This window comes from Cavia porcellus, unplaced genomic scaffold (assembly GCF_034190915.1).
Source record: "Cavia porcellus strain 051 isolate PalLab524CR breed Dunkin Hartley unplaced genomic scaffold, mCavPor4.1 scaffold_30, whole genome shotgun sequence".
Lineage (NCBI taxonomy): Eukaryota > Metazoa > Chordata > Mammalia > Rodentia > Caviidae > Cavia > Cavia porcellus.
In genome coordinates, this window is record NW_026947513.1 from 36,301,642 (window position 1) to 36,445,820 (window position 144,179).

A 144,179-nucleotide genomic window follows, 5' to 3' on the forward strand; every position below is an offset into this window, starting at 1 on the left:
CTTTTGAGCAGATTCTTACCCTTTCACAGTATTTATTGAGGACTTTGTATCTTATGTATCCTTACTATTTCTTAGACTAGCAAGACAATATGATGTTTACACATGTGAGTTTGATTTATTTCTCTTATGAGTATGCTCTCCAGTTGCATCCATTTACTTATAAATATCTCAATGTTATCATTCTTTATAGAAGAGTAGTACTCCATTGTATAGAAATACAACATCTTTTTTACCCGTTGATAGGCATTTAGGTTGTTTCCAAAATCTGGCTATTACAAACTGTGTATGAGTGTGCATATATCATTGTGTTATAATGTTTTCAGTTGTTCTGAGAATATGCCCAGAAGTAGAATAGCTGGGTCAAATGGGACTTCCAATCCCAGCTTTTTGACGAGCCACAACAGTGACCTCCACAGTGGTTGTACCAGTCTGCACTCCCACCAACAGTGCAGAAGAGCTCCTTTTTCCCTCATGGCCACTCCAGAAATTGTTATTGATAGCTTTCTTGAACCTGGCCATTCTTTCTGTAGTGAGATGGAATCTCAGTGTTGTTTTAATTGGCATTTCTCTAATGACCAAGGATGCTGACCATTTTTTCATGTATTTATTTGCCATTTGTATTTATTCATCTGAGAACTGTTTATTCATCTCTGATGCCCATTTTTGGAGTAGGTCTTTTAATTTCGGGGGTCTGATCTTTTTTAAAATTCTTTACATGGTCTAGGCAGAAGTCCTTTGTCTGAGGGACAGTTGACTAAGATGTTTTCAAATTTCATAGGTTTCCTTTTTAATCTGTTGGAAATTTTTGATATGCAAAAATATTTTAATTAGACAAAATCCCACTTATTGATTCAGGGAAGTATTTCCCCTGTGGTTTGATTTTCTGTTCATGAATTCTCTGCCTATGCCTCTGTCTTCAAGCTTTCTACCTACTTTGTCTTCCAGCAGATTTAGTTTTTCTGTTTGAATTTTAGCTCTTTAATCCATCTTGACTTTAGTATAGTGCATGGTGATAGGCACATGGCTAATTTTAGTTTTAAGGATATGAGTAGCCAAGTTTTCCAGAACCATTTATTAAAGAGACTGTCTTTCTTCCAGTGAATGTGTTTGGCCCCTTTGTCAAAGATAAGGTGGCTGTGTGTGCTTGTAGTTGTAGTTGTATCTTTTAATCTAATCCATTGGTCTTCAGATTTGTTTTTACTCCATGGTATACTGAATTTTTTACAGTTATAAGTCCTCATCATGTTGTAGATGAGATTGTAGGATATAGCTGGTGTCCTTGTGGAGCAAGAGACACCAAGAGTGCACATATAGAAGGCAAACGTACCAAAGACAGAGGCTCAGATGAAACCAAACCTGTCAGAACCTTAATCTGAAACTTCAGGTTTCACAACTACGCCATAAAATTCCAGAGCCTAAGCCATCCAATCTATGGCATTTCATTGTGGCAGTCGAAACCGGCCAGTACAGCTGTTATTACCTTAATTTCACTAATGAGAATACCTACTTTACTATATACTAGGAAGTAATGGCTCTCTGAGTAAACAGTAATCCAGGGTTCATAGTTTCAACTGTCCAAGTTTTTTTGACCTTTTCAGAAAATCTTTACACGTCACTTAATGATAAAATACTCTATAAATATTGAAAACATGAGGGAAATGAAGGAAACGTACCAAAAAGTTTTAATAAAAACAGACAATTCAGCAATGCCACAGGAAGCAGAAAAATTGCAATTTATAAAGAATTAAGGACAGTTATTGAAGCTAACTAGTGCAAAGTTTACATTTTTTCCTAACATAATATTAAAATAAAATGACTTAAGTACTGATAAAAAAAAAGTGAGGATGAATACATCAACAAGATTGCTATAAAGAGAGATGCCCTTCCAAAATTATTTTTCCCAAAACTATTTTTAATAAAGTGAGGAAAGAACAACTTTTGAGTAACAGTAAACACAGAATATGTAAGCAACAGGAAAATAAGCAGGGAAAGAGAAGTATTGAATATATGTTAGCTCTAAGCAAATAGACGCCAAAAAGCAGAATAAAAATAAAACTTTGTCAGAAATCTAAGTAGCCATACTGAAATATTTATCATTTTTGTTTTTCTAAGTCATCATATTATTTTTATTTTCCACAGTAGTTCATAAAGTAGGATAGCTAAGAGTTTAGTGTCAGTATACAGTCTATTTGTATTTTCTCAAAAGTCCCTCGTCTACCTGCCACATGGATACATAACATTTAGAGACCATAAAATTTTATGCGCACTATTTCCTAGGGATTTTTCTTGTAGAATGAGGAATAATAATAAAGTGTGTTGCATAAGAATATTTGAAGATTAAATAAACTATCATATATATAGCTAGGGCTTGGTATTTGACAACTATTATCTTTTAATAATATTAAATAGTCCACTTTCAGCAGGAAACATCTACAGTCTCCAAAAGCATGTGAAAATTCTGGGTTTTCTACATACTTCTGGCCCAAATTCCTTATTTTTTGGTGAATTTTCAGACTTTCTTTTTTATATTGGCTTCAAATGTCTCTATTCACTTTTACTTCAATTATTCCCATAATGGATAACAAACAGCTCATTAATTTTGTCACGGTACCCTGTAACAAAAGTCACTGTGTGAAGAAAAGGAGAAAAACCTAAAAATTTTTGTTAAAATTTGTTATAATCACTAGAATTGTTTCAGTAAAAAGTGGGCAGAAATGCAAATAAAAATGTTAGATACTATTTAGAAATAAATTTGTTGTACATTTATGGCAAACATATATCAGCCATCTCTCTTTAGGACTCAGCTTGTTTTGGTCATGTGGAATGAAGCTCTTATCCTCCTCTTGAATCACATCACACTGCAAGAAACTAACTGAAGTGACAGCCTCTCTGTCTGCTGTGACTCTGTCCTTTGTTAGTGCCCTTCTATACTTTTTCTAGGTTCCATTCTGTGACATGCCTTGGAAGCAAACAGTGTGAAGCAAGCAAGAATTAAGGGTTTTTATAGAGGAATATATCTTCTGACTTACTGTAGTCAAAAGATAGTAACTGTACAACCTCTCCCATCAGTAAGCCTGGGCTACCCTGTTGGAAAGAGGGCATATTCCTTCCAGCATTTCCAACCGCAGCCACCATAAATGAGCAATTCTTATTCAGTGTAACAGCTACCAGAGCTACGGGCAAGATCAGCCAAATCTGGCGTAGATGAGAAAGAATTATCCATGAGAGTCCAATCCTAATAAACAATTTTTAGAACAGGAAATAAATTACAATTGTTCTAAGACCCTGTTTTTTTTTTTTTTTTTGGTGCCATGTTCCATAGTGAAAGCTAAGTGACAAATTTAGTTCTTCAATTGAATGATACCAGTTTGTCACTCAATAATACAAATCGAACTCAATGTTTTATATATTGGCATGAAATCTTACTGTCCTCTGGGAAATAAAGTCATTATTCTATGTCCTACATTAATGTTGCAATAAATTAAAAGAAATATATAATCGGTTGTTTTACCTTTTAGTATGATAAATTTCTTAGGCAAAGTCTACCTTTCTAGTAATCTATGCAAACAGAAATACTATTTAGAATTTCTTTGTCCTAGAGAAAATTTCCTCAGTCACAGGTTCAGTATTGAACTTTAATTTCTCACAAGTTATTTCTATATTATGCAGTGACATTTTGAAAACATTGGTGGAAAATAGTAGCTTATTATTTCCATGTCATACAAACCTCAATTGTCACTACTCTATTTCTAATGTAAAAACAAATTATATATATTATCTTAGAAATCCCAAGAAAATCAATCCAAGTAACCTACTCAAATAGCTCTGGTCTCAGTGAAGACAATTTTTTTTTTTCACTAGGCAAGAATTTGTTCTTAAGTGTCATTTTAAAAGACTGTCACACCATTTTATCAAAAACATTATGAGCAAGCAGCTATTATAAAGTTACACATGCTTCTGGCTCCCGACACCAAAGGGTCATATGTGTATGTCTTCATCCAGCCCAATTAGGTGCTGTGCTCAGTTTTTTTTTAGAGATCACAGCTGGATACAAAGAGCTAGTAACAAAATCAGTTATTTCAAGATTACTCTTGCAATCCTTATTTTATTATTTTGCATTCCATCTGCATCACAGGCAACTGGCAGAATGTTTGGGGGATAAAAGACAACTAAAATAGAAAAGTGGGGCACACGGCCAATACACTTCAAGAGGGGGATGCCTGGTCCTCATTTCTGGATTTAGCTTTGTCTTTTGTGCATGCTATTTTTGGCTGTTCAGCTACCAAAATCAGTTCAGATCTGTTGACTTACAAATATAATTACATACTTGATGATTAAATGAGAAAACTAAATTAACGTAGTATGTAGTATTACTCATTGCATTTTGGAAAAATGAAAATCTTTACTGAAATGCGTGTTTTGTTCCTCACTGACTTCTTGTTAAATGAACATTATAGTTAAAATAATCCTTTGGTTTCCAAGGAATGCTAAATTGCTGCATGCTATGAGTCATTGTTTAAAATTAAGTTTTAAATATATTATATAATCAATTCCATATGGCTTTTTAATTGACTTATTTAATATAGGCCAAATTCTCATACTTTTTCCAATTAAACCACTCAAATTGCATTTAAAGAATTATAAAGTTAACCTTACAAAATCAATAAAGAATATTTGGGATTTGGGAGTCAAGAATATTCTGTTAATATTTTTTTTTTATTTTAAAGATACACAAAAGAGGACAGAACAAAGCAAATCAAAACAGAACAATGTAGCAACAGTACTTCACCACATGACAACCGGATATTAACAGTAATAATAACATAACATAACATAACATAATGTCTCTTTATTTTGAAATTATTGAGCATACCTCCATATACAATAGTATCAAACATAACAAAATAGTATAAAACCATTCCAGAGGATGAAAGTATTATAGGGCATTCAGAACCAAATAACAGAAAACAAAGAATGTCTACTATATTATCTCATTGTCCATAAAAAAATTGTTTATACTATCAGACATAATAAAATGCAATAAGATACAACATGATAGAACCAATGGAAACAGAAGAACAAAAGCATGGTAGGACTTCAGAGAAAGATGATATTAAGTCAGCAATAGCTATTATATGTCTTTCTTTCTTCAAAATAGCTGTTCATACCATCATAGATAATAAAATCAAACAAACCAGAATAAAACCATTCCAAAAAATGAATGGAAACACTATAAGATTTCAAAGCAATGTAATGGGAAATCATGTTTACCATAAAATAGTATGTACACTTACCATTTCTTAAACTAGTGAGACTTTATGATATCTATACATGTGAGTTTGATTTATTTTGCTTACAAGTATGGTTTCAAGTTGCTTCCATTTATTTATAAATAGCATAATGTGATCATTCTTTATAACTGAGTAAACTCCATTGTATAAAAATACTACAACTTTTTTATCCATTCCTCAGTTGTTAGACACTTAGATTGTTTCCAAGATCTGGCCATTACAAATTGTTCTGCTATAAACACGGCTGCACATATATCACTGTGGTATGCTGGGAATATACCTAGAAGTAGAATAGCTGGGTCAAATAGGACGTCCAATCCCAGCTTTTTGAGGAATCCCCAGAGTGACCACCATAATGGTTGTACCAGTCTACACTCCTAACAACAGTGCAGGAGAGTTCCTTTTTTCCCCACAGCCTCTCTTCATTTGTTGTTGATAGTTTTCTTGATCCTGGCCATTCTTTCTGAATGAGATGTAAGCACAGTATTGTTTTTATTTGTATTTCTCCAGTGACTAACGAAGATGAACATTTTTTCATGTATTTGTTTGCCACTTGTATTTCTTCCTCTGAGAACAGTATATTCATATCAGATGCCCATTTTTGTATTGGGTCTTTGAATTTCGGGGATCTGATTTTTTTTTTTTTTAATTCTTGTATGTTTTAGGGAGAAGACATTTGTCTGAAGGACAATTAACTAAGATTTTTTTTCCCAGTTTGTGGGTTGTCTTTTCACTATGCTGGTGATTTCTTTTGAAATGTAGAAACTTTTTAATAAGATGTGATCCCAGTTATTGATTCTGGGAAGTATTTCCCATACGGTTTGATTTCTATTAATAAATTCTCTACCTACCCCTATGTCTTCAATATTTTTACCTAATTTGTCTTCCAACAGACTTAGTGTTTCTGTTTTAATATTCATATCTTTGATCCATTTAGATTTTAATTAAGTACATGTTTACAGGCATGGGTGTAGTTTTAGTTTTCCGCATATGGAGAGCCAGTTTATCCAACACTATTTATTAAAAAGACTGTCGTTTTTCCAGGGAACATACTTGGCTCCTTTATCAAAGATAAGGTGGTTGGGGGCTGGGGATTTACCTCAGCGGCATAAGTGCCTGCCTTGCAAGCAGGCAGTCGTGAGTTCGATCCCCAGTACTGATAAAAAGGAAAAAAGACCAAAAAAAAAAAAAAAGGTGGTTGTGTGTGTTTGTAGTTGTGGTAGTATATTCTAACCTATTCTATTGTTCTTCAGATCTGTGTTTATTCAAATACCAAGTTGATTTTATTACAATAGCTTTGTATAACTTCAAGTCAGGAATTGTGATGCCTCTTGGCTTGCCTTTGCTGCTTAGAAATGTCTTTGCTATTCTAGGTCTCTTCTGGTTCCAGATGAATTTTAGGAGGATTTTGTTTAGACCTATGAGGTATGTTGATGGCATTTATATTGGGATGGAATTGAATCTGTATAACAGTTTTGGGAAAATGCTCATTTTCACAATATTTTTTCTTCCTTCCATGAACAAGGGATGTCTTTCCATTTTCTGATATCCTCTTCGATTTCTTTTTTCAAGGTATTATAATAATCCCTGTATAGATATTTGACTTCTTTTGTGAGATTAATTCTTAAGCATTTATGTTTTTGGATGCTAGTGTGAAGGGTTTGGCTTCTCTTATTTCTTTCTCAGTAATTTTGTTAGTATATAGGAACAGTTTTGATTTTTGAGTATTGACTTTGTATCCAGCTACATTGCTGAATTTATTTATTATATCTAGGAGTCTTCCAATTCAGTTTTGGGAGTCTTCTATGTGGAGTAGTCTGCAAATCATGATACTATAACTTCCTCTTTTAGTATCTTTACCCCTTTTATTTCTCTTTCTTATTTAATTGCTCTAGCTAGTATTTCCAGGACTATGTTGAATAGGAGCAGTAATAAGGGACATCCTTGTCTTGTGCCTAGTTGGAGGTAAAGGCCTTCAGTTTTTGTCCATTTAATATGATGCTGGCTGTTGGTTTATCATAGATGGCCCTTATCATATTGAGGTAAAGACCATCTATTCCAATTTCCCTGAAGGTTCTTATCATGAATGAGTGTTGGACCTTATCAAATGAAAAAGACAAAAAAAAAAAAAGCTTTTTCTTTATCTATAGAAATTATCATGTGATTCTTGCTTTTGGCTCTATTGATATGGTGGATTACATTTATTGATTTATGTATATTGAACCATCCCTGCATGCCTGGGATGAATCCCACTTGGTCATGGTGTATAATATTCTTGATGATTTGTTGCATCTTGTTTACCAATATTTTATTGAGGATTTTTGCATCTATGTTCATTAGGGAGATTGGTCTATAGTTCTCTTTTTGAGTTGGGTCTTTCTCAGGTTTTGATACTAGAGTAATATTTGCTTCCAGCAATGACTTAGGAAGGATTGCTTCCCTTTCGATTTCATTGAAGAGTTTGAGGAGTGCCAGCATTACGTCTTCTTTGTATTTCTTGTAGAATTCTTCAGGGAATCCATCTGGGGCTGGGCTCTTCTTTGTAAGTAGGGACTTAATTACATTTTCAATTTCATTAATAGAAATTGGGTTATTCAGCAGTTTTACATCTTCTTGACCCAGCTTTGGTTGCTCATCTATTTCTAGGAATCTGTCCATTTCTTCTGGGTTATTGAACCTATGAGAGTAGAGGTTTTTGAAATAGGTGCTGATGATCTTCTTTATTTCCGCAGGGTCTGTAGTGATTTCACCTTTTTCATCCCTTAATGCATGAATTTGAGTTTCTTCCCCCTTTTTTTAAATAAGTTTGGCTAGGGGCTTATCAATTTTATTTACTCTTTCATAGAACCAACTCTTTGAATTCATTGATTCTTTGAATTGTTTTCTTAGTCTCTACTGCATTAATTTCTGCTCTGATTTTTATAATTTCCTCCCTTATTTTGGCTTTGGGCTTGACTTACTCTTCTTTTTCTAGATGTTTGAGGTATAGCATCAGGTTGTTTCATTGTTTTCCTGATGTGGGAACTCAGTGCAATAAATTTTCATCTGAGGACTGCTGTCATTGCATCCCACAGATTCCAGTAAGTTGTGTCTGTATTTTTATTTGCTTGTAGGTATTTTTTAATTTCATCTTTAATTTCCCTTGTCAACCACTGATTCATCAAGAGTGTATTATTCAATTTCAATGTGTTAGTGGGCTTTATGCAGTTTCTTTTATAATTAATTTCTATTTTCATGGTGCTATTATCTGACAACATGCATGGGATCATTTCAACTCTTTTGCATTTTCTTCAATATGTTCTGTGGGCTAGTATAGGGTCTATTTTTGAGAATGTCCCATGTACTGCTGAGAAGAATGTGTATTCTGATGTTGGATGGCACACTCTGTATATGTCTATCAAGTTCATTTTTTCACAGATGTGATACAGTTCTGTTATTTCTTTGCTGATTTTCTGTCTGATTGATCTGTCCCTTGGTGTCAATGGTGTGTTAATGCCTCCTGTTATAATTGTGTTATTGCTTATTTGATTTTTCATTTCTGATAAAACTTGCTTTGCATAACTGAGTGCTCTAAAATTTGGTGCATATATATTTATGATTGCTAACTCTTTGCTTTAATTTTTCCCCTGACTAGTATGTCATGACCTTCTTTATCCCCTTGGATCATTCTTGGTTTGAAGTTCACATTGTCTGCATAGCTACACCTTCAGAGTTTCCTTCTGGGTTAGATGGGTTTCTTGTAGACAGCATATGACTGGATGTTGTTTCTTGATCCATTGTGCCATTCTATCTCTTTTAATTGGAGACTTGAGACCATTTATATTAATGGTTATAACTATTTTATATTGGTTTATTGTTGACTTGTTATCTTTCTGTTGTTGCATCTGTATCTTTCCATTCTGTTTAATTGCCTGCCTTGCTTAGTGGTTTTTTCCTATGTGTATCTATAATTTCTTTCAGTATTCTTTTCAGAGCTGGTTTGGTGAACATGAAGTTCTTCAGCTGTTCTTTGTCATGGAAGATCCTTATTTCTCCATCCATTTTGAAGGACAGTTTTTCAGAGTACATCAGTCTAGGCTCAAAATAGTTCTCCTTTAGGATCTGAAATACTTTACTCCATGCTCTTCTTGACTTAATTATTTCTGTTGAGAAGTCTGCTGTGACTTTGATAGGTTTTCCTTTATAGGTGATCTGTCTTTTTTCTCTAACAGAATTTAATATTCTATTCTTATGTTGCACTTCTGTGATGGTGATTATTATACGCCTGGGTGTAGTTTTATTTTGGTTATGGCTATTTGGAGTTCTATATGCTTCACTAATTCAAATGTCAGTTTCCACTCTCATATTTGGGCAATTTTCAGCTATTACTTCTGTAAATAGCCTTTTGATACATTTGTGTTGCCCCTTTATTTTTCTTTTATCCCTATCAATCTGGGTTTTTTTGCATCATCTTGTAGCTGTTGAATTATTTCCTGATTCCTTGTTATTTTTAATATATCTTTCTTGTTCACGAGCTATAATCTTGCCTTCAAGGTCTGAAATTCTATCTTCACATTCTTTGAGGTGGCTTTGACAACTTTCAATGGAATTTTTGATTTGCTAAATATCTCTTTGAGTCTGCTTCGTGTATTCCATTTGTTTCTTTTATTGTTATCCAGGGATTCTATCTTTTTGCTTTGTTCCTATAATTTTTAAACTGTGAGTTGTTTAGATGTGTTCAAAATTTCTTTCATTACTTTTATCATTTTTTTTTTACCTGGGAGATTATTTCTAATTTGAATTTGTTTAAAGTTTCCCACAGTTGCTTCCCACAGTTGCTTGTTTATTTCATTTGCTATTATTTCAGGTATTTCAAGTGTATTGCATATATTTTCTTCTATGTACATGGCTCCTAAGATTTCTTGGGATGGCTGGAGCTTTGAGATTGTATTTTGGTCTTTAGTCTTGTCATTTTCCTACATTTCCGTGTTTCAAGTGCTGTTCCAAAGCTTCCCCTGGGTGTGTTGGAAATGATCTCCTATGCCCTCAGCTCTTGGAACTGAATGGAGGTTGCTGAGCATGGTCCAATCAGATCCACAGGACCTTCTGTGTCACTTTGGGTGCTCCAGGAAGCTGGATGGGCTCCTAACCACTATAGGTGATGGTTCAAAGCTTTCCCCGGGCAAGCACCATTGTGCTGCAACTCACTTCATGTGCCCTAAGCTCTCCTGATTGAAGAAGGTTGCTGGGCATGGTCTAGTCAAGCTGCAGAACCTCCCAAGCCTAGTCTAGTGTGGCTGAAAGCAATGATCTTAAACTCTCCTGGGGCCTGATCTGGTTTGCTGGAGCTCCCCTCCAGCACCCCAGTTCCCCAGATTGAAAGAAGGACACTGGTCATGGCCCATCCAGGCCAGAAACCTGCAGAGCCCAGTCTAATGTGGCTGGAAGATGGGTGGGTCCTTGACCAATGGGAGCCATGATATTAAACTCTCCTGGGACCCGAGCTGGTGTGCTGGAACTCACCTCCATTCTATTAATAATTAATATTCATTGTTAAATAGAAGTTTATTGAGGAAGGCAAAATTAGAACATAATTGCTTTATTTTCAATTTCCAAAATACAATTTTTGTAGCCCACTGAACATTATTTAAAATTCACTAATATTAATATGCCATTTTAAATAAAAATACACGTAAAATGAGAAGTCTTTGGTTTAATCCCTAGTTCTATCACCAATTTTTTTTTTTTTTTTTTTGTCTTTTTCCTTTTTATCGGTACCGGGGATCGAACTCACGACTGCCTGCTTTCAAGGCAGGCGCTTATGCCACTGAGCTAAACCCCTAGCCCCTATCACCAATTTAATGAATAGACATTTGTGTAATCAGATCAATGATTTGCTAAATATCATAATTTTAAAATTAAATTTTATAGCTGTCAAATATCATAAATTGTCAGTTTTTCATATCTTTGTAATTGCATTCAAAAGCTGGTAGAGATTAATTAAATGGATGTTAGGACCTAGTAATATATCACAGTAAGCTCTTTGACAAATGAGAATTATTTTTAATTTGAACAAATTAATATTCTTGCAGTCTCCATTCATTTTTTCTAATCCTTTACCTTGAATATCGCTTGTGTCTTCACATCTGCATGTTCCATATTATCAACAGACAAATTCCATCATGTTATATTTCTTCAATTTGACTGACTTGAATCCTGCCTCCCACATAAGCTCTGTCCAGATGGAGTAGCTCCACTGAGTCACCATAACAGATTAGAAAGATAAAAGATGGTTTTCAACTTTGCAGTCAGATATATAAAGAGCTTGGAGGACATCTTTATCCCAACAATGAGAAAAAGATGGAAAAACTAAGAGTTCAACAAATCTTGGATCTGTGAGATGAATAGTGGAAATCGTGCTCCCACTCCTGCTGGGTGTGGAGCTCAGTTAAAGACAATCACAACAAGCAAGAGCAGGAAAGGAGGGACTTGAACCTCCAGGGGAACAGGTCCAGGGAAGGAAGCTCCCTTGAGGTGCACTTGATAAAACTTCTCAATTTTCTTCCTGCAGACAGTCTGAGAGCTTAAAAATCTGAGAGGACATTTCCTTTGGGGGAGGGGGATAAGGACATTTTTGTGATTTGAGAATATCTCAGTGCTCAGAGAAAATAACTTTTGATCTTAACAGGGGAGAACAGGAAGCACTGAAATGTGCCAGAGCGTTCTGTTCCTTACGGACCATCAGCTCTATATTCTGCCAAGTGAAATCAAGACCTTGATTTCTTCCTACTTCCTAAAATATCTCTCTCTCTCTCTCTTTCTCTCTCTCTCTCTCTCTCTCTCTCTCTCTCTCTCTCTCTCGTTAAAGTTTCTCTTCATCACAAATATCTCTTGTTCTCTGATGTAACTCTCAGCACATCATAGAAATAGGTGAATAATTATATTATTCTTGCCCAGATTCTTCCTGGATCCTCATGGATATTTTAGAATAACTGTTGATAATGAGTTTTAGATGGAAATAAATGTAAATAAAACTATAGCAACTATTATTTTATAAACAAATCTTGTAAGGCTACTAAGGTACTTAGCAGATAAATTGATGATTTTGTACAATGGAAGCTTCTACAACATTTTGTATTTAATGTTGTCTTTTGTATTCCAGGATTCACATTGTGTGTGGCTGCTGAATAGCTTAATGAATTATCTAAAATATAATAAATTTTGAATTTTAAATCTTTTCCAGACTATATATTATATACTAATGTATATATTAAACCAATATTATGAAGTGAAATATAATTATTGGACAATCTCTTCAAAAACAATATTACAGAAGGTCTTAACAAGTTACCATGGAAGGGAAAAATGGAAAAGTATAAAATGGCAATTTCTTTGTGTTTAAAAAAAAATTACATAGACATTTCTCTCAGAATTTATGAAGATAACCAAATATTTCATAATACTAAATTGCTGAATTTCTTTTTAAAAAATTAAAAAGAAAGATTTGTTCAAAGTACTAAATTAGAGAGATGAGATTTAAAATTTTAATGTAACAGAAATTCAACTTGAACCTCTGGTCTACTCAATTGGCAACATGAATCGAGAGAGACTAATGGTGAGAGAGGTTCAGTAACAGTCTAATGGGTATTGCTTTAGTTACCAAAACACAGAAATCCAACCAAATGCAGGGAGAAAAATAGAAACTGGTATTAGAATTATAGAGAGAGTTTAAGGAACACAGAGCAAATGCTATAAATCTTTAACAGAAAGTAAAACTAAGCTATGTCAGAGTTATAACCAGAGGGTGAGAGAAAAGCTTAAAAAGCAGAAAGCGGACGTTTATTTATAAATACATTTGAAAGTAATTTCAAATTTCCTTTAAAATGTTCATGCCCTGTTAAAGGCTATGCTTCTATCATAGAATACTGTTAAAATCACGCATGCATCTGTGTGTGTACATGTGTGGGCCAACAGATAACATGAGGAACTGTATGCTCTTGTGCTCCAGACTTTTTTTAAATAGCAAAATATTTTAAATACTTCAGTAGAAGAAATATCAAAGTGAAAAGTTGCCTATTGTATTCAATTGATATATTGATATGCTGCACACTGAAATAACAAGACTAAAATATACTTAATGCAAAAATTAAGCATTATGTCACATAATGATGATCCAGGCATTGTTCTTGTTTAGACTCTCCAAAATTGCTTTTCTTTCACCATTTAAAAAATTATTCCTGAGTTAATAAAATGCTGTATAACAAAGTCATGTCTGAAATGTGAAGATGGGATCCTCCACATCCTGATTTATACAGCAGCCTAATCACACTATGGTAACTGAGACAGAGTAAATCAAGTGTCTTTTTATCACCCATTTTTCCTCTTTTCCTTGCATACAAAATGCTGATTTAGGTGGGGTGGGAGACATGTCCTGTCCCAGGTGAACAAGTGACTTAAGCCAACTTTAGTAATGTCATTCCTCTTTACAACTCTGGAAGTAATCAAGTGAAAAATTTATGGGCAAGGGAATGAGAGGCTCAGGAAAAATTTCCATTTTTATCATAATGGAGAAAAGATGGACAAACTATCTTTTCCCTGTTCTTTCTGTTTATGAAATAGCTATATTAGCAGCAATGTTTGAGTATCATTGAAACTGAGTAAAGATATAAAAGAATCTCCCTCTGTTGGTAGAATTGAGTTTCTGAATGAACCCTGTAATATGCCTACCTCACATTGAACCGTTAAGTCGTATAACTCAGCTCAGTATCAGGTACTCTGTTATCCAAAGTTGAAAGCACAATGATTAATGTTTTTTCAATCTGAATGAAAAATCATGTAGAAAAAAGAAAATTGTCAAAGATACTAAAATAATTTGTATTTAATTTGTATTATTTAAATATTTATTCTTTAACAATCACACTTCCTAGAATTTCAAATATTTTATGTAGCGTAACACTACGTTGACCAAAAACATGATTCATAAAATACAATTTCACTGTATTATCTTATTAAGTCATATTTTTCACTCTGTTCCCATGGAAGTAAATTTTCATTTGTTGGCTATTTTGTGAGATCAGTTACACCATCCAGATGACCATGTGCATTTTGGGGCTCTTGGCTCCTCCACTGCTGGAGAGCTTCAGGCTCTCAGATGATAACTGAGAATGAACCTTGAGCAAAGAGAGCTTGCTCCTCTATGGTGCGCCTCATGGCTTTATGGAAGCTTGCACCCATTAATTGGATGCAGAAAATTTCAGAACTCTCCACATTTCAGTGATTCTTGATGCAGCTTGTTCCCTTTGTATCAAGGTTGAAATTCTACTTTGATCCTGTTTTCTTCAATCTCTTATAGGAGTTATTTCCCAGAGCACACTCAACTAATCCACTCATTTGCTTATGGTGGATCTTTTTTTCTTTTTTTGCTCCGGAAACTGAACTCAGGACTGAGCAGTATCCCTGGTCTAGATGTTGATTTCTGAAAGAACTAATCTCCAGAGTGGTATCTAAAACATCCTAGAAAGCTGATCTAAAATGGGGTCTGGGAATTGAATTGCCCTGCAATCAGCCCATAGTAATGATTTATTCACTAAAAGTAGAGTGCTAATAAGCCTTCCAAGCAGGAATGCATAAACAGCTGAAGACTCCATGGTAAAGAACAGGAGTCATCTGTGAATACCAGTGTAAAGGAACGCACTGGCATGTGCAGTGCTTTGGAAGTGCTTATGAGGTTTGAGAGATTAAAATATTTGTAATAGCTGTAGAATTTGAATTTATAGACAAATCTATATATGCCTATATCTATACAGTGAAAATTTGAGGGTACCCATTCATCAACTTAATATAAAATATGCTTGTAGCTTGGATGCTTAGTGAAGAGCTTATTCTCTCTTGCAATCAGAAAAGAGTAAAAAAAGTGGGGGGTTTGTTCAAGAATTTATTATAATGATAGCAAATTAGAAATTGTTATAAGAGCCTTATTGAAAAGAAAAGAGCAACTCAGAATTTTGGAGAAATGAATCAGGTTCTCATATTCAAAATCTGAAATTGTAAGTCCCTCTGAACTACCTAGGTTTGTAAAAGTGACTTGCTTCTGTGAATTAACCCTACTACTCTCTCCTTCCTTCAAGATGATGCAGAGAACACAGCTCTACATGTTACACACTTCAGTCACAAATCCTACCTTCCATTCTGACCCCAAGACTATTACCCTGAATTCAGTGACAATATAATTTACTCAAGAAAATATCATATCTGTTAAGAAGACAAAGGGAATATTCTATAAAATAACTACAATATTTGTTCCGACAGATCTGGACAATATGCTTGCAAATGGTCCCTAAAATAGCTGTATTAAGGAAGCAGTTTCTAAAGTGGGATTATCAACATGAGAACTTTCCCCTGATACAGAATTGAATAACCTGGCAAGGCTCCAGGAGAAGGGTTAAGAAACAGCCAGAATGGCTCTGAGACTCAAGCAGAGATTGATGAGCCACACAATGGGATGTAGAATTACTAGAACTGCCTCAGCACAGTGAAAGAAGAGATAATAAGTTCAAAGAAGCAGACATGTTAGAGTGGATATGAAATATAAGGCCAGAAAGCTTACTGGCGGACTAACATCCATAAAAGTGCCAGAAGGCACTCCTGTTACTACAGAATCAGAATGCTTCAGGGAGACTCAGGACATCATTGAGAAACTCAGTAAGGGTTGTCATCTGAAGGCTATAATTGAGGGCAGGAGATAGTTATTAGAAAGATCCCCTAAAAGTTGAAACAGGTGGAATCATAAAAGTCCAACATACTTAACGGATGAGTGGCTTCTTAGATGGCAGTCACTGCAATTTGAGACACACAGTTAGGAAGATGAATAATAGCACACAGTGAGCAAAGAACAAAGAAATTGTTACTCTATTAAATGAAAATAAATCAAGGATGAACCTGGGAGCTTAGACCATCTGACTCTACACAATGTCAAAGACTGTGAAGCAATTTTCAGATTTTAAGAGTTAGGATCAAAATACCAGCGAATAATTAGTTGTCTTTGAGAAATCATTATAAAAAAGACATATTTATATTAATCACCTTCAAAATACTTCCCCTTGCTTTGAACACATTTGTCCTTCTGTACTTGCCTCTTTCTGAAGTGTTTCTGGAAGTCCTCTTTTGTGAGTGTTTATAAGTGTAACAAGATGAATGCTGCTGCTGAATGCCATCCAATGGAAAGGCAGGATGGTAAAATTGTTAGTACATCTTCATCCAGCTTATTCATTGGACCTGACACCATGCAACTTCCTGTTCTCATCCACAGTCAAAATGTCCATGAAAGTTAAATATTTTAATTGATTCAGGATATTGAGGTAGCCACAACAATGCAAATAAAGGCAATACAGAGGACTGCTTCAGATTGTGGCAAAGTGATGAAATATGTGTGACTAAAGTGAGGGGGAATAATCTGAAGATGCTAATGGTCTTTTTTTTAGTGTATCTTTTTAATATAAACATTCACTATGTTTTGCAATCCCACTTTGAAAAAATTCATTGATTTAAAAGCAGATTTCCCAGGAATAGGAATGGTGAAAAACACAACAAACATATAATGTAATAATTCCACACTCCTAGCAACAACTCTAGATTGTATAATCCTGCAACAGTGTTCTAAAACTGGAAAAGGATATTCTGATCATTAAAGTCTGTTTTGCTGGTCTGAGTTGAAATTGATTACCAATGACACAGTAACCATCAGAACAACATAAATGGACACAAAGGTGTCAATTTATTGTCAGAAGACAGTATACTACTGTTAAACCATGGAGGCAAGGAACACTCTTGACATACAGATCATCTACTGGGGCTTCTGAAATTACACCCATGCCCACATTTTAGCACTCATTATCAGATCTAGCAGACATGGCATGAGAAAACTCTAAGTAGAAATACAAACCTCTCAGATTTGAGTCTGAGTTCTAAAACAAACATGACAACCTAGAATTGTTAGTAGAGATGAGAGGCAATGAGGATCTGGGACAGTTTTAGATTCTCCCACTAATCTTTCTCTTGGGAGATTTCCCAGGAACAGACTGACATGAATCCCTGAGAGTCTGACAAAACTGAAGTCTTTATTATATGAAACAGTTGGATATGAGCAGTACAAGAGTTCTACAATAGAAAATTCTGTGACGTTCCCTTCAGATAGTCCTCAGCATTGAAGCTATCATTCTGCATAATTAGTTCTCCACCAAAAAGAATTTCTTCATCTGGGGCTATGTTCTTTCCTTAGAGTCAGTCCTCATCTACCATCTCCTCAACACAGTGATACAGAATCCAGATCTCTTTCCCTAAAATCAAGATACCTTCGATGCAGAGCTTCCTACATTGAAAATTCCCTTTATTCTAAGTCTTTACTCTCTCCATCATAGGTATTGATCCTAAGAATGCTCCCTAATAAACTAATCCTGCAAATTTCCATTTCAGAGTCTGTTTCCCAGGAAACCTTACTTACGACAAGGGTTATTTATTTTTACATTTCAGTATTCTCAGGATATTTTTGGAAATAATGTTATAGAGTTTGGCTGAGGAAATTTTAAGTATCATAATGCAAATGCATTAAAAATCCTTTCTATAGTCTCCTAGAAAGCTGTATTTGAAGAAGTCCAAATTCTATCTTCTCTAACACATAATTTACCCAACATCTCCAAAAGCCATCAAAAAATAAACACTGGTAAGTTGGTCAGAATTAAAATTATATATCAAGCAGCTTTGTTAAACTTAAGGACTTATTCCTCTGTGAAAGAAGGTATGAAATATTCCTGGGGTCAAGAATAACTGCCCAGAATGCCTTGCTTGGAATGAAGGGTTCTAAAGTGAAGGGTGATTAGACAGTGACACATTATTAGTTACACCAGAGTAAGAAAAAAGAAAGGATGTATCCACAAATTGTAAGTAAATTTAACAGATGAAAGAAGTGATAAAACCTGAATTATATTTTCCTTAATTCTTCCAGTGAGCTGGATCTGTAGACTACAAAAAGTAGAATAGATGTATTGTCTTCACAGAAGCAGGCGTTGTTTGTGGAGACAGTAAAAAAAGGCACAAGTACACCTCAGTGAATTCCTTTTTTGTCTACAGGTACAATTCCTGCCCAGCTACAAAGTCATAGTAAGACTGTGATGGCATCAGTAATTTTGAGGTAGTCATAACTATCATGGAAGTGATAAAGAAAGGATTTGGGTAAGTGATATTCTTATTTTGGAAGTATAAAAGTATTAATTACAGACCACCAAACCTGTAATCAAACCAATTTTTCAGACAGATTACTTAAGGAAGTTTTTGTAAGTATCAGAAAAAGGAAGTTGTAGTGGCTAGATATGAGTCATGAGGTAGGAGCACTAATATCAGTTCTTTTAATGATTCAGATGTGGTGGACCTCTAAGCAGAATATAGCAGAATTTCAACAAAACACCAGGACATCCCGCAGCTATCATATGTGCAATGTGAATCTCAAAACCAAGATGATAGTGAGATTGGAAACTCCACCTAAAAATAATACCCAAAACAACTCAAGTCACCTGGAAATGTGAAGCATGATCGCTCCATTCTTTCCCAAGTTCTATGAAATTGTTTTGCATATTTTATACAATGATATGGATGTCACACTTCTCACTTTTTTAAAGGATGATGACTAACAGAAAAGAAGAAATTCAAAATTGAGAATTCAAAGATTTAGAGTTTTGGCTGAGTGATATGAATTGAAGAAGGTAAAAGTATAAATAATTCCTGTACTGAAGAAACAGCATTCCTAACAAGGAGAAAACTAGCTCACGGCTGCAGCTGCACAACACAAACTGAGGCTTCAGTTGATTAGAAACACGAACTAAATTAGTAAGGAGAAGTGTTATGAAAGAAAAGCTCATAGGTCTGCTGGGTGCATGAGAGAATTATTGATGCATGGATCTAGACTGTCCCCAAAAGTCTCGTGAGCTCGGAGGCAGCACTTCTGGAAGACGGTTGTCTGACGACAGCATTGGATTCACTGACTACTGACTTCAGGAGCTGAGTGCACAGCTAGAGACAGGTGGAGACAGGTCACTGGGTCAAGACCTCAACAGTGAGATCTCCCTTCCCAGAATCCTCCTCTGCCTTTGCTGCCTGTCTGCCAGATGTGAAGGGCGCTCTCCTCCACCACTGCCATCCACCCTGCTGTGTTTGCTTTGGAGACAGCTGAACACATCAGCCAATGTAAAACACTCTGCTCCTTGAACTTATAGGTGTCACATATCGTGTCCCAGTGAAGAGAAGTGACTGAGAGAATTAGCAAGCAACTCCACAACTTCATGATAGCCTTGGTCATGGTCTGGTTAAAAATGAAGCCTGAATTCTGTGTTTATTTGTAATTGTTATATATTCAGAGAAAAAGGTGCAGCAACATTACAAAACTTAGCATGCCACACACTATCATTCTGTTCACAGCTTCCCATATCTATTGTTATTTAATTTTCCTAAAAGTTCTTTGAGTTAAGTAAGACACTGTTTTACAACTGAATAAAACAAAACAAAACAAAACAAAACAAAAAATTGCTTAGTATATTTGGCCAAAGAAACAGCACTCAAAGTGAAGTCAGATTTAATCAAACTCTCACACTTCAAAACTGTTGGTAGAGCTTCTTTTAAAAACAGAACTCCTGGCTCACTAATGAAGAAACTCAAGCTAATAGAAACTGTGTTTTCTATCATCCATTATAACAATAGCAGCTGACCTCTCGCTCTGCTCTTAATCATTACCATTGTGACTGTGTTAAGAGAGTCATAATTGCCTTGGTCTAAGTTACCAAAATACGTTGTTTTTCTTCTGTGCTGTATTTTCATTCCCTGCCACACAAATTCTTTGTCTCTCCCTACAACTATGTTAATAGTTTTAAATAGAAAACTATTTAAAGTGAAGGAAAATATAACACAAATGCATATGCACTTATTTGGTTCTAGTTCACTGAAAAAATACTGCAACCGGGAATAGCAAATATGTTGTACCAAATGATGTCTTAAGTTTACTTTCCATATCTTCATATATTTACACATACAAATTCATATTATAAATAGTTTTGAATGTTACTTTAGTACAAAATTTTCCTCAAAGAGAATAGTAGACAGAATTCCGCAAGGCAAAGTGCCTAATCTCCAGAACACTCAGAACTTCAGCCTGATTGAAGACAACCGAGTACCACTTACATGGTTATCCACCCCCTCCCCCCCAAAAAAAGGACAAATAGGCAGATTTTGACTCCACTGGTTGAATTACAACATATGAATCAAAAGATACTAATTTTTGACTGGAGATCTCTTGCCTTATACTGCTGTAAATTCTAGGAGGGCTCCTGAATTCATGTTTGATAACTCCACAACTTGGCTGTTCTTTTTGGCTTTGCAAGACAAAGGTTATTATTTCTTCAATTTTGGCCTAACCTGGAATTTCACTGTGGTGAATCAAAATGATACACCACTGTATTTTTTGGGTTTTTTTTTTTTTTTTAGCTTTGTCTGAGGGGTAACTAATATATATATATATATATATATATATATATATATATATATATTCCCCCATTCTGTGGGTTGCTTTTTCACTCTGATGCTGATTTCTTTTCTTGTGCAAAAGCTTTTTAGTAAGGTGACATCCCATTTGTTTATAGCAGTTCAATTTGCAATAGATAAACATTGGAAAAAACACAAATGACCATCAATTGAGCAATGGATAAGGAAGATATAGTTCTTTATATAATGTAACAGTACTCAGCTATGAAGAGGGATAAACTTGTGACTTTTATAGGTAAATGGATGCAACTCAAGACCATACTGATAGGTGAAATAAATCAGACTCACATGTGTAGACATCAGATTGTCTCACTAGTATGAGAAGCTGAACAAGTAAATAGGACCCAAAATGTGCAATAGATACTGTTAATTGGGAAGAAATTGTTTAAAAGAAAAGAGAATCTGTAAGGACAAAAGAGGAAAGCAACAAAGAGGAAAGGAAAATATACACATATATACATATTTAAACAAGATAGTTAAGATAGACATACTGCTAGTTTCTTTTTAGATCATTGAAATGAAAGATTTGTGCTAATATTATTTGGACCCTATTTCATGCTGGTATCTTGTACTCTGAATAACTACTCTGAGGATAACTTTTGTTACTCTGATTTTTTTCTTGTCTTGAAATTTTGTTTCATCTTTTTTCTTCTTTTGATAATAAAAATACTTGACCATTTGTAAAAAAATAATTTATGAAACATTCAATTATGCCATGTATAGAGATGCATCTTTCATTTCAGAATGGCAGGGAAGATACTTTACCAATTGTTGTGGTTTGATTGTGCCTCTCAAAACTGACAGTTCGGAAGCTTAATCCCAAATGCAACAGAGTTGGGAAGTGAGACTTGGAAGAGGCAAACTGATCATGCAGCCCATGGCTTAGGAGTGGTTTTATGCTGTCATAGAGAAAATGGATTAGTTATCGGGGAATAAATTGTTATCAGGAGACAGAGTTCCTACGAAACAAGTTTAGTGTGTCTCTCCCTCACATGCTTTCCACACCTGCCTTCTGCTAGATCATTAAAAGTATAGAGATGCTCCCTGCACACAGCCCCTGGACCTTAACCACCACCCCTAAAGCACAGAATTAGAAACTGTAAACATATTCTTCTCAAAGTACAATCACTAACTCTGGATTATTCATTGGAGCAGCACAAAGCAAATTAGTATAATTAAAATAATGCACATTAAGCTACTACAAAATTCAAATTTTGCCTCTACAAATATGGCCCACTTCCAGGCTTTGTGGATTAAAATTGCTATCAGTGACCTTATAAAGTTATTGTTGATACTACAACTGTGTCTCCTTAGAAGTAGCAACTTCACAAGCCAGAAACCAATTCAACTAAGTCCTGAAAGCCTAGGAGGTCGTATTTGTAATTGAGAGTTTGTATTATCCAATAAATAAAATAATTATTAAATTCCTAAATATAGCAAAATAATAGAGTAATTTTAAGATGTTATATATGTTCTGTTTTCATTTTTATATTCTATATTACTTTATCAGTGGCTTAGGTTTATGAATCAAAGTAGAAAGCTGTAATCTGTTAAGTATTAGTTAAATAATTTTCTTCAATTTCAGAAAGTGTGAAGAGATAGAGTTATAAAAAATATATTGCTTTACTTAAAAACTATGAAACATTATGGCATTTCTTTATTGGAAATAGTTTGTGATCATGTTCAACTTTTAAATACTTTAATGTACGTTTTAATCTTTTTTGCATGCCAGTACAAATTACTCAGTAAAAGTAGCCACACTGACCTGTTGCAGCTTATCTTACTCTTCAGTCTCTCAGTTAAGTACGGCAGCACACAAATTAAAGCACTCAGGATTCCCTTGGAGCGGCCAGTTGATCTGCTCTGGTCCTGTTGGGTGTGCCATCTGCTTGGAGATGAGAGCATTTTTTTTTTTTTTCCTTTCAGAGCCCCACAAGGATAATAACATTTCATACAATTAAGCACATCGATGACATATCAAATTCAAGGAACAGAATGACTAAAAGGGAAGAAGTTACATGGTGGCAATATTTCAATTTAGTGAGTTGTGTTAGGATAAATAATGGGAGTAACACTAGTAAATCTGGACAGCAGGAAGCAGGAGTTTGAACTTTTTTCTAGTATTACTGGAAACCGCTCTGAAAATGTACGTGCAAGAAGCCAATATGTTCAAGTGTTTCAAGTATGTTAGTATAGAAAAAAGATCAGAGCTGAAAATATCTGTAACCTGTCTAGTAAAGGTACTGCACCATGTTGCTTTGCATACTATCTAGATATAAGACAAACGAAGATTGATTGGGCCAACATTTTTGACTCTAGTTTTCAGAGCTGACTATTTTCTGGTTTGGGTTTTATTTTTGGGTAAAGAGGCAATGCATCTTCTAAGATAGTAGAGGTTTTCTATCCAGCTTTCTTATTTTCTTCAGAGTCCTCACAAATTCAACTTTAAATTCCGTATTTCCACCTACATTCCCTTCAAGGGAGATTAAGCTGTTCTTATTATGCGTTTCCAAACATTCCCAGCCTCTATTCATTACTTTTGAAACAACATATTTCTTTGTATAAAAGAAAAATAACAAAAAAGAAGAAGAAAAATATCTTCATGTGTTTAATAATTTCTCCTTATCTGTGGGAGAAAGTTCAAAGATTCCAAACTAATACCTGAAACAACAGGAACCAAACTCCATACATTCCGTATTTTCCTACACATTGCTATGTGTAATAATATTTAATTTACAGATTAGGTATAGTAAAAGATTAAAAGTTACTTATCATAGATCTTAGCAACCTTAACATGTTATATTTCTTTCCTTATTAAGTCTCTAAAAAGCACTTTGGCTTGCCTGTGGTGTATCTGAATTGTCATCACCACAACTACACTTCTACTTTGGGACATAATTAAGTAAAACAAGAGTTACTTGATTGCAAGAAACTGCTATTCCACAGCCCTCAGTCTGATACCCAGTGAGGTGACTCTGGCTGTATTTCTGTGTGTGTGTGTGTGTGTGTGTGTGTGTGTGTGTGTGTGCTCTACACAGTAGTGGTTTGCTAAACAAAGGGGTGAATCCCTCTTCAGGAAAATGGAAAGGAACAGCAAGGCACTTCTTTATACCACCTAGAATGAGCCACAGTTTAAACTCTACGAACTGTTTACTTCTAGGATTTCCTCCACGATGACAGTTAACCACAGTAACCTAGGAAAGTAGAGCCTTGGGTAAGGGAACCCATTATACAGCCACATTCACAGTTTTAGACATTTCTTACAGTAGCATATCACTTCCTCAGTACCAAATTTTCATTTTCTAGCATTATCATAACAGATCACCACTAATTTAGTGACTTAAACAACAGACATTTTTCTCCTATGGTTTTGGTTTTTAAGCAAGACTATGGTTCTTCTAATGTATACAGGGACAAATTCTGTTTCTGCAACCATCAATAATTTCTAGTATTTAATTATTCTATGGCCTTATTTTCCATGATTCTGTGTCTATTAATCCAAATATTCCTTTTCCTATAAGGCAAAATTTATCTAGTATTTAGCACTTGCTAACTACTGTGATACCATCTTTATCTTGATTTCATTTGTCAGTGTTTTCAAATAAAATCACTTGTTAGCTTCTCACTACTGTAACAAAAAGCATGGAGATTGTTTTTTTTTTTTTTTTTTTTTCTCATAAAAAGAAAAGGTTAGCTAACAGGTGAGTGTTGGCTCACTGGCTGGGAGGTTCCTGTGCATGATCCATGGGCTTATAACTTAGAGGCTGCAGCAAGTCAGTACAGGCACAGCAGGAGAATGGGCTGGGCAAAAGCGCTAACCTCACACTTGGGCCAGCATGCACAAGAAGAAAGACAATGGTCAGTCTACACAGTCCCCCCCAGGGCCAGGACCCAGATGTCCCAACCACCATTTCCCACTCCAGGCTCCTTCTCCAAAAGGCTTTCTTTCTCCCAACTTCATCCCCTTGGGCACTGACTTTTAACACACTGACATTTGAGAGACAGTAGACATTGGCCCTGCTGCAGTGTCATTTACAGTTTCCAAGAGAACATGAGTTTTATAGAGACCAGTACAGAAATTTAGAAAACGATGTTGAGAAGGCCAGAGGAATTCCATAAGCTATGAATTCACTCTAAAACTTTTAAATTTTCCAGGAAAACGAGTTGGACAACTCTTCTTAACACTTAATAATTTCTTTCCAGAAGAAGATAGTCTAGGACTTATGTAAGTAATTTGGGGACTTTCTCTTTAATAGAAGAGAGACAAACATGAGACTGTATAGAATCTTTTATTATGTTGAAGGGAGAAAAAAATCGAATTTAATAAGTAAATTCAGAAGAGAATGGAGAATTACTACAAACATCTAAATCAATCCAAGTTAAAGGGCTATTTGTGCTTCTGAGAGCATCAATTACCTTCAGACACAAGCTTGATTAAACCAAACAAAAGAATAGAAAGCATCTCATTGTCTTCTTAAGCCATTTTGTCACAGGGGTTGCTTGCCTGTAAATATTAGTGCCCTTGTACCAATGGCCTTTTGTACACATCAGTCTCTGTTATGGGTCAAGAGACAAGAGATCGATCTCTCTCCTAGGTGATTACATTGGCACCCAAGCATGAGTATCTCTTGTCCATCACAAAAGACAGTGGACTGCCAGCTGGACTGCACAGTCACTATACAGACTTCCGGAAGGGAAAAGAATTGGCACATAATGGGTTGGACAAGTGGCCAATACCTTTGCTTTATTTTGATGTATCATTTTATGTTATCCTTTATAATGTGTGTGACTGGTCATGTAGACATTGCATTTTACTTTAGGCACATTTTTATCTCAAAGACCTCTAAAATTAGTCTTCTATGTATACTGTGAAATTTAAGCATGCTAAAGCAACAGCAAACACCTAAACCAGAAAGAGTTGTCCATGGTTACCTAGTATGTCATTCATTCATTTCTGTATTTATTTATTTTTATTCTTATTTTATTATATTTATTATTTGGTGATTCTATTTCTTCCACACACCAAGTGTCTTCCTGTACAGAAGGGAGCAACTGATTTTGTTCATAAAATTTAGTTTTAATAAAATGACAGATTTTATTCTGCAGACCTTTGAACATTCTATTCTTATGCATAAAGTGCTAACCAATAGTGATTAACCTAGAATTACATGGAGTAAAATATGAGTGCAAGCACATTCTGCATAAAACCAGGGTTGGGTTTTATAGAATGTTAGTAAAGACGGTACATATTAGGAACAAATCAACATGCATAAGACTGTGTATACATTACTAACTTTCTCATAGTAATGGTCAGTTTAATCTCAGTACAACCTTCAGAAACGGAAAATCCTACCAAGATAAGATAAGTTATCTGCCTCTTCTCAAAAACTTAAATAAAATGAATCGTTCCAATTAACTTTATGTGCACCCTCATCTACTTTTTTCCCCTTTCTAAGCTGTTACAGTGATTATGTGTCATATACCAGGCTAATCTGTTCTTGCAGTTAAACAAATCCAAAGTAAATTAAAATTGGTAAACAAACAATTTGCTCATTAGCACCTTAACAATTATCACCATATGACAAGGAAAATCAAGAGAAACAACACATAATCTTAACATCAGTGTGAAGAGCGTATAAAGGCGCTTACCCTCAGAAAAGAAGCCTTTTACAGAAATGTCTCTGTCACAAGTTCCTTGTTCTTGCTTCATTTACACACACAAGGTCTGGGCTTAAACAATGTCATCATCCTTCCGTTGTGTACTTAAAGAGGAAAATTCCTATCACAAAGGAGAAAAAATTCTAAATTTAAGAGGAGTCAATACAGAAATTTTCCCCTTACTTAATTCTGTGTGCTATTAACATAAATCTAAAAGTGGACTGTTCTCCATGTGGTCACCTTAAAAATGAGATTGCTGTCATGGATGTGTGCAGACCCTTAGGGTGAACTCATTCTGTTCACACTCTCCAACACATAACCGTGTAAATCTCTTCCATTCCATTTCACACAAGGTTTTTCTCTGGCCCATGACAAAGCACTATGGATAATGGCAAGGACAAAAGACAAAAGTAGAGAACAGAAAGCCATGGACTCCTAGATTAACTTCTTCACCTGAATAGAGGGCAACGGTATGAAAATAGAATGCCAGGTTTTTAATTTTTTTGTAGTTGTCAAAAGAAGAAATCTTGATGGCAATTGAGAAGTGAGAGCAAAATCAAGATGCATTTGACTTTACTTCTTCACCCATGAGATGTCATGACAGCCTCAAGCCATCTTTTGTAGCACAGGACTTGGTCCTTCAATATTTATAATCTTCAGGATTCCTTTTTAAATGTGTCATTATTGTTATACTTGAAATCAGCATTGGAAGTAATATTAATTTTTCATTTAAATGCCACCCATTCTGTTTCAAATTCCAATTTATCTCCGTAATTAACTGAGTTCTTACTATTTTTAGATTAATTTTATTGGTACATTTTACATACAGATTATGATCACATTCATCATAGGGAATTTATACCTACACATGCCAGATCTTGGATATTCTTTATTTCCCAAACCCTGTCCCTCTCTTCAACTCCTCTTCCTCTCCATAATTACAAAAGCCCTGTATCCATTTTTCTTTCTTGTCTCATCCTTCTTTTGCCTTTTCTCCACTGCCCCGTTCGCCTTCCCATTTGATTACTTTCTTACTATTTCACAATATCTAGTAGAAATTTTGGTCCTTACTTACACTTTCAGTTTCTCACACCAGAGAAGCAACACTACATTTACACATCTGTGTCAAATTTATTTCACTTAAGAATATAATCTCCAGGTGTATCCATTTACCTAGAAATGTATAAAGTCCATCTTTCTCTATGGCTGAGTAGTACTATATTGTATTTTTTTTAAAAAGTACATCTTCACTGACAAAGGACTACTATCTAGTGATATATAGAACTCAAAAAATTCCAACACCCCAAACTTAAAGACCTAATTCATAAGGGCCTCTGAAATAGACCCTTCCCAGATGAAGAAATACAAATGCCAATATACTATCATCATCATCACTGGCCACTCAAGACATGCAGAATAAAAAAACACTGAGCTTCCTTCTCACTCCAGAAGAAATGACAGTTATCAAGCAATTACCAATGTGTTAATGCTGGTGGTTCTGTGGGAAAATGTACATTTCTCCAGTCAGTGGGAGTGCAGACTTTTGCTCCTACTATGTAAATAAGTGTGGGGATTCTTTAAAAAACCAAAACTAGAGGTTCTATTTGACAGCTATTGATAATTTCTTGAGAAAACTAAAAGTATCACATCATAGCAATATGTACTCATAAGTGTTTATAGCAGCATATTTTGTAATAGGTGAATCTTTATTTTATATATAAAAAAGGATGTATTTTCTAATCTACAATGCTTAGCACTATCTTATGAAATGATAGATCAATGAAGAAAGAAAATTGGGGATAGTTCCTCATTAAATGAAATTTTTTTCTTTAAATTTGCTCACTTTTCATATGTACTGGGCTTGAGATACATACAAAACGTGTATCCTTTATCAAAGTTAGTTTCCTGTAATCTTTATCAAAGTTTCCTTTATAGTAGTTCCTGAATATTTCACAAATGTTTGTTTTTATAAACTTACATATTTATTGTTTGGGGGTAAATATTTTACTTGTATAACATTTACTGGAACTTTCTGATGTAAAAATGTAATTTATTATTAAGATAATAACCAATATTTATTAAACTATTAACTGAAAAAAATATATCAGTAACTATCTATGGGCAATCACATAATATAATAATGCTATTTTTATTTTTTAATTACTTTTATTTTTAATTACTTTTCCTATTGAGTTGGTTAACAGGATAGTACTGAATATGTAGTGATGAGTCATCCTTGTGTATTTCTTGATGTTACAGTAGTGATGCTTATAAGTTTATTCAGTATTATGTTTACTGTAAGACATTATTTATAAACTTATGGAAGCTCTCTCCTAGTCCTAATTTATTATTTCTCTCCTGAATAACTCTTAAACTTTAGCATAACAATTTTGCTACATCTGTTCAGTTAATCATGTTTTCCCCACTTTTAAAATGTGAAATGTTGTTAATTGTAATACAGTCTTTCCTTCTATATACAAACCACTTTTGTATTCATATATATGCTAAATTGGGTAAAGATGTATCATTTTGAAACAATGATGTGCTATCATTATTATCTTAAGGATTTTTGCCTCAATTTAATGCGCATTTCTTTAACTAGTGTGGTAGATGGTTTTTCAAATTTCTCCAATGAATTTCTGCCTCCTGATAAAATTTTATTCATTGACCTGGCCTTGACTTAGTCACTTGTTAATAAATTACAAAATGACAGAATGATAAGATGCTACTTTAAATACTAACTTCTAAAATTCTTTTGACTTCCATACAGTGTACGTCTCTCTCAGATACCTTGCTGGGAGGGAATCAAGTGTCTCTCTTAGATGAAGTTTCATGCATGAAACCACTTTAGGAGGGAACATGATCCCTTCAAAAGAATCTAATCATTGCCTAAATTCCTCTCACACTGAGTATTAAATTTCAACACATGAATGTGGGGAATGTAAAGATATTCCATATCGTAGCAAATATCTGCTTCTTAACTTTCTGATAGAGATACCATAGACATTTGGAAGCATCTATGACTTTTTATTTCTGTCTGCAAAAATTTAAAATGTTTTATTTCATTGTTTTATTGATGGTAGAAATTATTTGTAGTTAGTCTTCCAGAGTCCAGTCAACTTGCATTTTTTGAAGGAAAGTATATGAATCATCTAATTTTATTTCATTATGCTTCAATACTACCTTTAATATTACTACTTTATATAAAAATACTTTTATTTGTGGTGTTATGTTACTTAATTTGATTTTACTCATTCTCAGTCTTATTATTTGAAATAATCACCTTTTGTGAGTTTTTAAAATCTTATCATACCATATATTTTTTTTAATTTTTATTTTGCAGCATTTATTTTTTAAAATATTTTATTAGTATGTGTTTGTACTGCATATTGATTACGTTCCTTTTGGGACGTTGAGACATATAACACATCTTAATTTTCTCCATTTCTTCATTCCCTCTCCCATTTGTAAGATCTATCTATTTCCTTTTATTTTTTATTTATAATTTCAATTTCTCACATAAGAGGAAACCATGTGATATTTCAGCTTGTATTTCTGATTTATTTCACTTAGCATTATGATCTCAAGGTTCATATGTTTTTCCACAAATGATTCTACTGTATACTTTTTACAGTAGAGTAATACTCCATTGTGTCTAAAATCCACATTTTCTTTATCCATGCATCTGTCAAACGACATGTGGATTGCTTCCAAGATTGAGCTATTGTGAGTTGTTGCTGATCTAAACATCAGAATCTCAGGTTTCAAGTTATAAGGCAAATCTACAATGATAAACCCAGCCTGGACTGGAATGAAGACCTTTGGATCAATGGGACAGATCGAAGGATACTGAAACAAGCTGAGACACAGTCACTACCTTATGGTTGACAAAGGGGGGGGGGCAACATACATTGGAGGAAACAGTGTCTCCTTAATAAATGGTGACAAGGAAGTTGGATGTGCGTATGCAGAAGACTAGATCCATGCCTCCCACTGTGTGCTAAACCAAAGTCAAAATAGATGAGAGACTTAATTCTAAAACAGAAGCACTTAATCTGCTAGAAGAAAAATCAGAGTAAAAAATCCTTGAAGACTTAGGTGTAGGCAAGGAGTTCTTTTTTTTTAACAGAATTCCAATTACACAAGAAATAATACTTAGAAGCAACAAATGAAATTATATTAAATTAAAAATATCTGTCCAGCAAAAAAGGCAACCAACAAAGAGACAAACTACAGAATGGGAAATTACATTATTATATCTTTATCACCTATTTCATGAGCTGCTATATTTTCTATTTTTGTGTCTATTTTGGTGTTTATTTTCTAAATGCTTAAGGTATGTGTTTTGTTAATTTAATCTTTATTCTGTTCAATTTATGCTTCTTGGACTAAATTTTATTTCACTACTGATTTATGGTCATCTCCGAGTTTGATGAGTGATATTTTCATTGTGATAGTTAATTTCCATTTTTATTTCATCTGGACTCAAATCTTATGTAAGAAAGTATATGGAACGTTGACTTTTGAAATTTATTTTTACATCTTTTTGTGTTTTTTTTAACAGAGACATTTAGTTAAAATCTTTGCTATATACAAAATATCTTTGGAATTTGATGATTCATACATCAATGTATGAAATATGCTCAATGTCCTAAGTAGTCTACAGGTTTTTTAAGTGCCCATTCTCCAATAATTGGAGATTCTATATATTACTTGTATCAAATATGTTAATTGTTGTATGCTTTAGTTAATATGTAGTTATTTTGTAAAATATTGAAAATGTGTAAAATGATTACAGATGATACCAGGTTTATCAAATTTTTACTGTAACTGATATATTTTATATATTTAAAAGTTTTCTTATTTAGATTCATAAAAATGTACAACTATATGCTATTGAATTGCAGCTATTTGGACGGCAAAATAAATGTGAAATAGGACAGATCTGAAAGCTTTTTTCTAGTTTTTTTCGTCATTTTATTTTAAATTTTTCTCTTCTCGGGTTTTAGCATAAATATATCTTAGCAACTGGGTGTACATGTGTCTGTGTCTTCACTGATCTGGTAATCTATGATTTTTAAATGTGCATAGAAATATATAGATGGATATATATATATATATATATATATATATATGAATTTGTTCATTAGATTGACAATTGGTGTTTTAAACATATATTTTGTATATGAATATATATGGAGACAGGAATATACATAGGAATTGTTATTATTTCTATCGTTGTATCTTGTGGTTTCTTTCTTTGTTTTTTTTGTTTTTTTTTTTTTTTTTTTTTTTTTTTCCTGTTCTGGGAATCAATCTCACGACCTCTTGCTTGCCAGGCAGATACTTACGCTGCTGAGCTAAATCCGTTGCCCCTATATTTTGAGATTTCTCTGATACACTCTTTTTTTCTTTCCTCAATTATGGCATGCTTTGAATTAAACTACTTTTCAAATTCTGATCTCCTAGTTCTTATTTTGGACAACACATAACCCTTTTTATTCTTCAGATATTTATTATTGAAATGGTATCCTAAAGTATTAGGTTTACAGAATTCTCTCTTAATCAGTGATTTTGTTCTCTTATCAATAAACAATATTATAATGTAGTATTAATCCTCTAATCATTCCCTTTCTTTGCTTATATGTTTTAATTGCCTACATTTAATTTTTTTTAAACTACTGAGAACAGATGTCGCTCATGTGAGTCTTAAGTCACTAAGATTTTGTTGCTATGCCTATTCACTTGGCATTTTCTATGCCTGTCACTTCTTCCTATACTGAGATTGTCCTTCTGGAATGAATGTTTATTATCATAGTTTCCTAAGAATTTCACGTATTGAGTTTCTCATAGTTTTAAATTATTCACTGTCATCGTATTCAATTTTTTGAGAAAAGGTTTTAGTTGATACACAATTCTATTTCAGATTTAAGTTGTTAACCTGTTTGTATTGTTGGTGAGAATATAAACTAGTACAACCAACATAGGAATCAGTATTGAGATGCTTCAAAATTTAAAACTAGAATTTTCATTTGACCCAGCTATTCCAATTCTGGATATCGTCCTGAAAGAATTAAAAGGCAATATGTTACAATAACACATGCATACATATATTTATAGTACCCCATTTCATAATGAGAAAATCTTGGAAGTAGCCTGTATGTCTGCCAAGAGATAAACAGATAAAGAAAATGTGGTATTCATTCATAATAGAGTACCAGTCTGCTATAAAAATACACTCTTCAGTTCACTCTGTAAGATTTACTTGGCTTGGTGTCTATGATTAACCCATATACTCTAAGTTAGTTCATTTAATTTTTGTAGGCTTTCTTGATAATTTCAAAAAAAATTTCCCTGCATGTTAGCTTGAGTTGTTTTAGTATTTAAGTGTTTTATCACTAAAAATTAGAAAATATCAAGAAATCTTGTTTGGAAATTATGTCTTCTCCTACAAAAACCATACTTAAAATTCAAACTCCAATTATTTATTTCTCAGCCCATATAAACCCTCCCAACTACACTTCCCTCTTTGTTCTTCCATTATTATGGACCTCCTCTAGTGTTAGCAACTAATAACCACGTATGAGGAAATAGTCTGTTATCAGAAATAAGCTAAGTAAAAAGAAGCATTGTTAATCATGATCAAACTGAAGCTACATCTTTTTTATTCATGTACTAGTAAGAGAATAATTAAAAATTAAAAAAGATAATTTCTTGAAACAAGCAAAATTTTATTTAATTCATTTTGAATTGATTTAATCAAAATGGCTTAATAATAGGTTAGTTCAAAACTATATAAAGAGTTTAACTTTTAATTAAACATTATAAGCGTCAGTAATTTAAATCCTGAATATTTTTAAGATTTTAAAAAGATTTCAGCAATCTAGCAATACATAGGAGAGATACATAGGAGAGATAACACCTAGCAATTCCTAGGAGAGATTACATTTATATTCAAGAGAAAAAATAACTTAGTATGTAATAGTGTGCCCCGAATTACCCTGTGATAGTATTTCAAAACTATAGATTTTCTTATAAATTAAAATTAAATGGTCTTATTTAAATGCCAGACAGTTGGTGAATACTACCTACCAAACCTAACATGGCATAATTTTCCATTTCAATGCATGTATAATATTAAGAACACACAAGAATCTAAGAAAAAGGTATTTAGTACATACTCTTCAAGGAGTGTCTAATCTCAATTCAAATGGAAAAACGTAATGTGCTGGACTAAATACATATGAACATAAAACAAAATATGAGGTGTATTTGAGAAACATATTACCAGTACTTTAGGCCATAAAATTTAAAATGATGATCGTTTATGAAAAATAGTTATTGAAAAACATAAACTGACTTTAGCTATTAATTAAACATTTTAATAGATCATTATATTAAACACATTATATACATGGCATTATCTTTTAGCTCTATACATTTTCATGGTTTTGAATCACTCTTTGTTCCCAACCTCTGCAACCTCCATAGTGAGTTAATTACTGGTGTTAATAGTTTATATTTGCCTGTTCATTTTCTTTGAAAATTCAAAATTTTCACTTATCTAGTTAATTATCCTAACTACAATGCCTGGCACAAATTCTAACACATAGGAAAGACTGCACTGAGTTTTTTTTGTTTGTTTGTTTGTTTGTTTTTTTTTTTTTTTTTTTTTTTGTCTTTTTCCTTTTTATCGGTACCAGGGATCGAACTCACAATTGCCTGCTTGCAAGTCAGGCGCTTATGCCGCTGAGCTAAATCCCCAGCCCCTGCACTGAGGTTTTTAAAATAAACTCACTTTATGGAGGTTAGACATTTGCAGAAATAAACTAAAATCGATCCAGAGAAAACAGACGTAGGCTATTAAGTCAGAATTTCAATACAGCCAGGGAGGCGACCGCTCACTGGAGGCAGAGGAGTGGGAGGCTTTGGGAAGGGCCCTGCAAGGTCTCCTGGAAGGATGTTGACATGAGGAATCTGTGAGCACCCTAACTAGAAGTGAAGCACCTTGATGTCACGTTAGAGTACATATTTGGCTCCTTCTGGTTGGTGCTTAGCTGGAAATCAGGACAATCACTAACAAAGCTGTCACTTAGAATCAAGTCCTGTTTATTGGGACCAATTGCTTCAGGAGCTATTGTTGGGTTCTTTTTTATTTTTCCAGTGATACACGTGATGAAAACAGGAAGGTGAAATATGCCTCTAAAATTACAAGTTCACAACCTAAGCTGTTTCTCCAGCTTCCTCATGCTGAGAGCATCACTTCTACTGCAGTGCTGGTGCCATGGAACTTTCAACAGAACAAGATTTCTGTCTTTTCCTGGGTGTAGTGGTGGCCAAAACCTTGCTGCATCCACTGTATGTCCAATCTCGTGACTTTATTCTATCCCTCCTGGAAAAGGAAGTGTTTTGTGTATTCAAGGGATGCTGACAAGCTGCTTCCCAATTTGACCAAGATACGAATATTTTTTTTCATTTTTATATGTTTTCCTCCAACTCTCCAGGGCAAGCACTTAATAAACCTAGGTTGTCAGGACCCAGATTCAGCTCTTTGACCATCTCTCCCCCACCACTACTCAGTAACAGTGATTTCCTGCAAGTTCACTTACAGAAATTAGAATGTTTCTTGGAATTGTTACTGTAGATTCTAGGCTCTAGATTTACATACAATCTGGCCCTTAGTTTTTCATTTGTATTGTCTTCTGCAAAATTCTAAGTGAAAACACAAAGAGTGTGATTGACATTGTCCTGATTAAAGAAGTTCACACATTATTTCTCATATATCGTTTCTATAAAGAAACACAGAATTGATTAAAAAAAACATTGATGTCCTTCAATATCAGTGTTTGATCTAATTTAGTCATAACATATGAGTAATTTTTAAATTCCATTTTATACTTTAATAAGAATGCAACTCTTCAAATACTTCTGAAAATAGACCACTATAAATAACTAAAAGTTATGGGAATAAAAGTAGAAAAAACATAATAATCCCTGAAGGAAGAAAATATATTGAACTGGATATTCATCTGTATGAAACCAGATGCTAAAACAATTCAGACAAACTTTGATGTGAAATGCACTCAACACTCATTTATTGTTATTCCTTCATAAGTAGCTAACTACCAACTAGAACAGCAAGAATAGCTGGTTTAATACACTTTCCTATGATGACCAAACCAGAGGAAAGCTTGGAAAAATCTTCGGTCTACTTCTCTATAGATATTTAGAAACCAGTGAGCAGTCAAAACTTTGTAAAGATCTACATTTCATTTTAAAGTGAAAGAGAAACATAATAATTAATATGTAAATTGTATTAAAATGCAGTTCCTCCTGGAAAAAAAAGAGGTAGATTTTATAATAACCTTGGAACACAACAATGACCACAGATACAAAGCAAAAAATAAAAACTTTTCCTCATCCTCATAGATATTTCAGTTATAAAAACATCATATCAAAGACCAACAGTGTGTTAATTTGAACAACAGAGTGATACTTTTGAAACAGCAATTTAATTTCATCCAAATTTTAGAGTACAAAAAATATTTTTTAAACAACTAAAAATTGATTTCAGTTCTTATTCATGAAAAAATACATGGAATTTACCCCCAAAATACACGAGTAACATCGCCATTCTCTAGTGATAACACCAAATCCATTTGACTAACCAGACTTGAAACAGAAACATTTCTATTTCTCTTCACCCTACTTAAGTTGATTCACTTCTGTTTCTGTTGAAAGGAACCTCTTTAGTTTATACTAAAATGGGTCTTCTTAATACACCTCATGGACATGGGCCCATTGTTTTAGAAACCCCTTTTGTCTTCCCCCTAAAGTATTCCTAAATTTTTCAGAGTTTAATAAGACTTCATTTTATCTAAATATAATAACTATCTCACTTATTTTAGATCTATTTTGTCAACATTATTCAAGTTCAACAGATAAACATTATTAAAAATAAACGTACTTTAAGTTGCTGTTATCCTATGATCAAACATAATTCTTGTTGTTTTGGAATCATACAAAGTGACCTGAGCTATTTGCCAATGAATCGTATTAAGCCATTAATTCCATGTCAAAGTTTATCTCTATGTTTTTAAAATTACAATTAGTCTAATATTTATTAACTTCACACAAGGTGCCAGACACTCTCTTCGGTGACTTCAAAATTACATAATTCACTGTTTGTATCTGGCGGAACAGTAATCTCCATTTAGCAGATGATAAAACTGAGTGTCTAGAGGTTAATTGTTTTGTTAAAGGTCGCACAGGGAGGAAGAAGTAAAACTGTGATTTAGTCCAGTTCTTGTCTGATCTGCTGATCTTAAGGCCAGCATGCTTCATACGCTCCCTGCTGGCTTGAGCTATAGCACAGAAAAGTGAGAGGCTGATGATACTTGTACATAGCCAGGAGGGAACAGATATTTAAAAAGAACAATATTTTCACCATCCATTCATGAATTTAATCGGCTTCTGGACACAATAAAATCCTTGACAATCATATATGAGAATGTTCTCTTCTACGTTTCCTAAACTAACCTGGGGACATGTCTGAGTCTTCTTCAAGTTGTTAAAACTGGTACACAGGCTCGAAGCTGAGACAGTGCTGTCCCAACACAGCCACTTACTCTGCCAGCCCAGCCCACACTGCAGTATCACCTGCCCTGAGGACTCTCACCCACGGAAGCGGGTGACTGTGTCATCCTATTCTCACGTGATGTTCTTTCAGTGAACATTGTGTGACGGGTCGTGAGGCCCAGGACCAATTCATTGACTTTGACATATATTTTCTAACTGCTTTTCTTTTATGTAAGTAATAAATATTTAAGGAGATTAAGTAACCTCCACTTCAAAATCCCTGTAGAATAATACTAAGAAGGCTGAAAATTGTGCAATGGCTAAAAACCAATGATTTGCCTTCCGTCTTTCCTAGAAAAGGAGAGCATTCTTAGTCCCCCCCCCAAAAAAGATGAGGCAGCAACCGTTTACCTCAGAATCAATACAAAGATTCCTCAATATTCAATAAAATCTGTCTTCCTTTGGCTACATGCAGTATTTCAACATGGAGTTAATGATATAAATTAAATTATTTTAACGTTGATTAAGCAGAGACACGTAAGCGTAAGTTTTGCTCTTGATAGAAGAATAATAAACGCAGAGCAATATCTCTTGTCATAGAGGGATTTCAAAGGTGATTGAATTTTTCATTACCGCGCATCCTGATGTCCTCTCCATCAAAAATCATTAAAAAGTATCATTATTATTTTTATGGTACTATAAATATACATGGTCTCTCTGATGCCACCACAGTTTTAAAATATAAAAGGTTTAGTTGATATTTTAAAACAAATATTTCAAACTATCCATATGAATCAAATTTTATTACTATGTTTGATGGTCCTGACTATTAACACTATCCTAGACACTAAAAACAAAATAAATATTGAAACACTTGCAAAATAAAGGTATACGCAGTATACCTCAATATATATTTTTCTATAGACACTTATTTCTCATTTTTCTAGTGTAACACATCAAAGCATGTTTGATAATGCCCACATTATGTGACACCAACACTGAAAAATAATACAATTCATTTTTGTTCTTGTTGTTTTTATGAAACAGTTTCTTGCTATGTGATTCAAAATGGCATTGAGCACACTAAATATCTCAGGCTGGCCTCAAACTAACCCATCCTCCTCTCTCAGTCTCCTGCAAGACTCCTCCTCCTGAGACTACAGGCATGCACCACCACTCAGCTTGATTTTTGTCCTATTATTTCATATAAATTGCCTTTACTTAGCATACTAGTAATGTATAATTGGAGGCACAATTTATAAATAGAGGGTACATTTGGTGGTATACATGCATACACATATATAAAAATACAATTTAAATAAATGTCCTTTTATATAACACACTTAGAGACACTAGTGCAGGTCTAAATGCGGGGTTTATGATTCTGTCTTTGTCCTGGGTACCCTCCTGGGTATCATCATCTTCAGATTATGCAAGTCAGTAGATAATTTTCTGTTTCCAAGAAATTACCACTGCTATAGGAAAGTTACCTAGGTAGAGCCAGGTAATAACAATGATCATGACAGACAACTCACTTTAAAAAGTGTTTTCCTAAACTCCATCTAGTAAAGTGCACTTCTCAGACACAAACTAAGCTTTTACTGGGTATCTCCCCTCAAATAGATGTCCTGTCTTTAAAGAGAGAATGAATTTTAAATAATTATGAATATGTACCATGATATTCTATTTCTCTGTTCCACAATGCTGAAAAGATTTAACAATTCCATAATAAATCAAATTGAGCAAAAAGAAGTAAAAGCATATTCCTTCTAGTAAGTATATTTATGATTATTTAATAGTCATGATACTGATTAAATATCATTCATTAATTGGTGACACATACATAAGGACTACTGTACTATGAATATTGTTAAAGCTTGAAAGATTATAGAAATGTGGATGAACAAAAAACTAGGAAAATGCCCATAGCACTAAATAGTTTGGATTCTGTAGTTAGAGTAAAGAGATTAGTACTTTAGGAGGTTAAATCTGCATAAGGTAACCATCTGTATTGTTTTTAAGATATTTACTCTGTTTTGCTGTAATGTTACAGAGACACTTTCCTACAACAAATGGAGTTGGTGAGAAAAGCTGGGAATCAACAGATCTACTGGATGATAAAAAGAATGGACCCTTGAAGTAGAAAACACAAGTATGAAACTATTTACAATTAGCTAAAGAAGAAGACTTTCTGACCCACAACAAGATCGGTGTGATGAACACCATGAATTTCCATAGTATGAGTGAAAAATAAAAGTCTATACCAATGGTGACAGTCTACACCATGGGTGATCCAGGGCACCCATGTTAATGTATAAGTTGTCCAGTGTGAGTTGTTTCTTCCAAACAAAAACCTCAGTATTCAGGTCTAAGTGCCGTACTTGCAATTTGCAATAAATAAATGGGTTTGCGGTAGCAGTTTGGGCACTCAATCTCTAAAAAGACTGCCATAAAATTATCAATAATTACAGTGCAAACTGAAACAATTTTAAATCTCTAATTAATGCCAGTTACATAACCATAACAAGCAATATCATAACTGATTTCCTGGGTAACTGATCAGTGACAGATCACTACCTGAGCATTCTTGTGAAGAAAAATCAATTGACAAATCTACTACACCCAATCTGTGGTGTATTTGCCACATAGACAAAATTCTGCAGGCAACTTTGATCTCTTCTTCCTTTTTAACCAACATAGATACATTTCTAAGAGCTGAAATCCAGCCAGTTTTGGCTCAGAAAACATCACAGTTTCAGAACAAATATTCCCCCGGATCTCTATATAAACATGCTTTGATTCTGAGGCAGACTATGCGAAGACTCTGGGAACTTCTCCTTTTAACCTATTTTCACTTTAGTCTGCTCTTGGCCACAACCACCGTTGGGGTCCTTAGAGATGGTGCAGATGTCACTGAAGTTACTGCTTCTTCATGACAAAGGTTTGTATTTACAGAAAGGCTTCGAGAAGATTTCACTGTCTGTCTTTGAGTCATTCATCGGAACCCTTTGTAAGAACAATGAATAGAGAAATGCTTTTAAGCTGTGAACAACAGACATTGAACAATTTCCATAGGAATTCATAAAACTGAAAATGGTAGTTTTTATCCTGTATTATTATCTGAATACGATATTATTATGTTTCCTAATACTGAGTACAGATTTTTAGCATCAATATTCATTATTAAACTTGGCTTTAATTTCCTTTTGGGAGTTCTATTAATCAAGTTTGGCTATGAGTTTTGTATGGACTCTGGAACAGTTGACAATACAATATTCTTACATTTTAAGCACTGCTAAATGTTTCCAGTGAAACTTCCCTTATGTCGTGGGAAGTTTTCTTTTTATTTGATTCATATTTTTGCAAAAAATAATTTAATCTAGATTTTCAAAAATGATAGATTCATGAATATATCTAATATTTCTGATTTCTTTTGCAGTGCTAGATTTTTTGCAATGTTTTATTTTACACTCATTTTTTTTCAATTTCCCTTCACTTACATTGTAGTATTTATTAAATTGTAACAAGTATTTGATGTGTGAATTACACATAATCGCTGTGTTTGTGCTGTCTCATTAATTTCTCTATTTATTCATATTATGACTTGTATTATATAGTCTTTTGAGTTCCTTTAGGTATTTCTTTAAATGTATTACATTAATATGATGCGTTTATAATATAGGTTACATATTTTACAGTTTGTATTTGCATTTTTTTCTTTTATTCAGAAATTTCTCAATTAAGAGCATGCAAATTTCCTGGTGAAAACTCAGTTCCATTTTGTTAAAATTTCTAGTCTTCTAATACTTTCATCAGAGGTTAACTTTTCCATGGTTCAAAACTGAATAAAGATACTTTAAAATGTAACATTTAGAGAATTTTTTTGTGAAGTCTTTTGAGTTCCAGATGTATTTTTTCCTACAAAGTGTAATATTGCAACATTATCTAAAAACCTATCTCAAAAATTTTGTTATCCAAGTGCAATAGCACACACCTAAACCCCAGCATTTTGTATACGGAGGCAGGAGAATTGCAGTTAATTCTAGGATCAGCCTCAACTATATATGCAGACCCCCCAAAAGCAAACAAACAAGCTTTTTTTATTATTATTATTATTACATCTATATCCTTATTTTATGGTCCACTCAGCCTATCTTTCACCAATCTCTTACAGTTCTGTTTAAGAGGATTTTGTTATGTACACAGTGATATTGATAGTTGTCACAACTCAGTGTGAATTGGGGATCCCAGACTCTCACATTTTCTTATTTAACATATTTAGTTCTTTTTGTCCTGAATTCCATGCTGATATTGGAAAGAAACCTTTAATTTATATTAAAGCCTTTTCCTATATAATTATCCTTTGATCTTAGACTTCATGAGTTCATTTATTTTAGGAAGTCTTCTCATCTAAAGCAGAGTTGAATTTTGTGAGTGAGCCAGTTTGAAAATCTTCTAAATGACTTCAATCCATATATATATATATATATATATATATATATATATATATATATATATATATATGACTGATGTATTTTGTTTCCACTGCTATTTTGTTAGCTCTATTATAAATAAACTTTTAAATGCATTGCATTTCCTTCTTTACTAGATCTCATCCCTTGTTTTTCTTTTAACTCCTTTCAATTTCTTTTAATATGCACATTTTATTCAATTTTATTATTTGGTATTAGCATTTTACATTCTTTTGTTTTGCTTTGTTTGTTCCTCCTAGTGTTCTAATTGAACGTACTATTGATTTGCTCTCTACCAGACTGTGTATAAATGTTTCTCTCTGATCTTATACTTTTGTGCTCCTCATTCTTTTTACTTGTATCTGTTTTCAGGCAACGTCTCAACCCCCTTCATTAAATTTTAAGCAACTGTTCTTCTCAAGGCCTGTTAGTCTTTATTTTTGAATAGGACGTGGTGTTTTCTTTCAAGGTTTCCTTCTTGAATTTGATTAATGTTTGCTCTTTAATTTGCCTTTATATATATTTATATAAATGCTTTTGTCCTGACTATTTAAATTTCCTATTCAGGATGTCTATCTTATTTTAAAAATTATTTTATACATTTCATTCAGGTTAGAGCACTGTTAGATAGTTGTCTTCTCCCCTTGGCTTCTGGTTTGGTGAAAAGATTTTTTATTTATTATTATTTTTTAAAATTTCTGGATTGTTCTTCTTTCTGAAGCATTCTACAGATGGTGTTTTCTATTCTGTTTATTCCCTAACACCACTCCCAGGGACCAGTAGTGACAGTCACGTGCAGACATAAAGTTTGTCTGGGGCCAAACCAGGTTTCTTAGTTCAAGACTGCCCTCTTCCATTGGTATGGAGAAGTGCAGTTCTTTTATTTATAGTCTTATTTTCTTTGAATAGGAGGAAGTATTGTAAATTTAAATAATGATTCCACGAATATATTTGTGCCTTAATCCCTGGAATCTATACCACATTATATGACAAAAGGGAGATTTTATTCAATTAGTGATATTGTGATGGGTTATCTTGCATTATGAGTGAATCCTATGTAATAACAATGTCCTTATAAGAGAGAAGCACAAGAATCAGAAGCTAATGTAATGAGGAACAAGAAGTTTGCACTTGGAAAGTGAAAGAAAGGACCACATTGCAAGGATATAGGCAGCCACTGGAGGCAGAAAGAGACTTCCCCAAGAACTGAAAAGAACTTGGGCTGCTCACACCTTGACTTCAGCCCACTGAAAATGATTGTTGGCTTCCATTCTAAAGAGCAACAAGGGAAAAGATTTGAGTTGTTTACAACAAGGTTGAGTGACTTATTAAAACATCATACAATCAAAAACTAAAATAAGATGGATTTATAATGTGCCTGCACTTCAGTATATTCGTAATTGCTTTTCTTGTTGTCTTCTTTACCATCAAATTTTCCATAGGTGAACTTATTGTGCTGCAGAAGTGTTCCCTTTAGAGAATAGGTTCAAACCTTCTTCCTTTTGAGTTCTCAATTGCTACATTATGATCTAGTAGGTACCAGATTTACCCATAATGCACACCTTTCAGTGGGAGATTGATCTCGCCAAGGTGACTGTGCTTGCCCTCCACTTCATCTATGTGAGGGATAATAAATCAGACGTTAAGGAAGTATCCACTCATCCCTATCTATCTGTCTACCTATCATATACTATCTGCTAATTTTCAAATGAGGATCCACGTGGGTGTTTGTGTGTGTGTGTGTGTGTGTGTGTGTGTGTGTGTGTGTGTGTGTGCCTGTTATTATTTTCCTACTGATAATTATTTCATTGTACATGAAATCCTGGGACCCCATCAATATTGAAGAAATTCTGATTTCTTTCTACTTTATCTTTAGTGAAACTTACAAGAAAATCTCCCTCCCGTTTCACTGTTCATGTTCTCTGTGACACATTCTAACTTTCCTCTACATTGTGATGGTGAGAATCATTTACCTTACTTAAAATCACTTTGATTTTTCTTAGTTTTACTCTAAAATAAGAACTCACTGTTATATATTAACTTACTCGTGATTTTTAAAATCTTAACATCAAGTCAGCTTGTGAATTAGAATAATTTTTCACATTAAAACCGGCTTTGTAAAAGAACATTGTACTTAGGGATGTCAGAGGGCTGAGCCACAGAAGAGGGCCCCTCCGAGACTTGGTGCCCAGATGCTGGAATACAGCAAGGCAAGGAAGCAAAGAAGGAGGAATGGGGGTCCCCATGAGCCAGAAAGTATCTGAAGTATGAACTGAAGCCCATTGGGAGAGAAAAGACAGAGACGGTAGCTGAGAACTTCCTCACTGAGTCCTTACTACATACAAAAGTAAGTATCAGTGAGAGTTCTCACTGATACTTACTATGTGGGAGGGACAGACTGGACCTGTAGATCCACGATGACTACTGAAAACTTCTACAGAGACCTCACCAAGAAACACACCAGTGGAAAGGAGAAATAGACTCAGTGGACTGCAATGGATAATGAGTTATTAAGGTTCAAGCATCTCACTGGAGACAGCAATTGAATGGTAGCCATCTTGGGAGATGGAGATGAGTGAGCTCAGAACTCAGAACAAACATGAGCTTGCTGCATCAAGTGGTTCCGAGTGACCAGGTGATGAGGCTGCCAAGTTCAAATAGGCACGAGGTCAGGGAGCCGAGTTCAAGCTGGAGGAGGCACATGGAGTATTCCAGGGTAAACAGGTTTGCTGAGATATCCATTACCCCGTCCAAAAGCTACAGCTCAGCTGCTGGGATTGATAATCTGGACTCTGTCTGCTCACTGTTCCATGAGTGATGGAAGAGACATGCCTTGAAGAAGGCTTTAAAAAAATTTCCATTTATTCTTTCTGTTTCTTTCTTTCTTTTAAGGTTCACTTTGTTTTTCTGGGTGGTTTGTTCTTGTTTTGTATGATGTGAACACAATTAGACAGTTTCTACAATTAAAGGATGATGCCTCTGCATCATGACAGAATTTGTGGAAAACAATAAAAGCAATCTTATGAGGGAAATTTATAGTGGTGAAGTTCCACAGCAGAAAAACGGAATGGGTTCAAACAAGCAATCTAATGTTGAACCTTAATCTTCTAGAAAAAGAAGTCAAGTCCAAAGCTCTTAGCAGGGAGGAAATTGTAAAGCTCAAAACAGAAATTAATGCAATTGAGACTCAGAAATAAGACAAAGAATCAATGATTTGAAGAGCTGGTTCTTTGGAAGATAAAGTAAACATCACAAATCGTTTGGCAACCCATCCAAAATATAAATTAAAAGACTCAAATTCATGTAATTAAAATGAAAATGGTGACATTACAATAGATCCTGCAAAAATCCAGATCACCATCATCTACTCCAAGAACCTATATTCTAATAAGATGGAAAATGAAGAAGAAATGAACCGATTCCTAGATACATATGAATAATTAAAGCTGAATCAAGATGATATAAAAATTCTAAATAACACAATATCAGTAAATAAAATTGAAAACATAATTGAAAATCGAGCAAAAAAATAAGTTCACTACATAAGAGATTCACTGCTGAATTCTACAGGAAATTTAGAGAAAACCTAATGTTACTTTAATGAAACTGAAAGGAAAGCAATAATCTGAAACTCATTCCTAGAAGCAAGAATTTCCTTGATCCAAAACCAAAGAAGGATTCAAACAGAAAAGGGGAACTGAAAATCAATCTCCCCATGAAGATAGCTGAAAACTCTTGAATAAGATACTAACAAACATAATGCAGCAAATCATCAAGAAGATTACATAACATGATGCAGGGTTGGTTAAACATATGCAAATCAGTAAATATAATGCACCATATCAACAGACCCCTTCTTCTTAGGAAGAAGCTAAATTATCAATATTTGCTGATGATATATAACTCTACATAAAAGACTCCAGAAGTTCCACCAAAAGACTTCTAGATTTAATAATCATATTCAGTAGTGCAGCTAGATACAAAGTCATCACTAAAAAATCTATAACATTCCTGTACACAAATAACAAACTCACTAAGAAATCAGAAAAAACAACTGTTTATAATACCATCCCAAAATATGAAATAATAGGAATCAATCTCACAAAACAATGCTCTACATTGAAAACTACAATGCTTCTCTGAAAGAAAATTGAAGAGTATATCAGAAAATGGAAAATGTCCCTTTCCTGGGTAGAGAGAACCAGTATTGTGAAAAAAACTCTAAAATTAAAACTAGAGGTCCATTCGACCAAGTTATTTCCTTTCTTGATAACCTCCCAAAACAATAAAGCATATGCACACCCATGTTTATAGTGGCACATTTTGCAATAGTTAAATCTTGGAAACAGCTCCACTGATGGGTACATTTAAAAAATGTGGTTTTGTTTTGTTTTCTCTTGTCTTATTTTCTTTTTATGCAATGGCGTACTACTCCTCCTTAATGAAGGATAAATTTGAGACATTTCTAGGTAAAAGACTGTACCTTGAACCATATTCTTAAGTAAAATAAATTGAAAACACGTGAGTAAATGTGACATAGTTTCTGCGGTATGAGAAAACCAAAATATATATATATATATATATATATATATATATATATATATTGGGAAATGGGAAGAAAATGTCTAAATGAGGATTACAAGCATAGTAGGGAGAAAAAGGAATAAGAAAAACTAATAGAAAGAAAAAGGGAAACAAAGCCTTTATAAATAGAGGGCATAATTGGCGGAAAGGATGGGAGTGGAATAGCAAAAAAGGAGGAAACAATGTATTTCATCTACAGGTTCAAATTCCCTACAATGAATGTTATGCATATGTATATATATAAAATGTACCAATAAAATCAAATAAAAGGAACACTGTATTTAGAATCTAAGTAAATAGAAACTTTTCCAATTCCCTTTAAATTAAGTCATGTTTTAGGAAACTAATACTTCTTACAATTAGTTTTACTTATTGAATTTCTTTTTGTTTTTTGTAGTGCCATATACTCATCTTTTGTTCAGCTCTTATTATTGTTTGTTCATTTACTATGCAGTATTCTTAACATTTTATCATAATTCAACTCCCAAACTCATTCTCTGTTTTAATTTTATGTTCTGTTAGTGCATGTTTGCAGTCCATAAAGACCACACTCTTTTGCATAGTTTTTTGATTCCCTCTCTTTCCCTCTCTCCCACCTCCTTTCCCTTCTGATTTACAAAAGATTCTCCCCCACATTATGTATCGTTTATTTTGACTTTTATGTGCATTTTGGATTTCTCATGTAGAATAATGTATGTGACATTTAAGCTTGTGTATTTGATTCTTTTCACTTAACATTAAGATGAACCAGCAACTCCTCTTTTAGGTATTCCACCAATGAGTTAAAGTCATATTACAGTGACATATTATCATGTTTAGACCAGCATAACTCATTATAGCTAAATCTTAGAAGTGGCCTACGTGCCCCCTCAACAGATCAATAGATATGAAATCACTCACTTATACACAATCACTCATTTTATAATAAACTTTTTATCCTAATTTTGCAGATGAAGAAACAAAGTCACAGAAACTATTGATGATCATAAACTAAGCTACAGAGCCATACTCTTAAAAAAAAAAACTTGGCTCTTCTGACTATAAATTACTTAATCACGTAATCTATTGAGACTCACCTTTTAGGCAAAATTCTCCCCAGACCGGTTCCTTGTAAAACTCTTTTGCCTGCTGCTATTATCTGTAAATTTACAAAATAGGCCTGGGGATAATTGACCTGGGACTCCTGAGGCTCTTTGGTACTTCTCTTCTGAGTTGGTTCAGAGCTAATAACTCAAACAATACCCAGCACACGCACTGGCATCCATCTGACTTGGCTTTGCCTGACTTTTGCAAAGCACTCACTTCTTCATGTTCCTGAGCTATGCCTCAAAGTAGTCCCCTAAAGAACAACACATATAGGTTTAGAGTATTAAGTCCACAAGTCTTAGATCATTTTTATTATATCTCAGCAATTTAATAAAATACTCAAGTGCAAATTTTAGTTAAAACATATTTCAATTTTGAAAATCATTTTATTGCCCCTAATAAATCAGTTTCACTTAATTTTAGATTTGCATACACTAAAACCATTTGTTTTATTGCATAACCCAGTAAGAAAAAGCTAGACACAAGGAAGACTGATGCTTTCTCACTAATAGAAGAACCTGAACTCTTTTTATAGACCAACTAAATACAGTTAAGGCTGGTCTTGAGCTCACTATATAGCTCAAGACTCAGACTTGCAGGGATTCTCTTGCCTCAGCTTCCGGAGTTCTAGGATTATAAGCATGTGCTACAGGCTTTCTATAAATACATCAACTCAATTTTTTTTTAAAGTCTTTTAAACATTAGTATATTTTTTCCCAGTTTCTTGGATAGTTTCCTTATTGGTGTCAGTCTTCTGGAGATATTTTGTTCCTCCTGTAATAGTTTTCTATTTATTAACTGTTATCATTTATTGAATGGTTAGTTATTTTTATACACTCAAGATTTCCAGGTGTTTGTTGTAAAAGGCACAACATACAGGAAACAGTCTAAGAAGGATTTTCTTGACTATTGCCCATCTGAGGGAGTTTATATTATTTCATGTGAGGAACAAAAGACATACCTACTCATTATTTTAGGATCATTCCAGAGACTACGTAGTATAACAGGAGGTTCTGCCTTAACCTGGAGACCCCACTAGCCTTCCAACACTTCCAACAGAGTCCAACTCCAAGATCCAGTTTGCTTTTCTCTACCCAGGCTGCATTGAAGGACACTGATAGATAAAGACTGGCATTGGCCTTTCTCCCAAGTCACCTTCCCCCTTCCTTCCCACTTTTCTTCAGGGCCATAAATGAAAAAAAAAAAAAAAAAAAAAAAAAAAACTATATGTAAAAAATACCAACAGCTTTAAAGCAAGAATTTTAGCATTTATGAGCCAGGCGTGGTGGCTTACGCCTGTAATCCCAGCACTCGGGAGGCTGAGGTTGGAGGATCATTGCGAGTTCGAGACCAGCCTGGGCTACAAATAAGCTCAAGGCCAGCCTGAACTGCAGATTGAGACCTCATATCAAAAAAGACAAAAAAAAAAAAAAAAAAAAAAAGAGGAAAAAAAGAATTCTAGCATTTATAAGCCAGTTTCCATAGGGCTCCTTTGTTTCTGAGGGGAGTATCAGTCAGGAAGCACTTCTACAAGCAGCCTCTTGATTATAAATAAGGAATTAATAGCTTATTTTAATTTCTAGAGATTGTAAGTTATAAAACACTCTGTTCTTAATATGAAAGGTAGTTCCACTGACACTGAGTACAAATTTTTAAAACCCTATTATTTGATTTATTGTCTGCAGGGAAAATTATTCAGAATAAATTTTCTGAAGATTCATTAGTTTTCTTATGTCTTATTTCTCAATCTAGATGTATACCATAATTGAGTATTACTGAAAAATCTGTGGAAATAATTTTCATTTATTTTCACTTCTATCCAATAATTCAATTTTGTTATGAAAATGATAAATCAATAATTCTTATATTTAAATGATCAGAACACTGCAAAATGCATATGTGAAAGCTACACACTATACACAGTATTCTGTATATCTTTTATTTTTCCACAGTATATAATTATATTGTCTGTTTTTAATTTTTAAATCATTTAAACTGTAACTGAGATATTAATATTCTGTCACTAATACATAGAAAAGTATATTATATCTCCAAATAACAAATAGTAAATCCAGTAATCACTTTCATATTTTAAATTGTAATAGTATGTATTTATATACCAAAGTATTCAAGTATAACAACAAATTTTCAGTATTTTCCCCACAAAGACATGGGGTCCAAAATAAAGAATTCTTGTAAAGTGATAATTTATTTTCCCACATCATCATTCATTTGGATTTTTAATCTAAAACTGAATATTATCCATGTAAAAATGCTCAGGCTGACTTTGAGAATCTTGTCTCCTATTCATGTGGATTGTACCTCAAAATGATATGTCCCCTTTATTAAAAGACAGTGCTTAATCTAGAAGATTGTTACAGTGTTTGTGTACACACTTTTTGCATTTAGATGTTATCAGACATTGCCCTATGAGAAGAGGCACAATAGCTGCAGGAATTTCCCTGAGGTAGCATATAGATAAATTATTAGGCAAGAAGGAAGGAATACACCTTGCTATCTTCACGTGGTTAGTGACATCGTACATGGAGGATAAAGAATACGGGCACTCTTTATTGAATTACTCACACACATAGATTCTCTAGACAGAGATGTTTTGCTAAGTTTGAGCTAAGTTTTTGCTAAGTAATAACATATCAAATGACCTCATTTTTAAAAATCTTTGCAACTTGTAAAAAAAAAAAGTTGCAGTGTAATTGCCCTTGTCAAAGCTGAATAGAACAAAGACTGTTGCCACCTGACTTCTGACTAGTGAAAGGCCTTATGAAAATTGACATTTGTTAAATCCATAATCACTTACACATTTTAAAATGTAAATAGTGTGTATTTATCTCCCAAAGTCAAGTATAACAACAAAAACCAGAAAGCTAACTACAAACGGCACCATACAGAGGGCATTTATGTCTTTAGACAGTAGACGAATGAAATAAATGGTTCAGAAAATTAGACAATCTAGTGCTCTGTCCTCATACTTAATATTTCAATCTTTGAAAAATGAGATGCTATCTACTAAGGTCTCTGAACAGATACATGTTGATCTTATACTAAATCTGATAGAAATATACTCTAGTAAGACAATATTCAAGACAGTCAAGGTTAAAAGCAAAGGTTTCTGGTACAGTGACTATCTCAAATTGCTGGAGGAATTTTCTATGAGAGTGATTATTTAGGAACCATTGAAAAAATACAAAGAACTGGTTAAGAGAGTCATGTGGCCCCCATCTTCTCCATTGCCAACAAATGTAATAATTTTTACAGCTTTGCGCTGAAATGAATATAAAATATCATTACTGTAGGAGAGAAATTCAGATAAAAGAATTAAGGAAAATACACAACTTTCTTACCACTCTTTTTAGTTCTTGATGTTTTCCAAAAATTATATTCTGTGTTAAATTGTTAAAGAAATGGTAATACATATTCTCATACATCTATATCATAATAGTCTTCCTCAATGAATGAAGTATTCATGAATGTCTAGCTGGGCTGCATGTTCCAAGTTGCACCTATGGCCACTTATCAACTATTTATTGTCTAGGGCCAATTTTCACAAAACAAATAAAACTAGTAGGGGATCTTACTGTGCAGTGTGTGTGTGTGTGTGTGTGTGTGTGTGTGTGTGTGTGTGTAGCACAATGCTTTGTAAACTTTAAAGTGCTAACAAATTTGCTTATTAGAAAGAGTCACTGGGGATGATTTCTCTCACCCTCTCACATACTGGCATTTGTTTTTAAACATTTTCATGCCCTTTTTCATGCTTCAGACTGAGAAATCGAATTGTTGACATTTTCATACTATTTCTAGATGGAGTTTTTACAACTAGGTTTTAAAGTGTTTAATTATATGCTATATTATTCTGGTGTATTATTCCACTAAAAATAGCCAAAATTATGACACGGATCATTTGACATTTCTTAGTCATTGTTCAAAATACTGTAAAATTCTTTCTGGTATTAGCAGTATCAGTAAATATGTTAATATTGAGAACAATATATGCTAATCATCTTATTAATTCATTAAGAATGTTCATTAGAATGAATAATTGAAAATTTCAGTGTTTGATAAGCTTCTGAAGATTTTCTTGGTGATGATATAATGTCTATAGTTGTGCTTCTTTAGAAAAACAGAGAGAAATTCTGCAATTTAATTCCTGGATTCTCCATCTGCATTTATTAATGGTGGAGTCTTACATTTATTAATAAAGTTTTATATTATGTGAATTTTGAATATTTTATTTTCTGAAAGAAAAAAAAATAGTCCAACCCCACACTATTTTATTATATTTTACTATTTTTACCTTATCTTTTCCAGGCTTCAAGCTTTTGGATCACTGCTTTGTTACATAAAAAATAGCTCCTTTGATACAAACTAGAGACAATATTGTGCCTATACAAATGAGTATGCACTATAGTTCCTTAGGAAGCATTCAGCACTGCGTTATTCAAGTTTCTCTAAATGGAAACAGAAATAAATTGGTGATAGACAAAGATAGAACTCTATTACATATAATATAGATATTGTGTAAATAGAGAGACAGAGAAAGTGACAGATAAATTCTAAGAAATTGGTATACCAGAGTTATCACAACCGGAAAGATTGAAGTCTGGATGGCTGCCTATAAATTCAAGAAAGATTGGCTATGTCTGTCTTAAGTCTAAAACACACAGAAAATACTCAGACAGATTTTCTACCTTATAATCTTCAGGGACAATTTGTTTTAATTTTGCAGGAAGTCTCATGTTTGCTTTTGTAAAATTATTTTTATTAGTATGTATTTGCAGTACATTATGATTACATCCTCCATGGGGAGTTGGTACCTATATATAGCATATCTTAATTTGTTTTCAACCTTTTTGCCTCTCCATGCCTCCTTTTCCTCTCCATCTCTTGATGCCATTCCCATTTGAACAAGATCTGTTTCCTTGCTCTGTAATATCTTTTATTTTCTACCCTTCATCTTCTGGGAAGAGGCCTACTCACAAAAGATAAACTACTTAACTTAAAGGCAACCAATTATAAATATTAATCAAATCACTGCGTAGCTTAGAAAAAATTCTGGTTCTTTTTTTTTTAAAGAACTAGAACTACTTAGTGATTACATTTATCACAGCAACTTGGTATGTGCACATAATACATCTTAATGTAAAGCAAATTCTAGACTAGTGTTTCAACAAATGACTGAGTACCACAGTCTTACCAATTTAGGATGTAAAGTTAGCTGTGATGATTTCATAAAGAAATTTGACTTTCATTTATATACTACAATCGTATCTAGCAGATAATCAAAAGATACTATTTGGAGTAAAAGGAGTAAACTAATATTGTTATGTGAAATTTCCAATTAAAATGTAAATGATACCTATGGAAACAACTGAACACGTTTTTACATTATTACTGTACCTTTGATGATTAATTTCATAATTTTAATGCATTAAATTAGGTGACATCCTAGACAAGTATGAACTACTAACAAAAATTGTTCTTTTACTTCTTATATACATTTCTTTACAAACTTAAGTAAAAAATGTGTACAATTAACCACATTATGCAAAGAAAATCAAATATAAATACGTATATGTATACTTGCAGTTATGTTACTATGCATGTATATATATATATACTTTACAATATACCATCATATAATGTTTATATATAACATATATGCTTATATTTGTTAAATATTACATATATGTATATATATACTATGTGAGTGAATTAAGTATTGCTACTATCCATAAAAGTATTATACCAGATCTGATAATTTCATGATCTATTTCCTAGGAGACCTGTTTTTGTTATAAAATTGGTTCATATACATGCAAATCATTCCTGAATGGTAATGTGTATTTTATTTTTACTTCTCTCTTTCTGATTCTTGAAAGATATCTTTGTTTTGGAGAAGACGTGATTGGTGAAAATTCAACCAGAAAACTGAGGAAAAAAGCATATAACTGTTTCTCATGTAGCATGCAGCATTCTATTACCGTTTTTGCTCAAATTTCACTTATATTATCTTTTTTGCACATCATTTTTCAATTCTCTCACTTTTCAGTCAGGATAAGGCTTAAGTATAAGAATATTTCAGATCTTCAATTCAGTTAAAGTCAAACTGGAGACAGAAATCTTGGTAAAGCTTTTAAATATGGTACTACTTGGAGCATGTCAAAATTTGAGAAATTAAAATGACAGTCTAAAGCCTTTTCAAGATATTTATAATTCCGTCGGTTTTCAGTACCTTCCTATTTACGATGATTTACAAATCTCCTTTGAGCAGTTCTTTAAAAGTTGTTCAAAATATTTAAACATGAGAAAGTAACTTCAAATCCTGGTACTACATTAGATTTCTCCATTCGATTTGCAAGAGTTGCTTATAGAAATTCAGGCAATTTTTCAACACCAAGTAAATATAGATAATAGTAGACATTTTAAAAAATGGAAAATGAACAAAAGAATCCTTTAAGATAAATAGAAAATAAGGTCAAAAGATCCTGCAGATTTGTGCATGGTAAATTTTTCTATAGTTCTTTTACTCACATTTTTGTCAACTGCCAATTTCTTAAGATCTCTGTTTCTCATTTATCTACCATTTAAGGAAGGAATTTACAAATAATGTGACAATAGTATTCCATGTAAGCATTACCATTAATATTTTTTTTTCTTTTCTAGGATATTTCAGAATTGGGGTATTTCCTCTGAAAATTAGATCTTTGCTAATGCTTTTATTATAATTTTAAAAGCCCTTTATGAAAAATAAATTTGTCCTATATTTGGTTTTCTACTACACGGTGCTTCCTGCAATTATATGTAACTCTGTAGTCTATTTTGTTCCATTTCCAGAATACCTTTTGGTCTTTGTTCCATAAGAGCTTTTTAGTCAAATCAGTACCTTTTATTGTAAAATCTCTAATTTTTTACTATAGTGCCTTCATAGTGTACTTTTCGATGCATTTCTTTGTTAAAATCGTAATTCCCTTAACTTTCCCTAATTTGAGTCAAATATCACTTTCATAGTACTTAAAAGTAACGTTCTACTATGTTGAAACAAGGTAATACCTGTATAAATATCATTTTAAAATTTACAATCACACTTTCTTTAAAGGCCTTTTGATCTTTTTTAGTCATAGAACTTTAATAAATGCTTATGTTGATTGAATTTAGATTTTGTGGTTCATAAAGTCTCCCAGAGTGAAACTTAATTACATATTTGGTATAGTACACTTAGATGCAGTTTTTGATCCAAAAATAATTGATAGTGCAATGAATTAAAAAGTTTAAAAATGTAAGTGCAAGTAAATTATAAGTTGCTTATTTTTCACATACTGTTGTCACAAAAAATAAGAGCGAAGGATTGCAGAGGTGTTCCTTATGTCATTGATACATTAGCGACCAATCATTTATTACATGCTAGGCCTTGGTAAGGCAGGGGGAGAAAACTGGATACAATGCAAAGCTCTTCATTCCCACAACACAGGGCCGGGCAAAATAATTGATTAAACATCCATCATGTTCCTTAAGGAAAAGAAAACTGAGTATAATGATAGGAAGAGACCAGGGGAGAAGAGGCGCTCAGAGAAACTATTCTTGGAGAAAGTGGCATTTGAGCTGAGATTTCCATGTTAAATAGAAGGAAATCTCAAAGGAGAGCTTCCTACACAGAAAGATAACTAGAAATAAGGCTCCGTGTTGCGAAAATGCTGGGCATGTTTCACTCTCCGAATACAAGATTGTGTGATTGAGACTTAGAGACTGATTGAATGACTCCAAAATGTACCCTGGTTCTGTTACATGAAACAGAGCAATCTCTCTTGTCTTCTTAAAGTGCAGAACAGACTGGAGAAAGTCTGCTTCCTGTATTACTAAGTACTACTTTAATGAGTGAATTCAAGTTTGACAACTGTAATTCCCTTGAAAGAAAGAAAAGAAGGAAGAATTATTCCTGAACTAAAAAGTAGTTGTAAAGTAGTCGACTCCCCTTAAATTGGCAAGATAATGGTTCTTATCATCACTGGATATTTAGGAAACTAGAATTAAGTTACATTGAAGTTTTGGAAGCTAAATTTGCTTATCTGCATGGGTAAAATTATCACCAGTGAAATATCACAAATTTTTCACTGTCTACAGACATGAAGAGTGGTATCTAATCAATAGCCTAAAGCAGAGTTTAGAGATCATTCCCCCATAATTAGGTTATATTATATATATCAAAGATTTTATTTCCATGATTAGATTTGAAGAGGTTGATGATGTACCAGAAGTTCTGAGCCATCACTCTCATAATTATATTCCATCATATTATGTAAGTCTTGACAAACTGAAGGGAGAGACACTCCTGGTAGCTTTGATGAGCCTTGTGACTATGTGGGAGAAGCTCAAAATGTAAGGATGTGCAGATGACCTATAGGAATTGCAAATAACTTCTAGGATCTAAGGGCAGTTTCCAGTGAGCAGAAAGGAAAACACCAGGGCCCTCAGTTATAAAAGCACCAAGAAAAAGATTGCCAGAAACTAAATTAAGCTTAATTTGGCCAAAGTTGAAGTTCAGCTACAAGGGTTTAGAAGAAAGATCTTTCCCAGCCAAGCCTCCAGGTGAAAAAACAGTTTACCTATTGATTTGATCACAGTTTGGTGGTACCTAGTCCAAAACACCCAATTAAACTATGACTAGACTACGTTGGCCCTCAAATAATATAATTAATATTTTTTTCAAGTCACTAAATGTGTGATATACTTTATACATCAAACGATAGCTAATGAAGGCTTACTCAGTACTTGGCTGGTATTAGGCCAAGTACATCTAGTATACGGGAAACATGCTTTATTTGGGCATAAATTTTTCATAGTTGTAAAATATAGTTTAACTTGATGATTCCCATTTGCTCTGTTAAATATTCACAATTTCTTTTTATTTAAAAAATGTTGCCTGAGAATAATCCTACCATAGCCATCATCATGCTCCAAGAAGTATAAAGAAAACCTGCTGCAAAGATAGGACATCCTAAGTCAGTGTAACTAAGTTTAAAAATAGGGATTCTGAAATCTAACCAACTTCACAGAGACCCTAGCTTCACCAATTTCTAGCAGTGTGTCTTGTGTAGATTACTCAACTCTGCCTGATTCAGTATCATCATTTAGCAATTGAGAAGAATATTGGCAATTCAGGGATTTAGTTAGGTATATGTAAAATAATTATACACTATCAATGTACATGAAGTTCATTATCAATAATTACCAAGCATTGTGATAGTAGATCTTGAACACATGTTTATTTTGGAGGGTACTAGGGACTGAACCCTAGCCTATTCATTTATTTATTTATTTATATTATGAGATGGGGTTTTCCTAGGTTGACTAGTATCTCTTGCATTTTATGATTCTCCTTCCTCAGCAACTCAGAATATCAGAGTTTCAAATATATGCTGTCATACTTGCCCTCCTCTGTTAAACCAAAAGAGAGAAACCATATAAATGTTCTTTCAGTAATGAATTTATCTTAAATTACCAAATGTCAAGTTTTTATAATTTCAAAGCTAACAGTTCAGTGTTGGAAAACCGAAAATCTTGTAGATTGTAAGTTTTTTCATTACCACTCTTTTTTAGTAACTGTGTATAGGCCTTTGGAAAACAAGCTAGATGTTATAACACAATTCAAAATAATGTATTGTCAGATATTAAGTATATCCTCTATCAACAATGAATGATTCTTATCTATTCATTTTTCATATCATTATATATAATTTCAAATTATAATCTGCAGTTCAGTTGATTACAGTATAGATATTTATCAACCTAGATAAGTGAAATATCTACACTCTTCTCAGATAGTGAGTGGCCCAATGAAGTCAGATAATGTCTGCATTTTCTAAAGCAAATCAGATAGGAAACAAATTAATCAAAAGAGCAAAAAATTTAATAAAAATATTCATCTATAAATAAATATAAAACATAAATCTTTCTTAGATAAGTTGCAATCCAAGGATTCTATAAATCATTCTTATTTTCCCTATTAAAAAATTGCCAGATTGAAAGAAACGATACAAACCACTATATTTTTGTTTCCATCAGCATTTCTTTGACATCTTTCCTAAAATAAGAGCAAGTTGTTTATTGTTTAAATTCTGCATTGAATGCAAAAGGAAGACTTTTATATTTGTTCCAAAAGGACTGAAAAATCTGTAAGAATAAGCTGAATTTCCTGTAATTGCTGTCAAACGCTCAGTTCCAAAGTAGAGATTGAATTCAATTTCATATCTGACTTTCTATAGTAGCATTAATATGGCAGCTTTAATTAATTCAAATTGACATATTCCATACTCAAAAATGCAATGAAAAAAATAATGTGCTCCAAATTTTAGTGTTTTGGAGGCAAAGAGCATACACTCCAACAACTTAGTAAAATGGTTAGAAATATATCCCAACTTCTCTAAAGCTGTTTCTTTCTTTAATTAAGATAAAATATTCTTTGAAATTTTTAGGGAACTACATATAAAGTTCCTGGAGCAGTATTGGTACAAAAAGTGATCACTACTATCATTAAATATAAATATCAGTGACTAGAAAAACCAAGATATCAATCTTTGATGACTTGCAGAAAACTAACAGGTAACTTTCAATGTTGATTAGAGAATAGCAATTGAAAATATATCATAGAACCATAGTAAGAGAAAACGAAATATGATGCTAAGTGATCCTTTTTCATTACTGCTTTTTAATTTTAACTTCTGTATCATTTTATAAGTACATTACAAAGTTACATAGACACCATGGCAGTGGCATAAACACCGACACAAAAAACCACAGGACAGAATCGAAAGTATAGACATAAATCCAAGCATACAGACAGGCCTAACTTTTGACTGTGGCACTCAATAGTATTTTACAATGCTCTTGAGAAAACCATACCACACAAAAGAATGTAATTTGACCTCTACCTTGTAGTATGCACCAAAATCAACAACAAAAATGGGTAGAAGGCTTATAGGAGAGGAAACTGAAAAACTTCCATTAGACAACATAAAACCTAGAACAATATATGAGGAAAGACTGTGAGTATATAATACCCTTATAACATTGAAAGTTCAGGTAAAGGTAACACATTAAAAATAAAAAAAATGAATAAGTCCAGAAAAACAGCCAATAGATTCAAACAACAGTTCAGAGAGAAGGAAAAAAATATTTGTATACTATGAGGAGTTAATATCTAAAATTTACATTGGTAAACTTTGGATACTATAAGAAGTTCATATCCAAAATTTATAAAGAATTTATATCACTCACTGGTACAAAAACAAATAAAAATGGTAGATAATGGAGCTGATTGCATTTTTTTTTACCCTACCGTGGTCAACAAGTAGTATATATGAAGTGGTGCTTAACACCATTAATCATCAAAGAATTGTAAACAAAACACTAAGAGACCTGTTTGCTTTTGTCAGAGTGGCTGCTATTAAAAAGCCAATGCTGATAAATACTGGGGAACACATAAAAACCAGAAAATTCATTCACATTGTTGATTGCAAAGAAACAGCATGAGGCTGCTAAAGAAACTAAAACCACCACGACTGTGTGATTCAGCAGTAGCTCTTCTGGGAATATATTCAAAGGAAATGCTATTAGGACATCATAGAGATAATGACAGATCCATGTTCCTTGCAGTGGTATGCGCAAAGCCAAGATATGAAAACCAATTTAAACATGCATTAACAGAAAGGTAGATAAAAGAACTGTGATTTTTATACATGAAATATTATTCAGTTCTAAAGAGGAGATCTAGCCATTTGATCCAACATGGATGAGCCTAGAAAGAGTTATACTAAGTGAAGTGTCAGACACAGAATGGAAAATATTACATTATCGCACTTACATGCAGAACCTAAGAAAATAACGAAAGATGAAATATACAGAGATAAAAAGCAAAACATTGGTTATCAAGGATGGGGCATGGGGTCTGTGAGAGAGAAGGAAATGGGACGTGGTGGGTTAGAGAAAACAAAGTATCAAATGTGGGATGAAGAAGTAGGATGAACAAGTCCAGAGACTCAATATGCAACAGGAAGATGATGTGTAGTGAGGACAATTAGGATTCATGTAAAATGAATACATTTTAGCTGCCACTGTCACAAAAAAAAGAGCTATGTATGATAACGATTGTTACTTTTATAGGTTTAGTCTTCTTATCTTTATCCATCCCATGATATGTTATATAACTTAAATAGCACATTAAAATTTATTTTAATAATAAAGAATAACATATGACTATTCATGCTCACTTGGTTTCTTATAGACTAAAATGCCAGTAAAATTATTTTTTCAAGAAAATATTTCTTTGCTAGTTTCTCATTCTTTTTCTTTATAAAAGATATAAAACAAAACCTATTAAAATATTTATGACTGCACAAAAAGAGATGTTAAGGGCTTTTTTGTCTTGTTTTGTTTGTTTGTTGGTCAAACACTGACAGCTGTTATTGTGAAAGAAAAAATATTAAAATAATCTGAACAATATGCTTGAAAAAAATCATAGATGTTGCCATTTCTAGATATTCTCTTTAATTTGCACTAAGATTCACAGCAAAAATTTAATGTTTAAGCCTTTGGTAATTTTATGTTTAACAATTATTCTTTTCCTGTATGGTACAGTTCTTATTTTCCCAACTAACAAATGCATGTATCAAGAGATACTGGAATTCCCTGTGTATACCTAAGTTCTCTTCTGCTGATCAACTATAATTAAATGTAAGTCACTCACAAAATTAAACACATTGTATTACTGTATCTCTGCCTCAAATAAAACTTTAATAAATAGAAGGATGCTTTTAAAAATACATTTGCTTTAATACAGAAAACTTTGAAATAAATACATATAGTCAATTGCTTAAATTGTTGACAGACATTCTGAGTATACAGAATCCTGTAAAACCACAGGCTGCGATGCAATCAGAGACACCAGCGCTGTCTTTGGACCACGTTCGTTCAGCAAAGGTGTAACATTCTTGCATTAGCAGGAATAAGGTAACTATCCTACATTCCATACAACAGGATAGCATTTGTGAGTTTAGCGATTTAAATGTAATCTTCAAGGTAATCTCAAAATAGTTGTTCCAGCATGTATAAATAATAAGATAAAGATGAAAAATAACAGAAATGCTCATTGATCCCAAATTATAAAAGAGAAAAAAAGCAAAAGTAACATGTACAGAGCAAATGGAACAAGCAATAAGAAGTGCATATATTTTATGTTTAAATTTAAGCACATACAAATGAACTAATGTCTCAGTGAAATGATAGATATTTTCCAATTTCATGTAAGGACAAATTCCATAATATTCTTTTAAAAGACAGTCCAGATTACAAATATACAAGAGACATAGTGAGCCTCAGGAAAAAAATATAAAATAAACTAGTATCAAAAAGAAAGTTTGACTTTAAAGCAATAGTTATCATTAGCAACAAAGAATTATTATTTTTAATGGTATAGAAACCAATCCTCCAGGAAGATGTATAAGTTCTAACTTAATAAGAACCTATTATCATATCCTAAAATCTTTATAAATTAGGAGAACTAAAAAGAGACGTATTAAAATTAAGCAAGACAATAATAGGAAAGGAAATTCAAAATTCTCCAAATATACAATACAATGCTAATGCATTCAGCAAAACAAAACTCACAGTGAAATTTTTTCAGTACAAAAGTAATCAAAATGCACAGGATATGACTAATGCTCTGATCAGAAAGGCTCTTGTACATTTTGAAAACGTGTCAGAAAAGGAAAAGGAAAAAAAAACATAATAAAGTTTATTCTGCCCAATAGAAAGGAACAGTGCAGTTAGGAAACAGGAACAGAAGCCCTAGTGAGGAACAAAGGAAAACAAAGAAAAATTATGTAATATAATGAATGAAAAATTGAGTACACCAGATCTTAAAGACAATAAAATTAGCAAGAGAACATTATGAGTACATTTCTTCCAATACGTTTGAAAATTTTTATGAAACCAAAAAGTCCCTCAAAATAGAGAAATTACCTAAATTAATAAAGTAAGAAATGTTTCAGATCTCAAAGGGCTTATTATATTAACAGAATTAAATAGTTCAATCTCTTCCCAAGAAATGTTTTTATAAAGTCATTATAAAAGTAATATCAAAGCAAAGAGATGTTGGAAGTAAAGAAAATTGAATACTAGTAATTACTATGAACTTTAATATTGTAAATAAATGTTCAGCAGACTGATTCCAGGAATTTTTAATGTGCCATGGATTCATTTTAAGTAGAATTGCTTTATTCAAGGAATACAAAAATATTTATCAACTCTACTCAATCTTTCTTTGAAGCCAAGAGAAAGAAACCATAAAATTGAGAAATAAAAAGTTATACTGTCTTTATTTATATGTGATATTCTATACACTTAAAAGTTCAAAGATGTCTTAAAAACTATAAGGAAATTACAGAAGGTCTCAGAATTCAGGGTCAATATACAAGCAATCAGAAAATTTATTTGCTAATCTACTACAAGTAATTAAAATCTATGTTTAAAGGATTAATATAAGGAATAGGAAAATGAGGATGATCAAAGGCTGTGTAGAACTATTAACTAATGCTGGATGATTAGAGCAATATTGCTATCATTTTTGTAATTAAAAGCGCCTGACAAAGTTATTTGATAATTTCCTTAAAGTTATTCTTTGCTTTATTCATATATCTACATTTTCATTCATTCTTCTTCACACTAGTTTTGCTGAACACATACTCAAGCTGACACTATAGCTCCTAATGTCTTTCAAATATATTATCTTTCTTCAAAGGGAAGTAAATTTTAAAAATTAAATAAAATTAGAAGTATTGCACAGAGATATATTCCAAAGAAATGAAGGGTTTACTTTTTCTTATATGATACCATTATCCACAATACCAGCAACATTGATATTATATGCATTTGATCAGTGTTTAGAAAATAATAAATGCCTTTGGAATAACTCCTGTTTTCCACAACCCACAGCCACAGTATTAGGCTGATACTCAAATCTAAGTAATTCACTGCTCATTGAGACATGAAATGAATCTTTCCTAAGAAAACTTTAATACGCCTGATGGGCAATGTTAGTATTTACCAGCTATCAAATTACACATGATACATTTAAAGCCCCATGTGCCTCTCTATCAACATTTTTAAAAGTTTCTAAGTACTTAATCTTTCTAGAACTTTAGTGTTGTATGATTTTTATATTTTTTCTAGAAGCTCCAACACTGCCAGTAGTTAAGGCCCTTCTAGGGAATGATCCTCTGTGTTCTTCAGTAGTGTGGAAGGTTGTTCTTAGTACTACAAAATAGATCACTGTAAATTCCAAATGTCTCCCCTCCATCCAGATTCTACTCTTCTGAAAAATCATTTGAAATGATTACACTAAGAGCAAAGTATGGGGTAAAAAACCTTCTTTCTATCAGGTTCCCAAAGATTCTGCCTATTTTCTTAAAATTCCTATTAAATACACTCATCCTTCTGTCTTTCTTCAAAGATTTTAAAGATACCAAAGCAAAACAGCCACATAATTCCATATTTGTTCAATGCCTTCAAATAGATTATTCTCAACCTGATGAGTTCTCTCTTGTTTTCAAAAAAGTGGCTCAAAGATTTTACTGCTTCAGGGTAACTATCAAATATCTGCCTGTTTGGACTAAGTTGTTCAAAATGTGTGTTGTTAACTTCTGCTTGTGTGTCCTCCATCACTACCCTTAATTTATTCCTCTCGCCAGGGAATCGATCAATGTTGTGGGCAAATTAGTCTTGGCTCAGAAAGAAAAAAAAAAAATAGGTTCTTGTGTTGTGTTACTAAACTAGATCTCTTCATATAAGATCTCACTTCTATTCTGCCATTAGAGGTTAAGCACTGTATTTCTAAATTATGTCCATTATGAATGATTGCAGAAACTCAATTAGAATTATAATTAGTGTACGAGCAACAAATCTAGGAATATCCTAACTTCATCAGTTGGATATTTATATATATCGTGTTAAGTAGTCGTAACCTATATTAAATCACAAGCATTGTTCTTAGTGTGACGGCACCTCCCAAAGTTCTCCTAAATTCTCCACCTGCCGGCTGTGGGCACCGGGTTCTTGAGAAAACTGAAATTGCTCCATCATTAACTCACATTCCTGGTCTGAAGAGATGAATAATAATGAGTGCATCTCTGTGGGCACTCTGAGTCCCTCGCCTCCTTTTTTTAAATAGTATTATCACATTCACTCACATGTTTATGGGTTTAAAAGTCAATATAGCATTTTGAGTTTGGGAAAAACTAACATTCTCCACATGTCTATGGCATTTTCACTTGCGTTCGACACTGAAATATTGAGGCTTGCCTAAATTTGTAGTACATATAAATGTTAACATTGCTCTATAATTAGCAGAGCAACTTCATGTCATAGAGCTTCTGAGCAACAAACACCTATTCAGAGCTATGTCTAGTGATAAAAGCCTTACCCTTCACGCTGATGCTACACTACTTATTTTTTATTCTTGATATCATTCTAAATATAAATTCCAGCAAAAGCTGTTGCTATGTAGATCAATTCATATTATCGTGTTTCTTATTTCAAAAGTACAAACTCTTCAAGATGACTTTCCATATGTACTCTCCTTTGTTATTATCTTAGTCTTTCAGTTTTGTAAAGTGCTTAAGATAAGGAGCTAGAATATTTCAGTTCAGGTACAGACCTTGCCTTAGCCAATTTAGGTTGGGCTGATATCACAAATTGCAAAGACTTGGTGGCTTAAATAGCAAAGATTTATTGCTCGTAGAGATCCTAGTGAGAAATATTCTCCAGGTTGCTAATATCAGATTTCTTTTTGTATTCACACATGACATGAAAAATGGAGAGTAATGTGGAGCCCCTCTTTTAAGGAAAATGGTCACATTAATGATTATTCTGTTCTTATGAACTAATGACTTCCAAAAGTTTCTACCACTCAATATCATGGAATTTGGTTTCAGGATTTTGATAAATGAATTAGGGGAAAGACAAATTTTCAACGTATAACACATCTTCTACTTTATAGTGCAGAAATAACTTATATACAAGTAAGTAAAATTATCTAATTATGAAGTTAATATTAAATAAGTTCTGAATATTACTGTCATTTTTTAGTTGCTTGCATATTGCAGATATGGGCTTCAGTTTAACTGGGTCCATATCCGTGCTATACTCCTATCTTGCTGTCTATATTTGTCTTAACCACTTAGCTACTTCAGTCTAATTTTCTTTATGCTTATTTACATGTAACCTAGGGATATTTAAGAACAAACAGTAGTGATATTTCTCTCAATTTCTACAACAGACATTTGTACAATATTTCACCACATTAATCTTATGATTAACAGCTAATTTCAGAAGTACTAAAATTTTGCTTTGAAAAAGAATTTGTCCAAGAGTGAAGAATTCACTATATCCTTTTAGTGCTCATGATAGAGCACGACACTCATCACATAGTAAAGTTTTAAATAAATGAGCTCTTATAATAAGTTAGGAACTGGCTGGCAGAATTTTGAAAAAAAATTAGTGTTGTTAATTTATTGATAAAATAAGATTCATATTGTCATTTACTCTAATTAATAAGATATTTTATTGTTTCATAGTACATAACATGATCAAGGTGTCTATAGTTAGAGAGTTCAGCAAGAAGATATTTATAAGTTAAAATAGTGATTCAAAAACAAGGTCGTAAATATAACTACACTAAACTTTGACTAAATACAATTTCTCTATTTAGTGCACACTGAGCCATAGAAACATGAACTCACTGCTAAGGTGGGTAGATTTATGTGAGTGTATAGTTTGAAAATTAAATCATTGAATAGATTGTGATAGTCCCTTTGCTATTGCTATCATGTGCTTTAAGTTTGCCCATCAAGGATTCATAAATTGAAAGTTAATCCCCATTGTAAAGTGCTACAGTATGGAAATTAAATTGAAATATGGTGTTTAGGCGCTGGGGATTTAGCTCAGTGGCATAAGCACCTGCCTTGCAAGCAGGCGGTCATGAGTTCAATCCCCGGTACCGATAAAAATGAAAAAGACAAAAAAAAAAAAAAATATGGTGTTTAGAGACACAACCTCTGTGATTTGAGGAGGACTACAGTGAGTCACCAGTGTGGAATACCTGTTGGTGAATACTGATGGCTAAAGATGAAGAGAGTCAAATGTATTTGCACATGCACTCTCAATCCTTTATGTCATGCAATTTCCTACACATAGTATTCTGCCAGCCCTTGAACCTCCAAACTCTGAACCAAATAAATCATGTTTTAAACAGTTGCTCAATCTTAAGTACTTTGGTTAGTAATGCAAAATGGACTAATATACCGTTCAATTAATGCTCAGTCTTTCTAAATAAGAGTACATTCTGTCTCTCATATAATTTACCTTTATAAGTATTTTCTTCTGCAAAATGGTCTATGGAGGAGGTATGGCATGACTGAGTGCCCCCAAATTTCATATGCTGAATCTCAGTCAATCATACGATTGTATAAAGAGATGGCATCTTTAGACCTTGATTAAACTATGAGAATAGAGTCCTCATAATGACCTTATGAAAGAGGGTCATGACAGCTGTTTGCTCCTTCTATTTGTTTGTCCATGTGAAGATGCAGCAAGAGACACTGTCTTAGGAATAGTGATCATGGGCTCAGTAGACACTGAACCAACAAGCAATTGGACTTTGGACTTACTATGAGAAATGCACTTATCTTGTTTATCAAACACTCAATCTGTTTGTTAATAGCAACACAGATTTAGAGAGGGGAAGGCTGCATCCTGTCCTGTGCTGCCCACATCAGCTACTCTGCATGACATCATGTGTCCATGTGCCACTGGCACACTGCCACTTTCTGACACTTCTGTATGAACATGATTTTTTTTATTAGCTTATATGTGTCAAGTGCTGTTTTACAAACTTTGCCTTCTGAACCATCATGACACCACTGTTTTCTGAGCCCTAAATGTGTGCTATCTCCTCTGTCACTGCAGTTCACCAGTCCAGAGTCACTGGGTAGATCAGATCATATCTACCTGGCCCTGTGGTCCTGCTACAGACCCATCGGCTCTCACCCTGTATTCATAGGCACTCGGTCAACTCTTCACAGTCAACCCTGAAATTCTAGTTGTGCCTCTCCTCGCTAGGGATGCATTCCCAGATTGACATAGAGGAGTGTGAAATTTGGATTCTTTCCTAAATTTTGAGAAGTAACCAAAGATGAGAGTTTGCCGACATCTGGCCAAATCGCAACTGGTATGCTTCTCCTTCACATCGGTCAGAAGAGTAGGGGATGGCTGTTGCGTAGTAGATTCAATCTCTTTATTCTTCTGTTTTATAACATTCCCCACAGGAAAGTAAGCTTTCTTTTAGCATCCTTTATCACCCCTTTTTGCACAACTGGCTGCACTTTTAAAGTTTTCTTCTCAAGAGTAAGAAAAAGGAAAGAAAATCTGTCTTGAAGTATTTTTCTCCTGTATGGACCTATGCATGTATTATACTATAAACTATGTAATAACTGAGGTAACAAATAATGGTAAAAGAAATATGAAAAATCCTCCAATGGGTTAATATCTGGTTTTAAAGGCTACTGTGAAATAGCCTAATCACTTTTTTGAATATCAAAAGCTAAAACATTATGAAATATTTGTAATATAACCATTTTACCCTTCATGATTCTGGTACTGATTCTAATCCCTTGCCTCTGCCTCAATTTCTCCTTTCCAAAACATGTCGTAGCCTAACACAAAGCTCTACATAAAGAACATATAAAAATAAGAGAAATTAAAAAATGTAATATCACTGTCAATTCTATTGAAGATCTTCTTTAAATGTTATAAGACATTAGTTTACCTCTAGAAAAACAATTACAATTGCATTATATTGCTGGGCATAGTGATGTACACCTGTAATCCCAGCACTAGTGAGGCTGAGGCAAGAGGATTGCTATGAGTTCAGAGCCAGCCTGGGCCTTACAGTAAATTCAAGGCCAGCCTCAACTACATAGAGAAACACTGTCTCAGAAAACAAAAACAAAAAAAAATAAATAAATAAAATAAAATTGCCATATTTGAAACTTAACAAATTATCTTTATGTATCCATATAATAAAGCTAAATTTATAACTATGTCATCCATAAAAACATTTTCAACTTTTTTTTTATTTAAAGGAGAAAAATGGTATAAGGGTACAAGTAATACAGAATTTGAAAAAAAACAGTAAGAAATCACTAGTTAATAGATTACATATTGTGGTCTTAGAAATAGTTTTTCAAGTTATAGGATTAAAGCATACAAAGTGGATATTCAAACAGTGAGACTGCAAAAAGTTGTGTTCAATGATCCAACAAAAACTTAGTACTATGGTCTTCTATCTTACACACCTAAACACACTTTCAGTTGTATACTCAGAGCACTTATTTTTTCCTCTCTTTTTTTAAAACAACGTTTGCAGATTTTTGGTTTTATTACTCCCATAGTTTTTATTACTTTTTTTGGAAGAGAATAAAACCAAATATGACAAAACAAAGCAGTCAGTCAAAACAAAGGATAGACATAGTATATGATGTAAAAACAGAATACAAGATAATCAACAGTGGTTACCATAATGCCTCTTGCTACCTTAAAAAGAATTGCCTATATTATTAGGTATAATAAAATTGTCAAAACAGTACAGAACAAGACCAATAAAACCTAAACATTGGATACATTACAGGACTTCAGTAGAAGATAATAGTCAAACCAGAATGGGTATCATAGTGAATCTTAGTGCCTTCAAAGTAGTTGCCTATACCCTCACACTTGATACTATCAAACAGAACAGAACAGAGTAAAATCATTCAAAACAAGATGGTGGAAGTCATACAGGGCTTCAAATCAAGTTAATAGGAAATTTAAAAAATTACTACAATATATCTTGCTAATTTTTTAAATTGTTCCCTTAAAAATAATAATAAAAATAAATAAATAAATTTTAAAAAGGGGAAGATTGAGATAAAAGAGGACATAACAACATAACAATACAAATCAAAGCATAACAATTTCAGCAATCCAGTGCTTCGCCAAAAGATAACCCGACTTAATAGTAGTTACCATAGTGTCTCTTTCATTGAAATATTTGAGTGTAACCATATATTATGGCATCAAACATATCAAGGCAGTGTGAAACCATTCAAGAGGGTAAAAGTATTACAGGGTATTTAGAACCAACTAATGGAAAATGAACAATGGTTTCTATATTATCTCTTTGCCTATAAAAAAGTTTTGTTTATACTATAACATATAATAAAATCCAGTAAGATACAACATGATAAAACCAATGGAGACATAAGAACAACCATTTGGTGGGACTTCAAAACAAGATGATATTAAATCAGCACTAGCCATTATGAAGTCTAGCTTTCTTCAAAATAGCTGTTCATATCATCACAGGCAATAATATCAAACAACCCAGAATAAAGCCATTCCAATTGATGAGTGAAAACGTTATAAAGCTTCAAAGGCACATAATGGAGGATGTTGATCACCACGAACTTTTTTATACATTTGAATTATTTCTTAAAATAGGGAAACTATTCAGTATTCATATATGTGATTGTGATTTATTTCACTTATGAGTATCATCTCAAGCTACGTCTATTTATTTATTAATATCTCAAGGTGATCCTTCTTTATAGTTGAGTAGTTCTCCATTCTATAAAAGTAACACAACTTTTTTTTATCCATTCCTCAGTGGATGGACACTTAGGTTGTTTCAAAGATCTGGCTATTACAAATTGTGCTGCTATAAACATAGGTGCACATATATCACTGTGGTATGCTGCTTTCAGCTCTTCTGGGACTATGCCTAGAAGTGGAATAGCTGGAACAAATGGGACTTCCAATCCCAGCTTTTTGAGAAATCTCCAGACTGACCTCCTCAGTGGTTGTACCAGTCTACACTCCCACCAACAGTGTAGGAGAGTTCCTTTTTCCCACAGCCTCTCCAGCACTTGTTGTTGGTAGTTTCCTTGATTCTGGCCATTCTTTCAAGAGTGAGATGGAATCTCAGTGTGGTTTTAATTTGCATTTCTCTAATGATTAATGATGATAAACATTTTTTTTTCATGTACTTATTTGCCATTTGTATTTCTTCATCTGAGAATTGTGTATTCATCTCAGATGCCCATTTTTGGATTGGATCTTGGAATTTTGGGGGACTGATTTTTTTTTAATTCTTTATATATTTTAGACAGAATTCCTTTGTCTGAGGGACACTTCACTAAGATGTTTTCCCAGTTTGTGGGTTTTCTTTTCACTATGCTGGAGATTTCTTTTGACATGAAGAAACTTTTTAATAAGAGGTGATACCAGTTATTGATTCTGGGAAGTATTTCCCGTAGGTTTGAGTCCTGTTCATGAATTTTCTACCTACGCCTAAGTCTTCAGGGTTTTTACCCAATTTGCCTCCCAATAGATTTAAGTTTTCTGTTTTAATATTCAGATCTTTGATCCATTTAGATTTTAATTTAGTTCATAGTCATAGGCATGGGTCTAGTTTTAGTTTTAGAGATATGGAGAGCCAGTTTTTCCAGCACCATTTATTAAAGAGACTCTCTTTCTTCCAGTGGACATGTTTGGCTCCTTTATCGAAGATATGGTGGTTAAGTGTGTTTGCAGTTATGGTTGTATCTTCTAATCTATTCCATTGATCTTCAGCTCTTTTTTGATACCAATACCATGTGGATTTTACTACGGTTGCTTTGCAGTATAACTTCAAGTCAGGGATTGTGATGCCTCCTGCCTTGCCTTTTCTGCTTAGAACTGTCTTTGCTGTTCTGGGTCTCTTCTCGCTCCAAATGATTTTTTATGAGTGATTTCTCAAGATTTATGAGGTATGTTGATGGAATTTTTTTGGGGATTGCACTGAATCTTCTTTAAAGTTTTGGGAGAATGACCATTTTCACAATATTTATTCTTCCTATCCATGAGCAACGGGTGACTTTCCATTTTCTGAGATTGTCTTCAATTTCTTTTTTGAGTGTATTATAATTTTCCCTGTATAGGTCTTTCTTTTCTTTCAAGAGGGTAATCTCTAAATATTACATTTTTTTGGTTGCTTGTGTGAAGGGTGTGGCCTCTCTTATTTCTTCCTCAGTGATTTTTTTGTTATTGTATAGGAATGCTATTGATTTTTGAGCATTGATTTTGTATCCAGCTACCAGCAACATACCTCATAGATCTTGAGAAATCACTCCTAAAAATCATCTGGAGCATGAAGAGACCTAGAATAGCAAAGACAATTCTAAGCAGCAAAAGCAAGGCAGGAGGCATCACAATCCCTGACTTGAGGTATACCAGAAAGCATTACTGAATTCATTTATTATATCTAAGAGCCTTTCAATGGAGTTTTTGGGGTCTTCTATTTAGTGTATAATGTCATCTGCAAACAATAATTTAACTTTTTCTTTTCCAATCTTTATCACTTTTATTTCTTTTTCTTGTCTAATTTATCTGGCTAGTATTTCCAGTACTATATTAAATAGGAGTGGGGATGAAAGACATCCTTGTCTTGTGCCTTATTTTAAAGTAAAGTCCTTCCATTTTTGGCCATTTAATATGATACTGCCTGTTAGTTTGTCATAGATGGCCTTTATTATATTGAGGTAAAGACTATCTATTCCAATTTTCTGTATAGTTCTTATAATGAATGAATGTTGGACCTTATCAAAAGCTTTTTGTGCATCAAAAGAAATGATCATGTGATTCTTACTTTTGGCTTTATGGATATGGTGGATTACACTTATTAATTTATGTATGTTGAACCCTCCCTGCATGCCTGGGATGAATCCCACTTGGTAATGGTGTATAATCTTCCTGATGATTTGCTGCATCCTATTTCCCAATATTTTATTGAGGTTTTTGCCTCTGTGTTCATTAGGGAGTTTAGTCTGTAGTTCTCTTTTTTAGTTGGGTCTTTCTCAGGTTTTGGCACTAGAGTAATATTTACTTCCAGGAATGACTTTGGAAGGATTGCTTCCCTTACCATTTCATTGACGAGTTGGAGGCGTGTCAGCATTAGGTCTTCTTTGTATTTCTTGTAGAATTCTGCGTTGAATCCATCTGGGCCTGGGTTCTTCTTTGTAGGTAACGACATAATAACATTTTCTATTTCATTAATCAAAATTGGGTTATTCAGCATGTTTACATCCTCTTAACCTAGCTTTGGCATTTCACATGTTTCTAGGAATCTGTCTTTTTTTGTGTGTGTTATCAAACCTTTGAGAGTAGAGATTTTCAAATAGGTGTTGATGATCTCCTCTATTTCTATAGAGTCTGTAGTGAGCTCACCTTTTTCATTTCTTATTGCATAAATGTGAGCTTTTTCTTCTTTTTTTAAATAAAGTTGCCTAGGGGCTTATCAATTTATTTATTTTTTCAAAGAAGCAACTCTTTAATTCATTGATTCTTTGAATTATTTTCTTAGTCTCTATTGCACTGATTTCTGCTCTGATTTTTATAATTTCCTCTCTTCTTTTGGCTTTGGGCTTGACTTGCTCCTCTTTTTTTAGATGTTTGAGGTATAACATCAGGTTATTTATTTGTATTCATTCTGTTTTCCTGATGTGGGAACTCAGTGCAATAAATTTTCCTCTGAGTATGGCTTTCATTGCATCCCACAGATTCCAGTAAGTTGTATTTCTTTTTTCATTTGCTTGTAGGTATTGTTTAATTTTCCTTTATTTCCCATGTAAATCACTGATTACTCAAGAGTATGTTATTCAGTTACCATGTGTTTGTGGTATTTTTGCAGTTTCTTTTATCAATAATTTCTAATTTCATAGCACTATGATCTGATAACATGCAAGGGATAATTTCAACTTTTTGCATTTATTTAAATATGTTCTGTGAGCTAATATATGGTCTATTTTAGAGAATGACCCATGTACTGCTGAGAAAAATGTGTATTCTGATGCTGTTGGATGGAACACTCTGTATATGTCTATCAAGTCCATTTGTTCACATGTGTGATTCTGTTCTGGTATTTCTTTGCTGATTTTGTGTCTGGTTGATCTGTTCCTTGGTATCAGTGGTGTGTTAAGGTCTCCTGTTACAATTGTGTTACTGATAATTTGATTTTTCATTTCTTATTTTATACTTATTTTATATAACTGGGTATTCTGGAATTTGGTGCATATATATTTAAGATAGTTATCTCTTCCTCTTGAAGTTTTCCCCTAACAAGTATGTAGTCACCTTCTTTGCCTCTTCTGATTATTATTGGTTTAAAGTTCACATTGTCTGTAAACAGAATGGCTATGCCTGCTTTTTTTTTGGGGGGGGGGGTGGGTTCTGTTTCATGAAGTATTGTTTTCCATCCTTTGACTTTCAGTCTGTGAGTATCCTTTTGGGTTAGATGGATTTCTTGTAGACAGAATATGGTTGTATTTTGTTTCTTGATCCATTCTGCCATCTGTTTCTTTTAATTGGTTCACTGAGACCATTTACATTAATGGTTATAATTGTTTTATGTTGGTTTATTGTTGACATGTTATCTTTCTGCTGTTGCATCTTTATCTTTCTATTCTATTTAATTGTCTGCTTTGTTTAGTGGTTTTTTCCTAAGTGTATCTAAACTGTCTTTCAATATTCTTTGCAGGGTTGGCTTGGTAAGCATGAAGTTCTTCAGCTGTTCTTTGTCATGGAAGTTTCTTATTTCTCCATCGATTTTGAAGGATTGTTTTGCAGAATACATCAGTCTACATTGGAAATCATTTTCCTTTAGATCTGAAATTCTTCACTCCATGCTCTTCTTGACTTTATTGTTTGTACTGAGAAGTCTGTTGTGATTCTGATAGGTTTTCCTTTATAAGTGATCTGTCTTTTCTCTCTGACAGCTTTTCCTATTCTATTCTTATGTTGGATTTCTGGCATAGTGATTATTATATGTCTGGGTGTAGTTTTATTTTGATTATGACTATTTGGAGTTCTATATGCGTCACTGATCCTGATATCAATTTCCAATCTCATCTTTGGGAAATTTTCAGCTATTACTTCTCTAAATATCCTTTTGATGTCCTTTTTGTGGTCCCCTTCTTTTTCATTAATCCCTATCAATCTTACATTGTTTTTCGTTGTGTCTTGCAGTTGTTGAATTCTTATTTACTGATTCCTTGTTGTTTTTAAAAAAAATGTTTCCTTTCCTGTTCACTAGTTGCAATGTTGTCTTCAAGGACTAAAATTCTATCTTCACTTTCATTGAGGTGTTTTTTTTTTTTTTTTTTTTTGTTGTTGTTGTTGTTGTTGTTTACAGCTTTCGGTGGAATTTTTGATTTCCTGTATATCTCTGTGCATTTGCTTTATGTATTCTGTTTGTTCCTTATTTTGCTCATCCCGGGTTTCTATACTTTTGTTTAGTTCCTCCAAATTTTTAACTGTGTCTTCTTTAGAAATATTCGGTATCTCTTTCATTTCTTTTATCATTTCTTTTTTTACCTGGGAGATTATTTCTAGTTTGAATTCTTTTAAAGCTTCCTGGAGTGGCTTGTTTATTTCACTTGTTTTTATGTCCAGTATTTGAGGTGTATGGCATATATTTTCTTCTATGTACATGGCTCCTAAGGTTTCTTTGAGTGGGCTGGAGGTTTGAGATTGCAATTTGGTCTTTCGTTTTGTCATTTTCCTATATTTTTGTGTTTCAAGTGTTTTGAGTTTTGTTCTAAGGCTTCCTCCGGGTCCGTTGGAAATCCTCTTCTATGTCCTCAGCTCCTGGGTCTCTGGCACCCAGTTCCCTGGATTGATAGAGGGTCATTGTGGGTGGAGCAGGCCAGCTCAACCCCAGCCTCTGGAACCAATGGTGCCTGTCTGCTTGCTTAGCACTCCACAGTCTGCCAAGCACAGCCGGGAGAAGGGAGGCTGACAGCTGGCTCCCGGGACCTGTGGTGCTGCTCTAGTGCACCTGGAAGTTGCAAGGTTCCCTGGCCGGGCTGAGCCAGGGTCCCAAACAAGCTCGACTTGGGGGAAAGTGCATGGGGCACTTACACCAGGCCACTAGGCCTCTCATACTGGTGGCACTCACCTGCTTGTTTAGAACTCCACAGTCTGTCAAGCACAGCCAGGAACAGGAAGGCTGATGCAGGCGCCCTGGACCTGCCGAGCCTTAACTTATAGTTTTTAAAAATCCTATTCTGTGCACCTAGAACCACTTGTTTGCCAATTTTAGTACTTTGTGGTGTTGCTAATTTTCAGTTTAAAATTAATTTGGTCACTCATTTTTAATAGAATGCAGTAGAAATATTAATGATAATTTAATCCCAGAAGTTTTATGTATAATACTGAAGACATCTAATTATACAACTTCTAAACACTTGTCTAAATATGTTACATTTTAATTTAAATTCCAAATTATTATATGCCCTCTTTTAAGACTCTTTCTTTAAAATATAATTAATTGACTGAATTGCCATTATCTGTAGTAATGAGTTATAATCTACTGGAAGAGCAGATCTTGGTTTTTATTCAAAACAATAATATAGCACAGTAGGTGTAACTTTTTCATTTAAGCCTATCTGAAATTTTTCAACATAGTGTTTATTTGTGTAGACTAATACTATAGCCATATACATGAACTTGACAGTTTTAAATTTTCACTCTTCTGAACACCATTCTTACATTCTGTCAGTAGCTATCATCTGATTGGTGGCTCAAATACTTTGATGAGTTTTTCAGGAAATGTGGAGTTCAAACTTCCTTCCATAGGACACATTTGTTTCTCCTTTGGTTTAAAGCATCTTCCGAGCTCAATGATACATTTATGAAAGACTTAAAATACTTCCCTAAGTCAAAGGCTAGCAAACCATAATTTGTTTCTAGTTTGGTCCATCAATTTGGCCCATCACCTATTATTTAAATAAATGTTACTGGAACACAACCACTTATTCATGTCTAATTGATGATTATTTTATAGTTTTATGGTAATATCTAGTTTCAAGAGATTTTCTGCTTAAAAAAAAACTGAGGTTCTTTATTACTTGGTCTTTCACAAAGCAAATTTACCAAATTATATCATAAATTAAGATACCTTGTAACTATTTAATAGTATATCAATTCAAAATTAATTCCTTCAAGCTGTAAATATAATCTTTATATTACCTTTTACCATGTGCCAGCCTAGCCTAAATAACTTTTTATATATTAACTCAGCCAATCAGTTCAACAATTTAATGAGACCCAGGGGAACCCTGGGATTCAGACCCTATAAAACTATGATTTCAGCTTTGTTGGTAGCGGTCTACACCAACACCTGCACTTGGTAAATTCCTCATCATTGAGGAAGTACAGTCATCTTAGGAAAAAACTTGTCAGAAATTTTCAGAAAAGAGAAGCATTATAAAGGTCATTGCCCACACTGTAATCTCAGTAATTTGTCATATTCAAATCAACAGAAAGCAATGCAAAAGCAACCTCTTAAATTTTTAAGATCCATTATTTGGTAGTTGTAAGACTAAGATTTAGATATTTTTAAAATTAGAAGACAAATTTATCATTAAAATTCAAATGCTTGAACTTTTAACATCACAAAAAAGATACATTTCTATTTGTTCTAATGAAAATGTTGAGTATTAAAATAATTTTCTCAAGTTCTCCCGGTTTTGGACACTGTTATATAAAATTTCCAACTGAACAGAGAGTCATTTACTCCATTAAAATTAATAAATATAAAAGCTTTGAAACAATAAACTCTAATTTATTGGCTCATATCACCATTAACCAAAAACATATGTCTACACAATATGTGGGGCATTGTGCAGTATAACATCATTTGGACATCTACAAATAACAGTGATCAAAGAGCTTGCCCAAGATTGAGTTCCATTTCATCTTTCAGATGCATTCAATTTTAATCAGAAGAATACAGTTACCTTGTGATTCTTTCAAATTTTCCAGAAGTGTTGAATTCACTTCCCTTCCATTGGCATGTTCTGCTGATTTCAATCCAGTAGAGTTCCAATAACACTCTTTTCTTTGATGCTGTACAGTTCACTGCGTTTCAGACATATTTACCTCTAACAAGATCACTTTACTCTCTGTTTCCAATTTGACTACAGCAAAGTCTCATGAAACAAGCATCCATCCCAGCCTCTGGAGGCACTGTCAGAGAAGGGGCTTCAGAACCTGGATCACAAGAACAGCGTTCACCCCCACACTTAGAGAGTTTTCCTCAGGAAAGAAGGTCTAGAGTAACAAGGCACTTGTAGTCCCTTCCATAGACTTCTAGCATTGAAATGAATCCTTGGTCTCACCTTTCTTCTCTCCTAGATTTCACTTGAACTACAGACTCTTTTCCTAGTGCTTTGTAAAAGAGAGTGAGGAATGAAATGAGAAGACCTGATATAGATGCTATCTTAAAAATTCAATGTATATCCAAAAAAGGAGTAGCCTATTTTTCTTTACATATTTTCTTTTTCCCTACTAGAACTGAGAATACTAATAATGACTGATACGATTTGGAGAAGAAAAATGGCAACAATTATATAAAAAGTCTTGGGGAAAATACAATAACATGTTTTAATATTATAGTGTATTAGTTCAACCTGGATCTAAATGATCAATTATTTATGAAAGTTTAGCCATGGATAAATTCTTGTGGATATATTTCTCATTTAGTGTATAGTTTTGTATTTTGCACAGTAGCACAAATAAATAATGCTTCTTTTAGGACAAGTGACAAGGACACTTAGGATGCTTAAAAAGTGTGTATACAAATTTTCTTCATATATAAGAAAAATACTATTTACATTTTAGTGGAGGAAGTAATCAGTTCATAAAATTTAATTTTTCAGAAGAATTTGGATAACACTAAACTATTGCTTTATACATATTTGTCTGAATATGTACTTGTACAAAATTATTTTCCATTGCTTCTGCAAAACCATATGACTTCCTCAGTTTTCAATATTCTACTCTAAGCCACGAAGCATAGGTTTGGAATGCTTGGTAAAAAATTCAAAAATCAGAAAAATCAACCCTAAACCAAAGGCAACAACTGATTCATTTTTGAAGAACATGCATTTTAGTAGACAATGATATTGAAAATGTGGTAGCTTCTACAAATAGCAGTGATCAACTGTCGTGCACAAGGTTGATTTTGAGTTTCATCTTTCAGATTAATCTATCTTTAATCAATAGAAGACAAATGGTTATTTTATGATTCTTTCAAATTTCTAGAAATTATGTTAAATTCACATTCCCTTCCATGCCTTGGCGTGTCTGAATCCAGGAGTGTTCCAATGACCCTGTCCTTCTGATGCTGTGCACTTCACTGGGGCCCAAGAACAGGGACAGCACTGTCCTCTCAGGACAGGTAGTCATGAAATACTGAAAACCTCCATACTACTTTTGTTTCAAAACAACTTAAAACTAATATATTATGTAGGGCTAGACTAAAATACAGTCATTGCCGGTGTTGGGGTTTAGATTTAAAATTTTCCCACAGAGTCTCCAGTGTTGATAGGTTAGATAGTGATTGAATCACAAGGATTCTACTTTCATTGGTTCCTTGATGGATTAGATAATAATTGGATGACATTACTGGGAGACAGAGGAAACTCGAGGACGTGGGACCTCACCGAAGAGCATGTATCAAGAGAGCTTGAACTTTGTGACCAGTATCTGCTCCCCAGCCCTTCCTGCCTCATCTTCCCTCTGGCTCTGCTTTCTGACTCCCACATGGTGAGCATCTTTTCCGAATCACACCTTCTTAAAATAATATTTTGGCCACTTCCCAGAACCATACTTATCAGCCAGCAACTCTGAACTCAATCCTCTGAAGCCATGAATCCAAATGAATCTTTTCTCCTTTAAATTGTTTGCATCAGGTATTTTGCATGCATCACCACAGAGGTGGCTAATACGACTGGCACTGTGTAGACATTTAGAGTCTTAGTGTGGATCTATGTTACATATTTTGATGCTTTCTGCACATTCAATTCATTTTTTAAAATAATAATTTATGAATATGAACTTTGCGCAAGGAAGCTATGATTTTTTTTTAGAAAAAAGGCAAACAGAAGAAAATTAATTCTTGTGAATTTAATCTGAGGCACCATAAAGAGAGTCTCTATGAGAAGCTTGTAGCAGATGCCTTACTTTGAAATTAAGTGTATATGTTAAGCATAAGAAAATAGAATCTTTGTCTAGTTAAATAAGTTTTTCATGAGAATAAAATTGTTTTACATTAGCGTTAATTCAGTTATATGCAGCATTTATTTAGATTTATCATTAATACACTCCACACCCATAATCAGCTATCATAGCATTGTGAAAAATGCCAGTTCTTTCATTACCATGAATACACATTTATTTCTATGATTGAACCATTAAAGTATTAAACTAGACTTTAAAATAAGCAATAATATTATTTTCTAAATCCCACCTTCAGAAAAAACATGTTCAACATTCCTTTGAAAATCAGTTATAAAACACATATTTGTTGATTATAATTCTTTGCTCCCTTGTAGGTGAGCTTTATTCATAACTCCCACTTTTTCACAGATTATTTTACCTATATTCCTAAAAAAAAGTGCACAGAATGATGCAGAATACTTTGGAATACTTTGGAAGCCAAAAACTGAAATATAATTTATATTTTGAAAGCGACATGCCACTTTCTAAGAGTGAAAGTGTCTCTAAGCAAGTTATAAACAAGTTATATCACTATAACTTGAATAATTTGCTTATAACTCTATAAGCAAAATATGCCAAAATATTGAATAAAATTATAATGCATTAGCTTCTCTTGCTTATTTTTAGTTATATGTACATAAATCTCTAACTCCATGATCAGGCCAGGACTGAGGGAAATATATTAATTATCTTTAATCTTTCAGTCTTGTATTTAATCAAACCACAAACAAATCCTGACACTTAATGAATACCTATGGGCTTCTGTATAACTTATAAGTACTGGGGCCTACTACCTCTAATAACTTTTGTCCCTACAGTCTAGGTTACAATGTATTAGAAAAGAAAACACTAGGCCTTAGGTACAAAAGAGTATAACTTTCTCTGCTTCCACAGTAGTGGGAACTGATTCTTCTTTGGCTAAGCGTTTCAAAGCATTTGGCTCATGCTTGTGTTTTACCTGGTGAAACATGTGGTTATAAAATATATAAGAACTCTGAAATATCTTCACAATTGTTCCGTTAAACTTTTTTATAACAAAAGTTTATTAAAAAAAAAAAAAAAAACTAGGTCCCTTGGTTCCAAAATATATCTTGTAAATCGTGATTTCTAAAAGTAGCATGTGAGAAAGCTCCTTCTAATAAGCACACAAGTTGAATCTTTGTGGGAATTGTGTGCTCAATGATTGTGTGGTCCATCTGATTGGTTTATCTGCCTTCCATGACAATGTAGGATTCAGTATGCTATCATCACTCATTGTCTATGGCTAATGGTCTTGGATGTAGCCATTGAAAGGAATAAGTGCCCAGACATAAGGATTATATCTTCTTTTGAAGCAACTTCAATATACCTTCCTATCATGTGGATGTCCTTGAAATCATATTTGTCTAAAAATAAAGTTTCCTCCACCAAGTTCAACTGCAAGTCCAGGACTAATACCTCCTTCTGTGCAGAGTCTTTTGTCTAGATCATCAAAGACCTCCCACAGCCATGATCCTTAGTCAAAGTGGAAGCAAGAAAGAATGATGAACCTTGTTCAAAAAACTTGCATTACCAAATCACATCATTCTGAAAAGTAAGCACAGTGGTGTAGTTAATGAGAGTATTTATACTTTTGTACACTTATAGAATCATAAACTATAAATTTTGCATTAACTGTATATTTATAAATTTACTGTTAAAAACTTTCCCATCATATAACACAAATCATAAATCAGTTACATATCTACATTGACTAAAATTGCTGAATTCATTCATCACTACATATGAGATAGCATTTTTCCCACTATCCTTGCATGAAGGATTTTAAGGAAATCCAGAAAGCTATTTTGAGATAATAACCCAATCACTATTGAATCTTCTAAATGATCCTTATGCTCTTTCCTTATCTGAGCCCATGAAATATAATTATTATCTTATGGCACAAGCTATGTCACTTAAGTCAGTTCACCATCTCACTGCACTTTAAGGCAATTTTCTATGCTGATTAATTTCCATATACGTCATCCAAATCTCCTGGATGATTGCAAGAAATTATGTTTCCAACATAATTCTTAAATTTAATTTCAATCTGGTATAACCATACCATAACCAGTCACAAGACTTAAATTACTAAATCTAGAATATCTGTTTGTGCCTAACTAGAGTAAAAACTGAAATATTAAAATGATGTTTCAAAACCTGATTTACATGGTCAAGCATGCTAGATCTCTGTTTTTGACTAGTCTAGAGGGGATCATGCATAAAAAAACCAAGTCATCTAGAAGTATTGTTTAAAAATGAATGTGCTGAAGATTTTTTGACTCACATTCATTATCCAACGAATTACCTCAGGCCAGGCTGTCGGGAAAGTAATGGCATAGTGATTTAGCGAAGAACTTTCACATTGTGAGGGCTTTGGAAATAGTGCATTAATGTTAAATGTCACACTTTTTTAATGGTCAAACTTTACATTTGACCATCATTTCTTTTTTAAAAAATGAGTATTACACAATGCAAGCCTTTGTGAAATAAATATCAATTACATTAGTTTTCTTCAATATAATCATGTAGTTGAAAAGAGACCTGCAAGGAATTGGGTATACATGGATCAATGGCTTAGAAATGAAGGGAGAAAATAATTTGATACTCCACAGATAAGTCTTGGAATATATGAGCATTCAGTACATTCTTCAAACACAGGAGTTCTTGCAATCTGAGTAAAAAATAACTTAAACAAAAGGAGGGAAACTGTTAAATGATTACAGTTTTATAACCACACAAGTGAAGCTAATCAAGAACACAGTAAATTTGACCAAGTGTGAGATCTAATACCCACTCCCAGAAGCTCTAGTTAAGAGGTCTTCTTGCTTAAAAATTAATAAAGAAGAATAATTAGCGAACTTTGGTGATGCAGTTCGCTTCCCTTTGGGTGATTTCTGAAATAAAATATAACATTGTACTTCAAATTTTAACACCACTCCAAAGTAAATTAAATTTCATTGAAAAATACTAATGCATTTTTCACTGAAAGAGCTGGGTAAGATTCATGCAAATGGTCTCTCAAACTGAGTATCATAATGTCTTTTTAAAGTTGAAAATGGTGCAATTGAGTTCTACATTGTTTTCCCATTGAGATCTACACACCCCAGAGAACCACGAAGTGGCCAGAGCCCACATTCATCTACATCTTGGGCTCAGCAAAGCGAACTGCTGGCTCCTGTCTCTGCCACATCTGTTCCATACCGCAGAGACCTGTGAGGTTAGAATCATAGTCAACTGATAAGAACTGCATTCATGTTTTTGTTCCTGTATCCCAATCTGCTCTCCTGCTTCTATAAAAAGAAAATAGAAACATATTTAATGAAAAGGAGAAGCTATAATGCTACCAATTTGTCTATTTTTTGTTTTGTTTTATTTTTGGTACCAGGAATCAAACTCTCAACCTTGCATTTGCCAAGCAGGCACTTAGGCCTGCTGAGCTAAACCTCTGGCCCCATTTTGTCTACTTTTAACTGGTAGAGCTTGACAATTTCTACTATTTCCAAAAAAAATTCCTTATATTTTAATTGAATAAACATTAAAGCAAGAAAAAATATGCTCTTGTATGCACACATAAATGTATAACTTTTAGCTACTCACAGTAGGCACTAAAAAAATTGTCCTTCTTGTCATTTATTTATTTATCCATTTATTTTTAGTATGTATTTATTTATCCATTTATTTTTGATATTTTTGAACTCATAACTTCACACTTGCCAAGCAGGCACTGTACCACTGAGCTATATTCCTGGTTTTACCCTTCTTTAAATAGTGAGACTAAATGTTTATTTAAATGTCCATATGCAATATATTATACAATGTATGAAAATTTTATTTTTTACAAAATGTGCTACACGGTTTCTATAGGTCATGTAGACAGCATACCAATTCTTGTTGAAAAAGAGTGCAGCTTTTACATTTCTATCCACACTATTTTTGTCAAATGATTATGACTGTCACATGATCTTTCTTTTTTTTTTTTTTTCATTTTTTGGTGTTAGGGATTGAATCTGGGCTTTACACATGCTAAACATGCACTCTACTTCTGAGATACACCTAGTCCTTCTATGTTCCTTTCTAAATGTTACCATGAAAGTTAGTCTTCATTAGAAAAACTGAAACTCCACACACTTGAATAGAACTTTCCATGATGTCCCACAATGGAATCTGACTGCCTACTCCATCTACTACCTTATACCTGAGGTAATATCTCTATGGCTAGATTTATCGTGACGTATTAGAATCCTAGATGAGACCTCAATACACATTCTAGATGAGTGGTAAAATCAATACGTGGAGGAAGCAAACTAATGCGTTCTTACAATGAATTAATGAGGTCTCCAGAAAAATCTGAAATCCAAACATTTTTCTGCACAGCTTATTAGCACAACACATCAATCCTTCCTGGTGCTTGGTCCACCCTCCTGACTGGACTAATGTTAATGTTATTGAGCCAGTTATCAAGAGAGTAGATATAGTGAAACTTGTCCCAGATCCTCAAACTTTCTCTCTAAAAAGTTGGATAGGATAAACTAAGAAGGTCTTTCTTGGAGGACCTCGTTCTTGGACCTCCCACCCACCAAACTGTGAACCAAATAAATCTCTTTTCTTTTTAAATGACCCACTCTTATGTTTTTACTATTGCAAAAGACAACATTCAAATCAAATTTTAATATAACAAATCTCCAAATTCCTTCCTGCATCTCGGTGTTGATTCCATGCACACTAATTTCTGCATGTTCCAGGGAGCAGTGTGTTGAGATATTCTTTACAGCAAGCATCTTTAGGGAATATTTTTGCTCTCAGGTCTCACCTATTGGGTTAGATCTTACCCAGGACAAAGAAACTATGTTCTTCCTGAGGAAGCGATCTCTTGTGTTGTTAGTGTTAGTGGCAGAATGTAGTGACAAATATTGCCTTAGATCAATCTTTTAAAATGTAAAATAACTTCAGTTCTATCTTGTTTAAACATCTGAAATCTGACGAAGTAATTCCATTGCCTTCCTAAGTTATTTAGACTGATTTTGGATTAAGTGATAGCATTAGCTCACTATTTTCCAGCTTAAGGGCAGCAATTCTGTTACTTTTTTCTATATTTTAATTGCTTTTTCAACACATATTAAATGATGTGAACAAAATATCCATCATCTTCTTATCCTCATGTCGCTCACAGTTGTCAGCACATATGTTTTATTGTCAATTTTCTTTAAAGAGTTCCCATTTCATATGAAGTTCAACACTCAGATACATTCAGTTGTTAGCTTTGTGAGATCTAAAATTTCTCAGCAAGTAAATCAGAAGAATAATTAAATCATCATTAACTCAGCACAGTCTTAAGAATTATAAATGTACCCCTATTGGTAAGTGTATGATTATGAAAAAAAGAATTGATTCAAAAATACATCAAAATCGTTTTGCTGGTATGCACAACAGATTACGTCAGGACTCCCATTACAGCAGCATGTTTTCTAGATAGACTTCTGTTTCTTAGAAATTATACCTTAAGCGAAAATAAGAAAAATTGATGTTAACCCACAGAAAATGCTTCACATTCTACTGAGCTAATTTTAATAAGGCTTCCCTCCAAAATTTTGTCTCAATAGGCTTAAAATTATGAGAACAACTGTTCCCAAATGATCTGAAATTTTTATTTTAAAATTTGATACATGAGAATCAAATAAAATTTTACTATATAATTTTATCTAGTTTTTTTTTAATTCATTCTACTTTATTTTTCTAAGTATCATGATTAAAGATGATCTATCAAAGATAGTTTAAGTTTTTCTCCTTCATAAAATTTTGTAGTAGCTCTCTGCTCTTAATTTTCCTAATGTACTTCTGTAAAAGAAATATTGAGGCTCAAATCAAGTTCCCATGCTTCCCAAATCTGTGTTTATTGGAAGATTCTGTTCTACACAATATGAGAACTAAGAAAGGAGTTTGCATTTTGTGTCTTTTACCTCATGTCAGTATTAGAGCCTGACAGATAACAGGCATTCAATGAAAACTCTTTGATTATAAATACATGTTTAAAAATAGGAGAATGATACAAAAGAAAAATATTGCAATTACTTTCAGAAAGATGAAAGATATTTTCTTACTTGTCCATATTGAGATATGGAGCAATATAAATAGTATATTTGAACATAAATTTCCTTGTTTTCAGTATGGTCCTGAAACTCACTAACTTGTTATAATATGTATAGGTATATTTAAAATATCAATACAATTGCTGCAATCCTAAGCTGCTTATTATTGTGTCTAATAATGAGAGAGAAAATACATTATTGCTAACATTGATTAAAGGAATATTTGCTGCCTGGTGTATCACATTCTAAATATCTAATTTATAAAAGAATAAATTAAAGACTTACTCTTTAATAAATTCTTCAATAAATCTAATTTATTAAAGAATAATTTAAGTAAATTGAATAAAAATAGTATTATTCCATCAACATTATTTTTGGGCACAGGACAGTTTAGAGATAATGAGATATTTCCTTCAAAGTCTCTTAAGATATATCCATTTAACTCTTCAGTATTAAAAATTACCAAATCTCTTCTGTCTAATTCCTGTGAATGAATATTCTAATACTAGGGTCATGTTTCTACCAAATTATGAATAAAGCCCATAAATCATGATATTATGTCCTTACAGTCTCCCTTGTTCCTAGTAATTAGCAGGACTATTTCTTGGCTTGTAGCAACAAACCCAAAGGAATTTCTAGACTTATGTTAGCCCTGCAGATTTAGATTTATATGAGCAATGACCCCAATTACACATATTCTTCACTCTTCTCAATTCCTTTAAGTATCGCAGAAGTTATTAACCAGATAGATGTCCCAAAGAATTAGCATATGCATCAGTTCTGTGGATTCTCTCAGTTCTGATCATTGGAGCCCATCACTCACTGTATGAATATGAATTAGGTTCAGATAAAAATGTGTAAATTCCTTTGAATTAAAAACAGTGTACTGTACCTAGATTCTAGAAATATTTTCCCTATGGATATTTTGGTAGCTGATTGTTTAACCAAATATTTCATGAAAGTATAGTTACTATATTTAGTATTTAATTGAAGATATGGTATATTTCAATTGAAAATATATTATATTTCATGAAAGTATAGCTATTACATTTAGGATTTAATTGAAAATATTGTTTTGAATTGTGCTTATTTTTTGTTAAAGGAAACAGTGCATATTTTTCAATAGCCAGTTTGACCTGAAAAGATTATCTTGGAAAACTGTATCTCCATATCTAGTGTGCTTAAGCTCTGCTAAATTCAATGTTCATTCTCAACTCTTCTAGCTCTTTCTGTTGCCTAGTATCTAACTGCATAACCTAAACAATATACTCTTGTTAATTATTGATCACAATTGAGTTTTAATTGCTGTCTTTAAGACAGATGTTTTAGCTGTGTTATACAATATTCCCTGAGTACTCTTATGCACATATTTTGAAATGTGTATATACGTGAATGTGTGTGTCAGTGTGTGTGTGTGTGTGTGCACGTGTGTGTGTGTGCACGCGAGTGCGCATGTAACCCTATGTAACAGGAAAAAGAGACACTGATTTGGACATGGAATTCTGTTCTCCTGCTCAATTTCTTTAACCTTGCCAAACCAGATTGTGAATTGAAGGAAATATTTTCTTGTGTCACCCAACTTGTACTAAAAAGTAAGATTTCAAAAGAAAGAAAAATGTCTACGAGAAAATTATGCAATATGGTCAGTTAATAGTTACAGTTTTTGACTATGGAAATATCGCTTGCAAGAAACACATTATACATTCACTTTCTTAGACATACATTGACGTATTTCCTTTCTTTTTTTCTGTGTATCTCTCAGCCATATTTTCTCTATTTCCATAAAATGTATGCATTATTTCCAGGAGAACAATTTATTAGGGCTAGTGATGCAGCTCAATGGTAGTGTGAGGTGACACCAAAGTTTGATTCCCATCACTGCAAAAAAAAAAAAAAAAAAAAAAAAAAAAAAAAAAAAAAAGGAAAAGCAGTGTTTATTTTTATTGTTGCTGTTTTTCTACTGGGAGTGCTCTCTTCTAGAACACCTTTTATTTTGGTCCTGTTTGCAGAAGTGTTCCTTTGACCTAAAGCCTAGTTCTAAGCATTTGCATTCATACTGAATCTTCTCTTCCGATGGAGATTGAACATGATGTGTATGCCTAAAAAATACATGTGGATTGATAAAGAAGCATTATGGTAGGTAAAATAACACCCAATCTTCTTTTTGAAATGAAAATTATGTACCTCAGAATAGCAGTACCTGGCTGTGAGTCTCAGTCACTGTGCTGAGAATACAGGAAACAATCTTTGCATGCACCTTATACCGTATGATGAATCGCAAGATGTGTGCATATTGTCAAAGTATTTTATGTTTGCATACTCACTGTCCACATCTGGAAGAAAATGATTTTTTCTCATTATTATGTTAAACTCTTAAGATTGAGTTTTAATACTAATTAGCTGTCAGGGAAAGTTTTTGGATTTCAGATTTTTCTGGAAGCTTTATAAATTCATTGTAGAAAGGGTCTAGTTTGATTTTTCTACACATTAATTTTGATATTTAACTAAAACAAATATTGAGGTCACATCTATGACTCTAATACATCATGATAATTCCAGCGATAGAGATATTACCTGAGGTATAAAGTAGATGCCGTAGGCAGTCAGATTCCATTGTTGGGCATCATGGAAAGCTCTATTCAAGTGTTTGAAGAACACTTTTGAATAAAGACTGACTTTCAGGGTAATATATAGAAACAAAGAAGGTCTATGTGTCTCTCAGAAATAGAATGCATGTTTAAGATGTGTAAAACAATAAAAAAGGAAACATTATATTAATAGTGTCTAAACTATTTGAAGAAGAATCTCACCAAGTATATACCCAAGTAGGTAGCAAGCATACAACAAATGTTTTGTGTTATCAATTAAAAAAGTATTAAAAAATACAAAAATGAAACTCCAGCCTTACTCCTAAAGGTTTACAACATTATAATTAAAAGTTGATATTAACAAATTTTTACAAGAATGTGGAGCAAATGCACTGTGAAGTACAATAGCTCTCATTTCTGAAAGTTACATCACCCTCGATCAAAGCAGTAAAGTTGTGAAGGGTTCCTTTACTTGTTTTTAACTGTGACTTTTTGGTTTACTTATTTTATGTAGGCGGGTGCTGGTAGTGATACTCTACTATTACTGCACATATATTGCTTTTGTTATTATTTTATATATTATGTGTGCTTTACTTTATATACTCTGATATATCAATTCATACATTTTTTTCTTCCTTATATTTTCCTCCATTCCAAACAATATGCTTTTATTCCTTACCCAAATTTGTTTTGATATTGCCTATAACAAAATGTTAACATAAATACCAGTATATGTGTGTGTGCGTGTATGTGTGTGTGTGTGTGTGTGTGTGTGTGTGTGTGTGTGTGTGTATATATATATATATATATATATATATATATATATATATAGTGGATGAAATTCTTACAAGATTGATTTCTAGAAACTGATATGTTGAATCTGTGGACATTTTAAAGACTTTAAATGCATACTTTTAGATGGGTCATTCACTAGAAAGTGCATGAACAAATTATTTTCTCCTTATATTATACTACTTTTGGCAGTTTTTTTTTTTTTTCCTTAGTCTGCGTGTCATGTAAGTTATTTGGGGGTTTTGTTTAGTCAGCTTTTTGCTTTTGTGGTTTTTTTTTGTATTTTTTAAAATTTTATTTAAAGAGAAAAAAACAAAACAGAAAAAGGGTACAAGCAATACAGAATTTCAAAAAAATAAACATTAAGAAATCACCAATTAATAGATTACATATTGTCCTCTTAGAAATAGTTGTTCAAGTTACAAAATTAAAGCTTCAAAGTGGTCATTCAAACAATGAGACTGCAAACAGTTGTGTTCAATGATCCAACAAAAACTTTCTAATATGGTTATTTATCTTACACACTTAAACATACATGCAGTTGTATCCTTTAGAGCACTTTCTTTTCCTCTCTTTTTTTTACAATAACAATTACACATTTTGGGTTTTACTATTACCACAGTTCTTACTACTTTTTTTGGTAGACAGTAAAAACAAATGTGACAAAACAAAACAGTCAGTCAAAACAAAGGATGGACATATTACCTGCTATAAAAACAGAATACAAGGCAATCAGCAATGGTTACCATAATCCCTCTTGCTATCTTAAAAAAGAATTGCCTATATTATCAGGTATAATCAAATTGAACAAAACAGCACAGAACAAAACCAATAAAACCAAAACTTTGGAGACATTACAGGACTTCAGTAGAAGATAATAGTCAAACCAGAATGGGCATCATAGTGAATCTTATTGTCTTCAAAGTAGTTGCCTATACCCTCAAACTTGATACTATCAAACAAAACAGAATAGAGTAAAATCAGTCAAAACAAGATGGCAAGAGCAATACAGGGGTACAAATCAAGTTAATAGAAAATCAAAAATATTACTATAATATATCCAGCAATTTTTTTAATATTTTCCCTTAGTTAAAAAATTATAAAAAATAAAAGAAGAAGATTGAGAAAAAGGGCACATAACAACAGCACAGGTCAGAACAGAACAGTTTAAGCAACATAGTGTTTCACCACAAGATAACGCAACATGATAGTAGTTACAATAGAGTCTCTTTCCTTAAAATATATAACTTTGTATATTATAGCATCAAACATACCAAGACAGTGTGAAACCATTCAAGAGAATGAAAGTATTACAGGGTATTTATAACCAACTAACAGAGAAAAAACAACGGTTTCTATATTATCTCTTTGCCCATAAAAAACTTTATTTATACTATCACATATAATAAAATACAAAAAGACACAACATGATAAAAAGAATGGAGATAGAAGAACAACAGCTTGATGAGACTTCAAAACAAGATGATATAAAATCAGCACTAGCTATTATGATGTCATGTTTTCTTCAAAATAGCTGTTCATACCATTACAGATAATAAAATCAAACAACCCAGAATAAAACCAGTACAATTAATGAGTGAAAACATTTTAAGGCTTCAAAGCAGTATAATGGGAATTCATGAGTACCACATACTTTTATGTATTCTTATAACTTCTTACACTAGGGAAACTAGTTGGTATTTATACATGTGAGTTTGATTTATCTTACTCATGAGTATGGTCTCACGCTGTGTCCATTTAATTATAAATATCTCAATGTGATTCTTCTTTATAGCTGAGTAGTACTTCATTTTACAAAAACACCACAGCTTTTTTATCCATTCCTCAATTTATGGACACTTAGGTTGTTTCCAAGATCTGGCTATTACAAATTGTGCTGCTATAAACATTGGTGCAAATATATCACTGTGGTATGACGTTTTCAGCTCTTCTGGGAATATGTCCAGAGGTGGAATAGCTGGAACAAAAGGGACTTTCAATCCCAGCTTTTTGAGACATCTCCAGACTGACCTCCACAATGGTTGCACCAGTCTACACTCCTACCAACAGAGCAGGAGCATTCCTTTTCCCCCACAGCAACTCCAGCATTTGTTATTGGTGGTTTTCTTTTGGGGGTGAGATGAAATCTCATTTTGGCTTACTTTGCATTTCTCTAATGACTAATGATGATGAACATTTTTCCTTGTATTTATTTGCCATTTGTATTTCTTCATCTGAGAAGTGTGTATTCATCTCGGATGCCCATTTTTGGATTGGATCATTGAAATTTGGGTGTTTTTTTTTTTTAATTTTATATGTTTTAGACAGAAATCCTTTTCTGAGGGACAGTTCACTAAGATTTTTTTTCCGAATTTGTGGGTTTTCTTTTCACTATGCTCGAGATTTCTTTTGACATGCAGAAACTTTTTAATAAGAGGAGATCCCAATTATTGTTTCTGGGAAGTATTTCCCTTGCCGTTTGATTCCTGTTCAAGAATTCTCTACCTACTCCTATATCTTCAATGTTTTTACACAATTTGTCTTCCAATAGATTTAGTGTTTCTGTTTTAATATTCATATATTTGATCCATTTAGATTTTAGTTTAGTACATGGTGATAGGCATGGGTCTAGTTTAATTTTTCTTCACATGGAGAGCCAGTTTTTCTGGCACCATTTATTAAAGAGACTGTCATTCTTCCAGTGAACATGTTTTTCTCCTTTATCAAAGATAGGTTAGTTGAGTGTGCTTGTAGTTGTTGTTTTATCTTCTAATCTATTCCATTGATCTTCAGATCCGTGTTGGTTCCAGTACCATGTTGATTTTACTATGGTTGCTTTGTAGTATAACTTCAAGTCAGGGATTGTGATGCCTCCTACCTTGTCTCTGCTGCTTAGAACTGTGTTTGCTATTCTAGGTCTCTTCTTGCTCCAGATGATTTTTATGATTGATTTCTCAAGATTTATGAGGTATGTTGATATTTTTATTGGGATTGCATTGAATCTGCATAACAGTTTTGGGATAATGGCCATTTTCACAATATTTATTCTTTCTATCCATGAGCAAGGGGTGTTTTTCCATTTTCTGAGATCATCTTCAATTTCTTTTTTGAGTGTATTATAATTTTCCCTGTATATGTCTTTCACTTCTTTCCTGAGAGTAATTCCGAAATACTTCATTTTTTTGGTTGCCAGTGTGAAGGCTGTGGCTTCTCTTATTTCTCTCCTTGTGATTTTTTTTGTTATTGTATAGGAATGCTATTGATTTGTGAGTATTGATTTTGTATCTGGCTACATTGCTGAATTTATTTATTGTACCTAAAAGTCTTTCAATGGAGTTCTGGGGGTCTTATATGTAGAGTATAATGTCATCTGCAAATAATGATAATTTAACTTCTTCTTTTCCTATCTTTACCACTTTTATTTCTCTGTCTTGTCTAATTGCTCTGGCTACTTTTTCCAGGACTATATTAAATAGGAGCAGTGATAAGGGATATCCTTTTCTTGTACCTGATTTTAAAGGCCTTCAGTTTTTGGCCATTTTGTATGATACTGACTGTTGGTTTGTCATATACGGCCTTTATTATATTGAGGTAAAGACTATCTATCCCAATTTTCTGTAAGGTTCTTATCATAAATGAATGTTGGACCTTATCAAAGCTGTTTCTGCATCTATAAAAATAGTCATGTGATTCTTACTTTTGGCTGTATTGATATGGTGAATTACATTTATTGATTTACATATGTTGAACCTTCCCTGCATGCCTGGGATGAATTTCACTTGGTCATGGTGTGTAATCTTGATTACTTGCTGTATCCCGTTTGCCAATCTTTTATTTTAGGATTTTTGCATCTGTGCTCATCATGGAGATTGGTCTGTAGATCTCTTTTTTAGTTGAGTCTTTCTCAGGTTTTGGTACTAGAGTAATATTTGCTTCCAGGAATGACTTAGGAAGAATTGCTTCCCTTTCGATTTCATTGAAGAGTTTGAGGAGTGTTGCTATTAGGCCTTCTTTGTGTTTCTTGTAGAATTCTGAATCCATCTGTGCCTCGGCTCTTCTTTGTAGGTAAGGACTTAATTACATTTTCAATGTCATTAAAGAAGTTGGGTTATTCAGCAGTTTTACATCTTCTTGACCTGGCTTTGATTCTTCATATGTTTCTAGGAATCTGTTATTTTTTCTGTGTTATCAAACCTTTGAGTGTACAGCATTTCAAAGTAGGTGTTGATGATCTTCTGTATTTCTAGAGTCTTAAGTGATTTCATGTTTTTCTTCCTTATTACATGAATATGAGCTTTTTCTTCCCTTTTTAAAATAAGATTGGCTAGGGGCTTATCAACTTTATTTATTCTTTCAAAGAACCAACTCTTTGATTCATTGATTCTTTGTATTGTTTTCTTAGTCTCTATTGTATTGATTTCTGCTTTGATTTTTATAATTTCCTCTCTTCTTTTGGCTTTAGACTTGACTTGCTCTTCTTTTTCCAGATGTTTGAGGTGTAACATCAGATTATTTATTTGTATTTGTTCTGTTTTCTTGATATTAGTAGTCACTGCAATAAATTTTCATCTGAGAACAGCTTTTATTGCATCCCACAGATTCTTGTAAGGTGTATTTGTATATTTGTTTGCTAATAGGTATTGTTTGAATTCTTCTTTAAGTTCGCTGTGACCCACTGATTACTCGAGTGTGCTATTCATTTTCCTTGTTTTTGTGGGATTTTTGCAGTATCTTTTATCATTAATTTCTAATTTCATGGTGCTATGATCCAATAACATGAAAGGTATAAGTTAAACTCTTTTGAATTTATTTAAATATGTTCTGTGAGCTAATGTATGATCTATTTTAGAGAATAACCCATATACTGCTGAGAAGAATGTGTATTCTGAAGTTGTTGCATGGAACATTCTGTATATGTCTATCAAGTCTATTTGTTCACAGGTGTGATTCAGTTCTTTTATTTCTTTGCTGATTTTGTGTCTGGCTGATCTGTCCCTTAGTGTCAAATGTGGGTTAACATCTCCTGTTATAATTGTGTTAGTGCTAATTTGGTTTTTCATTTCTGTTAATACTTGTTTTATATAACTGGGTGCTCTGGAATTTGGTGCATATATATTTAAGACAGTTGTCTCTTCCTCTTGAAGTTTTCCCCTACCAAGTATGTAATGACCTTCTTTATCTCTTCTGATCATTATTGGTTTGAAGTTCACATTGTCTGCAAACAGAATAGCCACCCCCACTTTTGGGGGGGTTTCTATTGCATTTAGTATTGTTTTCCATCCTTTGACTTTCAGTCTGTAAGTATCCTTTTGGGTTAAATGGGTTTCTTGTAGATAGCATATGGTTGGATTTTGTTTCTTGATCCATTCTGCCAGTCTGTTTCTTTTAATAGGTGCATGGAGACCATTTACATTAATGGTTGTAACTGTTATCCCTTGATTTATTGTTGACATCTTGTGTTTCTGCTGTTGCATCTTTATCTTTCTGTTCTGTTTGTCTAATGGTTTTTCCTAAGTGTATCTAAACTGTCTTTCACTATTCTTTGCAGGGTTTGTTTGGTGATCATAAGGTTCTTCAACTGTTCTTTGTAGTGGAAGTATCTTATTTCTCCACCGATTTTGAAGGGCAGTTTTTCAGGGTACATCAGTCTAGGTTGGAAATCATTTTCCATTAGGATCTGGAATACTTCACTCCATGCTCTTTTTGACTTCATTGTTTGTGCTGAGAACTCTGCTGTGATTCTCATAGGTTTTCTTTTATAAATGATTTGTCTTTTCTCTCCAACAGCTTTTAATATTCTATTCTTATTTTGGATTTCTGGGATGTGATTACTATATGCCTGAGTGTAGTTTTATTTTTGTTATGACTATTTGGAGTTCTGTATGCTTCACTGATCCTCATGTTGGTTTCCAATGTCATGTTTGGAAAATTTTCAGCTATTTCTTCTCTAAATATCCGCTTGATATCCTTTATGTTGTCCCCTTCTTTTTCATTTATCCCTATCAAACTTAAAATGTTATTTTTCTTTGCATCATCTTCCAGTTGCTTAATTGTTATTTCCTGATTCCTTATTACTTTTTAAAGATCTTTCCTCTCCTGTTCCCTAGCTATAATATTTTTTTCGAGGCCAAAATTCTGTCTTCACTTTCATTGAGGTGGTTTTTGAAACTTTCAATGGAATTTCTCATTTGCTGTATATCTCTTTGCATCTGCTTTATGAATTCTGTTTGGTTCCTATATTGTTCATCCAGGGATTCTATCTTTTTGTTTAGTTCCTCCAATTTTTTAACTGTGTCTTCTTTAGATATGTTCATCATATCTTCATTTCTTTTATCATTTCTTCTTTTACCTGGGAAATTATTTCTAGTTTGAATTCCTTTAAAGTTTCCCAGAGTTGGTTCTTTATTTCAGTTGTTATTATTATAGGTATTTCAGGTGTATGGTATATATTTTCTTCTATGTACATAGCTCCTAAGGTTTCTTTGGATGGGCTGGAGGTTTTAGATTGTAATTTAGTCTTTTGTTTTGTTATTCTCCTATATTTCTGTGTTTCCAGTGTTATTCCAAGGCTTCCCTATGTTTGGCTGGAAATCCTCTTCTATGCCCTCAGCTCCTGGGACTCTGGCTGCCCATTTCCCCAGATTGAGAGAGGGTCACTGGGTGTGGGGCAGGCCTGCTCAAGACCCACTGATCTGGTTCATTGCAACAGGAAGCCATGAAGTTCCCTGTCTGGGGCTGAGTGAGGGTCCCAAACTAGCTGGGCTCGGGGGATGCTTCAGGGGACACAAACCCCAGCCCACTCTGCTTCTGGAACCAATGGCACCCGCTTGCTTAAAATTCCAGAGTCTGCAAAGTATAGCCAAGAGTGGGGAGGCCATTGCAGGCCTGCTCAGGAACCAACATACTGGTAACTTTTGTTGTTACTGTTGGTTTTGTCAGAATTCACTTTTGATGAAGACTAGCTAGATGGTAAGTAACACCCTCCATTGAGTGTCTCCCTGCAGAAAAAACAATTCTAACACTGATTCACACTCTAAGCTTCCTTTTCAGCATCACAGAAAACCAAAGAGAACTTTATTGGCGTAATAATAAGAAACCACACTGTGAGGAAACGTGGGAAGCATTTGTCTGAATCAAACTTAAGTGCAGTGACAAAAGATCTCTCTGTTTAGAAGAGGGAAAGGAAAAAAAGAGGACTGAAATTGGAACTTAGCCCCACTCCCTTTCACAGGGAAATCCAGGGCCAAGCCAATCCAAGCCCTGCTGCAGAGTAGGGACCACAGTGAAGCATCTGGAGATTAGTCCTGGAGGCCCAAGGACTTCCCTGCCAGTTTCCCATTTGGCCAGCACAGAGCAGAGGTAGATTGCATCCACTGAAAAGTCAGACAAAGCAGTAAACACAGGATTTACCTTGGTGCCCAGCATAGGTGGAGAACACTTATCGCAAGGAGCTCCCATCAGCCTCTGGCCTACCTCAGTGCTAGGAATAAAATCTTTGGACACACCCTGGCGCTCATGCCAGGGGGAGACATGCCACCAGAGTGACATGAATTTGTGTTCTGATCCACAGCGGACAGCAGCAATCTTTGACCAGAAGTGAAGCTTGCAAGTCACACCAGTGAAGGCCGTGGTTCTGCCCTATACTGCAATAGTCTTGGAGGATTGTTTGCTCCAAAGTGCTCCAGCACCACTCTTGGACAATTGTAGCCATGTTCTTCCAAGCCCAAACTGCACAGTGCAGAACAAGGCATTGCTTCAGAAAAGAAACAGTAGACTTCCAGTAGTCTGGCCAAGTACACAAGGCTGTCCCAGAACAGGGAGTTCCAGTACAGAGCAGAATACTATATCCTTCAAGACAGGCCAGTGGCCATGGAGGAGATGTCCAACCCTGCTTAACAGGACTTGACAGTTACACACAGGAGAAGACTTGTTCAAAGAGATAATAGCAAATCACTTTCAAACCTAATGAGGATTCAGTTATGCAAGTATCAGAAAATCATGATTTACGTTCAAGTAAACCATGTCTACCCCAATACTTATTATAGTTAAGCTCTCAAAGGCTACAAATAAAAAGAGGATTTTTAAAACAGTAAGAGAAAATGAGTAATACAGAAAGGTCACAGTTCTCTGGACAGCTGTCTTCTCAGCATCATGATTTACTTTTCTCATTGTTGAGATAAAACACCTAATACCCAAAATTAGCAGATAAAAGGTTTATTAAGCTTATAGATTTTTGGAGTTTTCAGTCCGTATTCAGCTGGCTTCAAGGCAGGGTGTTGTGGCTGAGAGGCAACTAAAATGTGGTGGTGGCTGCACCACTGGAAACTTCAGTGCCAAGAGCTGCAGCGCTAAGCTAAGAGGTGTTGGGCTCAGAGCTATAGCACTAGGGGCGGAAAGCGGAAACCACTAACCTCAAGGGAGCAGACCTCTGCCAATTCAAGATTTCCATCCGAACTGGACCAAAGGATCTTCAGGTAATTGGTAACAAAGAGTAGATAGATGAGTCTCGAGAGATGGGCTGGGACTTGGAAGAGAGACTCACCTACTGCATTGGATACCATGGACTTGAAGTTGGATCAGTTATCGTCTCCAAACCAAAGTTTGTAAAAGCATATTTTGAGGTCAAAACTTTTTTTGCCAAGACAGAGTTTCTCCATGTAATTCAAGTTGCAAACAAACTTGCAAGTATCCTTCCACCTCAGTTCTCCCGAGTGCTGGGATTACAGGCCTGTGCTACCAAACCTGGCAAAACTTTTAATTTAATAACCTCCTGAAAAGTACTATAGTACAGTGATGCAGTTCTTTACAAGCAAGTCTCTACACACAAAAATCATCAGAACAAATTGTCAAAACTAAATCATAACTATTCCAAATATTGTCATTTCTTGCCCAATTCAGTGCTACATTTTTTTATCCTTGGATCATAGTAATAGCTTAGTGGAGAAAAATAGACTCTGGTTTCTTCTCAAATATTTCAGAAGCCAATAATTAATTACTGTAAATTAACACATAAATTATAGTTTTAAAGTCCTTTAAAGTCTACCTAGTTCCATCTATTTCATGTTTAATTAGCAATGAGCTTATGTTACTTTCCAGGAATCTGTCATGTTTCTGATGTGGTTTAACCAACATGGTAACTAGCAACCAACTCTGCTAATATAAATCAAACAGTTACAGCTTGTTGCCTGAAGACAACTGTCCTGGCTATGTCTCTCTGTCTCTTTATCGCTATGATTTTAAACTATTCTGACAAATAACACATAATATCTTGGAGCTGGATAGCTGTTTTAGGAGAAAATCACAATAAAAAACTTGAAAACAGTTGACAATAACGGCCAATCTATTTTAAGATTGTTGCTAAGTCTCAGCAAAATTGTTTTCTATAAAAGAAATGCTTATATCATTTCTAGTACAGTATTAATATGATACCCCTGTCTTAATCACTTTTTACTCATTTTTGAGACAAGATATCTGACACCCAAAGTTAGGGGAGCAAAGGTTTATTTCTTACAGTTTTTACAGGTTTCAGTCTATACTTAGTTGGCTTCAAGGCAGCAAAGCACGGTGGCATGGCCCTTCGTGATGACCCAGGCAAATAGCAAGATATGAACTGAAGAGAGAGACATATCTTTTTCATGCCCTTACATCACATATTAGCTCCACCACCAGGCGGGTGTAACATTCACACCATCTATCCAAGCACTAGACAACAAACCAATCACAAAGTCTAGATTTAGTTGAGTCCATAATTGCATGAGATGGGGGCCACTGACATAAACCATGATACACCCCCTCAATATGCTTTCCCTGTGTAGAGGAACTTAATTCTAACAAGTCAATGAGTGAGTGAAGTAAACCTCACTTTTAGCCTGCAACATTAGACTGTGTGAAAATACTTGGGCATTGTTTGTTTAGGTCAGGCACTACTTTTCACACTCTGGAAGAAAGGAATTAAACATTTAGTGGCATTGCTTAGTATTTTAAAAACTTAGCTTCAGGGATATTCAGCAACATGCAAAATCCAGGTTTTTAAGCAAGAGGGGGAGTGAAAACTTTTGGGCATTGTTCTCTTTTACACAGAAAGAATTGCTCAGCTGACTACCCGTGTCACATCCACTCAGCATAGGACTGTTGCTGTCTTCATGGTCGGGCTATTCATCACCCAACACACTCAGGAGTCAAACACTAGACTTGGAACCAAACCTAAGTCTTCCCACACTTCAGTACAGTAAGACAGGAGCAGGGAATCTCAGTGCTAAGTGGTACTCTTGGAGTGCAGTGTTTTCCCCAAGCAGGCTATTTTCAGTTTCTTCTCTCCCTCATTGAAACAAAACCATGTTTTTACACCATGAGGAACATCTGTCTGTGATTTTTCAGGAAAAGCATGTTACTTACTTTTCCACAAGTCAGTTCATATTATCTGGGAGGGAAGTGGGTGTAGAAAGAAGCTTCCCTTTAGAAATCAGAATACAAAAAAATGATGGAATTGTTAGTGAATTAAGAAGAGAAGAAAGGATTGGGAAGACAGGAAGCTGAGTTGAAAGCATCACCCCCCAGGAAAATGGATCAGTTACTTCCCCACAAATCTAGTCCCAACGAGTAGAAATCTTGATCTTTACACAAACATAAAATCATTTCATATTATAGATGTTATTCTCATTACCATTTGGTCATCTACATGTTGTAGCTAATTATATTTCTTCTCTCTCCTTCATGACACATTCAACAAAAGTTTCAATAGCTTTCTAAACCCAGCTGGTAATGTAATGTGAAATAATAGGGACTGGTTCTTACAAGATTATCTTGAATTAACCTTAAGAAATGCTGCTAACTTTGACTTTATGGAAGTGATCTAAATGAAGAGGACTGGCAGAGAGCTTCACAGCATGAGTGTGTATAAAAGCAAGTCCTGTGAAGACAGGAGCCCCAGTGTTCAACAGACAAAAAAAAAAAAAAAAATGAGTGAGGCTCAGAAACAAAACCAAAAAAGAGAATACTCAGAAACAAAAGCAAATAAATAGGGTATAACTGGAGGTTTCAAGTTCTTATCTCAGCATACCTGAGACCCACTAAAATATTTCTTTTCCTTTTTCTCTTCTCTTCTCTTCTCTTCTCTTCTCTTCTCTTCTCTTCTCTTCTCTTCTCTCTTCTCTTCTCTTCTCTTCTCTTCTCTTCTCTTCTCTTCTCTTCTCTTCTCTTCTCTTCTCTAAGTGATGGTAAGAGAATCTTAGGACTGAACCAGAGAACTACACACTGAGCTATTTTAGGCAACATATCAGCTAATTTTATTTTATCTTATTTAGTTTTTATTTGCAGAACTAGGGTTGAATCAAGGGCCTTCCACAGTGAAATACCTCCCCATAATTATTTATTTATTTATTTATTTATTTATTTATTCATTGATTTGTTTTGGGGACATGGTCTTGCTAAGTTGCTTAATTACCCAGGCTGGGTTCAAACTTTACTGCCTCCCAGTGTAGATTTCAGGCATGCACCACCATGCCTGGCCAAAGGATTTTAAATGACAGAAGTATGCTCTCCTCTTGGTTTTAGAGACATCATTTTAGCTGAATGAGAGTAGGATAAGATCAGATAGGAAGAGTCAAAATGAATACGTGGCCAAAAAACCAGAACCGGGTCACTTCAGGAACTAGGATAATATACTACATCCATTCAATTTTCCTCCAGAATGACCCTGTACTTACAGTAAACACCATCTTTTGACATGAAAGACCTTGCCATATATTAGCTTACAAATATCCCTAGTATATGTGTGTGTTGCTGTTTAATAAGTGTAGAGTTTTAGGTTTACAACAAGAAAAGCATTCTGCAGATTGCAGTGCAACTATATTTAATACTACTGAAGTGTAAACTTTATTTACAATAGATAAATGATAATTTTCAAGTCATACATATTTCAAAAACAAAGTTTTTAAAAAATTAAAAAGTGTTTGGGTATTTTAAATGTCATGTATATCACATACATGACATTTTATACATGTATATCATATATATGATATAAATATATAAATAAAAGATATATTTTGAAATTGTATCTAATTCAAGTGCTCAACATTAGTCTCCTTAATAGACTAAAGTACTAAAACACAAACAAAATAAATGCATTATCTGAGGTCTAATATATTTTTAACTGAAGAAGTTTTTGAATTCAGGATTTTAATATGTAATCTATAATGCCTCTACTATCCCGAAATTTTCTGAAAATGTACTTTGATATTGAGAGAAGGTTGAAAGTTCTGAGTGAAAAGCTAAAGTTTATCAGAAATCAGGTAAGAACAATACATTTTAAGTCCAGAAAACTTGTAAGCGAAGTCAACTACTTCAGATCATATTTTCACCTGGCTTGCCCAAGCTGATAAAATATAACCCTGTTTTTCCAATACTGCCTAGTACTGCAGCAAGACAACATCATTCAACTTGCCATAAGCAAGAATTATGAAGACTAAGGACAGAGAAAGAGGAAGGATGTGTCTAGAAAATCCTCGAGATGAAAACTAACAGAGATTATTTATATAGAGCTGCATCCTTGCTGCCAGTTACCATCACTTGCATTTGTAGAGTCAGAAGGGGAGAGGAAAAGCTTAATGATGAGAAGACCAAAGCAACGAAAGAAGAGCGCATCTTAGGTGTGCTCTAACTAGGATTTCTTGGTGTGAATAAGATGGATCTGGGCTACGTTGAAGGCAGGGCATCTTATGTTTCACATTGCACTCTCTGTTTCATCCTGAAGAACAAATGTTATGAATGCCTGGATGTTCAGAGCTGAATGCTACAGGTTGTTACTTAGCTTTTTGTGCTGGTTGGTATGGAGATTGTATGTTCAAGTTCATGTTACACATGATCCATTATGTATTCATTCAAGCAGATGAGAAAGCCATGGAGATTTCAGGTTAGGAATAAATGAGAAGTATGTTCACAGTTTATACAGCAGCAAAAGTTTCAGTGAAAACCAAAATCCAAGGTGACCTCAAAAGCAAGGTATGACACCTGTAAACCTTAAATAAACAATTTTTATTCAAATCAGTTCACATTGTTTTGGTGAAACAAAGAAAAATGTCAGCAGCAGCAACAAAATACTTATTGTTCTAATTTTTCTGTCATCGGAAAAAAAGAGTTTCATTTTTATAAACACCCTTCAAGTTTTCAATTTGCTATTGGAAATCTATTTATTTGAGTAGGAAATCCAGGCATATACACATTATAAAATGAAATTTTGCAAACGCTTAAATTGAAATACATTAATACATTTTAATTGTAGAGTTGTTCTTATAAAACACAGTCATTCAGTTGTTTCAAAAATAGTTAGCTATACTTTTTTTTCATTGTTAAATGAATGAAAGCCCTAACATTACTATTAGAATATTATATTAAAATCATTTCAAGTTAAAAATTAATGTAAGGGGAACAATTTTTTTTTTGTTTTCTCCATTCTTCACACTTTTCTTTTTTTCTTTTTTGTGTTATTTCTTTTCTTTTCCATTTTCTTCCATTTTTTTGTTTCCCTCGTAGTTTTTCCTTTCTTCCTTCTCTCAGTGGATCACAGTTACTTATTTTCTTTCTCTCTTTTGATTTTATTTGCTTTTTCCTGTGTCATCTATTTTTCTGAAGCTTTGCTATCTTTGGGGGTCTTTCTGATGTAAATCCAGAAAAAGGCAATTTACAGAGAAGGTGAAGATTCTCTTCCAAGGGAGACTGTGCATGCAAATCGCCCAACCCACAGTCCGTACTTAGGACAGCTCCTGTGTTTCAAGCACACCCGCTTTCCTCATCCAGAGACGGTCTTTCCACACCATGTCCTGTACAGCCTGGTGGGACTGTCTCCCTGAAAACCCTGAGGACGGCGTCTTCATTTCAGCAGCAACTGTTTCTTGATTTTTTTGGCCTCAACTCTACTTTAAAAAATATAAAATCTACATTTCACAACAGTGGGAAAATCATAAAATCTGCATTTCACAATAGTGGAAAAGATACCTGCAGATTGCTGGGTTAGAGAAAAAGTTAGCTCAACATTTTTTTTTTTTTTTTATGAGCTTTCTTTGAGTTCAAACAACTGATTGGTTTTCTGATGAATTTTCAAGCTGTGCATGTTTATAGTCCTTAATGAGCACTAAGGCCCTGACCTTGTTTGAGGAAGGCATTCTAAAGTAAATTTATGGGAGGCGGAAAATTACACTTAAAGCATCCAGAGGACTTTCAATTTTCTTATCCTTGGAAAATAATGGAAGTTATCAGACTTATTCCTACTATTGGTTATGCATTTCTTCAGAAGAAAGGGCCTGGATGAATGGACTCTTTTTTTTTTTAATAACCAGCCTATAGGAACTTCCAAATAATTTAATCTCTTCCCTCAAAATGAAATATTTAAGAAGACTGACGTATTATCAGAGGCATGTGGAATACCTGGAAAGCATCCATAAGCCTGCCAAGACAGAGTGCTTGCTAATCGAAGTTTGTTGGGGTGCAAAACCAGTGCTCATCAAACATTTTTGACGGTCCACACTCTTTATACAGATTCTTAAACACATACTCCAATCAATAAATTCACTTATAAAGCATATGCGTGTGCTTCTGTCAATCCACAAATTAACAATAGTGAAGCACGGTTTATTTTCTGATTTCTAGATTCACAGAGATCAAAAGTTTATCATTTTCTTTACGCACCTCATTGCATCATTTATGGAATCTCTCCCATGCATGCACTTCTTCTTGGAGAACTTAATGCAATGTGTAACTTACAATCTCTTGTTCAGATTATTGAAAAAGTCTCTTTACTCCATTCTCTTTTCCCTAACTCTTCTGCAGTCTCTATCACACAGAAGTAGGGTGATATTCTTCAGCATTCATCAGTTTTATCTTTCTCGTTATTTCCTCAGTGTCATTCAATTGTCAGATGTTGAGCTTTACAGAAGCAAACTGAAATTTGGTATGCAAGTGATTTGAAAAGGAACCATTCCCAGGGAAACAGATAAGGAGCTGTCCTCCAGGAGCAACAAGAAAGATGCGACAGAGAAACAGAAATATTCATGCAAGTACATAATCACAGGTGAGGTACCAGAGAGCAGCTTCAGCCTGCTTCCAAGAAGAAACTCTGGATGGAAAGTGAAGCCTCAGTGTTTTCCCAAAAAGGAACTACATCTATTAATTATCTAATTGTTGTCTGGGAGACTGTGGACATAAGTTTTCTAATACTTCTCTGCAGTGTGCAGGCAAACTCTGGCAGCTTGGAAAAATTCCTTCAAAACAGATTCACAGAAGACACACACATACAACTAAAATGTACACATGACAGAGATCATATGGATCCTTGAAGAGCTGGGTGCTAGTATTTTCCTTCGTGGAGCTCCTCTTACCAAGGAATCCAAACTACTAATTATGCCTTTGTATGATTTACTTCTATTTCTGCAAACTCATCTCTCATCCTTCTTCCAACACAGCCTTTCCCACACCAAACAAATGATCAAGTTTGACCCTGGGAGCATGTTCTCTTTGCTCAGTTCCCCACCCACCCTTTATTGCCTCACAGATTTCCTTATCATGTGGTTTTCATACAAGTTAAAATGATTCCTTTCCACAGTTCTTTCATCATCGGCTCCCAAGAAACTGCCATGATCCATAGACTCTTGGTCAAATGAATGTATTTATTCATTTTTGTAGAACTTACTGACATCTGAAATAATTTTAATTGATTAATAAACAGCAATGAAGCCAACAATATATCCATAAGCGATGAAATACATAATAGTTTACAAGAAAATGGCCAGTAGGTAGGATTATCCAACTTAAAATGACACAGGAGAACTTTTCTGAACAGTTGATTTTTATGGCAGAATAATTATGAGCTTCAAGAACAAAATCTAGAAAAGTATCTTAAAATCAAAAAAAATAAGCAACTATAATACAGATTGCACAATAAAACAAAATAGGTAATTTCCACAAATATTTCTGCATATGGTATAAAAAGGGAATATCAAATTAAGGAGCATGTTATAACAACATCAAGAGTCAATTGATCCTTACTCAAATAGCAGGAAAGTGGTTCTCAGCACTATGCATGCACAGACACCTAATGCCCTTGAAAAGAGAAAAAAAAGTCAGCCTTCTGTCCTGCTTTAGATCTGCTAAATGTAAAACTCTGAGGGGTGGGATGATTTGGGACTGCCCCGGCAGACAGATTTTAGAGGTACCACAACAGAGGTAGTGAGCGCATCATGATATAAACTGAAAAGCTAAACATGGTCCAACACATCCAAAAGTCAATGAGCACCATGTCTTCAGACATCCATAATAAAAGCATCTTTTATTGCTGAGACTCCAGTGGAACAACTTTGGGCAGATTTAGCGTTCCTTTAATTTAAAAACCTTCTAAAGGTAATTACAGCAGAACAATTATGGGACCTGGGGACAAGGTTTCCCTGGGAGGCAAGTTTCACAGGCATAAGCAATTCTATAGCCAGAGGCAACAGTAACCAAAGAGCACAGGACGAAAGCCTTGATCATGACAGTGGAAAAGTGATGTCACCAGGCAGAGTTCAAAGTCAAAGCTCCTCAAGGAACTGAAATGGAGCTTTGGAAAAATTAAACCGAACCATCTTATATGACTAGGAATTAAAATTTGGATCCTGGGGTTGCCAGTGTTTTAAACTTGTAGCCATGTCAGAAAGCAAGAATTATTCAATCACCATTCTCTGAGAGAAGGTGGAGTACAAAATGTTGTATACATTACAAAAGTAGCCCCTCTACTTCAGAAAATTATCAATAATACAAAACATATCAAAACTATCAAAGTCTCCTGTTTTCTCTATGGATGGTACCACTGCTTCAGTTTTCATGCAGTGTTGGAGGTGAATCCTTAGGATGGCTCCCCCGTCGCTTAGCCTTTCTTAAACCTCTAGAGACCTTTTCTGTTTCCCATAACTTTGTGGCTATCTGTTCCAGAGACTTATACCACTGAAGGCCAGGATTCCATTTGTTTCTCTCCTGTGAATGCAAACTTCCTACCTCCACACAACCATAACACTTCATTCATCAGTGAGAAGCAAGTCATTTGGCATTTCTCTCCTTTTACTAGGCTTTAGTTTTCTTCTTTTATTTGAAAATGCAGTACAAGCCTTACCATAATGTCATGCATAGGATCTGAAATGCCATCGTGTAAAGTGCTGGGCCACGTTGTTATGAGGTTAATGAAATGACCGGGTTAACCTTGTGTGTCCTGCTGTGAGAGAAAACTGACAGCTCCAAATGCATCAAGGGCCTGTCTGCAATTTAGTGCCACCTGGTGGCAGCTGTCTGACCCCCATGGCCCAGTTTAAATAAGGAAATTTCTGGGTTTCCTGAAAGCCTGAAAACTCTGGGACTAAGGCTGTGATTCCAAAATCTGCCTACAAAAAAAAAACACTCATTTTGCTGAGCCAATCTGGATACAACATTCTGGAAAATTAAGCCAGAAGGAAAATAAAAGTATAAGAAACCTCCCACAGTGTGTTCGTCTGCTGTATGTCCACTTCACCTTATCTTCTCTTAAGAACAAAAATACTAACCCTGGAGAATGGTGTGGCGCACATTGGAAGCTAATCAATAATTCCATTATTTCCAAGCTAGGACCAACTCTAGGTAAACTATCATAATGTCTTGCTGTATTACTTTTCTGGCTCATTACTTTTTCTAATTTTAACTTTCAGCTTGTTTTTCAAAATCTTTTTGTCAAACTGGTGCTCAATAGTCACAGCAGCCTCTTGACCTATTTCTGTTTTCCAAATTAATCTACACTACTCCCTCAGTCTCAAAATGCTTGCCAGGCCCATTCCCTTGACTTGATTGTGTTTTCTGCTTTTGTGCCTCCTCAGCATTTTAAACAAATTTTTATATAAAGGAATATCATACTCTCATAGTTAATGTCTTACTTGTGTGTCCACTCTATTTTGAGTTGCTTTTGAAGGATAACTTGCAACTGATTTATTTCGGGCATCAACCACAATATCTTAAAATTGTAGATATTTACTATTTTAATCTGTTTCTGACAGAATAATAAAATCTTCCAAGACCGAGTAACTTACTTCATAAGGCAGGAAGTTCATTTGATTCACAGTTCTGGAGGTGGGAAGTCCAAGAACATGGCACTGGTACTGGCCCAGTACACAGTGATGGCTTCTTTTTGTTTTGTAACATGGCTGAGAGCATTACGCATTATGTGATGAGACAACAGTGTGCTGGCTTGAATCTCTTTTCCTCTGTAAAGTCACTAGTGCCATTGTGAGAGCTTCTCCTCCAGGACTTGGCCTAATTCTGATTTTCCCCCAAAGACCTTACCTCAAACTACTGCTATGTATGCATTTGAGAACTAAGTTTCCACTAAATAAGCTTTTGAATAACACACTCAAATCATAGTAATTTGCAAATTCATACCATTAGATATATTTATAATACTATTGTCTTAGTTATTTATTTGTTGATGAAACAAAATACCTAAGACCCACAAGTTAATAAGGTAAGGTTTATTTTAGCTCACAGTTTGTAGAAGGTTCAGTCCATAGTCAGTTAAATGCTAGTATCAAGATACTAATTTTAATTAGTATTATCTGCATAAAATTTCCTTAACTTGTGTCTTTTCTTTTTCTTCCTTTTCATAACAATTTCATACCTAATAGATGAGTAACTGAGCAATGTTTGAAATGTCAAAATTTTGTACAGGTGTAATGTGAGTAAGCCAGGCTTTAAACTCAAATCATTGGCTCATAAGCTAAGCCATGACATTATTCATCTGTACTTACATATAAATATAAATATAAATAAAGAGAGAGAGAGAGAGAGAGAGAGAGAGAGAGAGTAAAATATACTCATGGAGGAGATACAAGAAGCTTGCATTCTTATAGATCACTCAAGAAAATATTCACAGGCAATTAAGATTTGAACTGGATCTTGAAATGCATAGAAAGAAGTAGGAGGGTATATTATGAAATATACCTAGGATAGAGATGACTAGATATCAAGTTTCATACTGAAAAACTCTTAATTTCCTCCCTTTCATTATGGCATTAAAATTAACTTGATGTCCAGTAGATATTTGGGGTCATTGGAATCATCTGTTAACTAAGTTTTGCCTGATATCCATGAGGGAGAAAAAGATGTGATAGAAAATAATGATGATTAGGAGCACACTGTGGAGTGAGATAGAACGGTGTAACTATAGAGACCAAAAGCAAACATTAGCTCATCCCTTGTTCTAGGCTTATTTCTTCTGCTAGCTGTAAAAGTCCTTTGACAAAATGCTGTCTATATCTCGGCACCTATTTTATTTTTAAAAACATATAGTTTTGCATTGAAGAGATCTTACATGTGCAGTATCAAACATAATAAATATGTGATCCTGAATGCAGCACCCCAAAGCTTTCTCAGCTTCCTCAGCTTAGCTCTAATGGCTCATAATGAACAAAAGAATTAAACCAGTGACAGAGACCTCATGATGAACTATCTGGACAATTAAGAATGAGAGTCACTAAGCATATCCTAGGGATAAGGAAATAAATGCCAAAACGTCTGATAAAATGAAACAAGGAGAGGGAGCAGTAAGTTGAAGGGAATCAGTAGCAGGAAAATACTGCAATGGAAGAAGTAAGTTCAATCCTTATTGTGTTAACTCTTAGTGTGAGTGGTCTCAGTTTCTCAATCACTAGACACAAATTGGCAGAATTGGTCAAGAAACAAAATCCAATGGTATGCTCTACAGAAGGAAAACCAAGCATGTTTAACTCAAAAAGAAATTCATAAACTAGAGATCTAAGGGTGGAACCCTTTTCAACAAGAACCCCAAAACAAATAAGTATAGCTACCCTCATTTCAGAAAAGTGGACTGTAAACCAACAAAGAAAAGGCAAGGAAGGTCACTATGTATTGATTAAGAGAACAATTCAACAAGGAGGATATAACAATTATAAATATATAACAGAACAGCAGCACACTCAGTTTCACTAAACAAACACTTCTTATCAAAAAAGATCAGAAGAACATCAACACAATTATAATAACGATACTTCAATACCCTACTGTCACAAATAAATCAAAATTGAAGAAAATTTAGGTTGAACCAAACTTTTGAACAAATAGAATTAATAGTTACAGACTGTTCCACCCAACAATAGAATACACAGAGATGCCTTGGTTCACAAATGCTTTTGATTGCAACCAACTGGGTTCAAAAACAGAAGTGATAGGCAAAATTTTGGCTTTGTTTGAGAGCTCTGCATCTAGTGCTGAACATGACTGTGTCCATCTTTTTTAAATCAAGAGGTATTGTAAACTCAAATAGTGAGTTCAGTCATCCCAGTATTGTAATCCTTTTTCTAGTTTTCCTCACAATCTAAAAGGTTATAATTGTAATCCCATTGAGACATATTGCAATCCTAGCAAGATAATTCCAATCTACCACCACCAGTGCAACCCACAAGGGGAGTAAAAACACCAAGACATGTTCCAAGTTAAGGGTAACCAAGGGGTCCTAAATCCAATCCTCATGAGTACATGCGGACAAAGGTCTTGATCCTAGACCTCTCCCAGAATTCATTATCTTGTGAAGAAGGGAGGTGGCTCAGGGATGAGTGATAGTGAGGATGGTGGGAATTATGTGAGTAACTTGAGCTGGCTGGCCAGGTGCAAGATTGGCATCTCTGTAAATTGCAGAGATAAAGATATGCAGAAGGCTCAATCTACATAATCCAATTAAAGTAGCAGTGGAATTTGGGAGGAGGGGCTATTCTTCAGTTTCTGATATGCAGACTCTTGTGCCCTGGGGAGTCATAGCCTCCTATCTTTTTTTTTTTTTTTTTTTTTAATTTTATTTAAGGAGAAAAGAAAAAAAAAGCAGAGAAAGGGTACAAGTTATACAGATTTACAGGAAAAAAAATGAACAGTAGGAAATCACTAGTTAATGGATTACATATTGTCATCTTAGAAATAATTGTTCAAGTCACAAAATTAAAGCTTGTAAAGTAGACATTCCATTAATGATACTGCAAACAGTTCTGTTCAATGATCCAATAAAATTCTGTGATATCATTTTCTATCTTATACATGCAGTTATATATACATGCAGTTATATAGTTTAGAGCACTTTCTTTTCCTCTCTTTTGTACAATGACTATTACACATTTTGGGTTTCATTGCTCCCACGGTTCTTATTACTTTTTTGGAAGAGAGTAAAACCAAATGTGACATAACAGAACAGAATCGGTCAAGTCAAAAAGGTGGACATAATAGATAATGTAAAAACATAATACAAGGTGATCAACAATGGTTACCATAATGCCTCCCGCTATCTCTAATAGAATTGCCTGTATCGTTAGTTATAATACAATTGAACAAAACAGTAAAGAATAAAACCGACAAAACCAAAACATTGGAGACATTGTAGGTCTTCAAAAGTAGATAAAAGTCAACGAGAATGGGCGTTATAATGAATCTCATTATCTTCACAGCTGATGCCTAGACTTTCAAACCTGATACTATCTAGCAAAACAGAATAGGGGAACATCAGTTAAAAACCAGATGGTGAGAGTAATACAGGGCTTTAAATCTAGGTAATGGAAAGTCAAAGTGGGTTACTATAACATATCCTGCTATTTTTTTTCCTTTAATTAAAAGGATAAAAATAAAAAAGTAAATAATGGAGTGGAGATTGAGATAAAAGAGGGCATAACAACGAAACAGCACGGATCAAAACATAACCATTTAAGCAGAATAGTGTTTCACCACCAAATAATCCTGATCTAAAAGTAGTTACCATATTGTCTCTTTCCTTGAAATCCTCGAGTACAACTTCGTATACTGTAGCACTAAGTATATCAAAACAATGTAAAACCATTTAAGAGAATGACAGCATTACAGAGTATTTAGAATCGACTAACAGAAAATGAACAATGGTTTCTGTATAATCTCCTTATCTTTAAAAGGTTTTTGCTTATGCTATCGTACATAATAAAATCCAATAAGATACAACCTATTTAGACCATTGGAGACAGAAGGACAAAAGCTAGATGAGACTTCAAAACAAGATGATACTAAATCAGTATTACCTATTAACATGTCATTTTCTCCAAAATAGCTGTTCCTATCATCCAATCTTCTCTGCCTCATTTCTGTTGAGCTCTTATTCTGTCAGTAGCTGTCAGTTTGTCTTCTTCATTTTGTTCTCTGCTCCATTCATTGTGGCCTCCCCGCCACTATTTCTGGATTCTTTGTATTTTTCTTTTTTTAGAATATCTTGCAATACTCTCTGTAGAGTTGAATTGGTGGTTGCAAATTCCCCCAGTTCCTCTTTATCCTGGAAGCACCTTGTTTTTCCATCAATTTCCAGGGACAGTTGTGCAGGATATCTCAATCTTGGCTGGAGATTATTATCTTTCAAAGCTTGAATTATTTCCCCCCACGCTCTTCATGATTTGATGGTTTGTGCAGAGAAATCTGCTGTAATTCTGATGGGTGCTCCCTTGTAAGTGGTCTGTTTCTTGTCTCTGACAGCTTTTAATATTCTGTTCTTGTATTGAATTTCTGGAATTTTTATTATTATATGCCTGGGTGTTGCTCTGTTTGGGTTGTAGGTAGCTGGGGTCCTGTATGCCTCATACTTCTGAGTATCTTTACCTTTTGCTAAATTAGGAAAATTCTCCTGGATTATTTCTGTGAGTAGCTTTTGTAGTTCACTTGTTTGTGTCCCTACTTCTTCTTTTATGTTCTTAATCCTTAAGTTATGGATCCTTTTATCATCTTCTTGTCTTTGTATTATTGCTGTTTGTTTCTTTGTTATTTTTAAGAAGTTTTTCATTTCATTCTCCCATATTACAAGTCTGCCCTCCAGTTCGGATAGTCTGTCCTTAGTTTCTTTCAAGCTGTTATGCCAGTCTTCGATAGACTTCTTAGTTTCTTGGTAGTCCCTTTGAACCTGCTTCACGTATTCTATGCTTTCCCTGTTTTCTCCATCAGACAATTCTCCCCTCTTTTTCTGTTCTTCCATTCCACCATCTGTTTTTTCTTGGGTGGTGCTTAGCATTTCTCTAACTATTCTGCATACTTCTAGCTTCAGGTCATTGATAACTTCATTCCTGAATTGGTCTATGAGGCTCTCTATATGGCGCTTTATGCCTATTGGTGCGGTGTCCGCTATTGCCTGCTTCTCAGAATTGGGGGCCGAGGAACCTTTCTTGTTGCTGCCTCTTCCCATATTCTCTGTTCCTTATATATGCAAGCTTATATGAGAGGCCCAGCTTCTCTCCCTGTCAGCCACAGCCTGATCAAATTGCGCCGGTTAGGTGTTCCCACTCACCGCTGTGCACCAGGCAGCCTACGCGGGGCCCGCCCCTCCCGGCCACCGTCAGGCTCTGGGATCTGTGTTGGGCCAGCCTACTGAGTCGCCAGCAGCGTCACGCAGGCCAGGCACTTTTCACCAATCCCGTCCGAGAGGGGGATGTGTGGCTGGAGTCGCCACCGCGCCCTGCTCCCGCAGGACTGCTCGGGCCCAGAAAGTCTGCTGGAGTCAAACTGTGGTGAAGTGTCAGTTTCTCTCACTCACCTCGCCACAAGTCAGTACACGCCTCCCTGCCTGTCCTGTTTTTGACTCCGTTCGCAGACTCCCATTCTCAGAGCTTCCACGTGTCTCTCTCCTTGCCAAACCGATGTAGAGGCAGCCAGCCACCGCGCGGCGGGAAACCCAAATCGTGGCTTCCAATGGCGCAGGGTCCAGCCTCCGCACCGAGGCTTTTCTGTTCCTGTTTTAGCACCAGGACTGCATTGCAAGTTGGTTTCTCTCAGCCCAGTTCATTCCTGAGTCAGCAGAGCATAACTCCACCTGCTTATGTCTCTTTAGTCCGCACCATTCCTGGCTTCTGAGCCTAGTTTTTCAGAGAGCCTCCAGTAGTTGTTATTATCTGTCCGCCATGTTCTCCCGGAAGTCCATAGCCTCCTATCTTGAGGCTCTACCCAGTTGACATTTCCAGAGCTAATTGCTTTAGTATCTCCTGCTCAACAAATTACTTTAGTATCTCCTCATCAACAAATAAATAAGTATGGAGAACACTATGCAAGGAAACAGGACTGTCTGATGGCTGTAGATTTTGCATATTAGCACCTCAGCTAGCCTTATTTGCAATGCTCAGAGCCAATTGACAAGAGAAGGAAATACTCTAGCCAGCCTTTTACATATCAGTATAAGGAAATTGGTCTCCAAGTAATCAAAGTCACAGTAATTGTTTTGGATTCAAAGGGGGTCACTAGAGTTGTCTCCCACAAAGAGGGATATGACTCTCTTTTCCAGAATACTGGCATGAATTAAGTTCATGAATTGAAAGAGATCCCACAGTACATTTTACTCAGGGAAGCATGAAACTTTCTCCAAAACAGACCACATGCTAGTCAATAAGTCCTGCTTAAGTAAATGCAAAAGAATAAAATTATAGGGTGCATATTATCACATCATAGCACAATAAAACTAGAAATGAATGGCAAAACTTTTAAGAACTATGTAAATTCATGAATATTATACAACACACTCGTGAAAAATCAAAAGGTCACAAAATGATACAGGGAAGAAATAAGACATTTCCTAAAATGACACAATAATGTCAGTGCAGAAACCAGCATTTATTGGACATAATGAAAACAGTCCTAAGAGGGAGCACATGACAGCAATGTCCACCTCAGATAAACAGATCAAGCTCAAATAAACAGTATGAAAATATACATGATGATCATAGAAAAATTCAAACCCAAAGCTAGTACACAGAAGGAAATTATAAAGATTGGAGCAGAAAAAAATGAAAGGGAGAATTAAAAACAAGACAGTGGGTTGAAAAGCTGACTCTTTAAAAGAAAACATGAAACAGACAAACAATTTTACTAAAATAAAAAATTGAAAAATCAAAATCAATACAATTAGAAATGAAAAGTGTGAAATCACAATGGACCCTGCTGAAATCTAGAAGATTATTAAGAACTACTTCACAAATTTGTAAGCCAGTATGTTGGAAAATTTAAAAGAAATATATTTCTAGATAAATGTTAACTAACAACACTGAACCAAGAGGATATAAAAACTCTGAATTAACCATTAATAGGCAATGAAATTGAAGTAGTGAGGGAAAAAAAAAAAAACTATGCACTAAGAAAAGCTAAGGTCCAGATGTATTCACTGCTGACTCTAGAAGAACTTCAGGGAAGAGCTAATCTCAACATTCTCCAAACCCTTTAAGGAAATTAAAAGGTAAGTACTGCTTCAAAAGTCTTTCTTGAAAACTAGCATTACCCTGATTCTAATAAGCAATGATACAATCAAAAATCTAATACCAAGCAATGATCCAACCATGTGTTTAGTGAAACTTACACAAAAATCCTCAACAAAATCCTGGCAAGCAGAATGCAAAAATTATCAAAAAATGATACATTTTGACTAAGTAACCTTCATCCAGGGAAGCAGGGGCAGTTCAACACATGCAAATCAATAAATGTGATACATCATATAAATAGAGGCAAACAAAATTACATGATCATCTCATGTAATGCAGAAAAAACTTTAACAAAATCCAACAAACACTCAGGATTATAAACCCCAAGAAAATAGATATAAAATAAAAGTTTCTCAATATGAAAAAATAATTATGACAAACTTACTGCTGCCCACGTTATTAAAGGTGAAAGACTGAAACCTTTCCCCCTAAAATCAGAAACAATACAAATATTTTCATTATCACTACTCCTGTTCAATATAATATTTAAAACATTAGCCAGAGCAATCAGGCAACAGAAAGAAAGAAACAGGACACATATAGGAAGGGAAGAAGTGAAATGTTCACTATTTGCAGAAGACATAATCCTCTATATAGAAAACCAAAAATTCCACTTACAGATTGCTAGAATTAATCATCAAATCAGCTTTGTAGCAGAATACAAAGTCAACATAGAAGAATCAGTGGTGTTCCTATACAATGATATTTAACTCATTGAGAAAAAATAGGTAAATAATACCATTTTAAAGGCATCAAGAAAAAACTGAATATATAGGAATTAAACTAATGAAAGAAGTAAAAAATATTACAATGAACACTACAGTATTCTGAAAAATAAGATGAAAACTATTCCTTGTTTCAATATAAGCAAAGGTGCTACAGTCAAAAATGGCAGTCCTTCCAAAATATATATAAATTTAACAAAATTCCAAAATATACCAACACCACTCCTCACGGAAGTAGAGAAAATTATACTGAAGTTCATATTGAACCAAAGGAGATTCAGAATAGCAAAATATTCCTGGATAACATGAACAAAGCCAGAGACATCCAGATCAAGATATGAATTTATATTTCAAGGATACAGAAATAAAGACACTTGCACAAAAACAGACACGTGCATCAATGAAACAGAATGAAAAAAAAAATAGAAAGTTTCATGCAGCTATTTGATCTTTGACAAAAGGGCTATGAATCTATACTGGTAGAAAGATAACTTCTTTAATAAATGGTATTGGGAAAATCAGCTGTCCATGTGCACAAGATTTAGTATAAAATCACAGATATCATCATACACTAAAGTGGATCAAAATGGATCATGGATCAAAGACTGAAAGATGGAAACAGAAACACTTGATCTTCTGGAAGATAAAATAGGTTACAGTTTTGAAGACATAGGCTTAAACAGGATTTTCTGAACAGAACTCCAATGGCAAAAATATAAATTTATTTATATACAAGGATCAACAAATAAAAACATAAATTTAAAAACCACACAGCGAAGGAAACAATTAACAGAATGAAGAGTTAATCTGCATGATGGGAAAAAATTTTTGCTAGCTAATTTTCATACAGAAGACTAATATATAGGATGTATATTTTTTTTTTAAATTAGACCCTCCTCAAAAATAAATAACATTAAAAATTGAGCAAGAAATGAATAGATATTTCTCAGAAGAAGATATACATTGGCCAATAAATACGTGGAAAATGTTCAACATCTCAGACCATTAAATAAATGTAAATTAAAACTAACTGCAATTCCATCCAACTCCATAAAGAACAGCTATCTTCAAGAAATCAAATCACAACAAATGCTACTAAGGTTGCTGGGTAAAGGAATCCTTCTACATTGTTGGTGGGGGAAAAAAAAAAAAAAACAAGTTCAACTATTATAGAAATCACTGTGTGCCTCAGAATACCAAGAGTAGAAATTACATTTAACACAGCATTTCTCCTCCTAGGTATCTCTCCAACAAAGTTAAAGACACCACATTAGAGTAAAACATGGATACTTATGTGCATAGCAGCATAACTCATAATAGGTAAATCTTGAAAGCAGGCTATATATCAGTTTTGATAAAGCTATGGCAATTATTGTTTTTCTTTTGAGACAAAATGTTATAGTATGAGTTATTGTTTCTAAACTACAACTTTAGTATTCAAGGTTAATTGCTGTGTTGGCATTTTGCAACAAATAAGTGAGTGTTGGCTTATAGTTTGGGCACTCGTCTCTAAAATGTTCACCACCACTGCCATATATCATATCAATCAACAAAGAATAAATAAAGAAAATGTGATATTTATATGCAATGAGTAGTACTCAGTCACACAAAAAAAAGGATAAACTTGAGTTATTTGTAGGAAAATGCATGTACCTTGAGACCATAATGTTCAGTGAAATAAAACAGACACATAAGTTTAAATGTCACACGGTTCTCTTAGATGAAAAACCCAAAATATACATGTAGAGTAAAATAAAAAGACAGATAATGGAGCATAAGGAGGCACATCTTTTTCAAGTCAGCAGCCGATCAAAAGGGATAAAAAAAGATTTGAGGTGTGTACATGTACAGGTATCAATTCCCCACATGGGATGTAATCATTCAATTCTGCAAACACATGCTAATAAAAACTAAAAAAAAAAAAAAAAAAAAAAAAAAAAAAAAAAAAAAAAAAAAACTAGAAAAAAGAATGAGCATTACACTCATCATGTTTTAATAGGCATGCGAAGTTTTTGACTCCTGACAAAATATGATTTATGAGAAGCAGGAAACATTAAGGAAATAGATATGACCTCTAAAGGACCGCTTGTATTCAGAGACCACAATGTCCAAGACATTATTTTGAGATTCTTTAGAGTGTGATGTATTTAATGCAATCTCCGGTTAGTAGAGGTGAAACAAAAAGCATTCAGGCAGGAGCTGTAATTTTATTTTTGATACCGCAGTATAATCAGTTTTGTCAATGTGCATTGTTGCTTATCAGTCTTGTGTTCTTAAACTGTAAGAACAAGGCATCCGTGACTTTTAAGCTAATTAACCAGTTCTCCTGTTTCTTTTATGGTTCATCTGCCCATCAGTAAAATTTTGGACTCTGTGGCTTTATCAAATGCACTGCCTCTTGGTCCATGAGTTACTTTGTAATATGAATTAATCTGAAATTCAATGCTGATTAAGAACTATTTGGTATTGTCATTGATGTTATGTATTACATTAGCTTCTTACTGTGCATGTCAGTTACTCCAAGAGATACAGCAATTATTGTTTTCCCAAAAAGATGTAGGTCAGGAGTATTCATTCACTGAAAGCTTCACTTTGTTTAAAAATGTCTGCCATTCATTTTTCCAAGGAATGCGTCACATATACAAAAATGACAGGTTGTGTGAAAAGTTTTCCTTGTTGAAGTTTCAAAATGCTAAGAAAATTTTTAAATTACTCTTCTCCTGGTCTTTGCATTATTACCTAAATACATTTTGTAAAATTTATCTATTAAAATACTGGTTCCTCTGGATGTTAGTACATATTGGATCAAAATAGGTAATTCTGTAATTATAAAATGCATTAGGGTTAAACAGTCATACAAAGGTAGTTATAATTTTGATGACATTGAATATCTTCTAAGAATTATTTTAAATTCAATGTTTATACAAATATTGACTTTAAAAGTATACATCAATCTTTGCAACAATCTCTTTATGTCATTTTAGAGGGAAGGAATCAGAATCAGAACCATTAAGTAAACAACTGAAAGTCATACAGTTTGTCGTAAAACTTAGATCAAATTAAGGCATTTCTGACTCTTTTAGAGAATTCTTTCACATTAAAAGTTTTGAAATAAACATTTTTGTTTAAAATTAACTTAGAGTCATTGATATATTAATATGCAATAGGCTATATTTGTTAGGGATCTTCAGAAAAAAGTAGCAGCTATATAGAGATATAGGTACTGATACAAATCACAATGGCAATAGTAACAGAGATAGAAATTATAAGGAACCGGCTCACACAGTTACAGAAACTGAGAAGTCTCAAATGTGCTATCAAAACCTAAAGGCCAAAAGAGTAGGTGTTGTAGCTCCAGTCTCAGTGCAGTGGTCTGAGAACTAAGGACAGCGGTGCAAGCTCAAATATGAAATTTAAGCTGGCCCATGTCCACAGAAGAGTAAATCCCTCATTTTGGGTGAAAGGCAGGTAAAACGATAATATTCCATTTCAACAGTAAAACAGAAATAATTACCACTTTTTGTTATATTTAAGTCTTTAGTGATAAATTCCCCACCACATTAGCAAGGAGAATCTGTACTCTACACAGTCAACAGTTTCAAAGCTTAAACTCTTTGCAAAACATTCTTAAGATACGTCCAAAATAATACTTGGCCAAATGTCTAGACCATCAAGTTGACAGAAAGAGCTCATGGAAACGCTGGGTTGAGGTAAGACAGAAATTTGAGCATTTTTATGCTGATAATGAAACTCTTCTTTTTGAAGAACAGTTTTCAGGAACAGTGTTCTAGGGAACATTTGTGATTTATGTTGTTTGAGATTTTAGTGAATGTTGTATTATACCACACTCACTTCATAACCTTCAAAAAATGTCACTCTTTCATTTCATCTTGAATCGGTGTTTCACTCAGAGTTAACCATAATAGAATCTATCACAGTGGTTCTCTCATTTTTTAACCGCATAACTATATCAGACTACTACAATAGGGGTTTCCATGCTTGTTTCTCTGCACCAATGTAACCATTGGTGCAGAGAACTTTTACTGACGATGGACTTGACAACTCTTTCTTTGACCAGTGAGACAACAGTAATTGTAAACAAGCAATGACTTGAAAAGTGATGAAAGTTTTCCTTCTTTTACCAATTTTGTAACACTTAGAAGAGAGACTGGCCTAGCCTTTTTCTTCATCTCTGCTGACAGCCAGTCAGCCTGCAGAAGTACCAAGATGACTAGCCCAAACCATAAGAGACATTTATTACCAAGAATTTGAAACTATCAGACCTGATTCACCATGTTCTGGTTATGTGACTTAGTCCCTGGAAACTTATGTCCTCTTCTTTGAAGTTGGGAAAAAATATGCTCAACAATATTGCTTTAATAATGACTCAGATAAAGAATCTGAGAAACATTTGGTAAACTATAAACAATAAATCATATAGCTTTATTATCTGAGATTTAATCTGTTATTATTATTAGCTATCAGGGTGCTAGCTATCATTGGTTTCATTGGTATGTATAAGGTTATTTATTGTACTATTTCAGCAGTCATGCAGTATATTTGGTCTTTTCATTATGTGTTAACACGAACCCTATGTTCAGGTTAAAAAGAAAGAGTTCCATATAAATATATAAGCAGAGGTTGGTGTGCCTTGTTCAGTGAACTTCTGATACTGTTCTCATGGATCTTTGTTGGACATCTTCAGCAAATCCAATGCATGTTCAAAATCCCTGCACAAAACAACTCCAAGATTAGGCCTTGCTGGTCTTTCTACTATGTGGAAGAAAGGAACCATCTCAGATTAGTTATAACATCATTTGCTTATTTGTATATGCATATTAGTCAGTTTACACTAAAGAAACATGTTATAAAAGATATACAAATATATAAGGAGTTATGAGATTGGCTTACAATGACCCCCCAAGAGTTAAACATGGAAGAATGCTAATGCTTGTCTGAACGTGGAGGACCAAAAGGGTCTAGCTGAAGGTCTGGAGCTCCATGTAGGTTACCCCTGAGTCTGTTACAGGAGGTCAAAAGGCTGCAGGAGAATGCTTTCAGGTCAATGCTGGAGACTGAGGAGTCTATGCTGAAGGCCAGGAGATGATGTCCAGGATGGAAATGAAGACTAGCACTCCAGACAGGACCAGCTCAGGGGGTCTTGTATGGGCACAGGTCTCACCGCTCCCTGCCAGGCTGGGGTTCACTCCTGAACCTGGAGTTAAGCCTGTCAGTGCCATTCTTTGCAGAGGCTGGGCAGCTAGGGGAGAGTGTCCCTGCACCATCCCCCCAAGCCCAGCTAGTTTGGGACCTTTGCTCAGCCCCAGAAAGGGAATTTCACAGTTTCCTGTTGCACTGGACTAGCTCAGTGGGTCTTGAACTGGCCAGCCCCACCCCGTGACCCTCTCTCAATCCGGGAAACTGGGAGGCCAGAGTCCCATAAGCTGAGGACATAGAAAAGGATTTCCAACAGACCCTGGGGAAGCCTTGGAATAACATTTGAAATAAAGAAATACAAGAAAATGACAAAAGGAAAGACCAAATAACAATCTCGAACCTCCAGCCCATCCCAAGAAACTGTAGGAGCTATGTACGTAAAAGAAAATACATGCCATACACCTGAAATATCAGACACAATAGGAACTGAAATAAAGAAGCAACTCTGGGAAGATTTAAAGGAATTCAAACAAGAAATAATCACTCAGGTAAAAGAAGAAATGATAAAAGAAATGAAAGAGATGCTGAACATATCTAAAGAAGACACAGTTTAAAAAATGGAGGAACTAAACAAAAAGGAAAAATCTCTGGATGGACAATACAAGAAACTAACAATACATAAAGCAGATGCAAAGAAATATACAGGAATCAAAAATTCCATTGAAAGCTATAAAAATCACATCAGTGGAAGTGAAGATAGACTTTCAAACCCAAAGACAAGATTGCAGCTAGTGAACAGGAAAGGAAAGATCTTTTAAAAATAACAAGAAATCAGGAAATAACAATTCAACAGCTGTAAGATGATGCAAAGAAAAACAATGTAAGATTGATAGGGATAAATGAAAAAGAAAGGGACAATATAAAGTATGTCAAGAGGATATTTAGAGAAGTAATAGCTGAAAATTTCCCAAGCATGAGATTGGAAACTGATATCAGGTACAATGAAGCATATAGAACTCCAGATAGCCATAACCAAAATGAATCAAAAGAGAACTAAAGATAATGGAATAGATTAGAAGATACAACCACATATACAAATACCTTCAACCACTTCATCTTTGATAAAGGGGCCAAATACGTTCACTCGAAAAATGACTGTCTCTTTAATAAATGGTGTTGGAAAAACTGGCTCTCCTTATGTGGAAAACTAAAACTAGACCCAAGCCTATCACCATGTACTAGATTAAAATCTAAATGTATCAAAGATCTGAATATTAGAACAGAAATACTAGGGGCTGGGGATTTAGCCCAGCGGCATAAGCGCCTGCCTTGCAAGCAGGCAGTCGCGAGTTCGATCCCTGGTACTGATAAAAAAATGAAAAAGACAAAAAAAAAAAAAAAAAAAAAAAAAAAAAAAAAAAAAAAAAAAAAAACAGAAATACTAAATCTATTGGAAGACAAATTAGGTAAAAACCTTGAAGTAGGTAGAGAATTCATGAACAGGACTCAAACCACATGGGAAATTCTTCCCAGAATCAATAACTAGGATCACCTCTTATTAAAAAGTTAGTGCATACCAAAAGAAATCTCCAGCATAGTGAAAAAAAAAACCCCACAAACTGGGAAAAAGTCTTAGTGATCTGTCCCTCAGAAAAGGGACTTCTGTCTAAAACATATAAAGAATTTTTTAAAAATCAGACCCCCAAAATTCAAAGGTCCAATCCAAAACTGGGCTTCTGAGATGAATACCCAACTCTCAGATGATGAGATACAAATGGCAAATAAATACATGAAAAAATGTTCACCATCATTACTCATTAGATAAATGCAAATTAAAACCACACTGACATTCCATCTCAGTCCTGAAAAATGGCCAGGATCAAGAAATTCACCAAAGAAAAATGCTGGAGAGGCTGTGGGGAAAAAGATGCTCTCCTGCACTTTTGGTGTGAGTGTAGACTTGTGCAACCATTGTTGAGGTCTATCTGGAGATTTCTCAAATGCTGAGATTGGAAGTCACATTTGTTCCAGCTATTCCACTTTGAGCATGTTGCCAAAAGAACTGAAAGCATCATACCAAAATTCCTTTGTGCACCCATGTTTACAGCAGCACAATTTGTTATAGCCAGATCTTGGAAACAATATAAGTGTCAATCAACACAGGAACGGATTTAAAAAATTGTGTGGTATTTTTATACAATGGAGTACTACACAGCTATAAAGAATGGTCACATTGAGATATTTATAAATAAATGGGCACATCTTGAGACCATACTCAGAAGTGAAATAAATCAAATCCACATGTATAAATACTGAATAGTTTCCCTAGTGTAAGAAATGATAAGATGATATAAAAGTATGTGGTAATCATGATTCCCCATTATATTGCTTTGAGTGTTTTAATTCATTATGTATATATAATGTTTTAATTCATTAATTTGAATGGTTTTATTCTGGGTGGTTTGATTTTATTGTCTGTGATGGTATGAACAGCTCTTTTGAAGAAAACAAGACATCATAATAGCTGTTGCTGATTTAATATCATATTGTTTTGAAGTTCCATCAAGGTTTTGTTCTTCTGCCTCCATTGGTCTTAACATGTTGTATCTTATTGGATTTTATTATATGTTATAGTACAAACAAAAATTTTATACACAAGGAGATAATATAGAAAGCATTGTTCATTTTCTGTTAGTCAGTTCTAAATATGCAGTAATACTGTCCTTCTCTGGAATGGTTTTACATTGCCTTGATATGCTTGATGCTACCGTACACAAAGTTATAGTCAAATATTTCAAGGAAAAAGAAATTATGGTAACTACTGTTATGTCGAGATTTCTTGTAGTGAAACATTACATTGCTTAAATTGTTATGTTCTGACTTGTGCTATGGTGTTGCTATGTACTTTTTTGTCTCAATCCCTTTTTTATTAATTTTTTTTATTTTTATTTTCTTAATTAAGGGAAAAACATAAAAATAGCAGGATGTATTACATTAACCATTTGATTTCCTATTAAATTGATTTCTTTTTTATTATTTAAAGAGAAACAAACAAAAAACATGGATAAAAAAGAGTAGGAATTATATAGAATTACAGAAAAATAAACAGTAAGAAATCACTAGCTGATAAGTTATATATTGTCATCATAGAAATAGTTGTTCAGGTTATGAAATTAAAGCATATAAAGTGACATTCAAATGGTGACACTGCCAACAGTTCTGCTCAATGTTCCCACAAAAACTTAGTAATATGGTTATCAGTCCTACACACTTGTTTTTTATCTTAAAGAGGGTAAGATTAAACATATCAAAACAGAAAGAAACAGTTTATAAAGAAACAATTTAAAGAAATACAGATTTCAAATCAAGTTCACTGGAGATTTTCACTGTCTATCTTATTGTCTCTAGTTTTCTTCCAAATAATTGTCCCCATCTTTGCACATATTGAACACATACTGCATATTATAGAACTAAACAAATCATTATAGGATGATGAAGGCTTTTTAGGTCTTCAAGACCTGACATTGGGGAAGTCAATAATGACTACTATAATGTCTCTCATGCTCTTTGTAGTAGCTGTCCTTATCTTTATGTATGCTGAAATTGAGCTTAAGAAACTATACTAATATCACTCTGAAGAGTGAATAATAGTATTGCTAGATTTTATATCATAATACTACAGAATTAGCACTGAGTATCTTAATGTATCTTCTTCTTCAGAATATCTGTTCATTATATCTTGCATTATATAAACTGTTCCCATAAATAGTTTAAAAAATTCTTCCCATGTGTGAATTTCTATGTATATATCTATCCTCTTTGTATTATAGGGAAAAACAGATCATAACAAGACAACAAAATGAATTCCTAGAAAAACATGCGATGAGAAAGACACATAAGACCACAATATTAGGTGATCTACCCTAGTTACTATGCTTTCTCTTGTTATTTTCAATAGACTTGTCCACATCACCAGACTTAATATAGTAAAGCATAGCATTACATAGCTATTTTTCTAAAAACACAACTTTGAAAACATTGTAAGACTTGAGAGCAGTTAATAATCAAAACTGGTATAGATATCTTTTACATCTTGTCATCTTCAGAGTAGTTACCTCTACTTTTACACTTGATACTATCAAGCATACTACATTCGAATAAAATCAGCCAAGGCAAAACCGCGATCTAACAAACCAGATTCAAATAAGATCAGCCATAGTAAGACAAGGTAAGTAATACAGGCTTTCAGTTTAAGTTAATAGGAAATTAAGGAGAGTTACCATGGTATAACCTGCTATTTTTGGGTTAGATGTCTGTGCCCTTAAATCTGATATGAGTGGACAGACTGGAACAAAATAAAATGAATCTAAACAGAGCAATAAGACTACTGTGACTTTTAAATCAGTGTTAACAAGGTCCTCTGCCTTCATTTATTAGGCTATTTTTCACTTTTCCCCTTCTCAGGATGCTTTGTATGTTTTAGGTCTCTCTAGCCCCTTTAGTTTTTAGATTAGGGGCCAGCCCATTGTCTGAGTGTTGCTGAACCTTTCGAACACTGAGTTGATCTTGAGCTGTACTCATTAACTCACTAAAGTCATAGAGTTTTCATTCCTTCCAGCTGTGTAGTTCTACACTGCCCAAAAGTGTTATAGCTTTCCAATCTATCTGTGGCTGCTGGATGAGTTGTCCCTATTTCTCTCTGTTTTCTATCACATATAGCTTTGCTCATCTTTGACTTTGTGTTTACTAACCCGCTCTCACGTTGAGTATACACCCTATTCAGAGCATCTCGAAGGACCCTATCTTCAGATCTACTCTTCCTGTGTTTCTTTTTGTTAGTGTATCAAGGCTATCTATATTAGAGATTATAGCCAATCTTCTCTGCCTAATCTCTGCTATTCTATTTTTCTGCTATAATTTGTCCACCTTACTCCCTCATTCCATTATCTGCCCCATTCATTGAGGCCTCTCTGCCACTGTTGCTGAAATCCTGGTATTCCTTCCTCTCTCTCTCTCTCTCTGGAATGTCCTTCAGCATTCTTTGTAGAGTTGGGTTGCTGGCCATCAATTCCCACAGTTTCTCCTTGTCTTGAGAACAGCTTATTTCTCTATTAATTTTGAAAGTTTTTCTGGGTACATCAGTCTTGGTTGCCAATTATTTTCTCTAAGGGCTTGGACTATTCCCCCACCCCACCCCCGGCTCTTCTAGATTTGAGAGTTTGTGTTCATAATTCTGTTGTTATTTTAATAATTTTTCAGTTGTAGGTAATCTGCTTTTTTTCCCTGGCTGCTTTGTATTCTGTTCTTTTGGTGGGCTTCTGGAATCTTGATTATTGTATGTCTGGGTATAGATCTGTTTTGGTTGTAGCTGGCTGGAGTTCTGTATGCTTCATTTATCTGGATATCATTTCTTTTTCCTATGCTTGGGAAGTTTTCCTTTAATATATCTGTGAATAGCCTTTGTAGTTCATTTTTGGTTACTCCTGCTTCTTTGCTCACATGCTTTATTCTTAAGTTATGTATCCTTTTGCCATCTTTTCCCCTTTGAATTGTTTCTTTCTGGTTCCTCATTATTTTTAAGAGATCTTCTTTCATGATCATATATCATAAATCTCTCTTCAAGTTTCAAAAGGCTAACTTTAGTTTCTGACAAGGCATTTTGCCAGTTTTGAATGGAGTTTTTGGTTTCCTGGTAATTTCTTTGGATCTGTTTCATGTATTCTAGGCGATCTTTAAATTCTTCATCAGAGGTTTCTCTTTGTTTTCTGATTTCCTCCATTCTTTCATCTGTGTTCTCTTGGGAGTGGCTTATCATTTCTTTAATTAATCTTTTTATATCTTGCTTCACTTGGATCAGAAGTACAGTTTTAAATTTGTCTATGAGTTCATGAAGGTATTTCTTTATGTCTGCTGATGCTGTGTCTAGTATTGGAGGTTACTGCACTGGTTCCCTTCTGTAATTACTTCTCCTGGGCTTATTTTCCCAGGCTTAACAGCTGGAGATTTTTTTTTTCTATCTCTTGTCATGTTTCTGGTTTCTTTCAGACTAGTGTGTCCTGGAGGTCTCTGGCCCACTCTGTATTGCTTAGGGCCTTTCTGAAGCATGTTGACTGGAGTTTTTGCTGACCTCCCCAATTTCCTGTTATCTGAGGTACACACAGGGATGCAGGGACAGTGCAGGCTAGCCTCTAGCCTCTGTGCCAGTCAATCCGCAAATTAGGCTGTATCTTGTGGACATCACAGAGTCACAACAACTTTGTATCTACTTATTGTGTCCCAACCAGAGGCATAGTTCAGCCCCAGCAGATCCCGCCAGTTCTCTCTGTACCAGGGCTGGCTGACTGATGTCACCAGAGTCCAGGCTCTGCCCAAATCCAAGCTGTCCTTCCCCAGACCTCTCTGTTTCAGAGGCGACTATCAGATGGCACCACAGTGCTGGGCTTTGCCCAATTCCAAGATGTCCTCCAGCCAGCAACAGCTGCCATGGGACCCATTCCCTAGCACTCACCAGGAATCATTGCGGATCTTCCTCTTGGGTCCTCTGCACATTACGCCTCATGTCTTCCCTGAGTTCTCAGCACAGCGTGGGTCAGTCAGAAAACTTCATGGTGTCTAACTTCAAAGCCTAGGAGCTTCTCACAGTCTCTCCTGTGTGGCCAGGTAGCTCTGGCTATTTCACAGGGCTCCAGGTCCCAATTTCTATCAGTTGCTGACAGCCAATATAACTCTTCCCCTTGGATCCATCGCTCATTGTGCTACGTCCTCCCTTTAAGGGTCCGGGATTTGCCAACTCCCCTTATCAGCAGTCATGGTCTCAGTGCAACCTTGAATCCTCCAGGCCCACCTAGTACAGCTCAGAACCGATTTCAGTGAGTGCATCAAGCTTCAGCTTTCCACCCATGCTTTTCCTTCCTCTTCCTAGTTTTATTTTTCCCTTTGATTACCACCTTGGTTAATGAGAACCATTATCCATTCATCTGGCCCTCTCCATGTTGTCATATTCTAGCATCTGATCTGATTTCTCTGCAGAGACTCTGTATCTGCCCCCCTAGCAAGCCACCATTTTTTCTCTCTATTAACTTGATTTCAAGCCCTGTATTACTCTCACCATCTTGTTTTGACTAATTTTACTCTATTCTGCTTTATCTGATAATATCAAGTTTGAGGGTATAGGCAACTATTTTGAAGGCAATAAGATTCACTATGATGTCCATTATGGTTTGACTATTACCTTCTTTTGAAGTCCTGTAATGTCTCCAATGTTTTGGTTTTATGGTTATGTTCTGTACTGTTTTGTTCAATTTTATTATAACTGATGATATAGGCAATTCTTTTTTAAAATAGCAAGAGGAACTATGGTAACCATTGTATTCTGTTTTTACATCATGTACTATGTCCATTCTTTTGATTTGACTGACTCTGTTTTGTTATGTCACATTTGATTTTATTCTCTTCAAAAAATGTAAGAACTGTGAGAGTAATAAAACCCAAAATGTGTAATTGTTATTGTAAAAAGAGAGGAAAAGAAAGTGCTCTAAAAATATATTCAAGTGTGTAAGATAGATAACCGTATTACTGAGTTTTGTGGGATCACTGAGCAGAACTGTTTGCAGTCTCACTGTTTGAATGTCCACTTTGTATGCTTTAGTTTTGTAACTTGAACAACTGTTTCTAAGATGACAATATGTAATCTATTAACTAGTGATATCTTATTGTTTATTTTTTTGAAATTCTGTATTACTTGTACTCTTTTTCTGTTTAAATAAAATTTTTTTAAAAGGCTAGTGCTCCTCCAAAGTAAATTGAAACAAGCCCTCTTGCTTCATTTCCTTTTAAACATTCTGAGAATATTCCCCTAGGGGTTAGGCACAGTGGACAGTACACAGAGCCTCCCTGCAAGTTTGAGGTCCTGAGTTTGATTTCCAGAACCATAAAGGAAATCCTCCATTGATTTTGCCTTCCATAGCCAGAGCTAATTTAGTAGAGCGTTATTCACTCAAGGTAACACAATCACTCCAAGGATATAGCTCAGTGGAGCAGCACCTGCATGGCATGCTTGAGGTCCTGAGTTCGATTCTAAGACCAAAAAAGTTGACACAATTCATCATAACATATATGACTTTTCTCAGCTTCAATTTCATAATCTACTCAAATTGAAATATAATATCCAGTGCATAGTATTGTTGTAAAACATAAATGAGCTAATGCTTAGAAAGTGATAGGAACACTAATGAAAACATAAGTACTCAATAATATATGTCATAAATATTCATGAAGTGGTTAGCTGTCGTTATATTTATTGCTGTCATAGAGTAATGCTGTAATTGTACATTTATGACTATTTAATTATATTTTTGGGGGGGAGCATATTCAATCAACAATGTTGTCAGTCCTTTTATTTTTACATGTAAGCTATTATAAATAAAATATTCCAAACTGATCTTTATACAACTTTTAACAGTAGTTTCAATATTTGGATAAAATAATCCGTTGGTGAGTAATTCATTTCATTAATATTCATGGTGCAAATAATGCTTCCATATTTTTACACTAACTTATTTGGAGATAATGTACACCCCTACTGATATCATACTGTAATTTAAAGGATTAATTACACTTTTAAAAATTTGCAAAGTGTGGATATTCTCATTTAATTTATTTAAAGAGAAAAAGACAAAACAAAACAGTAAAAGGGTACAAGTAACACAGAATTTCAAGAAAAAAAATATACAGCAAGAAATCACTAGTTAGTAGGTTACATATTGTCATCTTAGAAATAGTTATTCAAATTACAAAATTAAAGCATACAAATGGGACAATCAAACAGTGAGATTGCAAACAGTTCTGTTAAATGATCTACAAAAACTTAATAATATGGTTTTCTATCATACACACTTAAATATACATGCAGTTATATCCTTTAGATCACTTTCTTTTCCTCTCTTTTTTACAATAACAATTACACATTTTGGGTTTTATCACTCCCATGGTTCTTATTTATTTATTTTTGAAGAGAATAAAACCAAACCTGACAAAGCAAAACAGAGTCACTTAGAACAGAAGGATGGACATAGTACATGATGTAAAAATAGAATACCAGTTGATCAACAATGATTACCATTACACCTCTTGCTATCTTAAAAAGAGTTGCCTATATCATCAGCTATAATAGAATTAAACAAAACGGTACAGAACAAAACCAATAAAACCTAAATATTTGAGACCTTACAGGACTTCAAAAAAAGATAATAGTCAAACCATAATAGGCATCATAGTGAATGTTATTGCCTTTAACGTGGTTGCCTATACCCTCAAACTTGATACTATCAAACAAAACAAAATAGAGTAAAATCAGTCAAAATAAGATGGGGAGAGCAATATAGGGGTTCAAATCAGGTTAAAAGGAAAACAAAATTTGCTATAATATATCCACTATGTTTAATTTATTTTTCCCATAATTAAAAAATAATAAAAAAATAATTTTTTGAAAAAAAATGGGAGATTGAGATAAAAGAGGACATAACAACAAAACAGCACAGGTCAGAACAGAACAATTTAGGGATCATAGTGGTTTCACCACCAGATAACCTGACATAATAGTTATTACCACAGTGTCTCTTTCCTTGAACTGTTTGAGTATAACTTCTGATACAATAGCATGAAACATATCAAGACAGTGTGAAACCATTCAAGAGAATGAAAGTATTACAGGGTATTTAGAAGCAGCTAACAGGAAATGAACGCAGGTTTCTATATTATCTCTTTGCCTATAAAAATTTTTGATTATACTATCACATATATTAAAATACAGTAAGATACAACATGTTAAAGCCAATGGAAACAAACAACAGCTTGATGATACTTCAAAACAAGATGATATTAAAGCAGCACTAGCCATTATGATGTCTTGTTTACTTCAAAATAGCTATTCGTACTATTCCCAGACAATAAAATCAACAGATTAAAACCATTTCAATTAATGAAAGAAAACATTACATGGCTTCAAATCAACATAATTGGGAATCATGATTACCACATATTATATGTATTCTTATCATTTCTTACACTAGGGAAACTATTCAGTATTTATACACGCGAGTTTGATTTATTTCATTTATTTATTTATTTATACTTTTGTGTTAGATGGGATTCTTGTAGACAGCATATGGTTGGATTTTGGTTTTTGATCTATTCTGCCAGTATGTTTCTTTTACTTGGTGAATTAAGACCATTTACATTAATGGTTATAACTGTTATATGCTGGTTTATTGTTGACATGATGTCTTTCTGCTGTTGCATCTTTATCTTTCTGTTCTGTTTAATTGTCTGCTTTGTTTGGTGGTTTTTTTCTAAATGTATCTAAACTGTCTTTCAGTATTAATTGCAGAGTTGGCTTGGTGATCATGCAGTTCTTCAACTGTTCTTTGTTAAGGAAGTATCTTATTTCACCATCAATTTTGAGGGACAGTTTTGCAGGGAACATTAGTCTAGGTTGCAAATCATTTTCGTTTAGGATCTGAAATACTTTACTCCATGCTCTTCTTGACTTTGTTGTTTGTGCTGAGAAGTCTGCTGTGATTCTGATAGGTTTTCCTTTATAAGTGATCTGTTTTTTATCTCTGACAGCTTTTAATATTCTATTTTTTTGTTTGATTTTTGGGATGGTGATTTTTACATGTCCAGGTGTAGTTTTATTCTGGTTATGGGTATTTGAAGTTCTATTGCTTCATTGATCCTGATATCAGTTTTCAATCTCATGTTTGGGAAATTTTCAGCTATTATTTCTCTAAATATCCTCGACATCCTTTATGTTGTCCCCTTCTTTTTCATTTATCCCTATAAATCTTATATTGTTTTTCTTTGCATCATCTTGCTATTTGTTATTTCCTGATTTCTTGTTATTTTTAAAAGATCTCTCCTTTCCTGTTCACTAGCTGCAATCTTGTCTTTGAGCTCTGAAATTCTATCTTTATATTCATTGAGGTAGTTTTTACTACTTTCAGTGGAATTTTTGATTTCCTGTATATCTCTTTGCATCTGCTTTATGTATTCTGTTTGTTTCTTATATTGTTCATCCAGAGATTCTTTGTGTTTAGTTCCTCCAATTTTTTAACTGTGTCTTCTTTAGATATATGTTCAGCATCTCCTTCATTTGTTTTATCATTTCTTATTTTACCTGAGATATTATTTCTAGTTTGAATTCCTTTAATGCTTCCTAGAGTTGCTTCTTCATTTCGGTTACTATTATTTCAGGTATTTCAGGTATATGGCATGTATTTTCTTCTATGTGCATGGCTCCTTGGCTTTTTTAGGATGGGCTCAATATTTGAAATTGCATTTTGGTCTTTCATTTTCCATTTTCCTATATTTACATGTTTCAAGTGTTGTTCCAAAGCTCCCCCTGGGTGTGTTGGATCCTGGGATCCTGGCACTCCTCTGGTAAGGTAGCTCCCTCTTTGGGCAATGAGGCCCCTGGATTAAAAAAAAAAAGATTGCCAGGCTCCTCTCAGGTAGACCTAAATCTTCCTCAAGCTACACAGCTCCCTCCTCTGGTAGCAAAGCTCCCCTGAGGGAAAGAAGGCCACCCGATGTGGTTCAGGCAATCCCAAATCCTGTTAAGCCCAATCTAGTGTGACCGCAAGCCCATTGGGCCCCTAACTCCCTATAGCAAAGGTCTCATACTCTCCCAGTGATTGGATGTTGTGTAACCATCCAGTTCCTTGGATTGCAAAGCTCCCCAGGTTGATAGAAGGTCCCCCTCTGGCCTAGGTAGGCCTCAAACCTCCTCAGCAGGGCTGCTCTTCTCCTCTAGGTGGTGGCAGTAGTGCTGGTGCTCAAGGCCAAGAGAAGTTCACAGGCAGGGCCAGAGCAGGTTCCCTCAGCTTGGCCCAGTTCCCTACTTCAGGCAGGGCAGCTGCTGTGTGCCCTCCAGGTTGAGAGTGCAGTCAGCAAGGCCGGAGCGGGGTCCCGTGGCTCGGCCCAGCTCACTCCTCCACTTCTCATTTAATTTAACAATGTAAAAAAAATGATACAGAGTATGGTTACTTTTATCAATTTGAAATAAACTTATATGAAGCTTTAATGTTAAAGTAAGTATCTAAAGAAGATCTTAGCTCCAAAATAATAAAGGCCTATAAAACTTTCTTGTTGGATTTCAACCAACAACTTCTTCTTTGAATTCTGGTTTATAAGAATGTTTTTAGTAAATTGTATGTTTAATATTTTATTTGAAGAAAAGTAAAGAGAGCTACCCAGTAAATCTTTTTATTTACTTATTAAACTGATTATACTTACTGAAGCATGCCATCTCACAAAAGTAATTTTTTTCTGTCACTGCTTTGTATAAAGAGTCTTTAAAATGTGAAAGGATTGTAAGATAGAGAGCAGTTTAAGAGTAGACACACTGTGAATTTAGATAGTTAACATGAGTATTTCAGAGGAGAAGTACACTTAATAGATGTTAGAGTTAGAAGTTCTGGAGTCTGCTTTTTGTGAGTGTAAATTCTTCCACATTCTCAAAAGATGACTTCCAGAACTGCTTTAGAAAGATGTAAAAAAAGTGCAATAAATGTGTTCACAGCAAAAGAAGCATTTTGAGCATGGTTAAGAGCCATGTGCCTTTTATACATACACTTTTCAATTTAAATATTCACTGATTTTGAAACACAGCTTGTACATAATAGGGTGAAAACTCAAAGTTTTAAAATGTAATTGAGATAATAAATTCTGTTTTCTTAAAGGCTAAACATGCAAGATAATTGCTTCTTTTGAATAAGAAAGTTCAGTCCCAAATATTTCCAGACAAAATCACTGGAAGGCACACAATAAAAAGGAGGAAGGGATGAGAGCAAACTATAAATGCAGAAAATCATGGTTTAGTGTATAGCTCTCTGCATGTCTTAGCATTTTAAACCATTCATTTCTCACCTACTTTTTAAATTTGACTAATAGTACAGCATTTAGCTTTTATTGTCATTGATTTTTCTCTTTTTTTGCCACTTTACTTCTCAGTTTAAAATTTTTATTATGTACTTAGTCTGCCCCCAAACATTACTTAGTCTTTGTATGTAGCTAGGAGCACATGAATTTGTATATAGAGAAGCAGTTTAAGAGTGTAGATAGACTATGAATTTAGACAGTTTATTAAATGAATATTTCAAAGGAGAAGTACATTTAATATGTGTTTGAGTTGCAAGTTCTGGAGTCCTCTTTTGTGAGTGTAAATTCTTAAAATCCGAGTAGAACACTAGGGAAATGATCACTGAAACACACATAAACCATGTAAACATTCACTGCCTATATACTACCAGTGTATATCAAAATTGATTATTTACTTGGCCTGGATTTTGTGGTATGATTGAAATTTACAACCCATTTAACTGGAACCCCCATAGAACCAGGACATCTAAACATAGTAACATAGCTAGCTAAAGCTGTTTTCTATAGACAAACAAAGTCAGTACACTTTTATTTTTAGGTAATCTAACTACAGAAATAAAGTTGGAATTTAATTCTATTAACTCTATAATATTTTCCAGTAGGGCTATTAACAATTTAAGCAACATACTTTTATGTTGTGCTTTTCTTTTAGCTTTTGTATTAGTTATCTTTTGCTGTCTAAACAAACTTCCACAAATAATTAGATGTGTGACACAATGCACATTAATTATCCCATGGCTTCCATACTTGAAAAGTTGAACACGGGTTAGCTAAGACCTTTCCTCAGTGTTTTTGACTGGGTTAAAATCAAAACATTAGTTGTATTTGCCTTTGAGACTGCAGGATATCTTCCAATCTTATTGATAATCAAATACTTTAGTTCCCTGGGCTTTAGTTCACTCATTCTCCATAATGAGTGAAATCTCACTTTAACTGTATACAGTAATCAGAACTTACTACATCTTACAGGTATCTCTCAATCTCTTGCCTCCACAATAGATAATTCAGAACACAGGGATTTTTGCTTTTCCAGTGTGAGCAGGAGTAGTCTCTCTTGTCACAAGTCTTTCTGACCTTTCAAAATGTCTCATATGATTAAAATAGGCCAAGCCAGGATAATCTCTCTTTTGATTAACTCGATGTCACTGATTGGAAACCTTAATTACATCTTCAAAATCTTTTTGCCACATAGTGTAACATAATCATAGAAAGGATATCTCATTGCATGACAAGTCTCTTGCAAAGGAAGGGAACATTATACAGAGCATGTACATCAGTAAGTGGGAATCTTTGGGACTAATTTAGGAATCTGACTATGACAGCTATGATCCGGATATTTTAGAAATTTAACTTGGGGGCCTATGATACCTGCTAAATCACATAAACTCTCAGAGATTTAAGAACAAAAATTTAGCTTCCACATGAACTCGAAAGTTGCCACATGTAGTGACCATATATGATTTAACTGACTACAGCTGCCACAGAGGATCATTTGCGCTGAATACTTAAGGAAAATTATTAACATTTTGTTGATCTGTCTAGCTACAGATGTTTACAGCGACAGTCTGGGTAAACATCTGGTAATGTAAATCTTTAAAAGAAAACTATAAGATAGTTTTATCTCTGACATGTACAGAGAGTGAAAATTATCATTCTTTTCATAATGTACACTAAAACAAACCGAAAAATCAGCAACTTCCTTGATCCCTCAGAGAACTGAAGTCTCATCAAAAAAAAAAAAAAAAAAAAAAAAAAACTGTGACCTCAAAAAGTGAACAGACAGAAAATTCTGAGTCATTAGTGAGATCCAGTCACTAGAACAGACATTGCTGGAGTCACAAACTGGTAGGAGGTTTAAGTGAACTTTGATTAAGGACAGGGATGAGGTAGCCAAGGATGAGAATGAGAAGCCTCAGGCTGGTGCAGTCAGAGGAAGCTGCCCATGCTTCACAGCGTTCGCCTTGGGGCTCTATAGAAGGATCTCATAGTGAAGGTTCAAGAGAGATCTTCTTATGGCTCTGGTGGGAGGGGAAAATAGTATTTAAGACAACTGCAACAAGCATTCTCCATAATAAGGACTTCTTCTCTAGGGAAAATATTTCAGCAGACACTTGGCCTTGCTGTGAAATGGAAACCCCTCCTACTTTGTCCCTTGTCACCTGCCTAACTTGTCTAAGAGCATGTGTGTGTGTGTGTGTGTGTGTGTGTGTGTGTGTGTGTGTGTAAGGGGTGTACACAGGCAAAACACTTGTGAGGATGACAGCCTAGAGACCCAGATTTGATATTAATTAAGAACTTTATAGAAAATTTCCTGTCACCCTACTATTCCACCATTTCAATAATTATTATTCAATAATTATTATTTAATAATAATAGAGGATCACAATCAATCAAGACATGAGCTTTATGAAGAAACATGCCTTGAGAAATACTACACAAAGAAAGAAAGCAGGGAAAATTAGAAGTAAGAGGATGCAATCACTCAATCTTTCCAATAGAGGAACTTAAACACAGTCCAACTGCAAGCCACATTATCAAAAATCACACAATGATGTTCTATTTGCTTTATTTCCAATTGCATAAAACAACATGTTCGGCTTTCAACAATAAACTACATTTATCAAAACAACACTGTGCATCATAAAAATGTAACTCAAGAAAATTAAAACATCCACGAAGTAAAACCAGCCTCATAAAATGGATTTGGAAATACGTTTTGTTTTTCAATTTTTTGGAAGATTTTAAAATGGGTTGGTATTAATTCTTTAAATATTTGGCAGAAAGAAAATTCCTCACTGTTGAGGGTTTTTTTTTTTTTTGTTTGTTTGTTTGCTTGGTTTTTTTTTTTTTTGTTTTGTTTTGTTTTTTGTTTGTTTTGCTGTTGTGGGAAATGTTTTGATCCTTGACACACTATTCTTTTTTGTTATTGTTCTCCTCACCTTTTTTCAAAATTTCTTCATGAGTCAGTCCTAGTAGGTCATATGTTTCTAGAAATGTATTTATTTCTTCCAGGATTTCCTAATGTGTGGGCATATTGTGGACAAGTCTCTTCTGATCTTACTTATTTCTGTAGCATCTGTTGAGAAATAATCACACACACACACACACACAGTTGATTTTCAAAAGCATGTCAAGAACACAAAATGCTCTCACAGCAATCTTCAGCAAAATAGTAGCAGGAATATTGGGTATACACATGTGAAAGAATGACACTAGACTCCTGTCTCACATGCACACAAAATAAACTAAAAATGGATTGAAGTGTTTAAGCAGAAGAACTGCTACTGTAAAACTCCTAGGGAAAATAGGATAGCTTTGTGATGTTGAACTTAACAATTATTTCTTGGATAAGATACCAAAAGTACAAGCAGTGAATGCAAACCAGTACTTGTTGGGATACTCCTAAGTATAGTCCTTATGTACAGTTGCTTAATTAATAATACATAAATGACAGGCAGATAGTGAAATTGAAAAACTCCATTGCTGAAGTAGAAAGTTGTTAATAACCAAATAGTGAAGTGTGGTCATTTATTAGACCTGGGGTATCATTATGGAATTTAGCCATATATATATATATATATATATATATATATATATATATGCACACAAGCACATACGTATACATATATATATATATTGTACAAACTATGTATAACATTTATTCATGTGGATGCACATATATACACATGTATTTCCTTACTCTGCCAGCTGAAAGGACTTATAAGCAAGAATATTCCAGTGACCACGAGCATACTCAGCATGCAGATCTTAAATTATTTTTACTCTCTCCTTTTTTGTTAGTACATGTCTGCAGTATATAATGGTTCCATTTCTCATGCCGAGTTGACCATGAGCATATCACCTCTCAGTTCCTTTTCCCAAGCCCTACCCTCCCATCTTCTCTACCCTTTCAGCTCTTGGTCCCTTCCCTTACAAAAGCTCTAGTTCCATTTTTTTTTTTTTTTCTTTGATTCTGTTTTTTCCCCCACATCCTCTCTCTCTTCTTTTTCACCAGATCTTGATTTCTAATACCATTTGCAATAAAAAGAAGCTGGGCATTTTGGGAAAAAATGATAGATTTTACCACAAAGATGTGCCAGGAATATATTGTAGTGCCCGAGAGCAAGAAATAGCACAAGGATCAATTTTTTAAAATGAGATATGTTATAAACACAAAAGAACTAAGTGAATTTTCTATAACCAAATCTATAACAGTGTGTACCAATCATATAGTAATGCTGAGATGAAAGGCACAAAATGATTCTCCATGATACAAATTATTAAATAAAAATGGGCCTGGCATAGTAGCTCATGTTTGGAAACACAACTCTCTGAGAGACTGAGGCAGAAAGATCAAAAATTCATGTCCAATCTCAGACACTTAGCGATTTAGACAGATCCTACTTCAAAATTTATAATTTGTAATAAACGGTGGAAGACAGGAATGTAGCTCAGGGCAAAGACCCTGCGATCAAAGCCCAGAAAAGATGAGTTACAGAAAAAAAAGCAAAAGATCAATGTAGAAGAATTTCAAATAATTTCTTTAGATCCTCTGCTCACAAGAAGACAGACACAAGTGCTCACTCCTTAAGAAAACTGAGGAAAAGAACGTGGAGGAAGAGTGAGAGAGGCAGGAGACAGACAACAGTGGAGACCAAGAAAGAAAAAAAAATGATTAAAAACTAAACAAATATTCGGAAGATATGGTGTTTAATGATAACGTGTGAACACAGACACATTTGTTGTAGCACAGGTATCTTTGTGTAAGATGTTAAGCCTGGAGAAGACAGTTAAGAGCATGGGAATGCTTTATGAAATACTGACAACTTTCAGTTAATGTAACACTTTAAAATTAAATTTTGATACAATAGGAAATATTGGAGTAATCTGATATGGACTGCATTCTGCCTCAGCCCACTCCCACCTCCTTCATCCCCGAAGCCCTAAGCTTTCCCAGTGTGTCTGTACTTGGAAAAACGGTCTTTTAGGAGGTGATCAAGTTGAAATGAGGTCATAAACAGGGGCCCTAATTTGGTTGAACTAGTGCCCTTTCAAGAAGAGGGAGGGACATTGATGCTGGCTGTGCACGCTTGTAATCCCAGAATTCCTGGAGGATGGATGATTGGTTCCAGTCCAGGCTGGAACACTTAACGACACATCAAACTTGAAAAGACCTCCACAGGCAGGGTTTTGGAAGCTGATGGAATCACACTGTGGTACAGCCAACCCGTGGTGGGGAGGTGGGTCACTGGGAACAGGACTTGGAAAGGCCACTCCTTTCCCTAGCTGCTCACTCTGTCCTCTGCTTCCTGGTTGTCAAAATATGAGAAGCTTTCTTTTTATTATACTGCTTTGCCATACCATGGACTGTAACTGTGAGTCAAAATGAATGTTTCCTCCTTTAAGAGTTGTGGGTCCTAGGTGCTGTGTGTTAGTGAAGAGAAAGTGACCAAGACCTCTGGGGAAGCTGCACCATGTGAAAGCCCACAGCATGGCTAGAGGTGACCAGCTATAAGTCAGGAAGAAAGGTCCTATCAGAAATGGAACCTTCCAGAAGCTTGACATTGGGTGTCTAGCCCGCAGACCATGAGAAAATGAATCCCTTGTGCTGTAGAGAAAACTCCAAATAAAAAATATTCGTTAAGTGTGAGTATACCTAACGGCATTAATGAATATGCCAGTTGATTTATAATTGAAATAAAAATAACACACATGTTCTTATAATCAAACAATTAAATTCTAAGAATAAATAAGCTTGCTATCTCAAGAAAAGAAAATTATGGTTAATCAGAAAATGAAACTTTAACAGAGATAATCTAATGCTTGTTGTTAGTATTTCCTACTGTTAGATGGTTGACTTTAATATATTGCTCCACTTAATAGCAGTGTTAGTGTCAGAAACAGAGGGAGCTAATGCTCATTAATCCATATAATTTACTTAATTTTGAGGATCAAAAATTATCCCACTTGCTATTTTTTCAATGTAAGGCATATTTCTGTGAGTCTATGTATAGTCACTTTCCCCATTCCCAGGACAAAATACCCGATACAGTTAGGGAGGAGATGTTTAATTTGGCTAACAGGGACTGGGAACATAGCTCAGCATTGTAGCTCCTGCCTGGTAAGTGCAAAGTTCTGAATTTGATTCCCAGTACAAACAAACAAAATCAGCCCCCAGTGTCAAAGATTCAGTCCATGGTGGGCTGGCTGCCGGCAGAAACATCCTGGAGGCAGGGCCTGGCAGAGGAAAGGTGCTCACCACACAGTATCCAAGATGAGAAAGAGAAGCGAAGGCTCCGGTCAAGAATACCCAGTCCAGGGCTGGGGATTTAGCTCAGCGGCATAGGCACCTGCCTTGCAAGCAGGCGGTCATGAGTTCGATTCCGGTACCGATAATAAATAAATAAATAGAATACCCAGTCCAGTTCATGGCCTCCAGTCAGACCCCGCTCCTTAGGGCACATTCCACCATGAACAGATCAATCCACCCTTGAGTATAGTGACTCCAAAATCCAGTCCCTTCCAAAAGCCTGACCTCTGAATAAACAAGACTTTGGGGGGACGTTTTTGATCTAAACCATAGTACTATATCTTTGTATAAGCCTCTTCTCTCTTCCAAAGTCTTGGTGTAGATTTAGGTAGTCTTATGGAACACTGCCATTTTGAACTTTATTTATATTTTGCTTTTATAAGAAGTTGCAAGCTAACTAAAGCAATAGCCAGAATTGAAAATTTATGCTAATTTAACATATAATAGCTTTACTTTGTATAAATTTAAATAATAATGCTTGCAGACACGGCGCTCGTCCTCATTATAAACACTGAATATCTACTCCTCATTTTAGTCTTTATTCCACAGAATCACAGAAGTAATTAACTATTTTACTTTAGCAAATGGATTTTAGGGAGCATTTCTACCCACTGTAGCATCAACATCATATGAAGAGTTTGCAAATCAAAATTGTAGTTAAACTCTTTTCAAACAATAACAAAGTTACATAAAATGTTCATTTGACCAGGAACTATTTGACCAGGAAACCTATTAACTCATTGGACTCTGCTCATTGAATGCACGAGTCTTAATAACCAGAGTTAATATCAAAGCATATTCATGCTTACCCTAAGAGTTAGTAATTGCAATTTGGAGACTAAACTTACTAACAAAAATGTACATTTCCAAAAGGAAGATGATGACAACTTAGCACTTTTGAGTTGGATGACCCCTTCCCAAACTTGATATGAAAGTTCTTTGAAGTCAGTGAATTTTGTTTTATTAACCACTGCATCTTCATTTCTCGAAAATACTGTCATAAAATAGGTAGTTAATAAATACTTGTTTTATAAGTCAATGAATTATAATTGTTACCTTCACAAAATACATAGACTTCAGCATTGTTATTTCCCACTAAAGATTATTACAGAAGCTGTGATCTTTGTACAGCATATGTGAAATACCTCTTGGCGAGACTTGAAAAGAATGAGTTCTATAGAGCAGATAGTACAGATTTATTTTGTAGTATGGTTACTGAAAATGTCAACACACTTTAAACTGTATCAAAAAAAAGTATATTCTGACATTTTTTAGTATTCTTTATTGTTTTCCTTGGTAATCACCTACAAACTGGGAACTGCCCTTCTAACAATACAAAAGCTAAAAGTAGGAAGGTAGTCTCTGTTGCTCCAATGGGCATGCTTTGTTTTGGAGGTAGTATGAAAATCATGTAAAAGTATGCTTAGCAGGGAGAGATATTGCATTGTGAAGTGAATACCCTTTGCTGGTAAGAGACCTCCTTTTTCTGTACATATATTCATCCTTGACTATGATTCTTGAAAGTCAGAGACTTCAACAAAAATTGCAACTGTTTGTTTGCCTAAAAGTCCACAAGATTATTTTATTATCTCATGTACTTACAACAACCATCTATTGAAGTACTGTAAAGCAGAAAAAGTCAGATCCTCCTCATGGTCAGAGAGTGAGAATAAATTATTCAGAGAGTAATCAGGGAGAATTAAAAAATATATGGATTCTAAAATACACAAAGTGTATTCATAATAAATGAAATATTGAATTGAGCAGCTACCTATCAATGTATTTTATTTATTTCTAAATATAATTTATTAGGTCTATTTTTTTACTAATAAGTTATTCTCTGAGATGCAAAAACAAATCAGTGCAGTCCAGCCCGCAGAAACGTAACAGGCTTCCATGGCTCCATTTTGTCTGAGCCATTCTAATTCGATTAGGGAATAATGAGGTTCACATTATATCAGTCATAACTTGCCACCATCTATACAACCCTCTAGTGGAAGACGCAGATCATATATTTTAAAGCTCCTCCATGTAAGAACTTTCTTCCAAAAAAGATTCAAAGATATTCAGAGACATTGTCAGGATTCATTTTCATCATAAGTATTATGATATGGGAAATTATTTCTATTGCTATCTTATTACAACTTTTTGATTATTACTACTAGATATTTTTACATGACCAACATTTAGATGGGGGGAGTTTGGAGACCTCTAGAGTCCTTTTACTATGTTTAAATCATGATTACTCATTTTCATGAAGCAATGTGGACTTAGGAGTCTATTATAAACTCAAAACACTGGTTCTTATCTTCATTTGAGTGAAGGAAAAGTGATTATAATCAGTTCATTCAATGATCTAACCTTAGTAGAGTATGACCAGAAAACAATTTCGATTTTTTTTTAAATTGAACTACGATATACATATGAAAAGTAAGTATTTCATTAAGTACAAACTGGAAAGGCCTGTATGATCAGCCCACAAGTAACAAGCCTCAGCAGAGCCTTCCTCAGAAAGGTCCACTTCCATTTCCTTCCTGTCATACTTGCTTCCAAGGGAAACTGCTATTGTGACCAACAAAATCAATTTTTCTCAAAAAATTTAGTATATACTTGCAATCTTGTTGTGCTCAGTTTCCTTTGCTCCAGCTTTGCACTTTCAAGGTACATTTCACTGTGTGATATCACAGTTTATCTTTTTATACTCTACTTTCTATGTTTGTAGCTGACTTCTATTTGTGTTGGTTATGCACACTCCTGCTTGGAAAGATGTGATGCATTTCTTGCGTTGAACATATCTCTGCATTTATGTTCTGTGTATTCCTGACAGTAGATTTACTGACATTTAGTAAGAGTATGTAGGTATTCACTTTGAATGATTCTGCCACAGTTTGCACTACCTATGGCAGTGTAAAGCTTTGCACTCTCTATCCTCAAACACTTGTGTTTGTTTGTTTGTTTTTCCATCGTTTTCACTTTAAGCAATGTAGTAGGTACCACTCTGTAGTTTGGATGGATCCTCTTCAAAGTTCAAGTGTTGCAATTTAGTGGCCAGTGTGATAACATTAAACCATGATGGTCTTCACGAAAGAGGTTATGAAGGCTCCTCATGAGTCAATATAAGCCTTTAAAAAAAAAAAAAAAAAAAAAAAAAGCATCATGCAGGAGCCAGCTCTTTGGCTGTCTTGTCCTTCTACCTTCAGTTACTGAAAGACAGAACATCCCTCCCCTCCTGAAGATGCGATGTTCAAAGTATCATTTGGAGTTGGATGAGATGCTCACAAAACAAGCAACCTCATGCTATCCTGATATTACAGTTCTCTTCCTCTGTAACTATGAGGAATAAGTTTCTGTTCTTTACATATTATTCAGTCTCTAAAATGTAATTTTAATAGGGAAAAACAGATAAAAAGACATTACTGAAAATGAATATCCATCTATAATTAATTAAGTTGTTTTCATGTTTTGATTTGCCATTTACTCTGAGATGAATATGGAGCTATTTTGTCATTTTTTCCAATAGATTTTTAATATTCAGGGTCTTGGGATTTTTCTCTATCAACAATTTTGAAATTCTTTAAAATATAAATTGTATGAGTCCAGCTATACATTTTTTTATTTCTTTTTGTGTGTGTGTGTGTGTGTGTGCCAGGGATCAAACTCACAACCTCATGCCTGCCAGCAGGTGCTAATGCCACTGAGCTAAATCCCCAATCCCCCAGCTTTACTTTTTGTTATATTATATTATATTATATTATATTATATTATATTATATTATATTTCCAGCTTCTAGTTCAGTATTATAATTACTGAAGTTTCACTGAATATTGAATTAATCATTCATTAATGCAAAAAATATCATTAAAATATATGTATCAATAGAAGTATATATCAAGCTAGAATTTTAACGTAAATACCTATTGTAAACCTTTTATCCTTTAAACATTTGCTTTTGCTAAACTCAATTGGTCATTCAAAGACAGAATTGGTTGTGGTAAGCGTATAATTATTTTTTTTTGAGCCACATAGAGAATCCCTAGGACTCCATTTACATATCATAACATGAAATCTGATGATAGACTTTTCTTCTTCTTTATAAACCCTTTGTCTACCACAAGTGTATAATTGCCACATTCAATCACATTATCAATCTCACCAGTATTCTTCCTCTAGTTCCAAATGACTTTTTTAGAGATATAAAAGTAATAGTTCCTTTCATTTTGACATATCGGAGGAAACTAGAAATCCAATTTCTTGATTCCCAGTTCAGTTTTTTTTTCTCTATTAGAAACGTAACACTACCACATGATCTTTAGCTACTGTATTCATAGCAAAGTTCTACCATTCAGAGTCACAAATCAACAATGTATACTCTCTTCTTCAGATTCAGAGGGTGCAGACATAAGGAAAGAAGAGTAAAATGAAATAGTTGTAAAGAATGTGTTTGGGTAGGGATCTGATTTATAAACATTTACTTTAGTTTAGTTTACTCTTGAACTGCATACACACTGTTTTTTTGTGTTATTGTTGCTTGAAGCAACTAGGAGATTCAACTCAGAAAAAGACTAAAATAAATAGAAAAAAGGACTGCTATTGAGCAGCAAGAAAATAGACATGCTAATAAATAAAAGCAATGCCCAGAGTAAAGAATTATAATTACAGATTCATATGTACAAATATACATAAAAAGACCTAGACTTCATATATAAAAAAGACAATACCTTTGAAGCACATTATTAATAAATTAGAAGCACAAATGAAGCAAACTTTTTCATCTGATCGTAAAATTAGAAACATTAAATCATCAAACTTCATCAAACATTATTGTGTATAGAGATGCTACACAGAATTATACTGAAATTATAAAGAACATTGAACAGGCTCCAAATATTACTGGCATCATTCACATAAATATTACAAAATAAAATGACACAATTGGAACAGCAAAAAGCATTTTCATAAAAGAAATGGATTAGTTTTCATAGTTAGTCTCATCATTGCTCTTTTTGTGGTTGGTTGTATAATCTGAAAGCAGCAGTGTATGAGGACACGGAAATTACCAGTAATAGCAAATTCTGAATTCCTGTGCCCACTCCCAGGCAGCAGCAGACACTATGGAGGAATTGTCAATAATAAGCACAGCACAAAAGAGTGGTTCTTTTTAACATTGAATGCATTTTAAAATATGAATGTGGTAACATCAGGACTGTATATCAATGTTTGCTTCTTTGTCACTTTTGTATGATAGCCTGGATAATAAAGTCATTTCCAAATATGTATATATATGTTACTTTCAAGCTAAGACTTTGGATTCCAAATAGATTCACCAATTAGCTATAACCTTGCCAGATTTGGAAGACTGGAATTAATCAGAAGCCTCTTCCAGACGTTCCTTTCAGTGGCAAGCAATGTCACAGACAGACATTGAAAGATAGGTGTAAGAGCTACGGTTTGTATCTACAGACAAAAGCTCATGAGGAACAGAGGCAGTTGCATGAAGGCAACGGTAGTTTGCTGATCTCTATGAATTAAGGTGTGGCAGTGCTCTTGAAATGAATGAGGCACGAGTATCCCTTGATTCTCACACCTCCACCCCATCCAATCTTGCTCTAAGCCATTGATTTCCTATGTAAAATTTATTAATTATTAAAACACCTAAAGGTCATAGTTCTATGGTACTCTATAATCTCTGATATAATAAATATGTTTATATTTAGAAACAACAAAATAAAAACATGCATGTGCACTTACAAATGTATAGTTATATAGACAGGTATAAATAGATATAACTAAGTTGCTCTAAAGTTGAATAGAGATATACTTAGGAAAAAGGATAAGTATTGTGAGG